At 28.0% G+C, this 144179-nt stretch overlaps 1 protein-coding gene across 1 annotated transcript; it reads right to left on the bottom strand.

Annotated features, from left to right (window-relative positions):
• Positions 1-55187: 55187 nt before the first annotated feature.
• On the bottom strand, positions 55188-128231 carry LOC145270136 (uncharacterized). The gene is made up of 2 exons (XM_080125746.1): positions 127141-128231; positions 55188-57694 (listed from the first exon to the last, which is right to left on the bottom strand). Exons 1-2 carry the CDS (start codon positions 128017-128019, stop codon positions 56810-56812), a joined length of 1764 nt encoding a protein of 587 aa, XP_079981872.1. The 5' UTR covers positions 128020-128231; the 3' UTR covers positions 55188-56809.
• Positions 128232-144179: the final 15948 nt, after the last annotated feature.

Here is a 144179-nt window from a genome sequence, read left to right as displayed (position 1 = left end):
ATGTTATACTGAATTTGATTTCATATGTTATACTGAATTTGATTTCATATATTATACTGAATTTAATTTCATATGTTATACTGAATTTGATTTCATATGTTATACTGAATTTTATTTCATATGTTATACTGAATTTGATTTCATATGTTATACTGAATTTGATTTCATATATTATACTGAATTTGATTTCATATGTTATACTGAATTTGATTTCATATGTTATACTGAATTTGATTTCATATGTTATATGGAATTTGATTTCATATGTTATACTGAATTTGATTTCATATGTTATACTGAATTTGATTTCATATGTTATATGGAATTTGATTTCATATATTATACTGAATTTGATTTCATATGTTATATGGAATTTGATTTCATATGTTATACTGAATTTGATTTCATATGTTATACTGAATTTGATTTCATATATTATACTGAATTTGATTTCATATGTTATACTGAATTTGATTTCATATGTTATATGGAATTTGATTTCATATGTTATATGGAATTTGATTTCATATGTTATATGGAATTTGATTTCATATGTTATACTGAATTTGATTTCATATGTTATATGAAATTTGATTTCATATGTTATATGGAATTTTATTTCATATGTTATATGGAATTTGATTTCATGTGTAATATGGAATTTGATTTCATATGTTATATGGAATTTGATTTCATATGTTATACTGAATTTGATTTCATATGTTATACTGAATTTGATTTCATGTGTTATATGGAATTTGATTTCATATGTTATATGGAATTTGATTTCATGTTATATGGAATTTGATTTCATATGTTATACTGAATTTTATTTCATATGTTATATGGAATTTGATTTCATATGTTATATGGAATTTTATTTCATATATTATACTGAATTTGATTTCATATGTTATATGGAATTTGATTTCATATATTATACTGAATTTGATTTCATATGTTATATGGAATTTGATTTCATATATTATACTGAATTTGATTTCATATGTTATATGGAATTTGATTTCATATATTATACTGAATTTGATTTCATATGTTATATGGAATTTGATTTCATATATTATACTGAATTTGATTTCATATGTTATATGGAATTTGATTTCATATATTATACTGAATTTGATTTCATATGTTATATGGAATTTGATTTCATATATTATATGGAATTTGATTTCATATGTTATATGGAATTTGATTTCATATATTATACTGAATTTGATTTCATATGTTATATGGAATTTGATTTCATATATTATACTGAATTTGATTTCATATGTTATATGGAATTTGATTTCATATATTATACTGAATTTGATTTCATATGTTATATGGAATTTGATTTCATATATTATACTGAATTTGATTTCATATGTTATATGGAATTTGATTTCATATGTTATATGGAATTTGATTTCATATGTTATATGGAATTTGATTTCATATATTATACTGAATTTGATTTCATATGTTATATGGAATTTGATTTCATATATTATACTGAATTTGATTTCATATGTTATACTTAATTTGATTTCATATGTTATATGGAATTTGATTTCATATGTTATATGGAATTAGATTTAATATGTTATATGGAATTTGATTTCATATGTTATACGGAATTTGATTTCATATGTTATATGGAATTTGATTTAATATGTTATATGGAATTTGATTTAATGCTAAGAATAATGCCATATATTTAACAAGAACATTCAGTTCTCAAATGTACTTGTAATAAGCATTTCTTAGTTAAAAATATCTGCATACTTTATAAGAATTACCTTTCATAAATTGTGTGTCTGAATAAAGTTGTTTCATTAAAAGAAAAGATCCGTGTGTGGTTGAATGAGTTTACAAAGTTGTGATTTCATTTAAAACAATGAACATTTCAGAAGTATCTTTTTTTTTATATTGAAAATGTTTTAAATAATACAATTCACGATAAAATGTTATTTGCGACAGATTTGGCTTTTTCTTTCACATTAGAATATATATTTTTATAGCAAATGTTTAAATCAAATAATGGTCTTTCAAATTGGAAACAGGAACATCTGTAAATATAAACAGGAATGGAATTAGTTTTACTTATTTGAATAACGAATAAGTATTTCGTGTGTTAATCATTTCCAATATTATTTGATTAAATAATATATTATATATAAAAGTAAAGCAAGAAAAATACACAAAAAATAAATTATAAATTTTATACTTAATGCTTGAACAAGTGGATGCCATAGTTTGACATGTTCAATCCTGAACTATTAGAATTTCTAACATTTATACAGTTTTTTTTAGAAATGCTAAAGATGATTAAGATAGTGTGGAGGAACGATTCAGTTATTCATTCTTTACATCTGTAAAAAAAAGGTTAAATGTTTACTGTAAGGATACTACAATAATTCCAGTTAAATTTTAATGACTTAGAAAATCTTTGATATAAAAAGAATCCAAACAAAAATTGGTGTATGAATGCTTATCAAGGACATTCATTGATATAACTTGTGTTGGCCAATAAGTTTGAACCGAAGTTTAAGTTTTGTTTTAGCAGGAAGAGGTAAAAATGACACCAAAACGACGAAAAAATAAGTAGCAAAAGTAATTTGTAACGTATTAAAATATAAATGAAACATGAGAATCAAAAAATAATAAATTCTGGGTCGCAAGGCCTAAACTAATGCAATGAACATGGCAGTGATATCATTAAAGTCTATCATGTTAGAGTATGCAGCATGATTAAAACTATAAGCAGTATAATATAATCGTTAATATTCTTAACAATAAATGACATAATTAGATGCAGTTTTAAATACTAGTAATTAGGTTCGCTGATGGCATAAGGAGAAAGACCGATGAAGTTACTTTTCCTTGGATGAATTAAATAATCTCTGCTGTAAACAAGATCAAAACAAAGGTTGGTGATGAATGTTTATGATTTATATTACTGGAGTGGCAGATGAGTTTCAACTTAGATGAACAATTTTTTCTCAAAATAAGAAATAAGGTGGATGTATAAATGTATGTATGTTTGAGAGGTTATGTAAGCCATTTAGTTTGTTCTGTATAAGAAAAAGTAAACGTCTAAATCATAGTTTAAAAATGATTTTGCGCTTTTTTTCTAATAAGATTTCGCCATTGTAAAAGTAGCGATGAGCTACAGAATATGTCCAGATCCGGTTTAATTTATCTGCAGAATTAAGAAGTGCATGTAACAACAAAATAATGACGTAATGATGAAAATTAATGTATAAAATTTGGTGGAAAAGCTTTGTGTATAGAAATTTTAAGATAGGACTATAAGTATTAATCCATAACATGATAGTATCTATAATACATGTAATCAGATATATTTTCTATAATACATATATTCATAGATATTTTTTATAATACATGTATTCATAGATATTTTTTATAATACATGTATTCGTAGATATTTTTTATAATACATGTATTCGTATATATTTTTTATAATACATGTATTCATAGATATTTTTTATAATACATGTATTCATAGATATTTTTTATAATACATATATTCATAGATATTTTTTATAATACATGTATTCGTATATATTTTTTATAATACATATATTCATAGATATTTTTTATAATACATGTATTCGTAGATATTTTTTATAATACATGTATTCATAGATATTTTTTATAATACATATATTCATAGATATTTTTTATAATACATGTATTCATAGATATTTTTTATAATACATGTATTCATAGATATTTTTTATAATACATGTATTCGTAGATATTTTTATAATACATGTATACATAGATATTTTTATAATACATGTATTCATAGATATTTTTTATAATACATATATTCATAGATATTTTTTATAATACATGTATACATAGATATTTTTTATAATACATGTATTCATAGATATTGTTTATAATACATATATTCATAGATATTTTTTATAATACATGTATTCATAGATATTTTTTATAATACATGTATTCATAGATATTTTTATAATACATGTATTCATAGATATTTTTTATAATACATGTATTCATAGATATTTTTTATAATACATGTATTCGTAGATATTTTTTATAATACATGTATTCGTAGATATTTTTTATAATACATGTATTCATAGATATTTTTTATAATACATGTATTCGTAGATATTTTTTATAATGCATGTAATCATAGATATTTTTTATAATACATGTATACATAGATATTTTTATAATACATGTATACATAGATCATTTTTATAATACATGTATTCATAGATATTTTTTATAATACATGTATTCATAGATATTTTTTATAATACATGTATTCATAGATCATTTTTATAATACATGTAATCATAGATATTTTTTATAATACATGTATTCATAGATATTTTTTATAATACATGTATTCATAGATATTTTTTATAATACATGTATTCATAGATATTTTTTATAATACATGTATTCATAGATCATTTTTATAATACATGTAATCATAGATATTTTTATAATACATGTATTCATAGATATTTTTTATAATGCATGTATTCATAGATCATTTTTATAATACATGTATACATAGATCATTTTTATAATACATGTATTCATAGATCATTTTTATAATACATGTATTCATAGATATTTTTTATAATGCATGTAATCATAGATTTTTTTTATAATACATGTATTCATAGATCATTTTTATAATACATGTAATCATAGATATTGTGGGGGCGATAGAGAGTAAATAGAAATGCCGTAGTGTGAGCTAAAGCAACCCGGAAGCACATATAGGGTAAGTTAGGATCTTCCCTGGAGATGTCCCTACCACATGGAAAGCTATCTTTAATATAGGCACATATTCCATGCCCATGGCGATCTTGGGGGTCAGATTTAGAGGTTAAGTTAGAGTATCCTTTAATTGCGAACTCTTCTAGGGAAATAGCCTGTCCAATGCCAGTTTCACTTAAAAATAAAAGGTCTGGTTTAGTCTCCTGTAATTGGTTTCAACCTCTGGAAGGTTAGAACGTAGACCCCTGATGTTGGAGAAGGAGACATGGTAGTAGGGGTCTACGTTGGAAGTTGGAGAACCGGGTTTAATCGTGTATTTTTTCTTGAAACTTGTCATGATGAAATTTTGAAATTTGTGGACTAGGTCGTCAGATTTACTTAGAGCAGGACTGAGAGGGGAAATTAAGAGAGAAAAAGAAACAAAGAATTTTTTTTTTATTTGTAGCTAATGATAAGGTAAAGCCGTAACAATTACCCACTAGTATGGCATCGAGAGGCCCCACCAGAAGCTACTGCATGGTCCAGAATCCATTCACCAAATGGCAATACAGCAGCCCCAGTACTTTGCACCTGCTGATAGGACAGCCTCCTTAGTGGTTAATCCAAGGTTCGGGTCCCTGACTATCAGGTGGATAACGTCAGCCCAGCACCCTTACTAGTGACATGGCTACAATGATAGACATAGAAACAGAAAATTTCCGCCATCTCAGCCAACTGTTCGCACAAAATACTACCAACCTAGAAAACAGCTTTTTCTTCCTCTTTGTCAGAAAAATCACTTATTAAAAAATGAGGACTGAGGGACAAATAAGAAGAAGCGAGAGTAACAGGAGCTGCCGATAACGCATCCACAATGCGTTTTCTACTCTCCATTAAAAAACAAAACCAAAAAACTATTAAGTATTATACTTAATAAAAGTCCAACAGACGTGTTTAAGGGAAAGTATGGTGATAGATTCCCCTCAAACGAACTAAAAATGAGTACAATTCGTAATCTATTTTTGCAATCAACTCGGTAGATAAATAAACATTTATGTACGAGAAAAAAAAAAGCTAGCATTTAATAAAACAGAAATACACAAATTTAAATACTGAAATAAAATGGAGTTATTAATATTTTAAATCTAAAATAAAAAGCATGATTAAAATTGAAATCACTTATCTCAACAAAAACAATTCCGTCTCCAAATTGCAAACTGTAGTGAAAGAAAAATTTTTTTTTTTTTTATTACATTTTCACCCCAAACAAGGCAAATTGCCACTTTGGTGTCGCTACACCAAAGTGGCTACTGTCAGGGGCAACAACTACTGGGGTACTATGTAGGGATTTGGGCAGCAAGGTGTCGGTTCACGTTACACTTGAACTTCTGCACGTCAGTACTGTTGGGGAAGCAGGGATCTGGAATGGAATTCCAGAGTCTAGCGGTTCTGGGGAAGAAACTATTGGAGTAAAAAGATCTTTTACATCTAGGGATCTCTACAGTGTGGGAGTGGGATTTAGCAGCCTGTCGGGTTTGTCAAGGGTGCTCACGTCGTGGGGGCACAAGTGATTGCAGTTCGTCAGAGCATTCACCACTAAAATACTTGTAGAAAAGGCAGAGGGATGCAACATTTCGTCGATGGGACGATGGGATGATGAGTTAGCAGCGTTCAAAACATTTTTTTTTAAAAATTAACCGTTAAAAGAAAGCGTGATTTTATTCTGAAACTTAAACTAGTCACGTTTTAAGAAGCTTACGATGTAAAAGAAAAGGCGGATGGGGGGGGGGTTCTTCCGAAAGTAAGTTGGTGACGTTATAAGTAATTTCAAGATAAGATGGAAGCCGGTATTGGACGAGAAAAAAAAAAGCTAGGATTTAATAAAACGGAAATACACAAATTTAAATACTGAAATAAAATGGAGTTATTAATATTTAAATCTAAAATAAAAAGCATGATTAAAATTGAAATCACTTATCTCAACAAAAACAATTCCGTCTCCAAATTGCAAACTATAGTGAAAGAAAATTTGAGTTAGAAGCGTTCAAAACATTTTTTTTTAAAATTAACCGTTAAAAGAAAGCGTGATTTTATTCTGAAACTTAAGCTAGTCACATTTTAAGAAGCTTACGATGTAAAAGAAAAGGCGTACGGGGGGGGGGGGGGGGGTTCTACCGAAAGTAAGTTGGTGATGTTATAAGTAATTTCAAGATAAGATGGAAGCTGGTATTGGACGAGAAAAAAAAAGCTAGCATTTAATAAAACAGAAATACACAAGTTTAAATACTGAAATAAAATGGAGTTATTAATATTTAAAATCTAAAATAAAAAGCATGATTAAAATTGAAATAACTTATCTCAACAAAAACAATTCCGTCTCCAAATTGCAAACTGTAGTGAAAGAAAATTTGAGTTAGCAGCGTTCAAAACAATTTTTTTTTAATAAATTTTGATATAGATATTTTTATCATACATGTAATCATAGATATTATTACAATACATGTATTAATAGATATCTTTATAATACGTGTAATCATAGATATTTTTATAATACATGTATTCATAGATATTGTTATAATACATGTAATCATAGATATTGTTATAATACATGTATTCATAGATATTTTTATAATACATGTATTCATGGATATTTTTATAATACATGTATTCATAGATATTTTTATAATACATGTATTCATAGATATTTTATAATACATGTAATCATAGATATTTTATAATACATGTAATCATAGATATTGTTATAATACATGTAATCATAGATATGTTTATAATACATGTATTCATAGATATTTTTATAATACATGTAATCATAGATATTTTATAATACATGTAATCATAGATATTTTTATAATGCATGTAATCATAGATATGTTTATAATACATGTATTCATAGATATTTTTTATAATACATGTAATCATAGATATTTTTATAATGAATGTAATCATAGATATTTTTTATAATACATGTAATCATAGATATTTTTTATAATACATGTATTCGTAGATATTTTTATAATGCATGTAATCATAGATATTTTTATAATACATGTAATCATAGATATTTTTATAATACATGTATTCATAGATATTTTTATAATACATGTAATCATAGATATTTTTATAATACATGTATTCATAGATCATTTTTATAATACACGTATTTATAGATATTTTTATAATATATGTGTTCATAGATATTTTTATAATATATGTGTTCATAGATATTTTTTATAATACATGTATACATAGATATTTTTTATAATACATGTAATCATAGATATTTTTTATAATACATGTAATCATAGATATTTTTATAATACATGTAATCATAGATATTTTTTATAATGAATGTAATCATTGATATTTTTTATATTACATGTAATCATAAATATTTTTTATAATACATGCAATAATAGATATTTTTTATAATACATGTAATCATAGATATTGTTTTATAATACATGTATTCATAGATATTTTATAATACATGTAATCATAGATATTTTATAATACATGTAATCATAGATATTTTTTTAATAATCTATTCATAGATATTTTTATAATATATCTATTCATAGACATTTTTATATTAATCTATTCATAGATATTTTTATAATAATCTATTCATAGATATTTTTATAATAATCTATTCATAGATATTTTTTATAATACATGTATTCATAGATATTTTTATAATACATGTATTCATAGATATTTTTATAATACATGTAATCATAGATATTTTATAATACATGTAATCATAGATATTTTATAATACATGTATTCATAGATATTTTTTATAATACATGTATTCATAGATATGTTTATAATACATGTAATCATAGATATTTTATAATACATGTAATCATAGATATTTTATAATACATGTATTCATAGATATTTTTATAATACATGTAATCATAGATATTTTATAATACATGTATTCATAGATATTTTATAATACATGTAATCATAAATATTTTTGTAATAATCTATTCATAGATATTTTTATATTACATGTAATCATAGATATTTTTTATATTACATGTAATCATAGATATTTTTATAATAATCTATTTATAGATATTTTTATAATACATGTAATCAGAGATATTTTTTATAATACATGTACTCATAGATATTTTTATAATACATGTATTCATAGATTTTGTTTATAATTCATGTATTTATAGATATTTTTATAATACATATAATAAAAGATATGTTTATAATAATCTATTCATAGATATTTTTATAATACATGTAATCATAGATATTTTTTATACTACAGGTAATCATAGATTCTTTTATAAAACATGTATTCATAGATATTTTTATAACAATCTATTCATAGATATAATTAAAATACATGTAATCATAGACATTTTTATAATACATGTAATTATAGATATTTTTTATAACCCATGTATTCGTATATATTTTTTATAATACATGTAATCATAGATATTTTTTACAACCCATGTATTCGTATATATATTTTTTATAATACATGTAATCATAGATATTTTTTATAACCCATGTATTCGTATATATATTTTTTATAATTCATGTGATCATGGATATTTTTTATAATACATGTAATCATAGATATTTTTTAGAATAAATGTAATCATAGATATTTTTATAATACATGTATATAAGAATAAAATGATGTGAAACAATATGCAAGAATCAAATGATGAGAAACAATATATAAGAATAAAATGATGTGAAACAATATGCAAGAATCAAATGATGTGAAACAATATGCAATAATCAAATGATGAGAAACAATATGTAAGAATCATACGATGAGAAGCAATAAGCAAGAATCAAATGATGAGAAGCAATATATTAGAATCAAATGATGAGAAACAATATGCAAGAATAAAATGATGAGAAGCAATATATAAGAATAAAATGATGTGAAACAATATGCAAGAATCAAATTATGTGGAACAATATGCAAGAATCAAATGATGAGAAACAATATATAAGAATCAAATGATGTGAAACAATATATACGAATCAAATGATGTGAAACAAAATGCAAGAATCAAATGATGTGACACAATATGATAGAATCAAATGATGTGAAACAATATGCAAGAATCAAATTATGTGAAACAATATGCAAGAATCAAATTATGTGAAACAATATGCAAGAATCAAATTATGTGAAACAATATGCAAGAATCAAATGATGAGAAGCAATATTCAAGAATCAAATGATTAGAAGCAATAAGCAAGAATCAAATGATGTGAAACAATATGCAAGAATCAAATGATGAGAAACGATATGCAAGAATCAAATGATGAGAAACAATATGCAAGAATCAAATGATGTGAAACAATATGCAAGACTAAAATGATGAGAAACAATATGCAAGAATCAAATGATGAGAAGCAATAAGTAAGAATCATATGATGTGAAAGAATATGCAAGAATCAAATGGTGAGAAACAATATATAAGAATCAAATGATGTGAAACAATATATAAGAATCAAATGGTGTGAAACAATATATAAGAATCAAATGATGTGAAACAATATGCAAGAATCAAATGGTGAGAAACAATATATAAGAATCAAATTATAAGAAACAATATGCAAGAATCAAATGATGTGAAACAATATGTAAGTATCAAATGATGAGAAGCAATATATTAGAATCAAATGATGAGAAATAATATGCAAGAATCAAATGATGAGAAACAATAAGCAAGAATCAAATGATGTGAAACAATATGCAAGACTAAAATGATGAGAAACAATATGCAAGAATCAAATGATGTGAAACAATATATAAGAATCAAATGGTGTGAATCAATATGATAGAATCAAATGATGTGAAACAATATATTAGAATCAAATGATGTGAAACAATATATAAGAATCAAATGATGTGAAACAATATATAAGAATCAAATGATGTGAAACAATATATAAGAATCAAATGATGTGAAACAATATATAAGAATCAAATGATGTGAAACAATATATAAGAATCAAATGATGTGAAACAATATAATAGAAGCAAATGATGTGAAACAATATATAAGAATCAAATGATGTGAAACAATATATAAGAATCAAATGATGAGAAACAATATATAAGAATCAAATGGTGTGAAACAATATATAAGAATCAAATGGTGAGAAACAATATATAAGAATCAAATGGTGTGAAACAATATATAAGAATCAAATGGTGTGAAACAATATGATAGAATCAAATGATGTGAAACAATATGCTAGAATCAAATTATGTGAAACAATATGCAAGAATCAAATGATGAGAAGCAAAAAGCAAGAATCAAATGATGTGAAACAATATGCAAGACTAAAATGATGAGAAACAATATGCAAGAATACAATGATGAGAAGCAATAAGCAAGAATCAAATGATGTGAAACAATATGCAAGAATCAAATGATGAGAAACAATAAGCAAGAATCAAATGATGTGAAACAATATGCAAGACTAAAATGATGAGAAACAATATGCAAGAATCAAATGATGAGAAGCAATAAGCAAGAATCAAATGATGTGAAACAATATGCAAGAATAAAATGGTGAGAAACAATATATTAGAATCAAATGATGAGAAACAATATACAAGAATCAAATGATAAGAAACAATATGCAAGAATCAAATGATGAGAAACAATATGCAAGTATCAAATGATGAGAAGCAATATATTAGAATCAAATGATGAGAAATAATATGCAAGAATCAAATGATGAGAAACAATATGCAAGAATCAAATGATGAGAAACAATATGCAAGACTTAAATGATGAGAAACAATATGGAAGAATCAAATGATGAGAAGCAATAAGCAAGAATAAAATGATGTGAAACAATATGCAAGAATCAAATGGTGAGAAACAATATATAAGAATCAAATGATGTGAAACAATATATAAGAATCAAATGGTGTGAAACAATATGATAGAATCAAATGATGTGAAACAATATGCAAGAATCAAATGATGTGAAACAATATGCAAGAATCAAATGATGAGAAACAATATGCAAGAATCAAATGATGAGAAACAATATGCAAGAATCAAATGATGAGAAACAATATGGAAGAATCAAATTATGTGAAACAATATGCAAGAATCAAATTATGTGAAACAATATGCAAGAATCAAATGATGTGAAACAATATGCAAGAAACAAATGATGAGAAACCATATGCAAGAATCAAATGATGTGAAACAATATGCAAGAATCAAATGATGAGAAACAATATATAAGAATCAAATGATGAGAAACAATATATAAGAATCAAATTATGTGAAACAATATGCAAGAATCAAATGATGAGAAACAATATGTAAGAATCAAATGATGTGAAACAATATATGAGAATCAAATGATGTGAAACAATATGCAAGAATCAAATGATGAGAAACAATATATAAGAATCAAATGATGAGAAACAATATATAAGAATCAAATGATGTTAAACAATATGCAAGAATCAAATGATGAGAAACAATATGCAAGAATCAAATGATGAGAAGCAATAAGCAAGAATCAAATGATGTGAAACAATATGCAAGAATCATATGATGTGAAACAATATGCAAGACTAAAATGATGAGAAACAATATGCAAGAATCAAATGATGAGAAGCAATAAGCAAGAATGAAATGATGTGAAACAATATGCAAGAATCAAATGATGAGAAACAATATGCAAGAATCAAATGATGTGAAACAATATGCAAGACTAAAATGATGAGAAGCAATAAGCAAGAATCAAATAGTGAGTAACAATATATAAGAATCAAATGATGTGAAACAATATATAAGAATCAAATGATGTGAAACAATATATAAGAATCAAATGGTGTGAAACAATATATAAGAATCAAATGGTGTGAAACAATATATAAGAATCAAATGGTGTGAAACAATATGATAGAATAAATGATGTGAAACAATATATAAGAATCAAATGATGTGAAACAATATATAAGAATCAAATGATGTGAAACAATATATAAGAATCAAATGATGTGAAACAATATATAAGAATCAAATGATTTGAAACAATATATAAGAATCAAATGGTGTGAAACAATATGATAGAATCAAATGATGTGAAACAATATGCAAGAATCAAATTATGTGAAACAATATGCAAGAATCAAATGATGAGAAGCAATAAGCAAGAATCAAATGATGTGAAACAATATGCAAGACTAAAATGATGAGAAACAATATGCAAGAATCAACTGATGAGAAGCAATAAGCAAGAATCAAATGATGTGAAACAATATGCAAGAATCAAATGGTGAGAAACAATATATAAGAATCAAATGATGTGAAACAATAAATAAGAATCAAATGGTGTGAAACAATATGATAGAATCAAATGATGTGAAACAATATGCAAGAATCAAATGATGTGAAACAATATGCAAGAATATGGAAGAATAAAATTATGTGAAACAATATGCAAGAATCAAATGATGAGAAACAATATGCAAGAATCAAATGATGAGAAACAATATGCAAGAATCAAATGATGAGAAACAATATGGAAGAATCAAATTATGTGAAACAATATGCAAGAATCAAATTATGTGAAACAATATGCAAGAATCAAATGATGTGAAACAATATGCAAGAAACAAATGATGAGAAACCATATGCAAGAATCAAATGATGTGAAACAATATGCAAGAATCAAATGATGAGAAACAATATATAAGAATCAAATGATGAGAAACAATATATAAGAATCAAATTATGTGAAACAATATGCAAGAATCAAATGATGAGAAACAATATGTAAGAATCAAATGATGTGAAACAATATATAAGAATCAAATGATGTGAAACAATATGCAAGAATCAAATGATGAGAAACAATATATAAGAATCAAATGATAAGAAACAATATATAAGAATCAAATGATGTTAAACAATATGCAAGAATCAAATGATGAGAAACAATATGCAAGAATAAAATGATGAGAAGCAATAAGCAAGAATGAAATGATGTGAAACAATATGCAAGAATCAAATGATGAGAAACAATATGCAAGAATCAAATGATGTGAAACAATATGCAAGACTAAAATGATGAGAAACAATAAGCAAGACTCAAATGGTGAGTAACAATATATAAGAATCAAATGATGTGAAACAATATATAAGAATCAAATGATGTGAAACAATATATAAGAATCAAATGATGTGAAACAATATATAAGAATCAAATGATGTGAAACAATATATAAGAATCAAATGATTTGAAACAATATATAAGAATCAAATGGTGTGAAACAATATGATAGAATCAAATGATGTGAAACAATATGCAAGAATAAAATTATGTGAAACAATATGCAAGAATCAAATGATGAGAAGCAATAAGCAAGAATCAAATGATGTGAAACAATATGCAAGACTAAAATGATGAGAAACAATATGCAAGAATCAAATTATGAGAAGCAATAAGCAAGAATCAAATGATGTGAAACAATATGCAAGAATCAAATGATGAGAAACAATAAGCAAGAATCAAATGATGTGAAACAATATGCAAGACTAAAATGATGAGAAACAATATGCAAGAATCAAATGATGAGAAGCAATAAGCAAGAATCAAATGATGTGAAACAATATGCAAGAATCAAATGGTGAGAAACAATATATTAGAATCAAATGATGAGAAACAATATACAAGAATCAAATGATAAGAAACAATATGCAAGAATCAAATGATGTGAAACAATATGCAAGTATCAAATGATGAGAAGCAATATATTAGAATCAAATGATGAGAAATAATATGCAAGAATCAAATGATGAGAAACAATATGCAAGAATCAAATGATGAGAAACAATATGCAAGACTTAAATGATGAGAAACAATATGGAAGAATCAAATGATGAGAAGCAATAAGCAAGAATCAAATGATGTGAAACAATATGCAAGAATCAAATGGTGAGAAACAATATATAAGAATCAAATGGTGAGAAACAATATATAAGAATCAAATGGTGTGAAACAATATGATAGAATCAAATGATGTGAAACTATATGCGAGAATATGGAAGAATCAAATTATGTGAAACAATATGACAGAATCAAATGATGAGAAACCATATGCAAGAATCAAATGATGTGAAACAATATGCAAGAATCAAATGATGAGAAACCATATGCAAGAATCAAATGATGTGAAACAATATGCTAGAATCAAATGATGAGAAACCATATGCAAGAATCAAATGATGTGAAACAATATGCAAGAATCAAATGATGAGAAACAATATATAAGAATCAAATGATGAGAAACAATATATAAGAATCAAATGATGTGAAACAATATGCAAGAATCAAATGATGAGAAACAATATGTAAGAATCAAATGATGTGAAACAATTTATAAGAATCAAATGATGTGAAACAATATGCAAGAATCAAATGATGAGAAACAATAAGAAAGAATCAAATGATGTGAAACAATATGCAAGAATCATATGATGTGAAACAATATGCAAGACTAAAATGATGAGAAACAATATGCAAGAATCAAATGATGGGAAGCAATAAGCAAGAATGAAATGATGTGAAACAATATGCAAGAATCAAATGATGAGAAACAATATGCAAGAATCAAATGATGTGACACAATATGCAAGACTAAAATGATGAGAAGCAATAAGCAAGAATCAAATGGTGAGTAACAATATATAAGAATCAAATGATGTGAAACAATATATAAGAATCAAATGATGTGAAACAATATATAAGAATCAAATGGTGTGAAACAATATATAAGAATCAAATGGTGTGAAACAATATGGAAGAATCAAATTATGTGAAACAATATATAAGAATCAAATGATGTGAAACAATATATAAGAATCAAATGATGTGAAACAATATATAAGAATCAAATGATGTGAAACAATATATAAGAATCAAATGATGTGAAACAATATATAAGAATCAAATGATGTGAAACAATATATAAGAATCAAATGATGTGAAACAATATATAAGAATCAAATGATGTGAAACAATATGGAAGAATCAAATTATGTGAAACAATATGCAAGAATCAAATTATGTGAAACAATATGCAAGAATCAAATGATGAGAAGCAATAAGCAAGAATCAAATGATGTGAAACAATATGCAAGACTAAAATGATGAGAAACAATATGCAAGAATCAAATGATGAGAAGCAATAAGCAAGAATCAAATGATGTGAAACAATATGCAAGAATCAAATGATGTGAAACAATATGCAAGACTAAAGTGATGAGAAACAATATGCAAGAATCAAATGATGTGAAACAATATGCAAGTATCAAATGATGAGAAGCAATATATTAGAATCAAATGATGAGAAATAATATGCAAGAATCAAATGATGAGAAACAATATGCAAGAATCAAATGGTGAGAAACAATATATTAGAATCAAATGATGAGAAACAATATACAAGAATCAAATGATAAGAAACAATATGCAAGAATCAAATGATGTGAAACAATATGCAAGTATCAAATGATGAGAAGCAATATGTTAGAATCAAATGATGAGAAATAATATGCAAGAATCAAATGATGAGAAACAATATGCAAGAATCAAATGATGAGAAACAATATGCAAGACTTAAATGATGAGAAACAATATGGAAGAATCAAATGATGAGAAGCAATAAGCAAGAATCAAATGATTTGAAACAATATGCAAGAATCAAATGGTGAGAAACAATATATAAGAATCAAATGATGTGAAACAATATATAAGAATCAAATTGTGTGAAACAATATGCAAGAATATGGAAGAATCAAATTATGTGAAACAATATGCAAGAATCAAATTATGTGAAACAATATGCAAGAATCAAATGATGAGAAACAATATATAAGAATAAAATGATGAGAAACAATATGCAAGAATCAAATGATGTGAAACAATATGCAAGAATCAAATGATGAGAAACAATATATAAGAATCAAATGATGAGAAACAATATATAAGAATCAAATGATGAGAAACAATATACAAGAATTAAATGATGTTAAACAATATGCAAGAATCAAATGATGAGAAACAATATGCAAGAATCAAATGATGAGAAGCAATAAGCAAGAATCAAATGATGTGAAACAATATGCAAGAATCATATGATGTGAAACAATATGCAAGACTAAAATGATGAGAAACAATATGCAAGAATCAAATGATGAGAAGCAATAAGCAAGAATGAAATGATGTGAAACAATATGCAAGAATCAAATGATGAGAAACAATATGCAAGAATCAAATTATGTGAAACAATATGCAAGACAAAAATGATGAGAAGCAATAAGCAAGAATCAAATGATTAGAAACAATATGCAAGAATCAAATTATGTGGAACAATATGCAAGAATCAAATGATGTGAAACAATATGCAAGTATCAAATGATGAGAAGCAATATTCAAGAATCAAATGATGAGAAGCAATATATAAGAATCAAATGATGTGAAACAATATGCAAGAATCAAATGGTGAGAAACAATATATAAGAATCAAATGATGAGAAACAATATACAAGAATCAAATGATGAGAAACAATATGCAAGAATCAAATGATGTGAAAAAATATGCAAGAATAAAATTATGTGAAACAATATGCAAGAATCAACTGATGTGAAACAATATATAAGAATCAAATGATGTGAAACAATATGCAAGAATCAAATGATGTGAAACAATAAGCAAGAATCAAATGATGAGAAACAATATATAAGAATCAAATGATGTGAAACAAAATGCAAGAATCAAATGATGTGAAACAATATGATAGAATCAAATGATGTGAAACAACATGCGAGAATCAAATTATGTGAAACAATTGGCAAGAAACCAATGATGTGAAACAATATGCAAGAATCAAATTATGTGAAACAATATGCAAGAATCAAATTATGTGAAACAATATGCAAGAATCAAATGATGAGAAGCAATATTCAAGAATCAAATGGTGAGAAGCAATAAGCAAGAATCCCATATTGTGAAACAATATGCAATAATCAAATGATGTGAAACAATATATAAGAATCAAATGGTGTGAAACAATATGCAAGAATATGGAAGAATCAAATTATGTGAAACAATATGCAAGAATAAAATTATGTGAAACAATATTCAAGAATCAAATGATGAGAAACCATATGCAAGAATCAAATGATGTGAAACAATATGCAAGAATCAAATGATGAGAAACAATATATAAGAATCAAATGAAGGGAAAACAATATATAAGAATGAAATGATGTGAAACAATATGCAAGAATCAAATGATGAGAAACAATATATAAGAATCAAATGATGAGAAACAATATATAAGAATAAAATGATTTGAAACAATATGCAAGAATCAAATGATGTGAAACAATATGCAAGAATCAAATGATGAGAAACAATATATAAGAATCAAATGATGAGAAACAATATACAAGAATCAAATGATGTTAAACAATACGCAAGAATCAAATGATGAGAAACAATATGCAAGAATCAAATGATGAGAAGCAATAAGCAAGAATAAAATGATGTGAAACAATATGCAAGAATCATATGATGTGAAACAATATGCAAGACTAAAATGATGAGAAGCAATAAGCAAGAATCAAATGATTAGAAACAATATGCAAGAATCAAATTATGTGGAACAATATGCAAGAATCAAATGATGTGAAACAATATGCAAGTATCAAATGATTAGAAGCAATATTCAAGAATCAAATGATGAGAAGCAATAAGCAAGAATCAAATGATGTGAAACAATATGCAAGAATCAAATGGTGAGAAACAATATATAAGAATCAAATTATGTGAAACAATATGCAAGAATCAAATTATGTGAAACAATATGCAAGAATCAAATTATGTGAAACAATATGCAAGAATCAAATTATGTGAAACAATATGCAAGAATCAAATGATGAGAAGCAATATTCAAAATCAAATGATGAGAAGCAATAAGCAAGAATCAAATGATGAGAAACAATAAGCAAGAATCAAATGATGTGAAACAATAAGCAAGAATCAAATGATGAGAAACAATATATAAGAATCAAATGATGTGAAACAATATGCAAGAATCAAATTATGTGAAACAATATGCAAGAATCAAATTATGTGAAACAATATGCAAGAATCAAATGATGAGAAACCATATATAAGAATCAAATGTTGAGAAACCATATGCAAGAATCAAATGATGAGAAACAATATATAAGAATCAAATGATGTGAAACAATATGCAAGAATCAAATGATGAGAAACCATATGCAAGAATCAAATGATGAGAAACCATATATAAGAATCAAATGATGAGAAACCATATGCAAGAATCAAATGATGAGAAACAATATATAAGAATCAAATGATGAGAAACAATATGCAAGAATCAAATGATGAGAAACAATATATAAGAATCAAATGATGTGAAACAATATGCAAGAATCAAATGATGTGAAACAATATATAAGAATAAAATGATGTGAAACAATATGCAAGAATCAAATGATGTGAAACAATATATAAGAAGCAAATGATGTGAAACAATATGCAAGAATCAAATTATGAGAAACAATATATAAGAATCAAATGATGAGAAACAATATATAAGAATAAAATTATGTGAAACAATATGCAAGAATCAAATGATGAGAAACAATATGTAAGAATCAAATGATGTGAAACAATATGCAAGAATCAAACTATGTGAAACAATATGAAAGAATCAAATGATGTGAAACAATATGAAAGAATCAAATGATGTGAAACAATATGCAAGACTAAAATGATGTGAAACAATATGCAAGAATCAAATTATGTGAAACAATATGAAAGAATCAAATGATGTGAAACAATATGCAAGAATCAAATGATGTGAAACAATATGAAAGAATCAAATGATGAGAAACAATAAGCAAGAATCAAATGATGTGAAACAATATGCAAGACTAAAATTATGAGAAACAATATGCAAGAATCAGATGATTTGAAAGAATATGCGAGAATCAAATTATGTGAAACAATATGCAAGAATCAAATGATGTGAAACAATATGCAAGAATCAAATGATGAGAAGCAATAAGCAATGATCAAATGATGTGAAACAATATGCAAGAATCAAATGATGAGAAACAATATATAAGAATCAAATGATGAGTAACAATATGCAAGAATCAAATTATGTTAAACAATATGCAAGAATCAAATTATGTGAAACAATATGCAAGAATCAAATGATGAGAAACCATATATAAGAATCAAATGATGAGAAACCATATGCAAGAATCAAATGATGAGAAACAATATATAAGAATCAAATGATGTGAAACAATATGCAAGAATCAAATGATGAGAAACCATATGCAAGAATCAAATGATGAGAAACCATATATAAGAATCAAATGATGAGAAACCATATGCAAGAATCAAATGATGAGAAACAATATATAAGAATCAAATGATGAGAAACAATATGCAAGAATCAAATGATGAGAAACAATATATAAGAATCAAATGATGTGAAACAATATGCAAGAATCAAATGATGTGAAACAATATATAAGAATAAAATGATGTGAAACAATATGCAAGAATCAAATGATGTGAAACAATATATAAGAAGCAAATGATGTGAAACAATATGCAAGAATCAAATTATGAGAAACAATATATAAGAATCAAATGATGAGAAACAATATATAAGAATAAAATTATGTGAAACAATATGCAAGAATCAAATGATGAGAAACAATATGAAAGAATCAAATGATGTGAAACAATATGAAAGAATCAAATGATGTGAAACAATATGCAAGACTAAAATGATGTGAAACAATATGCAAGAATCAAATTATGTGAAACAATATGAAAGAATAAAATGATGTGAAACAATATGCAAGAATCAAATGATGTGAAACAATATGAAAGAATCAAATGATGAGAAACAATAAGCAAGAATCAAATGATGTGAAACAATATGCAAGACTAAAATTATGAGAAACAATATGCAAGAATCAGATGATGTGAAAGAATATGCGAGAATCAAATTATGTGAAACAATATGCAAGAATCAAATGATGTGAAACAATATGCAAGAATCAAATGATGAGAAGCAATAAGCAATGATCAAATGATGTGAAACAATATGCAAGAATCAAATGATGAAGAAACAATATATAAGAATCAAATGATGAGTAACAATATACAAGAATCAAATGATGAGAAACAATATGCAAGAATCAAATGATGTGAAACAATATGCAAGTATCAAATGATGAAAAGCAATATTCAAGCATCAAATGATGAGAAGCAATAAGCAAGAATCAAATGATGTGAAACAATATGCAAGAATCAAATGATGTGAAACAATATATAAGAATCAAATGATGTGAAACAATATGCAAGAATCAAATTATGAGAAACAATATGCAAGAATCAAATGATGTGAAACAATATGCAAGAATCAAATGATGTGAAACAATATGAAAGAATCAAATGATGTGAAACAATATGCAAGAATCAAATGATGAGAAACAATATATAAGAATCAAATGATGAGAAACCATAGATAAGAATCAAATGATGAGAAACCATATATAAGAATCAAATGATGAGAAACCATATGCAAGAATCAAATGATGAGAAACAATATATAAGAATCAAATGATGTGAAACAATATGCAAGAATCAAATGATGAGAAACAAAATGCAAGAATCAAATGATGTGAAACAATATGCAAGAATCAAATTATGTGAAACAATATGCAAGAATCAAATTATGTGAAACAATATGCAAGAATCAAATTATGTGAAACAATATGCAAGAATCAAATTATGTGAAACAATATGCAAGAATCAAATGATGAGAAGCAATAAGCAAGAATCAAATGATGTGAAACAATATGCAAGAATCAAATGATGAGAAACAATATGCAAGAATCAAATGATGTTAAACAAAATGCAAGAATCAAATGATGAGAAACAATAAGCAAGAATCAAATGATGTGAAACAATATGCTAGAATCATATGATGTGAAACAATATACAAGAATCAAATGATGAGAAACAATATGCAAGAATCAAATGATGTGAAACAATATGCAAGACTAAAATGATGAGAAACAATATGCAAGAATCAAATGATGAGAAGCAATAAGCAAGAATGAAATGATGTGAAACAATATGCAAGAATCAAAGTATGAGAAACAATATACTAGAATCAAATGATGAGAAACAATATGCAAGAATCCAAATGATGAGACACAATATGCAAGAATAAATGATGAGAAACAATATATAAGAATCAAATGATGTGAAACAATATGCAAGAATCAAATTATGTGAAACAATATGCAAGAATCAAATTATGTGAAACAATATGCAAGAATCAAATGATGAGAAACCATATATAAGAATCAAATGATGAGAAACCATATGCAAGAATCAAATGATTAGAAACAATATATAAGAATCAAATGATGTGAAAGAATATGCAAGAATAAAATGATGAGAAACCATATGCAAGAATCAAATGATGAGAAACCATATATAAGAATCAAATGATGAGAAACCATATGCAAGAATCAAATGATGTGAAACAATATGCAAGAATAAAATGATGAGAAACAATATATAAGAATCAAATGATGAGAAACAATATATAAGAATAAAATGATGAGAAACAATATATAAGAATAAAATGATGTCAAACAATATGCAAGAATCAAATGATGAGAAACAATATGTAAGAATCAAATGATGTGAAACAATATATAAGAAGCAAATGATGTGAAACAATATGTAAGAAGCAAATTATGAGAAACAATATATAAGAATCAAATGATGAGAAACAATATATAAGAATAAAATTATGTGAAACAATATGCAAGAATCAAATGATGAGAAACAATATGTAAGAATCAAATGATGTGAAACAATATGCAAGAATCAAACTATGTGAAACAATATGCAAGAATCAAATGATTAGAAGCAATATGAAAGAATCAAATGATGTGAAACAATATGCAAGAATCAAATGATGAGAAACAATATATAAGAATCAAATGATGAGAAACCATAGATAAGAATCAAATGATGAGAAACCATATATAAGAATCAAATGATGAGAAACCATATGCAAGAATCAAATGATGAGAAACAATATATAAGAATCAAATGATGTGAAACAATATGCAAGAATCAAATGATGAGAAACAATATATAAGAATCAAATGATGAGAAACAATATATAAGAATCAAATGATGTGAAACAATATGCAAGAATCAAATGATGAGAAACAATATGTAAGAATCAAATGATGTGAAACAATATATAAGAATGAAATGATGTGAAACAATATGCAAGAATCAAATGATGAGAAACAATATATAAGAATCAAATGATGAGAAACAATATATAAGAATAAAATGATTTGAAACAATATGCAAGAATCAAATGATGTTAAACAATATGCAAGAATCAAATGATGAGAAACAATATGCAAGAATCAAATGATGAGAAGCAATAAGCAAGAATCAAATGATGAGAAACAATATATAAGAATCAAATGATGAGAAGCAATAAGCAAGAATGAAATGATGTGAAACAATATGCAAGAATAAAATGATGAGAAACAATATGCAAGAATCAAATTATGTGAAACAATATGCAAGACTAAAATGATGAGAAGCAATAAGCAAGAATCAAATGATTAGAAACAATATGCAAGAATCAAATGATGAGAAGCAATAGGCAAGAATCCAAATGATGTGAAACAATATGCAAGAATACAATTATGTGGAACAATATGCAAGAATCAAATGATGAGAAACAATATGCAAGAATCAAATGATGAGAAACAATATATAAGAATCAAATGATGAGAAACAATATATAAGAATAAAATGTGAAACAATATGCAAGAATCAAATGATGTGAAACAATATGCAAGTATCAAATGATGAGAAACAATATATAAGAATAAAATGATGAGAAACCATATGCAAGAATCAAATGATGAGAAATAATATGCAAGAATCAAATGATGTGAAACAATATGCAAGAATAAAATGATGAGAAGCAATAAGCAAGAATCAAATGATGTGAAACAATATGCAAGAATCAAATGATGTGAAACAATATGCAAGAATCAAATGATCAGAAACAATATATAAGAATCAAATGATGAGAAAAAATATATAAGAATAAAATGATGAGAAACAATATATAAGAATAAAATGATGTGAAACAATATGCAAGAATCAAATGATGAGAAACAATATGTAAGAATCAAATGATGTGAAACAATATATAAGAATGAAATAATGTGAAACAATATGCAAGAATCAAATGATGAGAAACAATATATAAGAATCAAATGATGAGAAACAATATATAAGAATAAAATGATTTGAAACAATATGCAAGAATCAAATGATGTGAAACAATATGCAAGAATCAAATGATGAGAAACAATATATAAGAATCAAATGATGTGAAACAATATGCAAGAATCAAATGATGTGAAACAATATGAAAGAATCAAATGATGAGAAACAATATGCAAGAATCAAATGATGAGAAACAATATATAAGAATAAAATGATGTGAAACAATATGCAAGAATCAAATGATGTGAAACTATATGCAAGAATCAAATGATGTGAAACAATATGCAAGAATCAAATGATGAGAAGCAATAAGCAAGAATCAAATGATGTGAAACAATATGCAAGAATCAAATGATGAGAAGCAATATATAAGAATAAAATGATGTGAAACAATATGCAAGAATAAAATGATGTGAAACAATATGCAAGAATAAAATGATGTGAAACAATATGCAAGAATCAAATGATGTGAAACAATATGCAAGAATCCAATGATGAGAAACAATATGCAAGAATCAAATGATGAGAAGCAATAAGCAAGAATCAAATGATGTGAAACAATATGCAAGAATCAAATTATGTGAAACAATATGCAAGAATCAAATTATGTGAAACAATATGCAAGAATCAAATTATGTGAAACAATATGCAATAATCAAATGATGAGAAACAATATATAAGAATCAATTGATGAGAAGCAATATATAAGAATCAAAACTTATATTTACAAAATTGATGATTAACCAATGAGCATAGCTCTTGGCAATTCTGATATAAAATTTTGCATCATCCGAATATTTCACCAATTAATTTCAACCTATTAAATGTTTACACATTTTAAATTTACAACAAAGTTTTAGTAATAAAGAAGATCTGAATTTATTGATCCATTTTTCTGAAAACTAAAAATCTTATTTTAATGTTGGGAAGCAACAATTTTTTTAACAAGAAATCACATTTTTATTAGTATGTTTTTTTAATTCCAACCCAATGTTTAATAATATAATAATACAAAGTGTTAACTTCAAACTTATTAGAAATTTGGTTTCACTCCATTTTATCAGAAATCATAAAAGACATTGGTTGCTTAATTATGCATATATTCTTCTTCCACGTGTTTCAGTGTATGGGTGCACTCATATGCTTTAAAATATAAAGGAATAATTCTGATGGTATATGAATAGCGTGTCTAAGAAATATAAAAGCATAATCCATATGAATATTATGAGATTTATGATATTCCATGTTATTATTATTGTTATTGTTTCACAATATTATTATTATTGTTATTGTCTCACAATATTATTAGAGTTAGGAAATTTAGACAAAAGATGAAATACAATTATTTCTTTGTGGGAGGAAGGCTCTAAAAAAGATGGTTTATTTTAAGAGAAATTGATGAAAAACATAAAAAATAATAAAAAGTTATGTTTATTTCGAGAAAAAGTTATTTTTTATTAAACATCAGTGATGAAACTTCAAAAACACTTAACTTTTTTTTATCAGGATTAGGTTTCTTTATAAAGAAAATTTAACCAAAAGGAAAAGAGACATTTGTAAAAAAATATTTGCATTGGAAAGTATTCTCATATCAGTTTATTGTAATAGACGGGACCAGAGAAAAGGCGATCAAAGGGTGTGAGTTCCTATACGTCTAACTTTTATTTTGCTGAACAAGAATATCCACATATTTTACAAGAATATGACTTTTTGCTTATTTTATTTATTAAGTTTAAGAGGTCAAGGGACTCCCTCTTAGAGTTAACATTTGAATCTGTTATGATTTAAATTTATATCCCAACGCTCTTTTAAGAATAGATGCTGTTCCCTTTATGGCTGCTATTTGTATTTCATTACAGCTTGGTCTTCCAGGGATCGCTTTCAAGTATTTCTGAAGATTCTTTTTTATTAAACCAGTTGCTCCTTTCACAACCGCTATAATATTTATTTCTTTCAGAACATTATTTTTGGTCCTGATATTTTATCTTTTCATGTTCAGCTCCATTAAGGCCAAAATCATTTGGGATTGTGACATCCATAATGAGTGCAGTTCTTTCGGACTTGTTACATATTACAATATCTGGTTTATGTATCTGCCCGCCTGTATGTCTTTGTCATAAAACACAGTCACTTTTCCATTCAATGTTATTGGTGGTGGTTTATGTTTCCAGATGTTCGTCACTCTGCCAAGTTGCATCTCTCCACAGATCTTCCAATGGAGGTATTTACATACTTTGTTATGATGGGCAGTGTCAAGGCCATCTGCCAATAAGATTGGGCATGTAGACATTTGGTGGGTTGGGTTCTCAATCGCCAAGTGGCAAAACCATCTGTGTTGCTGGTTCATCATATACCTCGGCATTATTTTCCAGTATGACACCCGCAAAGTTTTCAGCAAGCTTTGTGATTGAGGTTTGTTGGGGTAGACGTTATTAGAGTTACCTCACTATTTCTATTGTCATATCTGTTGAGCTTTTAATATACTGCCTCATGCTTACTATGGTGGCTCAGTATGCATGGTTTATTTGAGTGAGACCGAGGCCACCCTCTTTCATGACAGGTATATACCGTCCATACATTGGGTTTGGTAACTTATTTTATGTAAGGTTAGGAGTTTCCTTGTCTTTGTGTCTAGCCTATTGATATTGCATTGAGTCCAGTCACTAATACCAAACCCATATGAGATGACTTATGGCTGTTATTTTTTTTGAGGGGGAGGGGTGCTTAATTCGGATTTGAGGATCTTTTTAAGGCGTGATGTGTATTCTTGTTCCACCTTATGTCTCATTTTTTCATGCTCCACAGTTACATTTTCCTCTATACCGAGGTATTTATAAGTGGCATCCTCTCCTAGATCTTCAATAAAGCCATCATTGGACCGAATATTTTCGGATGTTGTTTTTTTTCCTTTTTTTATTGTGCATTTGGCACATTTGTCAAATCCAAACTGTGCAAATATCCTCTGTGAAAGTCTTTACAGTTTCTATCAGGGAGACAAACTGTTTTTCTGTCTCTGCATAGAGTTTGAGATCATCCATAAAAAGTAGATGATTTACTCTTTTACTTTTTTCTTTCCACCAGAGTGAATTCTCATATGTGTCATTAAACTTGATTTCTGAGAAAAAGAATGTTCACATATTTTGCAAGAATATGGTTTTTCCCCAGTGTGAGTTCTTATATGTGTCACTAAACCTGACTTCTGAGAACAAGAATATTCACATATTGGACAACAATATGGCTTTTCTCCAGTGTGAATTCTCATATGTGTCAGTAAAGTTGATTTCTCAGAACAAGAATATTCGCAAATTTTACAAGAATATGGCTTTTCCCCACTGTGTGTTCGCATGTGTGTCACTAAACTTGATTTCTGAGAAAAAGCCTTTTCACAAATTTTACAAGAATATGGTTTTTCTCCAGTGTGAGTTCGCATATGTCTCACTAAATTTGATGATTTAGAAAAGGAATATTCACATACATTACAAGAATATGGCTTTTTCCCACTGTGTGTTTGCATATGCGTCACTAAACTTGATTTATTAGAGCAAGAATAGTCACATATTTTACAAGAATATGGTTTTTCTCCAGTGTGAGTTCGCATATGATTCAATAAACTTGATTTTTGGGAAAAAGAATTTCTACATATTTTACAAGAATATGGCTTTTCTCCAGTGTGAATTCTCACATGTGTCACTAAATTTGATTTATGGGTACACGAATATCCACATATTTCACAAGAATATGGCTTTTCTCCAGTGTGGGTTCTCATATGTATAACTAGATCCGATGACTGAATACCAGAATACTCACAAACATTACAAGAATATTGTTTTTTTGCAACATGTGTTTGCATGTGGATAATTATATCTGGTTTATATGAACAAGAATATTCACATATTTCACAAGAATATGGCTTTTCGTCGCTTTCTGTCTGCATGTTTCAGTAAACTTAATTTCATAGAAATATAATAAATCTTCACAAGATTGGAATTTTATCAAGTTTCTCACTAGTGTTTGTTTCTCATATTATACTGAATTTGATTTCATATGTTATATGGAATTTGATTTCATATGTTATATGGAATTTGATTTCATATGTTATATGGAATTTGATTTCATATGTTATATGGAATTTGATTTCATATGTTATATGGAATTTGATTTCATATGTTATATGGAATTTGATTTCATATGTTATATGGAATTTGATTTCATATGTTATATGGAATTTGATTTCATATGTTATATGGAATTTGATTTCATATGTTATATGGAATTTGATTTCATATGTTATACTGAATTTTATTTCATATGTTATATGGAATTTGATTTCATATGTTATATGGAATTTGATTTCATATGTTATATGGAATTTGATTTCATATGTTATATGGAATTTGATTTCATATGTTATACTGAATTTGATTTCATATGTTATATGGAATTTGATTTCATATGTTATATGGAATTTGATTTCATATGTTATATGGAATTTTATTTCATATGTTATATGGAATTTTATTTCATATGTTATATGGAATTTGATTTCATATGTTATACTGAATTTGATTTCATATGTTATATGGAATTTGATTTCATGTGTTATACTGAATTTGATTTCATATGTTATACTGAATTTGATTTCATGTGTTATATGGAATTTGATTTCATATGTTATATGGAATTTGATTTCATATGTTATATGGAATTTGATTTCATATGTTATATGGAATTTGATTTCATATGTTATACTGAATTTGATTTCATATGTTATATGGAATTTTATTTCATAAGTTATACTGAATTTGATTTCATATGTTATATGGAATTTGATTTCATATGTTATATGGAATTTGATTTCATGTGTTATATGGAATTTGATTTCATATGTTATATGGAATTTGATTTCATATGTTATATGGAATTTGATTTCATATGTTATATGGAATTTGATTTCATATGTTATATGGAATTTGATTTCATGTGTTATATGGAATTTGATTTCATATGTTATATGGAATTTGATTTCATATGTTATATGGAATTTTATTTCATATGTTATATGGAATTTGATTTCATATGTTATATGAAATTTGATTTCATATGTTATATGGAATTTGATTTCATATGTTATACTGAATTTGATTTCATATGTTATATGGAATTTTATTTCATATGTTATACTGAATTTGATTTCATATGTTATATGGAATTTGATTTCATATGTTATATGGAATTTGATTTCATGTGTTATATGGAATTTGATTTCATATGTTATATGGAATTTGATTTCATATGTTATATGGAATTTTATTTCATATGTTATATGGAATTTGATTTCATATGTTATATGGAATTTGATTTCATATGTTATATGGAATTTGATTTCATGTGTTATATGGAATTTGATTTCATATGTTATATGGAATTTGATTTAATATGTTATATGGAATTCTATTTCATATGTTATATGGAATTTGATTTCATATGTTATATGAAATTTGATTTCATATGTTATATGGAATTTGATTTCATATGTTATACTGAATTTGATTTCATATGTTATATGGAATTTGATTTCATATGTTATATGGAATTTGATTTCATATGTTATATGGAATTTGATTTCATATGTTATATGGAATTTGATTTCATATGTTATATGGAATTTGATTTCATATGTTATATGGAATTTGATTTCATATATTATACTGAATTTGATTTCATATGTTATACGGAATTTGATTTCATATGTTATATGGAATTTGATTTTATATGTTATATGGAATTTGATTTAATGCTAAGAATAATGCCATATATTTAACAAGAACGTTCAGTTCTCAAATGTACTTGTAATAAGCATTTCTTAGTTAAAAATATCTGCATACTTTATAAGAATTACCTTTCATAAATTGTGTGTCTTAATAAAGTTGTTTCATTAAAAGAAAAGATCCGTGTGTGGTTGAATGAGTTTACAAAGTTGTGATTTCATTTAAAACAATGAACATTTCAGAAGTATCTTTTTTTTATATTGAAAATGTTTTAAATAATACAATTCACGATAAAATGTTATTTGCGACAGATTTGGCTTTTTCTTTCACATTAGAATATATATTTTTATAGCAAATGTTTAAATCAAATAATGGTCTTTCAAATTGGAAACAGGAACATCTGTAAATATAAACAGGAATGGAATTAGTTTTACTTATTTGAATAACGAATAAGTATTTCGTGTGTTAATCATTTCCAATATTATTTGATTAAATAATATATTATATATAAAAGTAAAGCAAGAAAAATACACAAAAAATAAATTATAAATTTTATACTTAATGCTTGAACAAGTGGATGCCATAGTTTGACATGTTCAATCCTGAACTATTAGAATTTCTAACATTTATACAGTTTTTTTTAGAAATGCTAAAGATGATTAAGATAGTGTGGAGGAACGATTCAGTTATTCATTCTTTACATCTGTAAAAAAAAGGTTAAATGTTTACTGTAAGGATACTACAATAATTCCAGTTAAATTTTAATGACTTAGAAAATCTTTGATACAAAAAGAATCCAAACAAAAATTGGTGTATGAATGCTTATCAAGGACATTCATTGATATAACTTGTGTTGGCCAATAAGTTTGAACCGAAGTTTAAGTTTTGTTTTAGCAGGAAGAGGTAAAAATGACACCAAAACGACGAAAAAATAAGTAGCAAAAGTAATTTGTAACGTATTAAAATATAAATGAAACATGAGAATCAAAAAATAATAAATTCTGGGTCGCAAGGCCTAAACTAATGCAATGAACATGGCAGTGATATCATTAAAGTCTATCATGTTAGAGTATGCAGCATGATTAAAACTATAAGCAGTATAATATAATCGTTAATATTCTTAACAATAAATGACATAATTAGATGCAGTTTTAAATACTAGTAATTAGGTTCGCTGATGGCATAAGGAGAAAGACCGATGAAGTTACTTTTCCTTGGATGAATTAAATAATCTCTGCTGTAAACAAGATCAAAACAAAGGTTGGTGATGAATGTTTATGATTTATATTACTGGAGTGGCAGATGAGTTTCAACTTAGATGAACAATTTTTTCTCAAAATAAGAAATAAGGTGGATGTATAAATGCATGTATGTTTGAGAGGTTATGTAAGCCATTTAGTTTGTTCTGTATAAGAAAAAGTAAACGTCTAAATCATAGTTTAAAAATGATTTTGAGCTTTTTTTCTAATAAGATTTCGCCATTGTAAAAGTAGTGATGAGCTACAGAATATGTCCAGATCCGGTTTAATTTATCTGCAGAATTAAGAAGTGCATGTAACAACAAAATAATGACGTAATGATGAAAATTAATGTATAAAATTTGGTGGAAAAGCTTTGTGTATAGAAATTTTAAGATAGGACTATAAGTATTAATCCATAACATGATAGTATCTATAATACATGTAATCAGATATATTTTCTATAATACATATATTCATAGATATTTTTTATAATACATGTATTCATAGATATTTTTTATAATACATATATTCATAGATATTTTTTATAATACATGTATTCGTAGATATTTTTATAATACATGTATTCATAGATATTTTTTATAATACATGTATTCATAGATATTTTTTATAATACATGTATTCGTAGATATTTTTTATAATACATGTAATCACAGATATTTTCTACAGGGTGTTTCAAAAGTCTTGGGAACATAAAGATTTTTAATAACTCAACAACTATTAGGAGTTAAAAAATGAAATTGGTACCGTTGGAAAGGTTAAAGTTTCAAGTTTTTTGGGGAATCTTCAAACTTGCTCAATATGAGCACCATTCGTCACACGGCAGACATCTAGTCGATAGTCCATTTCCTGCCAAACGCGTTCCAGCATCTTGACGTCAATGGTTCCCACAACTGCCGTTATTCGAGCCTTTAGTTCGTAAATATCTCTTGGAAGGGGCGGCACATAGACTTGTTGCTTGACAAAGCCCCAAAGGAAAAAGTCACACGGGGTAAGATCTGGAGACCTAGGAGGCCAGGGCATGAGAACGTCATCACCTCGCCCAGATCTCCCAATCCATCTACCAGGCAGCCTTGTGTTAAGAAACTGCCTTACTCTAAGTCTCCAGTGTGGTGGTGCCCCATCTTGTTGAAAAATGAAGTCATCAGATTCTGCTTCTTCCAACTGAGCCATTAACCAGTCTTCCATCATGTTGAGATAGGATTCACCAGTGATAGTTGCCTCTTCAAAGAAGAACGGTCCATAGACACCTTTCTTGGAAATTGCACAAAACACGTTCACTTTTGGTGAATCTCGCTCGTGCTCAAGAATTTCATGAGGATTCTCAGTACCCCATATGCCAGTGCTATGCTTGTTAACTTTGCCATTCAGATGGAAGGTCGCCTCATCGCTAAAAACAAGCCGGTCATCAAAGCCGTTATCTTCCAACTTCTCTTGCATTGCAATGCAAAAGTCACGGCGAAGTGGCTTATCAGTGTCCTTCAACTTTTGGACCAACTTGAGCTTGTAAGGTACCATTTGCAGTCGTTTCCTTAAGACACGCCAGACAGTTGCTGGAGCAAGCTGAAGTTCCCTGCTGACTCTTCTCACTGATTTACGGGGGCTCCGCTGAAAGGCTGCCCGGACTTGCTCAACTGCAGCTTCTGAAGTTGAAGGGCGACCTGTTCGCTTACTTGGGCACAAACACCCATTATTCACAAATTTAGCATGCCATCTGACAATGGGTTTCCTTTCAGGGACTTCTTTTTTAAATTTCCTGCGAAATGCACGCTGAACACATGTCCACGATTCAGTCTTTGCAAATTGGAGGACGCAAAACGCCTTGTCTTGTTTAGAGAACGCCATTACTGCACATGGAAAGATAAGACGAAAATCATTAGTATGACCAAAAACTTGATTAAGCAAGCTTTAAAATGACACCAGTTTCATTTTTCTACCTGGAATAGTTCATGAGATATACGAATTTTTAATGTTCCCAAGACTTTTGAAACACCCTGTATAATACATGTATTCATAGATATTGTTATAATACATGTATTCATAGATATAGTTATAATAGATGTAATCATAGATATTTTTATAATACATGTATTCATAGATATTTTATAATACATGTATTCATAAATATTTTTTATAACACATGTAATCATAGATATTTTTATCATACATGTAATCATAGATATTTTTATCATACATGTAATCATAGATATTTTAATAATACATGTATTAATAGATATCTTTATAATACATGTAATCATAGATATTTTTATAATACATGTATTCATAGATTTTTTTTTTTTTTACAAGAGTGTCACCACTTATCAAGGCCCAGAGGCCACTCGAGGATAAGGGTTAATAGGTATACATTAGTCATTGTGATTTTAGCATAGTAAACAGTGGGAATTTTGTAACTTGGATTACTTAGGGGGACGATTCAATTAGAACTTGTTCACATTGGACTGTTTCTTTTTTTTTTTCATAGGTATCAACTCATTATCAAGGCCAAGAGGCCACTCAAGGATAAGGGTTAAAGAGTGTACAGTATAAATTGGACAATATAATAATCATTAGTAATGAAAATTTGTTAAATTTGATAACTTATATGGAACGGCTCATTAAGAACTTATTTACGTTAGACTTGAAGACAACCATATTGTAGTCAGCCGGGAAGCAGGAAAACGGAAGACAATTCCACAGGCGTGCAGTTCTAATAAAAAAGCTTTGTTCATGGAATCTACGTTTAGGTTTAGGCAGATAAAGAGTGGGGGGAATTATTGATAGTGTTTACAGCTAGACGAGTGTTTCTTGTGAAAGTTTTGCGAGGGGGGACCATAGATTGAAGCTCAGTCGAACACTTTCCATGAAAATAACGATACATCAGAGACAAACTCGCAACATCTCTTCTGTGAGATAGAGGTTGCAAGGAAGAGAAAAGGACATCTCCTACGAGGCTACGAAGTCTATTTTGAACTCTATCAAGGCAGGACAAGTCCTTTCTAGCAGCTCCTGCCCAGATGTGGCAACAGTATTCCATCCTTGGACGTACCTGGCTCTTATATAGATAGAGAATTGCATCAGCAGTGAGATATCTACTGGATCGATAGAAAGATCCCACCATTTTTCCAGCGGCCTTGGCAACAGATTTGATGTACGTGTTCCATTTAAGATCAGGAGTAATGGTCAAGCCCAGAAGCTTGTCAAAACTTGAGGCCTCCTGAAGACGAGAGCCATTCATTTCAATTGATGCCAGATGTGGATCAGAATGTTGATGATGTAAAGAGAGAAGCTTGGTTTTAGATGCATTAAAAGTAACCAGCCACTCCTTTCCCCATTGTACTACATGCTCAAGATCAGAGGAGAGAGAATCGGAGAGAACTTGGTCGTTTACTGTCTTAGATGTGCTACCATAAATGGTAGTGTCGTCAGCATAAATGTCTACAAATGATGTAAGGATGTGATTTGGAAGATCATTAATGTAGATCAGGAAAAGAGTTGGGCCCAGGATGGACCCCTGAGGGACACCGGCATTAATACTGTGGGCTTCTGATTTTTGCCCCTCAACTACTACTCTTATGAACCTATCAGAAAGAAATGATTTAATAATTGAGAAGACATTTCCAGCTATACCATAGCTAGAGATCTTATGAAGTAAACCATCATGCCATACCCTATCAAAGGCCTTAGATATGTCAAGAGCAATTGCCCTAGAAAGGTTGCCTCCGTCGAGAGATTTGCTAATCCTATGAGATATAACTGTAAGCACATCTGCTGTAGATCTAGCAGAACGGAAACCATATTGAGTGTCACTAAGAAGGTTATTTTTGTTGAGATGGTTGATTACTTCTGTATTTAACACAGATTCCAGCAACTTACTCATGACGCACAGGAGACTTATTGGCCTGTACTGAGAGGGGGATGAGCGATCACCTGAATTCTTAAATACAGGGCATACAGATGAAATTTTCCAGGGAGATGGGAAACTATTCTCCTTAAGACAACGTTTAAATAGTTTTGTAAGTATGGGCGCTAGTTCAGGTTGAAGTTTTTGAGTACAATAATTGGAATACCGTCCGGGCCAGTTGCTTTACTGGAATCAAGGTTTTTGATTAGCTTGGCAACATCACGTACAGATATACGTATATCACATAGTGTGTTTTCAGATACAGGAGGAAATATTGGGGGTTGGCGCCCTTGATCGCAAAAGGTAGAATTAGCTGCAAAGTTCTTGACAAAGAGTTTGGCTTTGTCTGATGCTGACGAGATTACCTCAGGTCCATTGATAATAGTTGGGATGGAGCACACACTTCTGTTCAGAATTCTGTTTGCTATTTGCCAAAACTGGTGGGAACCAAGCCGCTGCTCAGCTACTTTGGACTTAACAGATTGAGCATACAACCATCTTGCGCTCTTTATTACTTTCTTACAATGGTTGCTGGCAGTCCTGAAAGCGGCTTTAGTTTCCATACATCTATTATGTTGGAAACAGTGGAAAAAGTGATTTCTGTGCGCAATGGCAGCAGCACATTCTGGAGAGAAACATGGCTGGCTGTTAGGTTTTTGCTGAAACTTTTTCGAGGGTATGAAACGATCAATACCTACAATTAACCATTCCGTCAGGTCTAATACTATAGAGGACACATCCTTTTTAAACATGGAATGCAGAGGTAGATCAGATATAAATGTACGGAAGCTATCCCAGTCAGCCTTAGTGTATCGATATACTGTACGATGGAAAGGTACGTCTGGGGACTTATTACATTTCATTTTTATCTTAATTGATACAACAGAGTGGTCGGAAGATCGAAGAGGCGACAGAACAGAAACTGAACATAGTTCAGGGCAAGTTGTGAGAAAAAGGTCTAGTAGACTTGCATACTGGCCGTCATTGTCAGGCACACGGGTGGGTTCCTGAACAATCTGAGTGAAGTCATAGGCAATGGAGAAATCATGACAGAACCTCCCCTCATCATCGGTCTTGTTTGAGTGGGTCAACCATTCCACGTTGTGAACATTGAAGTTTCCACATACGTGAATGTTAGCTGAAGGATAAGCAGATAGGACTTGGTCAATTTTCTCAGATATGCTTTTAAATATAGTAACTCCGCTGTTGTGGGGGCGATAGAGAGTAAATATAAATGCAGTAGTGTGAGCTAAAGCAACCCGGAAGCACATATAGGGTAAGTTAGGATCTTCCCTGGAGATGTCCCTACCACATGGAAAGCTATCTTTAATATAGGCACATATTCCATGCCCATGGCGATCTTGGGGGTCAGATTTAGAGGTTAAGTTAGAGTATCCTTTAATTGCGAACTCTTCTAGGGAAATAGCCTGTCCAATGCCAGTTTCACTTAAAAATAAAAGGTCTGGTTTAGTCTCCTGTAATTGGGTTTCAACCTCTGGAAGGTTAGAACGTAGACCCCTGATGTTGGAGAAGGAGACATGGTAGTAGGGGTCTACGTTGGAAGTTGGAGAACCGGGTTTAATCGTGTATTTTTTCTTGAAACTTGTCATGATGAAATTTTGAAATTTGTGGACTAGGTCGTCAGATTTACTAAGAGCAGGACTGAGAGGGGAAATTAAGAGAGAAAAAGAAACGAAGAATTTTTTTTTTATTTGTAGCTAATGATAAGGTAAAGCCGTAACAATTACCCACTAGTATGGCATCGAGAGGCCCCACCAGAAGCTACTGCATGGTCCAGAATCCATTCACCAAATGGCAATACAGCAGCCCCAGTACTTTGCACCTGCTGATAGGACAGCCTCCTTAGTGGTTAATCCAAGGTTCGGGTCCCTGACTATCAGGCGGATAACGTCAGCCCAGACAAAATGTTTACCTCCAGCACCCTTACTAGTGACATGGCTACAATGATAGACATAGAAACAGAAAATTTCCGCCATCTCAGCCAACTGTTCGCACAAAATACTGCCAACCTAGAAAACAGCTTTTTCTTCTCCCTTTGTCAGAAAAATCACTCATTTAAAAAATGAGGACTGAGGGACAAATAAGAAGAAGCGAGAGTAACAAGAGCTGCCGATAACGCATCCACAATGCGTTTTCTACTCTCCATTAAAAAAAAAAACAAAAAAAAAACTATTAAGTATTGTACTTAATAAAAGTCCAACAGACGTGTTTAAGGGAAAGTATGGTGATAGATTCCCCTCAAACGAACTAAAAATGAGTACAATTCGTAATCTATTTTTGCAATCAACTCGGTAGATAAATAAACATTTATGTACGAGAAAAAAAAAAGCTAGCATTTAATAAAACAGAAATACACAAATTTAAATACTGAAATAAAATGGAGTTATTAATATTTTAAATCTAAAATAAAAAGCATGATTAAAATTGAAATCACTTATCTCAACAAAAACAATTCCGTCTCCAAATTGCAAACTGTAGTGAAAGAAAATTTGAGTTAGCAGCGTTCAAAACAATTTTTTTTTAATAAATTTTTTATATAGATATTTTTATCATACATGTAATCATAGATATTATTACAATACATGTATTAATAGATATCTTTATACTACGTGTAATCATAGATATTTTTATAATACATGTATTCATAGATATTGTTATAATACATGTAATCATAGATATTGTTATAATACATGTATTCATAGATATTTTTATAATACATGTATTCATAGATATTTTTATAATACATGTATTCATAGATATTTTTATAATACATGTATTCATAGATATTTTATAATACATGTAATCATAGATATTTTATAATACATGTAATCATAGATATTGTTATAATACATGTAATCATAGATATGTTTATAATACATGTATTCATAGATATTTTTATAATACATGTAATCATAGATATTTTATAATACATGTAATCATAGATATTTTTATAATGCATGTAATCATAGATATGTTTATAATACATGTATTCATAGATATTTTTTATAATACATGTAATCATAGATATTTTTATAATGAATGTAATCATAGATATTTTTTATAATACATGTAATCATAGATATTTTTTATAATACATGTATTCGTAGATATTTTTATAATGCATGTAATCATAGATATTTTTATAATACATGTAATCATAGATATTTTTATAATACATGTATTCATAGATCATTTTTATAATACATGTATTCATAGATATTTTTATAATATATATGTTCATAGATATTTTTATAATATATGTGTTCATAGATATTTTTTATAATACATGTATACATAGATATTTTTTATAATACATGTAATCATATAATATATTTTATAATACATGTAATCATAGATATTTTTATAATACATGTAATCATAGATATTTTTTATAATAAATGTAATCATTGATATTTTTTATATTACATGTAATCATAAATATTTTTTATAATACATGCAATAATAGATATTTTTTATAATACATGTAATCATAGATATTTTTTATAATACATGTATTCATAGATATTTTATAATACATGTGATCATAGATATTTTTGTAATAATCTATTCATAAATATTTTTTATAATACATGTAATCATAGATATTTTTATAATACATGTAATCATAGATATTTTATAATACATGTAATCATAGATATTTTTCTAATAATCTATTCATAGATATTTTTATAATAATCTATTCATAGATATTTTTATATTAATCTATTCACAGATATTGTTTTATAATACATGTATTCATAGATATTTTTATAATACATGTATTCATAGATATTTTATAATACATGTATTCATAGATATTTTATAATACATGTAATCATACATATTTTTATAATAATCTATTCATAGATATTTTTATAATAATCTATTCACAGATATTGTTTTATAATACATGTATTCATAGATATTTTTATAATACATGTATTCATAGATATTTTTATAATACATGTAATCATAGATATTTTTATAATACATGTAATCATAGATATTTTATAATACATGTATTCATAGATATTTTATAATACATGTAATCATACATATTTTTGTAATAATCTATTCATAGATATTTTTATATTACATGTAATCATTTTTATTTTTATATTACATGTAATCATAGATATTTTTATAATAATCTGTTCATAGATATTTTTATAATACATGTAATCATAGATATTTTTTATAATACATGTAATCATAGATATTTTTATAATACATGTATTCATAGATTTTGTTTATAATTCATGTATTTATAGATATTTTTATAATACATATAATCAAAGAAATTTTTATAATAATCTATTCATAGATATTTTTATAATACATGTAATCATAGATATTTTTTATACTACAGGTAATCATAGATTCTTTTATAAAACATGTATTCATAGATATTTTTATAATAACCTATTCATAGATATAATTAAAATACATGTAATCATAGACATTTTTATAATACATGTAATTATAGATATTTTTTATAACCCATGTATTCGTATATATTTTTTATAATACATGTAATCCTAGATATTTTTTACAACCCATGTATTCGTATATATATTTTTAATAATACATGTAATCATAGATATTTTTTATAACCCATGTATTCGTATATATATTTTTTATAATTCATGTCATCATGGATATTTTTTATAATACATGTAATCATAGATATTTTTTAGAATAAATGTAATCAGAGATATTTTTATAATACATGTATATAAGAATAAAATGATGTGAAACAATATGCAAGAATCAAATGATGTGAAACAATATGCAAGAATAAAATGATGAGAAACAATATGCAAGAATCAAATGATGTGAAACAATATGCAAGAATCAAATGATGAGAAACAATATGCTAGAATAAATGATGAGAAACAATATATAAGAATAAAATGATGTGAAACAATATGCAAGAATTAAATTATGTGGAACAATATGCAAGAATCAAATGATGTGAAACAATATGCAAGTATCAAATGATGAGAAGCAATATTCAAGAATCAAATGATGAGAAGCAATAAGCAAGAATCAAATGATGTGAAACAATATGCAAGAATCAAATGATGAGAAACAATATATAAGAATCAAATGATGAGAAACAATATACAAGAATTAAATGATGAGAAACAATATGCAAGAATCAAATGATGTGAAACAATATGCAAGTATCAAATGATGAGAAGCAATATTCAAGAATCAAATGATGAGAAGCAATAAGCAAGAATCAAATGATGTGAAACAATATGCAAGAATCAAATGATGAGAAACAATATATAAGAATCAAATGATGAGAAACAATATGCAAGAATCAAATGATGAGAAACAATATGCAAGAATCAAATGATGAGAAGCAATAAGCAAGAATCAAATGATGTGAAACAATATGCAAGAATCAAATGATGTGAAACAATATGCAAGACTAAAATGATGAGAAACAATATGCAAGAATCAAATGATGAGAAGCAATATGCAAGAACTAAATGATGTGAAACAATATATAAGAATGAAATGATGTGAAACAATATATAAGAATCAAATGATGTGAAACAAAATGCAAGAATCAAATGATGTGAAACAATAGGATATAATCAAATGATGTGAAACAATATGCAAGAATCAAATTATGTGAAACAATATGCAAGAATCAAATTATGTGAAACAATATGCAAGAATCAAATTATGTGAAACAATATGCAAGAATCAAATTATGTGAAACAATATGCAAGAATCAAATTATGTGAAACAATATGCAAGAATCAAATTATGTGAAACAATATGCAAGAATCAAATTATGTGAAACAATATGCAAGAATCAAATGATGAGAAGCAATATTCAAGAATCAAATGATGAGCAGCAATAAGCAAGAATCAAATGATGTGAAACAATATGCAAGAATCAAATGATGAGAAACAATATATAAGAATCAAATGATGAGAAACAATATACAAGAATCAAATGATGAGAAACAATATGCAAGAACTAAATGATGTGAAACAATATATAAGAATGAAATGATGTGAAACAATATATAAGAATCAAATGATGTGAAACAAAATGCAAGAATCAAATGATGTGAAACAATATGATATAATCTAATGATGTGAAACAATATGCAAGAATCAAATTATGTGAAACAATATGCAAGAATCAAATTATGTGAAACAATATGCAAGAATCAAATTATGTGAAACAATATGCAAGAATCAAATTATGTGAAACAATATGCAAGAATCAAATTATGTGAAACAATATGCAAGAATCAAATTATGTGAAACAATATGCAAGAATCAAATTATGTGAAACAATATGCAAGAATCAAATGATGAGAAGCAATATTCAAGAATCAAATGATGAGCAGCAATAAGCAAGAATCAAATGATGTGAAACAATATGCAAGAATCAAATGATGAGAAACAATATATAAGAATCAAATGATGAGAAACAATATACAAGAATCAAATGATGAGAAACAATATGCAAGAATCAAATGATGTGAAACAATATGCAAGTATCAAATGATGAGAAGCAATATTCAAGAATCAAATGATGAGAAGCAATAAGCAAGAATCAAATGATGTGAAACAATATATCAGAATCAAATGATGAGAAACAATATATAAGAATCAAATGATGAGAAACAATATGCAAGAATCAAATGATGTGAAACAATATGAAAGAATCAAATGATGTGAAACAATATGCAAGAATCAAATGATGTGAAACAATATGCAAGAATCAAATGATGTGAAACAATATGAAAGAATCAAATGATGTGAAACAATATGCAAGAATCAAATGATGAGAAACAATATATAAGAATCAAATGATGAGAAACCATATGCAAGAATCCAATGATGTGAAACAATATGCAAGAATCAAATGATGTGAAACAATATGCAAGAATCAAATGATGAGAAACCATATATAAGAATCAAATGATGAGAAACCATATGCAAGAATCAAATGATGAGAAACAATATATAAGAATCAAATGATGTTAAACAATATGCAAGAATCAAATGATGAGAAACCATATGCAAGAATCAAATGATGAGACACCATATATAAGAATCAAATGATGAGAAACCATATGCAAGAATCAAATGATGAGAAACAATATATAAGAATCAAATGATGTGAAACAACATGCAAGAATAAAATGATGAGAAGCAATATATAAGAATAAGAATCAAATGATGTGAAACAATATGAAAGAATCAAATGATGTGAAACAATATGCAAGAATCAAATGATGTGAAACAATATGCAAGAATCAAATGATGTGAAACAATATGCAAGAATCAAATTATGTGAAACAATAGGCAAGAATCAAATGATGAGAAACAATATGCAAGAATCAAATGATGTGAAACAATATGCACGAATCAAATGATGAGAAGCAATAAGTAAGAATCAAATGATTAGAAGCAATATATTAGAATCAAATGATGAGAAATAATATGCAAGAATCAAATGATGAGAAGCAATAAGCAAAAATCCAAATGATGAGAAACAATATGCAAGAATAAATGATGAGAAACAATATGCAAGAATAAATGATGAGAAACAATATATAAGAATAAAATGATGTGAAACAATATGCAAGAATACAATTATGTGGAACAATATGCAAGAATCAAATGATGAGAAACAATATATAAGAATCAAATGATGAGAAACAATATATAAGAATAAAATGATGTGAAACAATATGCAAGAATCAAATGATGTGAAACAATATGCAAGAATCAAATGATGAGAAACAATATATAAGAATAAAATAATGTGAAACAATATGCAAGAATCAAATGATGTGAAACAATATGCAAGAATCAAATGATGAGAAACAATATGCAAGAATCAAATGATGAGAAACAATATGCAAGAATCAAATGATGTGAAACAATATGCAAGAATCAAATGATGTGAAACAATATGAAAGAATCAAATGTGAAACAATATGCAAGAATCAAATGATGTGAAACAATATGCAAGAATCAAATGATGAGAAACAATATGAAAGAATCAAATGTGAAACAATATGAAAGAATCAAATGATGTGAAACAATATGCAAGAATCAAATGATGTGAAACAATATGAAAGAATAAAATGATGTGAAACAATATGCAAGAATCAAATGTGAAACAATATGCAAGAATCAAATGATGTGAAACAATATGAAAGAATCAAATGATGTGAAACAATATGAAAGAATCAAATGTGAAACAATATGCAAGAATCAAATGATGAGAAACAATATGAAAGAATCAAATGATGTGAAACAATATGAAAGAATCAAATGTGAAACAATATGCAAGAATCAAATGATGTGAAACAATATGCAAGAATCAAATGATGTGAAACAATATGCAAGAATAAAATGATGTGAAACAATATGAAAGAATCAAATGATGTGAAACAATATGCAAGAATCAAATGATGTGAAACAATATGAAAGAATCAAATGATGTGAAACAATATGAAAGAATCAAATGTGAAACAATATGAAAGAATCAAATGATGTGAAACAATATGCAAGAATCAAATGATGTGAAACAATATGCAAGAATAAAATGATGTGAAACAATATGAAAGAATCAAATGATGAGAAACAATATGCAAGAATCAAATGATGTGAAACAATATGCAAGAATCAAATGATGTGAAACAATATGAAAGAATCTAATGTGAAACAATATGCAAGAATCAAATGATGTGAAACAATATGCAAGAATCAAATGATGTGAAACAATATGCAAGAATAAAATGATGTGAAACAATATGAAAGAATCTAATGTGAAACAATATGCAAGAATCAAATGATGTGAAACAATATGCAAGAATCAAATGTAAAACAATATGCAAGAATCAAATGATGTGAAACAATATGCAAGAATCAAATGATGTGAAACAATATGCAAGAATAAAATGATGTGAAACAATATGAAAGAATCAAATGATGAGAAACAATATGCAAGAATCAAATGATGTGAAACAATATGAAAGAATCTAATGTGAAACAATATGCAAGAATCAAATGATGTGAAACAATATGCAAGAATCAAATGATGTGAAACAATATGCAAGAATCAAATGATGAGAAACAATATATAAGAATCAAATGATGAGAAACCATATATAAGAATCAAATGATGAGAAACCATATATAAGAATCAAATGATGTGAAACAATATGAAAGAATCAAATGTGAAACAATATGCAAGAATCAAATGATGAGAAACAATATGAAAGAATCAAATGATGTGAAACAATATGAAAGAATCAAATGTGAAACAATATGCAAGAATCAAATGATGTGAAACAATATGCAAGAATCAAATGATGTGAAACAATATGCAAGAATAAAATGATGTGAAACAATATGAAAGAATCAAATGATGTGAAACAATATGCAAGAATCAAATGATGTGAAACAATATGAAAGAATCAAATGATGTGAAACAATATGAAAGAATCAAATGTGAAACAATATGAAAGAATCAAATGATGTGAAACAATATGCAAGAATCAAATGATGTGAAACAATATGCAAGAATAAAATGATGTGAAACAATATGAAAGAATCAAATGATGAGAAACAATATGCAAGAATCAAATGATGTGAAACAATATGCAAGAATCAAATGATGTGAAACAATATGAAAGAATCTAATGTGAAACAATATGCAAGAATCAAATGATGTGAAACAATATGCAAGAATCAAATGATGTGAAACAATATGCAAGAATAAAATGATGTGAAACAATATGAAAGAATCTAATGTGAAACAATATGCAAGAATCAAATGATGTGAAACAATATGCAAGAATCAAATGTAAAACAATATGCAAGAATCAAATGATGTGAAACAATATGCAAGAATCAAATGATGTGAAACAATATGCAAGAATAAAATGATGTGAAACAATATGAAAGAATCAAATGATGAGAAACAATATGCAAGAATCAAATGATGTGAAACAATATGAAAGAATCTAATGTGAAACAATATGCAAGAATCAAATGATGTGAAACAATATGCAAGAATCAAATGATGTGAAACAATATGCAAGAATCAAATGATGAGAAACAATATATAAGAATCAAATGATGAGAAACCATATATAAGAATCAAATGATGAGAAACCATATATAAGAATCAAATGATGTGAAACAATATGCAAGAATCAAATGATGTGAAACAATATGCAAGAATCAAATGATGTGAAACAATATGCAAGAATCAAATGATGTGAAACAATATGAAAGAATCAAATGTGAAACAATATGCAAGAATCAAATGATGTGAAACAATATGCAAGAATCAAATGATGTGAAACAATATGCAAGAATCAAATGATGAGAAACAATATGCAAGAATCAAATGATGTGAAACAATATGCAAGAATCAAATGATGTGAAACAATATGCAAGAATCAAATGATGTGAAACAATATGAAAGAATCAAATGTGAAACAATATGCAAGAATCAAATGATGTGAAACAATATGCAAGAATCAAATGATGTGAAACAATATGCAAGAATCAAATGATGAGAAACAATATATAAGAATCAAATGATGAGAAACCATATATAAGAATCAAATGATGAGAAACCATATATAAGAATCAAATGATGTGAAACAATATGCAAGAATCAAATGATGAGAAACAATATATAAGAATCAAATGATGTTAAACAATATGCAAGAATCAAATGATGAGAAACCATATGCAAGAATCAAATGATGAGACACCATATATAAGAATCAAATGATGAGAAACAATATATAAGAATAAAATGATGTGAAACAATATGAAAGAATCAAATGATGTGAAACAATATGCAAGAATCAAATGATGTGAAACAATATGAAAGAATCAAATGATGTGAAACAATATGAAAGAATCAAATGTGAAACAATATGAAAGAATCAAATGATGTGAAACAATATGAAAGAATCAAATGATGAGAAACAATATATAAGAATAAAATGATGTGAAACAATATGAAAGAATCAAATGATGAGAAACAATATGAAAGAATCAAATGTGAAACAATATGAAAGAATCAAATGATGTGAAACAATATGCAAGAATCAAATGATGAGAAACAATATATAAGAATCAAATGATGAGAAACCATATATAAGAATCAAATGATGAGAAACCATATGCAAGAATCAAATGATGAGAAACAATATATAAGAATCAAATGATGTTAAACAATATGCAAGAATCAAATGATGAGAAACCATATGCAAGAATCAAATGATGAGACACCATATATAAGAATCAAATGATGAGAAACCATATGCAAGAATCAAATGATGAGAAACAATATATAAGAATCAAATGATGTGAAACAATATGCAAGAATAAAATGATGAGAAGCAATAAGCAAGAATCAAATGATGTGAAACAATATGCAAGAATCAAATGATGTGAAACAATATGCAAGAATCAAATGATGAGAAACAATATATAAGAATCAAATGATGAGAAACAATATATAAGAATCAAATGATGAGAAACAATATATAAGAATAAAATGATGTGAAACAATATGCAAGAATCAAATGATGAGAAACAATATGTAAGAATCAAATGATGTGAAACAATATATAAGAATGAAATGATGTGAAACAATATGCAAGAATCAAATGATGAGAAACAATATATAAGAATCAAATGATGAGAAACAATATGAAAGAATCAAATGATGTGAAACAATATGCAAGAATCAAATGATGTGAAACAATATGAAAGAATCAAATGTGAAACAATATGCAAGAATCAAATGATGAGAAACAATATGCAAGAATCAAATGATGTGAAACAATATGAAAGAATCAAATGATGTGAAACAATATGCAAGAATCAAATGATGTGAAACAATATGCAAGAATCAAATGATGAGAAACAATATGAAAGAATCAAATGTGAAACAATATGCAAGAATCAAATGATGAGAAACAATATGAAAGAATCAAATGATGTGAAACAATATGCAAGAATCAAATGATGAGAAACAATATGAAAGAATCAAATGTGAAACAATATGCAAGAATCAAATGATGAGAAACAATATGAAAGAATCAAATGATGTGAAACAATATGCAAGAATCAAATGATGTGAAACAATATGAAAGAATCAAATGATGTGAAACAATATGAAAGAATCAAATGATGTGAAACAATATGAAAGAATCAAATGTGAAACAATATGCAAGAATCAAATGATGTGAAACAATATGCAAGAATCAAATGATGTGAAACAATATGCAAGAATAAAATGATGTGAAACAATATGAAAGAATCAAATGATGTGAAACAATATGCAAGAATCAAATGATGTGAAACAATATGAAAGAATCAAATGATGTGAAACAATATGAAAGAATCAAATGTGAAACAATATGAAAGAATCAAATGATGTGAAACAATATGCAAGAATCAAATGATGTGAAACAATATGCAAGAATAAAATGATGTGAAACAATATGAAAGAATCAAATGATGAGAAACAATATGCAAGAATCAAATGATGTGAAACAATATGCAAGAATCAAATGATGTGAAACAATATGAAAGAATCTAATGTGAAACAATATGCAAGAATCAAATGATGTGAAACAATATGCAAGAATCAAATGATGTGAAACAATATGCAAGAATAAAATGATGTGAAACAATATGAAAGAATCTAATGTGAAACAATATGCAAGAATCAAATGATGTGAAACAATATGCAAGAATCAAATGTGAAACAATATGCAAGAATCAAATGATGTGAAACAATATGCAAGAATCAAATGATGTGAAACAATATGCAAGAATAAAATGATGTGAAACAATATGAAAGAATCAAATGATGTGAAACAATATGCAAGAATCAAATGATGTGAAACAATATGAAAGAATCAAATGATGTGAAACAATATGAAAGAATCAAATGTGAAACAATATGAAAGAATCAAATGATGTGAAACAATATGAAAGAATCAAATGATGAGAAACAATATATAAGAATAAAATGATGTGAAACAATATGAAAGAATCAAATGATGAGAAACAATATGCAAGAATCAAATGATGTGTAACAATATGCAAGAATCAAATGATGTGAAACAATATGCAAGAATCAAATGATGTGAAACAATATGAAAGAATCAAATGTGAAACAATATGAAAGAATCAAATGTGAAACAATATGAAAGAATCAAATGTGAAACAATATGCAAGAATCAAATGATGTGAAACAATATGCAAGAATCAAATGATGTGAAACAATATGCAAGAATAAAATGATGTGAAACAATATGAAAGAATCAAATGATGTGAAACAATATGCAAGAATCAAATGATGTGAAACAATATGAAAGAATCAAATGATGTGAAACAATATGAAAGAATCAAATGTGAAACAATATGAAAGAATCAAATGATGTGAAACAATATGCAAGAATCAAATGATGTGAAACAATATGCAAGAATAAAATGATGTGAAACAATATGAAAGAATCAAATGATGAGAAACAATATGCAAGAATCAAATGATGTGAAACAATATGCAAGAATCAAATGATGTGAAACAATATGAAAGAATCTAATGTGAAACAATATGCAAGAATCAAATGATGTGAAACAATATGCAAGAATCAAATGATGTGAAACAATATGCAAGAATAAAATGATGTGAAACAATATGAAAGAATCTAATGTGAAACAATATGCAAGAATCAAATGATGTGAAACAATATGCAAGAATCAAATGTAAAACAATATGCAAGAATCAAATGATGTGAAACAATATGCAAGAATCAAATGATGTGAAACAATATGCAAGAATAAAATGATGTGAAACAATATGAAAGAATCAAATGATGAGAAACAATATGCAAGAATCAAATGATGTGAAACAATATGAAAGAATCTAATGTGAAACAATATGCAAGAATCAAATGATGTGAAACAATATGCAAGAATCAAATGATGTGAAACAATATGCAAGAATCAAATGATGAGAAACAATATATAAGAATCAAATGATGAGAAACCATATATAAGAATCAAATGATGAGAAACCATATATAAGAATCAAATGATGTGAAACAATATGCAAGAATCAAATGATGTGAAACAATATGCAAGAATCAAATGATGTGAAACAATATGCAAGAATCAAATGATGTGAAACAATATGAAAGAATCAAATGTGAAACAATATGCAAGAATCAAATGATGTGAAACAATATGCAAGAATCAAATGATGTGAAACAATATGCAAGAATCAAATGATGAGAAACAATATGCAAGAATCAAATGATGTGAAACAATATGCAAGAATCAAATGATGTGAAACAATATGCAAGAATCAAATGATGTGAAACAATATGAAAGAATCAAATGTGAAACAATATGCAAGAATCAAATGATGTGAAACAATATGCAAGAATCAAATGATGTGAAACAATATGCAAGAATCAAATGATGAGAAACAATATATAAGAATCAAATGATGAGAAACCATATATAAGAATCAAATGATGAGAAACCATATATAAGAATCAAATGATGTGAAACAATATGCAAGAATCAAATGATGAGAAACAATATATAAGAATCAAATGATGTTAAACAATATGCAAGAATCAAATGATGAGAAACCATATGCAAGAATCAAATGATGAGACACCATATATAAGAATCAAATGATGAGAAACAATATATAAGAATAAAATGATGTGAAACAATATGAAAGAATCAAATGATGTGAAACAATATGCAAGAATCAAATGATGTGAAACAATATGAAAGAATCAAATGATGTGAAACAATATGAAAGAATCAAATGTGAAACAATATGAAAGAATCAAATGATGTGAAACAATATGAAAGAATCAAATGATGTGAAACAATATGAAAGAATCAAATGATGAGAAACAATATATAAGAATAAAATGATGTGAAACAATATGAAAGAATCAAATGATGAGAAACAATATGAAAGAATCAAATGTGAAACAATATGAAAGAATCAAATGATGTGAAACAATATGCAAGAATCAAATGATGAGAAACAATATATAAGAATCAAATGATGAGAAACCATATATAAGAATCAAATGATGAGAAACCATATGCAAGAATCAAATGATGAGAAACAATATATAAGAATCAAATGATGTTAAACAATATGCAAGAATCAAATGATGAGAAACCATATGCAAGAATCAAATGATGAGACACCATATATAAGAATCAAATGATGAGAAACCATATGCAAGAATCAAATGATGAGAAACAATATATAAGAATCAAATGATGTGAAACAATATGCAAGAATCAAATGATGTGAAACAATATGCAAGAATCAAATGATGAGAAACAATATATAAGAATCAAATGATGAGAAACAATATATAAGAATCAAATGATGAGAAACAATATATAAGAATAAAATGATGTGAAACAATATGCAAGAATCAAATGATGAGAAACAATATGTAAGAATCAAATGATGTGAAACAATATATAAGAATGAAATGATGTGAAACAATATGCAAGAATCAAATGATGAGAAACAATATATAAGAATCAAATGATGAGAAACAATATGAAAGAATCAAATGATGTGAAACAATATGCAAGAATCAAATGATGTGAAACAATATGAAAGAATCAAATGTGAAACAATATGCAAGAATCAAATGATGAGAAACAATATGCAAGAATCAAATGATGTGAAACAATATGAAAGAATCAAATGATGTGAAACAATATGCAAGAATCAAATGATGTGAAACAATATGCAAGAATCAAATGATGAGAAACAATATGAAAGAATCAAATGTGAAACAATATGCAAGAATCAAATGATGAGAAACAATATGAAAGAATCAAATGATGTGAAACAATATGCAAGAATCAAATGATGAGAAACAATATGAAAGAATCAAATGTGAAACAATATGCAAGAATCAAATGATGAGAAACAATATGAAAGAATCAAATGATGTGAAACAATATGCAAGAATCAAATGATGTGAAACAATATGAAAGAATCAAATGATGTGAAACAATATGAAAGAATCAAATGATGTGAAACAATATGAAAGAATCAAATGTGAAACAATATGCAAGAATCAAATGATGTGAAACAATATGCAAGAATCAAATGATGTGAAACAATATGCAAGAATAAAATGATGTGAAACAATATGAAAGAATCAAATGATGTGAAACAATATGCAAGAATCAAATGATGTGAAACAATATGAAAGAATCAAATGATGTGAAACAATATGAAAGAATCAAATGTGAAACAATATGAAAGAATCAAATGATGTGAAACAATATGCAAGAATCAAATGATGTGAAACAATATGCAAGAATAAAATGATGTGAAACAATATGAAAGAATCAAATGATGAGAAACAATATGCAAGAATCAAATGATGTGAAACAATATGCAAGAATCAAATGATGTGAAACAATATGAAAGAATCTAATGTGAAACAATATGCAAGAATCAAATGATGTGAAACAATATGCAAGAATCAAATGATGTGAAACAATATGCAAGAATAAAATGATGTGAAACAATATGAAAGAATCTAATGTGAAACAATATGCAAGAATCAAATGATGTGAAACAATATGCAAGAATCAAATGTGAAACAATATGCAAGAATCAAATGATGTGAAACAATATGCAAGAATCAAATGATGTGAAACAATATGCAAGAATAAAATGATGTGAAACAATATGAAAGAATCAAATGATGTGAAACAATATGCAAGAATCAAATGATGTGAAACAATATGAAAGAATCAAATGATGTGAAACAATATGAAAGAATCAAATGTGAAACAATATGAAAGAATCAAATGATGTGAAACAATATGAAAGAATCAAATGATGTGAAACAATATGAAAGAATCAAATGATGAGAAACAATATATAAGAATAAAATGATGTGAAACAATATGAAAGAATCAAATGATGAGAAACAATATGCAAGAATCAAATGATGTGTAACAATATGCAAGAATCAAATGATGTGAAACAATATGCAAGAATCAAATGATGTGAAACAATATGAAAGAATCAAATGTGAAACAATATGAAAGAATCAAATGTGAAACAATATGAAAGAATCAAATGTGAAACAATATGAAAGAATCAAATGATGTGAAACAATATGCAAGAATCAAATGATGAGAAACAATATATAAGAATCAAATGATGAGAAACCATATATAAGAATCAAATGATGAGAAACCATATGCAAGAATCAAATGATGAGAAACAATATATAAGAATCAAATGATGTTAAACCATATGCAAGAATCAAATGATGAGAAACAATATATAAGAATCAAATGATGTTAAACAATATGCAAGAATCAAATGATGAGAAACCATATGCAAGAATCAAATGATGAGACACCATATATAAGAATCAAATGATGAGAAACCATATGCAAGAATCAAATGATGAGAAACAATATATAAGAATCAAATGATGTGAAACAATATGCAAGAATAAAATGATGAGAAGCAATAAGCAAGAATCAAATGATGTGAAACAATATGCAAGAATCAAATGATGTGAAACAATATGCAAGAATCAAATGATGTGAAACAATATGCAAGAATCAAATGATGAGAAACAATATATAAGAATCAAATGATGAGAAACAATATATAAGAATCAAATGATGAGAAACAATATATAAGAATAAAATGATGAGAAACAATATATAAGAATAAAATGATGTGAAACAATATGCAAGAATCAAATGATGAGAAACAATATGTAAGAATCAAATGATGTGAAACAATATATAAGAATGAAATGATGTGAAACAATATGCAAGAATCAAATGATGAGAAACAATATATAAGAATCAAATGATGAGAAACAATATATAAGAATAAAATGATGTGAAACAATATGCAAGAATCAAATGATGTCAAACAATATGCAAGAATCAAATGATGAGAAACAATATATAAGAATAAGAATCAAATGATGTGAAACAATATGAAAGCATCAAATGATGAGAAACAATATGCAAGAATCAAATGATGTGAAACAATATGCAAGAATCACATGATGAGAAACAATACATAAGAATCAAATGATGTGAAACAATATGCAAGAATCAAATGATGTGAAACAATATATAAGAATCAAATGATGTTAAACAATATGCAAGAATCAAATGATGAGAAACCATATGCAAGAATCAAATGATGAGAAACCATATGCAAGAATCAAATGATGAGACACCATATATAAGAATCAAATGATGAGAAACCATATGCAAGAATCAAATGATGAGAAACAATATATAAGAATCAAATGATGTGAAACAATATGCAAGAATCAAATGATGAGAAACAATATGTAAGAATCAAATGATGTGAAACAATATATAAGAATAAAATGATGTGAAACAATATGCAAGAATCAAATGATGAGAAACAATATGTAAGAATCAAATGATGTGAAACAATATATAAGAATAAAATGATGTGAAACAATATGCAAGAATCAAATGATGAGAAACAATATATAAGAATCAAATGATGAGAAACAATATATAAGAATAAAATGATGTGAAACAATATGCAAGAATCAAATGATGTGAAACAATATGCAAGAATCAAATGATGAGAAACAATATATAAGAATAAGAATCAAATGATGTGAAACAATATGAAAGAATCAAATGATGAGAAACAATATGCAAGAATCAAATGATGTGAAACAATATGCAAGAATCACATGATGAGAAACAATATATAAGAATCAAATGATGTGAAACAATATGCAAGAATCAAATGATGTGAAACAATATGCAAGAATCAAATGATGTGAAACAATATGCAAGAATCAAATGATGTGAAACAATATGCAAGAATCAAATGATGAGAAACAATATGCAAGAATCAAATTATGTGAAACAATATGCAAGAATCAAATGATGTGAAACAATATGCAAGAATCAAATGATGTGAAACAATATGCAAGAATCAAATGATGTGAAACAATATGCAAGAATCAAATTATGTGAAACAATAGGCAAGAATCAAATGATGAGAAACAATATGCAAGAATCAAATGATGAGAAACAATATGCAAGAATCAAATGATGAGAAACAATATGCAAGAATCAAATGATGAGAAACAATATATAAGAATCAATTGATGAGAAGCAATATATAAGAATCAAAACTTATATTTACAAAATTGATGATTAACCAATGAGCATAGCTCTTGGCAATTCTGATATAAAATTTTGCATCATCCGAATATTTCACCAATTAATTTCAACCTATTAAATGTTTACACATTTTAAATTTACAACAAAGTTTTAGTAATAAAGAAGATCTGAATTTATTGATCCATTTTTCTGAAAACTAAAAATCTTATTTTAATGTTGGGAAGCAACAATTTTTTTAACAAGAAATCACATTTTTATTAGTATGTTTTTTTAATTCCAACCCAATGTTTAATAATATAATAATACAAAGTGTTACCTTCAAACTTATTAGAAATTTGGTTTCACTCCATTTTTGATCAGTAATCATAAAAGACATTGGTTGCTTAATTATGCATATATTCTTCTTCCACGTGTTTCAGTGTATGGGTGCACTCATATGCTTTAAAATATAAAGGAATAATTCTGATGGTATATGAATAGCGTGTCTAAGAAATATAAAAGCATAATCCATATGAATATTATGAGATTTATGATATTCCATGTTATTATTATTGTTATTGTTTCACAATATTATTATTATTGTTATTGTCTCACAATATTATTAGAGTTAGGAAATTTAGACAAAAGATGAAATACAATTATTTCTTTGTGGGAGGAAGGCTCTAAAAAAGATGGTTTATTTTAAGAGAAATTGATGAAAAACATAAAAAATAATAAAAAGTTATGTTTATTTCGAGAAAAAGTTATTTTTTATTAAACATCAGTGATGAAACTTCAAAAACACTTAACTTTTTTTTATCAGGATTAGGTTTCTTTATAAAGAAAATTTAACCAAAAGGAAAAGAGACATTTGTAAAAAAATATTTGCATTGGAAAGTATTCTCATATCAGTTTATTGTAATAGACGGGACCAGAGAAAAGGCGATCAAAGGGTGTGAGTTCCTATACGTCTCACTTTTATTTTGCTGAACAAGAATATCCACATATTTTACAAGAATATGACTTTTTGCTTATTTTATTTATTAAGTTTAAGAGGTCAAGGGACTCCCTCTTGGAGTTAACATTTGAATCTGTTATGATTTAAATTTATATCCCAACGCTCTTTTAAGAATAGATGCTGTTCCCTTTATGGCTGCTATTTGTATTTCATTACAGCTTGGTCTTCCAGGGATCGCTTTCAAGTATTTCTGAAGATTCTTTTTTATTAAACCAGTTGCTCCTTTCACAACCGCTATAATATTTATTTCTTTCAGAACATTATTTTTGGTCCTGATATTTTATCTTTTCATGTTCAGCTCCATTAAGGCCAAAATCATTTGGGATTGTGACATCCATAATGAGTGCAGTTCTTTCGGGCTTGTTACATATTACAATATCTGGTTTATGTATCTGCCCGCCTGTATGTCTTTGTCATAAAACACAGTCACTTTTCCATTCAATGTTATTGGTGGTGGTTTATGTTTCCAGATGTTCGTCACTCTGCCAAGTTGCATCTCTCCACAGATCTTCCAATGGAGGTATTTACATACTTTGTTATGATGGGCAGTGTCAAGGCCATCTGCCAATAAGATTGGGCATGTAGACATTTGGTGGGTTGGGTTCTCAATCGCCAAGTGGCAAAACCATCTGTGTTGCTGGTTCATCATATACCTCGGCATTATTTTCCAGTATGACACCCGCAAAGTTTTCAGCAAGCTTTGTGATTGAGGTTTGTTGGGGTAGACGTTATTAGAGTTACCTCACTATTTCTATTGTCATATCTGTTGAGCTTTTAATATACTGCCTCATTCTTACTATGGTGGCTCAGTATGCATGGTTTATTTCAGTGAGACCGAGGCCACCCTCTTTCATGACAGGTATATACCGTCCATACATTGGGTTTGGTAACTTATTTTATGTAAGGTTAGGAGTTTCCTTGTCTTTGTGTCTAGCCTATTGATATTGCATTGAGTCCAGTCACTAATACCAAACCCATATGAGATGACTTATGGCTGTTATTTTTTTTGAGGGGGAGGGGTGCTTAATTCGGATTTGAGGATCTTTTTAAGGCGTGATGTGTATTCTTGTTCCACCTTATGTCTCATTTTTTCATGCTCCACAGTTACATTTTCCTCTATACCGAGGTATTTATAAGTGGCATCCTCTCCTAGATCTTCAATAAAGCCATCATTGGACCGAATATTTTCGGATGTTGTTTTTTTCCTTTTTTTATTGTGCATTTGGCACATTTGTCAAATCCAAACTGTGCAAATATCCTCTGTGAAAGTCTTTACAGTTTCTATCAGGGAGACAAACTGTTTTTCTGTCTCTGCATAGAGTTTGAGATCATCCATAAAAAGTAGATGATTTACTCTTTTACTTTTTTCTTTCCACCAGAGTGAATTCTCATATGTGTCATTAAACTTGATTTCTGAGAAAAAGAATGTTCACATATTTTGCAAGAATATGGTTTTTCCCCAGTGTGAGTTCTTATATGTGTCACTAAACCTGACTTCTGAGAACAAGAATATTCACATATTGGACAACAATATGGCTTTTCTCCAGTGTGAATTCTCATATGTGTCAGTAAAGTTGATTTCTCAGAACAAGAATATTCGCAAATTTTACAAGAATATGGCTTTTCCCCACTGTGTGTTCGCATGTGTGTCACTAAACTTGATTTCTGAGAAAAAGCCTTTTCACAAATTTTACAAGAATATGGTTTTTCTCCAGTGTGAGTTCGCATATGTCTCACTAAATTTGATGATTTAGAAAAGGAATATTCACATACATTACAAGAATATGGCTTTTTCCCACTGTGTGTTTGCATATGCGTCACTAAACTTGATTTATTAGAGCAAGAATAGTCACATATTTTACAAGAATATGGTTTTTCTCCAGTGTGAGTTCGCATATGATTCAATAAACTTGATTTTTGGGAAAAAGAATTTCTACATATTTTACAAGAATATGGCTTTTCTCCAGTGTGAATTCTCACATGTGTCACTAAATTTGATTTATGGGTACACGAATATCCACATATTTCACAAGAATATGGCTTTTCTCCAGTGTGGGTTCTCATATGTATAACTAGATCCGATGACTGAATACCAGAATACTCACAAACATTACAAGAATATTGTTTTTTTGCAACATGTGTTTGCATGTGGATAATTATATCTGGTTTATATGAACAAGAATATTCACATATTTCACAAGAATATGGCTTTTCGTCGCTTTCTGTCTGCATGTTTCAGTAAACTTAATTTCATAGAAATATAATAAATCTTCACAAGATTGGAATTTTATCAAGTTTCTCACTAGTGTTTGTTTCTCATATTATACTGAATTTGATTTCATATGTTATATGGAATTTGATTTCATATATATGGAATTTGATTTCATATGTTATATGGAATTTGATTTCATATGTTATATGGAATTTGATTTCATATGTTATATGGAATTTGATTTCATATGTTATATGGAATTTGATTTCATATGTTATATGGAATTTGATTTCATATGTTATACTGAATTTTATTTCATATGTTATATGGAATTTGATTTCATATGTTATATGGAATTTGATTTCATATGTTATATGGAATTTGATTTCATATGTTATACTGAATTTGATTTCATATGTTATATGGAATTTGATTTCATATGTTATATGGAATTTGATTTCATATGTTATATGGAATTTGATTTCATATGTTATATGGAATTTGATTTCATATGTTATACTGAATTTGATTTCATATGTTATATGGAATTTGATTTCATGTGTTATACTGAATTTGATTTCATATGTTATACTGAATTTGATTTCATGTGTTATATGGAATTTGATTTCATATGTTATATGGAATTTGATTTCATATGTTATATGGAATTTGATTTCATATGTTATATGGAATTTGATTTCATATGTTATATGGAATTTGATTTCATATGTTATATGGAATTTTATTTCATATGTTATATGGAATTTGATTTCATATGTTATACTGAATTTGATTTCATATGTTATATGGAATTTTATTTCATATGTTATACTGAATTTGATTTCATATGTTATATGGAATTTGATTTCATATGTTATATGGAATTTGATTTCATGTGTTATATGGAATTTGATTTCATATGTTATATGGAATTTTATTTCATATGTTATATGGAATTTTATTTCATATGTTATATGGAATTTGATTTCATATGTTATATGGAATTTGATTTCATATGTTATATGGAATTTGATTTCATATGTTATATGAAATTTGATTTCATATGTTATATGGAATTTGATTTCATATGTTATACTGAATTTGATTTCATATGTTATATGGAATTTTATTTCATATGTTATACTGAATTTGATTTCATATGTTATATGGAATTTGATTTCATATGTTATATGGAATTTGATTTCATGTGTTATATGGAATTTGATTTCATATGTTATATGGAATTTGATTTCATATGTTATATGGAATTTTATTTCATATGTTATATGGAATTTGATTTCATATGTTATATGGAATTTGATTTCATATGTTATATGGAATTTGATTTCATGTGTTATATGGAATTTGATTTCATATGTTATATGGAATTTGATTTCATATGTTATATGGAATTTTATTTCATATGTTATATGGAATTTGATTTCATATGTTATATGAAATTTGATTTCATATGTTATATGGAATTTGATTTCATATGTTATACTGAATTTGATTTCATATGTTATATGGAATTTGATTTCATATGTTATATGGAATTTGATTTCATATGTTATATGGAATTTGATTTCATATATTATACTGAAAATGATTTCATATGTTATATGGAATTTGATTTCATATGTTATATGGAATTTGATTTCATATGTTATATGGAATTTGATTTAATATGTTATATGGAATTTGATTTAATATGTTATATGGAATTTGATTTCATATGTTATACTGAATTTGATTTCATATGTTATATGGAATTTGATTTCATGTGTTATATGGAATTTGATTTCATATGTTATATGGAATTTGATTTCATATGTTATATGGAATTTGATTTCATATGTTATATGGAATTTGATTTCATATGTTATATGGAATTTGATTTCATATATTATACTGAATTTGATTTCATATGTTATACGGAATTTGATTTCATATGTTATATGGAATTTGATTTTATATGTTATATGGAATTTGATTTAATGCTAAGAATAATGCCATATATTTAACAAGAACGTTCAGTTCTCAAATGTACTTGTAATAAGCATTTCTTAGTTAAAAATATCTGCATACTTTATAAGAATTACCTTTCATAAATTGTGTGTCTTAATAAAGTTGTTTCATTAAAAGAAAAGATCCGTGTGTGGTTGAATGAGTTTACAAAGTTGTGATTTCATTTAAAACAATGAACATTTCAGAAGTATCTTTTTTTTATATTGAAAATGTTTTAAATAATACAATTCACGATAAAATGTTATTTGCGACAGATTTGGCTTTTTCTTTCACATTAGAATATATATTTTTATAGCAAATGTTTAAATCAAATAATGGTCTTTCAAATTGGAAACAGGAACATCTGTAAATATAAACAGGAATGGAATTAGTTTTACTTATTTGAATAACGAATAAGTATTTCGTGTGTTAATCATTTCCAATATTATTTGATTAAATAATATATTATATATAAAAGTAAAGCAAGAAAAATACACAAAAAATAAATTATAAATTTTATACTTAATGCTTGAACAAGTGGATGCCATAGTTTGACATGTTCAATCCTGAACTATTAGAATTTCTAACATTTATACAGTTTTTTTTAGAAATGCTAAAGATGATTAAGATAGTGTGGAGGAACGATTCAGTTATTCATTCTTTACATCTGTAAAAAAAAGGTTAAATGTTTACTGTAAGGATACTACAATAATTCCAGTTAAATTTTAATGACTTAGAAAATCTTTGATACAAAAAGAATCCAAACAAAAATTGGTGTATGAATGCTTATCAAGGACATTCATTGATATAACTTGTGTTGGCCAATAAGTTTGAACCGAAGTTTAAGTTTTGTTTTAGCAGGAAGAGGTAAAAATGACACCAAAACGACGAAAAAATAAGTAGCAAAAGTAATTTGTAACGTATTAAAATATAAATGAAACATGAGAATCAAAAAATAATAAATTCTGGGTCGCAAGGCCTAAACTAATGCAATGAACATGGCAGTGATATCATTAAAGTCTATCATGTTAGAGTATGCAGCATGATTAAAACTATAAGCAGTATAATATAATCGTTAATATTCTTAACAATAAATGACATAATTAGATGCAGTTTTAAATACTAGTAATTAGGTTCGCTGATGGCATAAGGAGAAAGACCGATGAAGTTACTTTTCCTTGGATGAATTAAATAATCTCTGCTGTAAACAAGATCAAAACAAAGGTTGGTGATGAATGTTTATGATTTATATTACTGGAGTGGCAGATGAGTTTCAACTTAGATGAACAATTTTTTCTCAAAATAAGAAATAAGGTGGATGTATAAATGTATGTATGTTTGAGAGGTTATGTAAGCCATTTAGTTTGTTCTGTATAAGAAAAAGTAAACGTCTAAATCATAGTTTAAAAATGATTTTGAGCTTTTTTTCTAATAAGATTTCGCCATTGTAAAAGTAGTGATGAGCTACAGAATATGTCCAGATCCGGTTTAATTTATCTGCAGAATTAAGAAGTGCATGTAACAACAAAATAATGACGTAATGATGAAAATTAATGTATAAAATTTGGTGGAAAAGCTTTGTGTATAGAAATTTTAAGATAGGACTATAAGTATTAATCCATAACATGATAGTATCTATAATACATGTAATCAGATATATTTTCTATAATACATATATTCATAGATATTTTTTATAATACATGTATTCATAGATATTTTTTATAATACATGTATTCGTAGATATTTTTTATAATACATGTATTCATAGATATTTTTTATAATACATATATTCATAGATACTTTTTATAATACATGTATTCGTAGATATTTTTTATAATACATGTATTCATAGATATTTTTTATAATACATGTATTCGTAGATATTTTCTATAATACATATATTCATAGATATTTTTTATAATACATGTATTCGTAGATATTTTTTATAATACATGTATTCATAGATATTTTTTATAATACATGTATTCATAGATATTTTTATAATACATGTATTCATAGATATTTTTTATAATACATGTATTCATAGATATTTTTTATAATACATGTATTCATAGATATTTTTTATAATACATGTATTCGTAGATATTTTTTATAATACATGTATTCGTAGATATTTTTTATAATACATGTATTCATAGATATTTTTTATAATACATGTATTCATAGATATTTTTTATAATACATGTATTCATAGATATTTTTTATAATACATGTATTCGTAGATATTTTTTATAATACATGTAATCACAGATATTTTCTACAGGGTGTTTCAAAAGTCTTGGGAACATAAAGATTTTTAATAACTCAACAACTATTAGGAGTTAAAAAATGAAATTGGTACCGTTGGAAAGGTTAAAGTTTCAAGTTTTTTGGGGAATCTTCAAACTTGCTCAATATGAGCACCATTCGTCACACGGCGGACATCTAGTCGATAGTCCATTTCCTGCCAAACACGTTCCAGCATCTTGACGTCAATGGTTCCCACAACTGCCGTTATTCGAGCCTTTAGTTCGTAAATATCTCTTGGAAGGGGCGGCACATAGACTTGTTGCTTGACAAAGCCCCAAAGGAAAAAGTCACACGGGGTAAGATCTGGAGACCTAGGAGGCCAGGGCATGAGAACGTCATCACCTCGCCCAGATCTCCCAATCCATCTACCAGGCAGCCTTGTGTTAAGAAACTGCCTTACTCTAAGTCTCCAGTGTGGTGGTGCCCCATCTTGTTGAAAAATGAAGTCATCAGATTCTGCTTCTTCCAACTGAGCCATTAACCAGTCTTCCATCATGTTGAGATAGGATTCACCAGTGATAGTTGCCTCTTCAAAGAAGAACGGTCCATAGACACCTTTCTTGGAAATTGCACAAAACACGTTCACTTTTGGTGAATCTCGCTCGTGCTCAAGAATTTCATGAGGATTCTCAGTACCCCATATGCCAGTGCTATGCTTGTTAACTTTGCCATTCAGATGGAAGGTCGCCTCATCGCTAAAAACAAGCCGGTCATCAAAGCCGTTATCTTCCAACTTCTCTTGCATTGCAATGCAAAAGTCACGGCGAAGTGGCTTATCAGTGTCCTTCAACTTTTGGACCAACTTGAGCTTGTAAGGTACCATTTGCAGTCGTTTCCTTAAGACACGCCAGACAGTTGCTGGAGCAAGCTGAAGTTCCCTGCTGACTCTTCTCACTGATTTACGGGGGCTCCGCTGAAAGGCTGCCCGGACTTGCTCAACTGCAGCTTCTGAAGTTGAAGGGCGACCTGTTCGCTTACTTGGGCACAAACACCCATCTTTCACAAATTTAGCATGCCATCTGACAATGGGTTTCCTTTCAGGGACTTCTTTTTTAAATTTCCTGCGAAATGCACGCTGAACACATGTCCACGATTCAGTCTTTGCAAATTGGAGGACGCAAAACGCCTTGTCTTGTTTAGAGAACGCCATTACTGCACATGGAAAGATAAGACGAAAATCATTAGTATGACCAAAAACTTGATTAAGCAAGCTTTAAAATGACACCAGTTTCATTTTTCTACCTGGAATAGTTCATGAGATATACGAATTTTTAATGTTCCCAAGACTTTTGAAACACCCTGTATAATACATGTATTCATAGATATTGTTATAATACATGTATTCATAGATATAGTTATAATAGATGTAATCATAGATATTTTTATAATACATGTATTCATAGATATTTTATAATACATGTATTCATAAATATTTTTTATAACACATGTAATCATAGATATTTTTATCATACATGTAATCATCGATATTTTTATCATACATGTAATCATAGATATTTTAATAATACATGTATTAATAGATATCTTTATAATACATGTAATCATAGATATTTTTATAATACATGTATTCATAGATTTTTTTTTTTTTTTACAAGGGTGTCACCACTTATCAAGGCCCAGAGGCCACTCGAGGATAAGGGTTAATAGGTATACATTAGTCATTGTGATTTTAGCATAGTAAACAGTGGGAATTTTGTAACTTGGATTACTTAGGGGGACGATTCAATTAGAACTTGTTCACATTGGACTGTTTCTTTTTTTTTTTTTCATAGGTATCAACTCATTATCAAGGCCAAGAGGCCACTCAAGGATAAGGGTTAAAGAGTGTACAGTATAAATTGGACAATATAATAATCATTAGTAATGAAAATTTGTTAAATTTGATAACTTATATGGAACGGCTCATCAAGAACTTATTTACGTTAGACTTGAAGACAACCATATTGTAGTCAGCCGGGAAGCAGGAAAACGGAAGACAATTCCACAGGCGTGCAGTTCTAATAAAAAAGCTTTGTTCATGGAATCTACGTTTAGGTTTAGGCAGATAAAGAGTGGGGGGAATTATTGATAGTGTTTACAGCTAGACGAGTGTTTCTTGTGAAAGTTTTGCGAGGGGAGACCATAGATTGAAGCTCAGTCGAACACTTTCCATGAAAATAACGATACATCAGAGACAAACTCGCAACATCTCTTCTGTGAGATAGAGGTTGCAAGGAAGAGAAAAGGACATCTCCTACGAGGCTACGAAGTCTATTTTGAACTCTATCAAGGCAGGACAAGTCCTTTCTAGCAGCTCCTGCCCAGATGTGGCAACAGTATTCCATCCTTGGACGTACCTGGCTCTTATATAGATAGAGAATTGCATCAGCAGTGAGATATCTACTGGATCGATAGAAAGATCCCACCATTTTTCCAGCGGCCTTGGCAACAGATTTGATGTACGTGTTCCATTTAAGATCAGGAGTAATGGTCAAGCCCAGAAGCTTGTCAAAACTTGAGGCCTCCTGAAGACGAGAGCCATTCATTTCAATTGATGCCAGATGTGGATCAGAATGTTGATGATGTAAAGAGAGAAGCTTGGTTTTAGATGCATTAAAAGTAACCAGCCACTCCTTTCCCCATTGTACTACATGCTCAAGATCAGAGGAGAGAGAATCGGAGAGAACTTGGTCGTTTACTGTCTTAGATGTGCTACCATAAATGGTAGTGTCGTCAGCATAAATGTCTACAAATGATGTAAGGATGTGATTTGGAAGATCATTAATGTAGATCAGGAAAAGAGTTGGGCCCAGGATGGACCCCTGAGGGACACCGGCATTAATACTGTGGGCTTCTGATTTTTGCCCCTCAACTACTACTCTTATGAACCTATCAGAAAGAAATGATTTAATAATTGAGAAGACATTTCCAGCTATACCATAGCTAGAGATCTTATGAAGTAAACCATCATGCCATACCCTATCAAAGGCCTTAGATATGTCAAGAGCAATTGCCCTAGAAAGGTTGCCTCCGTCGAGAGATTTGCTAATCCTATGAGATATAACTGTAAGCACATCTGCTGTAGATCTAGCAGAACGGAAACCATATTGAGTGTCACTAAGAAGGTTATTTTTGTTGAGATGGTTGATTACTTCTGTATTTAACACAGATTCCAGCAACTTACTCATGACGCACAGGAGACTTATTGGCCTGTACTGAGAGGGGGATGAGCGATCACCTGAATTCTTAAATACAGGGCATACAGATGAAATTTTCCAGGGAGATGGGAAACTATTCTCCTTAAGACAACGTTTAAATAGTTTTGTAAGTATGGGCGCTAGTTCAGGTTGAAGTTTTTGAGTACAATAATTGGAATACCGTCCGGGCCAGTTGCTTTACTGGAATCAAGGTTTTTGATTAGCTTGGCAACATCACGTACAGATATACGTATATCACATAGTGTGTTTTCAGATACAGGAGGAAATATTGGGGGTTGGCGCCCTTGATCGCAAAAGGTAGAATTAGCTGCAAAGTTCTTGACAAAGAGTTTGGCTTTGTCTGATGCTGACGAGATTACCTCAGGTCCATTGATAATAGTTGGGATGGAGCACACACTTCTGTTCAGAATTCTGTTTGCTATTTGCCAAAACTGGTGGGAACCAAGCCGCTGCTCAGCTACTTTGGACTTAACAGATTGAGCATACAACCATCTTGCGCTCTTTATTACTTTCTTACAATGGTTGCTGGCAGTCCTGAAAGCGGCTTTAGTTTCCATACATCTATTATGTTGGAAACAGTGGAAAAAGTGATTTCTGTGCGCAATGGCAGCAGCACATTCTGGAGAGAAACATGGCTGGCTGTTAGGTTTTTGCTGAAACTTTTTCGAGGGTATGAAACGATCAATACCTACAATTAACCATTCCGTCAGGTCTAATACTATAGAGGACACATCCTTTTTAAACATGGAATGCAGAGGTAGATCAGATATAAATGTACGGAAGCTATCCCAGTCAGCCTTAGTGTATCGATATACTGTACGATGGAAAGGTACGTCTGGGGACTTATTACATTTCATTTTTATCTTAATTGATACAACAGAGTGGTCGGAAGATCGAAGAGGCGACAGAACAGAAACTGAACATAGTTCAGGGCAAGTTGTGAGAAAAAGGTCTAGTAGACTTACATACTGGCCGTCATTGTCAGGCACACGGGTGGGTTCCTGAACAATCTGAGTGAGGTCATAGGCAATGGAGAAATCATGACAGAACCTCCCCTCATCATCGGTCTTGTTTGAGTGGGTCAACCATTCCACGTTGTGAACATTGAAGTTTCCACATACGTGAATGTTAGCTGAAGGATAAGCAGATAGGACTTGGTCAATTTTCTCAGATATGCTTTTAAATATAGTAACTCCGCTGTTGTGGGGGCGATAGAGAGTAAATATAAATGCAGTAGTGTGAGCTAAAGCAACCCGGAAGCACATATAGGGTAAGTTAGGATCTTCCCTGGAGATGTCCCTACCACATGGAAAGCTATCTTTAATATAGGCACATATTCCATGCCCATGGCGATCTTGGGGGTCAGATTTAGAGGTTAAGTTAGAGTATCCTTTAATTGCGAACTCTTCTAGGGAAATAGCCTGTCCAATGCCAGTTTCACTTAAAAATAAAAGGTCTGGTTTAGTCTCCTGTAATTGGGTTTCAACCTCTGGAAGGTTAGAACGTAGACCCCTGATGTTGGAGAAGGAGACATGGTAGTAGGGGTCTACGTTGGAAGTTGGAGAACCGGGTTTAATCGTGTATTTTTTCTTGAAACTTGTCAGGATGAAATTTTGAAATTTGTGGACTAGGTCGTCAGATTTACTAAGAGCAGGACTGAGAGGGGAAATTAAGAGAGAAAAAGAAACGAAGAATTTTTTTTTTATTTGTAGCTAATGATAAGGTAAAGCCGTAACAATTACCCACTAGTATGGCATCGAGAGGCCCCACCAGAAGCTACTGCATGGTCCAGAATCCATTCACCAAATGGCAATACAGCAGCCCCAGTACTTTGCACCTGCTGATAGGACAGCCTCCTTAGTGGTTAATCCAAGGTTCGGGTCCCTGACTATCAGGCGGATAACGTCAGCCCAGACAAAATGTTTACCTCCAGCACCCTTACTAGTGACATGGCTACAATGATAGACATAGAAACAGAAAATTTCCGCCATCTCAGCCAACTGTTCGCACAAAATACTGCCAACCTAGAAAACAGCTTTTTCTTCTCCCTTTGTCAGAAAAATCACTCATTTAAAAAATGAGGACTGAGGGACAAATAAGAAGAAGCGAGAGTAACAAGAGCTGCCGATAACGCATCCACAATGCGTTTTCTACTCTCCATTAAAAAAAAAAAAAAAAAAAAAACTATTAAGTATTGTACTTAATAAAAGTCCAACAGACGTGTTTAAGGGAAAGTATGGTGATAGATTCCCCTCAAACGAACTAAAAATGAGTACAATTCGTACTCTATTTTTGCAATCAACTCGGTACATAAATAAACATTTATGTACGAGAAAAAAAAAAGCTAGCATTTAATAAAACAGAAATACACAAATTTAAATACTGAAATAAAATGGAGTTATTAATATTTTAAATCTAAAATAAAAAGCATGATTAAAATTGAAATCACTTATCTCAACAAAAACAATTCCGTCTCCAAATTGCAAACTGTAGTGAAAGAAAATTTGAGTTAGCAGCGTTCAAAACAATTTTTTTTAATAAATTTTTTATATAGATATTTTTATCATACATGTAATCATAGATATTATTACAATACATGTATTAATAGATATCTTTATACTACGTGTAATCATAGATATTTTTATAATACATGTATTCATAGATATTGTTATAATACATGTAATCATAGATATTGTTATAATACATGTATTCATAGATATTTTTATAATACATGTATTCATAGATATTTTTATAATACATGTATTCATAGATATTTTTATAATACATGTATTCATAGATATTTTATAATACATGTAATCATAGATATTTTATAATACATGTAATCATAGATATTGTTATAATACATGTCATCATAGATATTGTTATAATACATGTAATCATAGATATGTTTATAATACATGTATTCATAGATATGTTTATAATACATGTATTCATAGATATTTTTATAATACATGTAATCATAGATATTTTTATAATGCATGTAATCATAGATATGTTGATAATACATGTATTCATAGATATTTTTTGTAATACATGTAATCATAGATATTTTTATAATGAATGTAATCATAGATATTTTTTATAATACATGTAATCATAGATATTTTTTATAATACATGTATTCGTAGATATTTTTATAATGCATGTAATCATAGATATTTTTATAATACATGTAATCATAGATATTTTTATAATACATGTATTCATAGATATTTTTATAATATATGTGTTCATAGATATTTTTATAATATATGTGTTCATAGATATTTTTTATAATACATGTATACATAGATATTTTTTATAATACATGTAATCATATATATATTTTATAATACATGTAATCATAGATATTTTTATAATACATGTATTCATAGATATTTTTATAATACATGTATTCATAGATATTTTTATAATACATGTAATCATAGATATTTTTATAATACATGTATTCATAGATCATTTTTATAATACATGTATTCATAGATATTTTTATAATATATGTGTTCATAGATATTTTTATAATATATGTGTTCATAGATATTTTTTATAATACATGTATACATAGATATTTTTTATAATACATGTAATCATATATATATTTTATAATACATGTAATCATAGATATTTTTATAATACATGTAATCATAGATATTTTTTATAATAAATGTAATCATTGATATTTTTTATATTACATGTAATCATAAATATTTTTTATAATACATGCAATAATAGATATTTTTTATAATACATGTAATCATAGATATTTTTTATAATACATGTATTCATAGATATTTTATAATACATGTGATCATAGATATTTTTGTAATAATCTATTCATAAATATTTTTTATAATACATGTAATCATAGATATTTTATAATACATGTAATCATAGATATTTTTTTAATAATCTATTCATAGATATTTTTATAATATATCTATTCATAGACATTTTTATATTAATCTATTCATAGATATTTTTATAATAATCTATTCATAGATATTTTTATAATAATCTATTCATAGATATTTTTTATAATACATGTATTCATAGATATTTTTATAATACATGTATTCATAGATATTTTATAATACATGTATTCACAGATATTTTTTATAATACATGTATTCATAGATATTTTTTATAATACATGTATTCATAGATATTTTTATAATACATGTATTCATAGATATTTTTATAATACATGTAATCATAGATATTTTATAATACATGTAATCATAGATATTTTATAATACATGTATTCATAGATATTTTTATAATACATGTAGTCATAGATATTTTATAATACATGTATTCATAGATATTTTATAATACATGTAATCATACATATTTTTGTAATAATCTATTCATAGATATTTTTATATTACATGTAATCATAGATATTTTTATATTACATGTAATCATAGATATTTTTATAATAATCTATTCATAGATATTTTTATAATACATGTAATCATAGATATTTTTTATAATACATGTAATCATAGATATTTTTATAATACATGTATTCATAGATTTTGTTTATAATTCATGTATTTATAGATATTTTTATAATACATATAATCAAAGAAATTTTTATAATAATCTATTCATAGATATTTTTATAATACATGTAATCATAGATATTTTTTATACTACAGGTAATCATAGATTCTTTTATAAAACATGTATTCATAGATATTTTTATAATAACCTATTCATAGATATAATTAAAATACATGTAATCATAGACATTTTTATAATACATGTAATTATAGATATTTTTTATAACCCATGTATTCGTATATATTTTTTATAATACATGTAATCCTAGATATTTTTTACAACCCATGTATTCGTATATATATTTTTTATAATACATGTAATCATAGATATTTTTTATAACCCATGTATTCGTATATATATTTTTTTATAATTCATGTCATCATGGATATTTTTTATAATACATGTAATCATAGATATTTTTTAGAATAAATGTAATCAGAGATATTTTTATAATACATGTATATAAGAATAAAATGATGTGAAACAATATGCAAGAATCAAATGATGTGAAACAATATGCAAGAATAAAATGATGAGAAGCAATAGGCAAGAATCAAATGATGTTAAACAATATGCAAGAATCAAATGATGAGAAACAATATGCTAGAATAAATGATGAGAAACAATATATAAGAATAAAATGATGTGAAACAATATGCAAGAATCAAATTATGTGGAACAATATGCAAGAATCAAATGATGTGAAACAATATGCAAGTATCAAATGATGAGAAGCAATATTCAAGAATCAAATGATGAGAAGCAATAAGCAAGAATCAAATGATGTGAAACAATATGCAAGAATCAAATGATGAGAAACAATATGCAAGAATAAAATGATGAGAAACAATATGCAAGAATCAAATGATGTGAAACAATATGCAAGACTAAAATGATGAGAAATAATATGCAAGAATCAAATGATGAGAAGCAATATGCAAGAATCAAATGATGTGAAACAATATGCAAGAATAAAATTTATTTATGCAACTAAATGATGTGAAACAATATATAAGAATCAAATGATGAGAAAAAATATGCAAGAATAAAATGATGAGAAGCAATAAGTAAGAATCAAATGATTAGAAGCAATATATTAGAATCAAATGATGAGAAACAATATATAAGAATAAAATGATGTGAAACAATATGCAAGAATACAATTATGTGGAACAATATGCAAGAATCAAATGATGAGAAACAATATGCAAGAATCAAATGATGAGAAACAATATATAAGAATCAAATGATGTGAAACAATATGCAAGAATCAAATGATGTGAAACAATATGCAAGAATCAAATGATGTGAAACAATATGCAAGAATCAAATGATGTGAAACAATATGCAAGAATCAAATGATGTGAAACAATATGCAAGAATCAAATGATGAGAAACAATATATAAGAATAAAATGATGTGAAACAATATGCAAGAATCAAATTATGTGGAACAATATGCAAGAATCAAATGATGTGAAACAATATGCAACTATCAAATGATGAGAAGCAATATTCAAGAATCAAATGATGAGAAGCAATAAGCAAGAATCAAATGATGTGAAACAATATGCAAGAATCAAATGATGAGAAACAATATGCAAGAATCAAATGATGAGAAACAATATGCAAGAATCAAATGATGTGAAACAATATGCAAGAATCAAATGATGTGAAACAATATGCAAGTATCAAATGATGAGAAACAATATGCAAGAATCAAATGATGAGAAACAATATGCAAGAATAAAATGATGAGAAACAATATGCAAGAATCAAATGATGAGAAACAATATGCAAGAATAAAATGATGAGAAACAATATGCAAGAATCAAATGATGAGAAACAATATGCAAGAATAAAATGATGAGAAACAATATGCAAGAATAAAATGATGAGAAACAATAAGCAAGAATCAAATGATGTGAAACAATATGCAAGAATCAAATGATGTGAAACAATATGCAAGAATAAAATGATGAGAAACAATATGCAAGAATCAAATGATGAGAAACAATATGCAAGAATCAAATGATGTGAAACAATATGCAAGAATCAAATGATGAGAAACAATATGCAAGAATCAAATGATGAGAAACAATATGCAAGAATCAAATGATGAGAAACAATATGCAAGAATCAAATGATGTGAAACAATATGCAAGTATCAAATGATGAGAAACAATATGCAAGAATCAAATGATGAGAAACAATATGCAAGAATAAAATGATGAGAAACAATATGCAAGAATCAAATGATGAGAAACAATATGCAAGAATCAAATGATGAGAAACAATATACAAGAATCAAATGATGTGAAACAATATGCAAGTATCAAATGATGAGAAACAATATGCAAGAATAAAATGATGTGAAACAATATGCAAGAATAAAATGATGTGAAACAATATGCAAGTATCAAATGATGAGAAACAATATGCAAGAATCAAATGATGAGAAACAATATGCAAGAATAAAATGATGAGAAACAATATGCAAGAATCAAATGATGAGAAACAATATGCAAGAATAAAATGATGAGAAACAATATGCAAGAATCAAATGATGAGAAACAATATGCAAGAATAAAATGATGAGAAACAATATGCAAGAATAAAATGATGAGAAACAATAAGCAAGAATCAAATGATGTGAAACAATATGCAAGAATCAAATGATGTGAAACAATATGCAAGAATAAAATGATGAGAAACAATATGCAAGAATCAAATGATGAGAAACAATATGCAAGAATCAAATGATGTGAAACAATATGCAAGAATCAAATGATGAGAAACAATATGCAAGAATCAAATGATGAGAAACAATATGCAAGAATCAAATGATGAGAAACAATATGCAAGAATCAAATGATGTGAAACAATATGCAAGTATCAAATGATGAGAAACAATATGCAAGAATCAAATGATGAGAAACAATATGCAAGAATAAAATGATGAGAAACAATATGCAAGAATCAAATGATGAGAAACAATATGCAAGAATCAAATGATGAGAAACAATATACAAGAATCAAATGATGTGAAACAATATGCAAGTATCAAATGATGAGAAACAATATGCAAGAATAAAATGATGTGAAACAATATGCAAGAATAAAATGATGTGAAACAATATGCAAGAATCAAATGATGAGAAACAATATGCAAGAATCAAATGATGAGAAACAATATGCAAGAATAAAATGATGTGAAACAATATGCAAGAATAAAATGATGTGAAACAATATGCAAGAATCAAATGATGAGAAACAATATGCAAGAATAAAATGATGAGAAACAATATGCAAGAATAAAATGATAAGAAACAATATGCAAGAATAAAATGATGAGAAACAATATGCAAGAATCAAATGATGTGAAACAATATGCAAGAATCAAATGATGTGAAACAATATGCAAGAATCAAATGATGTGAAACAATATGCAAGAACTAAATGATGTGAAACAATATATAAGAATGAAATGATGTGAAACAATATATAAGAATCAAATGATGAGAAGCAATATTCAAGAATCAAATGATGAGAAGCAATAAGCAAGAATCAAATGATGTGAAACAATATGCAAGAATCAAATGATGAGAAACAATATGCAAGAATCAAATGATGAGAAACAATATGCAAGAATCAAATGATGTGAAACAATATGCAAGAATCAAATGATGTGAAACAATATGCAAGTATCAAATGATGAGAAACAATATGCAAGAATCAAATGATGAGAAACAATATGCAAGAATAAAATGATGAGAAACAATATGCAAGAATCAAATGATGAGAAACAATATGCAAGAATAAAATGATGAGAAACAATATGCAAGAATCAAATGATGAGAAACAATATGCAAGAATAAAATGATGAGAAACAATATGCAAGAATAAAATGATGAGAAACAATAAGCAAGAATCAAATGATGTGAAACAATATGCAAGAATCAAATGATGTGAAACAATATGCAAGAATAAAATGATGAGAAACAATATGCAAGAATCAAATGATGTGAAACAATATGCAAGAATCAAATGATGTGAAACAATATGCAAGAATCAAATGATGAGAAACAATATGCAAGAATAAAATGATGAGAAACAATATGCAAGAATCAAATGATGAGAAACAATATGCAAGAATCAAATGATGTGAAACAATATGCAAGTATCAAATGATGAGAAACAATATGCAAGAATCAAATGATGAGAAACAATATGCAAGAATAAAATGATGAGAAACAATATGCAAGAATCAAATGATGAGAAACAATATGCAAGAATCAAATGATGAGAAACAATATACAAGAATCAAATGATGTGAAACAATATGCAAGTATCAAATGATGAGAAACAATATGCAAGAATAAAATGATGTGAAACAATATGCAAGAATAAAATGATGTGAAACAATATGCAAGAATCAAATGATGAGAAACAATATGCAAGAATCAAATGATGAGAAACAATATGCAAGAATAAAATGATGTGAAACAATATGCAAGAATAAAATGATGTGAAACAATATGCAAGAATCAAATGATGAGAAACAATATGCAAGAATAAAATGATGAGAAACAATATGCAAGAATAAAATGATAAGAAACAATATGCAAGAATAAAATGATGAGAAACAATATGCAAGAATCAAATGATGTGAAACAATATGCAAGAATCAAATGATGTGAAACAATATGCAAGAATCAAATGATGAGAAGCAATATGCAAGAATCAAATGATGTGAAACAATATGCAAGAACTAAATGATGTGAAACAATATATAAGAATGAAATGATGTGAAACAATATATAAGAATCAAATGATGTGAAACAATATATAAGAATCAAATGATGTGAAACAATATGCAAGAATCAAATGATGTGAAACAATATGCAAGAATCAAATGATGTGAAACAATATATAAGAATGAAATGATGAGAAACAATATGCAAGAATCAAATGATGTGAAACAATATGCAAGAATCAAATGATGAGAAACAATATTCAAGAATCAAATCATGTGAAACAATATGCAAGAATAAAATAAGAAACAATATGCAAGAATCAAATGATGAGAAACAATATGCAAGAATCAAATGATGAGAAACAATATATAAGAATAAAATGATGAGAAACCATATATAAGAATCAAATGATGTGAAACAATATGCAAGAATCAAATGATGTGAAACAATATATAAGAATAAAATGATGAGAAACCACATATAAGAATCAAATGATGTGAAACAATATGCAAGAATCAAATGATGTGAAATAATATGCAAGAATCAAATGATGTGAAACAATATGCAAGAATAAAATGATGAGAAACAATATGCAAGAATCAAATGATGTGAAACAATATGCAAGAATCAAATGATGTGAAACAATATGCAAGAATCAAATGATGAGAAACAATATTCAAGAATCAAATCATGTGAAACAATATGCAAGAATAAAATGATAAGAAACAATATGCAAGAATCAAATAATGAGAAACAATATGCAAGAATCAAATGATAAGAAACAATATATAAGAATCAAATGATGAGAAACAATATGCAAGCATCAAATGATGAGAAACAATATACAAGAATCAAATGATGTGAAACAATATGCAAGAATAAAATGATGTGAAACAATATGCAAGAATAAAATGATGTGAAACAATATGCAAGAATAAAATGATGAGAAGCAATATGCAAGAATCAAATGATGTGAAACAATAAGCAAGAATCAAATGATGTGAAACAATATGCAAGAATCAAATGATGAGAAACAATATATAAGAATAAAATGATGAGAAACCATATATAAGAATCAAATGATGAGAAACAATATGCAAGAATCAAATGATGTGAAACAATATGCAAGAATCAAATGATGAGAAACAATATATAAGAATAAAATGATGAGAAACCATATATAAGAATCAAATGATGTGAAACAATATGCAAGAATCAAATGATGAGAAACAATATGCAAGAATAAAATGATGTGAAACAATATGCAAGAATCAAATGATGTGAAACAATATGCAAGAATCAAATGATGTGAAACAATATGCAAGAATCAAATGATGTGAAACAATATGCAAGAATCAAATGATGTGAAACAATATGCAAGAATAAAATGATGAGAAGCAATATGCAAGAATCAAATGATGTGAAACAATAAGCAAGAATCAAATGATGTGAAACAATATGCAAGAATCAAATGATGAGAAACAATATATAAGAATAAAATGATGAGAAACAATATATAAGAATAAAATGATGAGAAACAATATATAAGAATAAAATGATGTGAAACAATATGCAAGAATCAAATGATGAGACACCATATATAAGAATCAAATGATGAGAAACCATATGCAAGAATCAAATGATGAGAAACAATATATAAGAATCAAATGATGTGAAACAATATGCAAGAATCAAATGATGTGAAACAATATGCAAGAATCAAATGATGAGAAACAATATATAAGAATCAAATGATGAGAAACAATATATAAGAATAAAATGATGAGAAACAATATATAAGAATCAAATGATGTGAAACAATATGCAAGAATCAAATGATGAGAAACAATACGTAAGTATCAAATGATGTGAAACAATATATAAGAATGAAATGATGTGAAACAATATGCAAGAATCAAATGATGAGAAACAATATATAAGAATCAAATGATGAGAAACAATATATAAGAATAAAATGATGTGAAACAATATGCAAGAATCAAATGATGTGAAACAATATGCAAGAATCAAATGATGAGAAACAATATATAAGAATAAGAATCAAATGATGTGAAACAATATGAAAGAATCAAATGATGAGAAACAATATGCAAGAATCAAATGATGTGAAACAATATGCAAGAATCACATGATGAGAAACAATATGCAAGAATCAAATGATGTGAAACAATATGCAAGAATCAAATGATGTGAAACAATATGCAAGAATCAAATGATGTGAAACAATATGCAAGAATCAAATGATGTGAAACAATATGCAAGAATCAAATGATGAGAAACAATATGCAAGAATCAAATTATGTGAAACAATATGCAAGAATCAAATGATGTGAAACAATATGCAAGAATCAAATGATGTGAAACAATATGCAAGAATCAAATTATGTGAAACAATATGCAAGAATCAAATTATGTGAAACAATAGGCAAGAATCAAATGATGAGAAACAATATGCAAGAATCAAATGATGAGAAACAATATGCAAGAATCAAATGATGAGAAACAATATATAAGAATCAATTGATGAGAAGCAATATATAAGAATCAAAACTTATATTTACAAAATTGATGATTAACCAATGAGCATAGCTCTTGGCAATTCTGATATAAAATTTTGCATCATCCGAATATTTCACCAATTAATTTCAACCTATTAAATGTTTACACATTTTAAATTTACAACAAAGTTTTAGTAATAAAGAAGATCTGAATTTAATGATCCATTTTTCTGAAAACTAAAAATCTTATTTTAATGTTGGGAAGCAACAATTTTTTTAACAAGAAATCACATTTTTATTAGTATGTTTTTTTAATTCCAACCCAATGTTTAATAATATAATAATACAAAGTGTTACCTTCAAACTTATTAGAAATTTGGTTTCACTCCATTTTATCAGAAATCATAAAAGACATTGGTTGCTTAATTATGCATATATTCTTCTTCCACGTGTTTCAGTGTATGGGTGCACTCATATGCTTTAAAATATAAAGGAATAATTCTGATGGTATATGAATAGCGTGTCTAAGAAATATAAAAGCATAATCCATATGAATATTATGAGATTTATGATATTCCATGTTATTATTATTGTTATTGTTTCACAATATTATTATTATTGTTATTGTTTCACAATATTATTATTATTGTTATTGTCTCACAATATTATTAGAGTTAGGAAATTTAGACAAAAGATGAAATACAATTATTTCTTTGTGGGAGGAAGGCTCTAAAAAAGATGGTTTATTTTAAGAGAAATTGATGAAAAACATAAAAAATAATAAAAAGTTATGTTTATTTCGAGAAAAAGTTATTTTTTATTAAACATCAGTGATGAAATTTCAAAAACACTTAACTTTTTTTATCAGGATTAGGTTTCTTTATAAAGAAAATTTAACCAAAAGGAAAAGAGACATTTGTAAAAAAATATTTGCATTGGAAAGTATTCTCATATCAGTTTATTGTAATAGACGGGACCAGAGAAAAGGCGATCAAAGGGTGTGAGTTCCTATACGTCTCACTTTTATTTTGCTGAACAAGAATATCCACATATTTTACAAGAATATGACTTTTTGCTTATTTTATTTATTAAGTTTAAGAGGTCAAGGGACTCCCTCTTGGAGTTAACATTTGAATCTGTTATGATTTAAATTTATATCCCAACGCTCTTTTAAGAATAGATGCTGATCCCTTTATGGCTGCTATTTGTATTTCATTACAGCTTGGTCTTCCAGGGATCGCTTTCAAGTATTTCTGAAGATTCTTTTTTATTAAACCAGTTGCTCCTTTCACAACCGCTATAATATTTATTTCTTTCAGAACATTATTTTTGGTCCTGATATTTTATCTTTTCATGTTCAGCTCCATTAAGGCCAAAATCATTTGGGATTGTGACATCCATAATGAGTGCAGTTCTTTCGGGCTTGTTACATATTACAATATCTGGTTTATGTATCTGCCCGCCTGTATGTCTTTGTCATAAAACACAGTCACTTTTCCATTCAATGTTATTGGTGGTGGTTTATGTTTCCAGATGTTCGTCACTCTGCCAAGTTGCATCTCTCCACAGATCTTCCAATGGAGGTATTTACATACTTTGTTATGATGGGCAGTGTCAAGGCCATCTGCCAATAAGATTGGCCATGTAGACATTTGGTGGGTTGGGTTCTCAATCGCCAAGTGGCAAAACCATCTGTGTTGCTGGTTCATCATATACCTCGGCATTATTTTCCAGTATGACACCCGCAAAGTTTTCAGCAAGCTTTGTGATTGAGGTTTGTTGGGGTAGACGTTATTAGAGTTACCTCACTATTTCTATTGTCATATCTGTTGAGCTTTTAATATACTGCCTCATGCTTACTATGGTGGCTCAGTATGCATGGTTTATTTCAGTGAGACCGAGGCCACCCTCTTTCATGACAGGTATATACCGTCCATACATTGGGTTTGGTAACTTATTTTATGTAAGGTTAGGAGTTTCCTTGTCTTTGTGTCTAGCCTATTGATATTGCATTGAGTCCAGTCACTAATACCAAACCCATATGAGATGACTTATGGCTGTTATTTTTTTTGAGGGGGAGGGGTGCTTAATTCGGATTTGAGGATCTTTTTAAGGCGTGATGTGTATTCTTGTTCCACCTTATGTCTCATTTTTTCATGCTCCACAGTTACATTTTCCTCTATACCGAGGTATTTATAAGTGGCATCCTCTCCTAGATCTTCAATAAAGCCATCATTGGACCGAATATTTTCGGATGTTGTTTTTTTCCTTTTTTTATTGTGCATTTGGCACATTTGTCAAATCCAAACTGTGCAAATATCCTCTGTGAAAGTCTTTACAGTTTCTATCAGGGAGACAAACTGTTTTTCTGTCTCTGCATAGAGTTTGAGATCATCCATAAAAAGTAGATGATTTACTCTTTTACTTTTTTCTTTCCACCAGAGTGAATTCTCATATGTGTCATTAAACTTGATTTCTGAGAAAAAGAATGTTCACATATTTTGCAAGAATATGGTTTTTCCCCAGTGTGAGTTCTTATATGTGTCACTAAACCTGACTTCTGAGAACAAGAATATTCACATATTGGACAACAATATGGCTTTTCTCCAGTGTGAATTCTCATATGTGTCAGTAAAGTTGATTTCTCAGAACAAGAATATTCGCAAATTTTACAAGAATATGGCTTTTCCCCACTGTGTGTTCGCATGTGTGTCACTAAACTTGATTTCTGAGAAAAAGCCTTTTCACAAATTTTACAAGAATATGGTTTTTCTCCAGTGTGAGTTCGCATATGTCTCACTAAATTTGATGATTTAGAAAAGGAATATTCACATACATTACAAGAATATGGCTTTTTCCCACTGTGTGTTTGCATATGCGTCACTAAACTTGATTTATTAGAGCAAGAATAGTCACATATTTTACAAGAATATGGTTTTTCTCCAGTGTGAGTTCGCATATGATTCAATAAACTTGATTTTTGGGAAAAAGAATTTCTACATATTTTACAAGAATATGGCTTTTCTCCAGTGTGAATTCTCACATGTGTCACTAAATTTAATTTATGGGTACACGAATATCCAAATATTTCACAAGAATATGGCTTTTCTCCAGTGTGGGTTCTCATATGTATAACTAGATCCGATGACTGAATACCAGAATACTCACAAACATTACAAGAATATTGTTTTTTTGCAACATGTGTTTGCATGTGGATAATTATATCTGGTTTATATGAACAAGAATATTCACATATTTCACAAGAATATGGCTTTTCGTCGCTTTCTGTCTGCATGTTTCAGTAAACTTAATTTCATAGAAATATAATAAATCTTCACAAGATTGGAATTTTATCAAGTTTCTCACTAGTGTTTGTTTCTCATATTATACTGAATTTGATTTCATACGTTATATGGAATTTGATTTCATATGTTATATGGAATTTGATTTCATATGTTATATGGAATTTGATTTCATATGTTATATGGAATTTGATTTCATATGTTATATGGAATTTGATTTCATATGTTATATGGAATTTGATTTCATATGTTATACTGAATTTTATTTCATATGTTATATGGAATTTGATTTCATATGTTATATGGAATTTGATTTCATATGTTATATGGAATTTGATTTCATATGTTATACTGAATTTGATTTCATATGTTATATGGAATTTGATTTCATATGTTATATGGAATTTGATTTCATATGTTATATGGAATTTGATTTCATATGTTATATGGAATTTGATTTCATATGTTATACTGAATTTGATTTCATATGTTATATGGAATTTGATTTCATGTGTTATACTGAATTTGATTTCATATGTTATACTGAATTTGATTTCATGTGTTATATGGAATTTGATTTCATATGTTATATGGAATTTGATTTCATATGTTATATGGAATTTGATTTCATATGTTATATGGAATTTGATTTCATATGTTATATGGAATTTTATTTCATATGTTATATGGAATTTGATTTCATATGTTATACTGAATTTGATTTCATATGTTATATGGAATTTTATTTCATATGTTATACTGAATTTGATTTCATATGTTATATGGAATTTGATTTCATATGTTATATGGAATTTGATTTCATGTGTTATATGGAATTTGATTTCATATGTTATATGGAATTTGATTTCATATGTTATATGGAATTTGATTTCATATGTTATATGGAATTTGATTTCATATGTTATATGGAATTTGATTTCATATGTTATATGGAATTTGATTTCATATGTTATATGAAATTTGATTTCATATGTTATATGGAATTTGATTTCATATGTTATACTGAATTTGATTTCATATGTTATATGGAATTTTATTTCATATGTTATACTGAATTTGATTTCATATGTTATATGGAATTTGATTTCATATGTTATATGGAATTTGATTTCATGTGTTATATGGAATTTGATTTCATATGTTATATGGAATTTGATTTCATATGTTATATGGAATTTTATTTCATATGTTATATGGAATTTGATTTCATATGTTATATGGAATTTGATTTCATATGTTATATGGAATTTGATTTCATGTGTTATATGGAATTTGATTTCATATGTTATATGGAATTTGATTTCATATGTTATATGGAATTTTATTTCATATGTTATATGGAATTTGATTTCATATGTTATATGAAATTTGATTTCATATGTTATATGGAATTTTATTTCATATGTTATACTGAATTTGATTTCATATGTTATATGGAATTTGATTTCATATGTTATATGGAATTTGATTTCATATGTTATATGGAATTTGATTTCATATATTATACTGAAAATGATTTCATATGTTATATGGAATTTGATTTCATATGTTATATGGAATTTGATTTCATATGTTATATGGAATTTGATTTAATATGTTATATGGAATTTGATTTAATATGTTATATGGAATTTGATTTCATATGTTATACTGAATTTGATTTCATATGTTATATGGAATTTGATTTCATGTGTTATATGGAATTTGATTTCATATGTTATATGGAATTTGATTTCATATGTTATATGGAATTTGATTTCATATGTTATATGGAATTTGATTTCATATGTTATATGGAATTTGATTTCATATATTATACTGAATTTGATTTCATATGTTATACGGAATTTGATTTCATATGTTATATGGAATTTGATTTTATATGTTATATGGAATTTGATTTAATGCTAAGAATAATGCCATATATTTAACAAGAACGTTCAGTTCTCAAATGTACTTGTAATAAGCATTTCTTAGTTAAAAATATCTGCATACTTTATAAGAATTACCTTTCATAAATTGTGTGTCTTAATAAAGTTGTTTCATTAAAAGAAAAGATCCGTGTGTGGTTGAATGAGTTTACAAAGTTGTGATTTCATTTAAAACAATGAACATTTCAGAAGTATCTTTTTTTTATATTGAAAATGTTTTAAATAATACAATTCACGATAAAATGTTATTTGCGACAGATTTGGCTTTTTCTTTCACATTAGAATATATATTTTTATAGCAAATGTTTAAATCAAATAATGGTCTTTCAAATTGGAAACAGGAACATCTGTAAATATAAACAGGAATGGAATTAGTTTTACTTATTTGAATAACGAATAAGTATTTCGTGTGTTAATCATTTCCAATATTATTTGATTAAATAATATATTATATATAAAAGTAAAGCAAGAAAAATACACAAAAAATAAATTATAAATTTTATACTTAATGCTTGAACAAGTGGATGCCATAGTTTGACATGTTCAATCCTGAACTATTAGAATTTCTAACATTTATACAGTTTTTTTTAGAAATGCTAAAGATGATTAAGATAGTGTGGAGGAACGATTCAGTTATTCATTCTTTACATCTGTAAAAAAAAGGTTAAATGTTTACTGTAAGGATACTACAATAATTCCAGTTAAATTTTAATGACTTAGAAAATCTTTGATACAAAAAGAATCCAAACAAAAATTGGTGTATGAATGCTTATCAAGGACATTCATTGATATAACTTGTGTTGGCCAATAAGTTTGAACCGAAGTTTAAGTTTTGTTTTAGCAGGAAGAGGTAAAAATGACACCAAAACGACGAAAAAATAAGTAGCAAAAGTAATTTGTAACGTATTAAAATATAAATGAAACATGAGAATCAAAAAATAATAAATTCTGGGTCGCAAGGCCTAAACTAATGCAATGAACATGGCAGTGATATCATTAAAGTCTATCATGTTAGAGTATGCAGCATGATTAAAACTATAAGCAGTATAATATAATCGTTAATATTCTTAACAATAAATGACATAATTAGATGCAGTTTTAAATACTAGTAATTAGGTTCGCTGATGGCATAAGGAGAAAGACCGATGAAGTTACTTTTCCTTGGATGAATTAAATAATCTCTGCTGTAAACAAGATCAAAACAAAGGTTGGTGATGAATGTTTATGATTTATATTACTGGAGTGGCAGATGAGTTTCAACTTAGATGAACAATTTTTTCTCAAAATAAGAAATAAGGTGGATGTATAAATGTATGTATGTTTGAGAGGTTATGTAAGCCATTTAGTTTGTTCTGTATAAGAAAAAGTAAACGTCTAAATCATAGTTTAAAAATGATTTTGAGCTTTTTTTCTAATAAGATTTCGCCATTGTAAAAGTAGTGATGAGCTACAGAATATGTCCAGATCCGGTTTAATTTATCTGCAGAATTAAGAAGTGCATGTAACAACAAAATAATGACGTAATGATGAAAATTAATGTATAAAATTTGGTGGAAAAGCTTTGTGTATAGAAATTTTAAGATAGGACTATAAGTATTAATCCATAACATGATAGTATCTATAATACATGTAATCAGATATATTTTCTATAATACATATATTCATAGATATTTTTTATAATACATGTATTCATAGATATTTTTTATAATACATGTATTCGTAGATATTTTTTATAATACATGTATTCATAGATATTTTTTATAATACATATATTCATAGATACTTTTTATAATACATGTATTCGTAGATATTTTTTATAATACATGTATTCATAGATATTTTTTATAATACATGTATTCGTAGATATTTTCTATAATACATATATTCATAGATATTTTTTATAATACATGTATTCGTAGATATTTTTTATAATACATGTATTCATAGATATTTTTTATAATACATGTATTCATAGATATTTTTATAATACATGTATTCATAGATATTTTTTATAATACATGTATTCATAGATATTTTTTATAATACATGTATTCATAGATATTTTTTATAATACATGTATTCGTAGATATTTTTTATAATACATGTATTCGTAGATATTTTTTATAATACATGTATTCATAGATATTTTTTATAATACATGTATTCATAGATATTTTTTATAATACATGTATTCATAGATATTTTTTATAATACATGTATTCGTAGATATTTTTTATAATACATGTAATCACAGATATTTTCTACAGGGTGTTTCAAAAGTCTTGGGAACATAAAGATTTTTAATAACTCAACAACTATTAGGAGTTAAAAAATGAAATTGGTACCGTTGGAAAGGTTAAAGTTTCAAGTTTTTTGGGGAATCTTCAAACTTGCTCAATATGAGCACCATTCGTCACACGGCGGACATCTAGTCGATAGTCCATTTCCTGCCAAACACGTTCCAGCATCTTGACGTCAATGGTTCCCACAACTGCCGTTATTCGAGCCTTTAGTTCGTAAATATCTCTTGGAAGGGGCGGCACATAGACTTGTTGCTTGACAAAGCCCCAAAGGAAAAAGTCACACGGGGTAAGATCTGGAGACCTAGGAGGCCAGGGCATGAGAACGTCATCACCTCGCCCAGATCTCCCAATCCATCTACCAGGCAGCCTTGTGTTAAGAAACTGCCTTACTCTAAGTCTCCAGTGTGGTGGTGCCCCATCTTGTTGAAAAATGAAGTCATCAGATTCTGCTTCTTCCAACTGAGCCATTAACCAGTCTTCCATCATGTTGAGATAGGATTCACCAGTGATAGTTGCCTCTTCAAAGAAGAACGGTCCATAGACACCTTTCTTGGAAATTGCACAAAACACGTTCACTTTTGGTGAATCTCGCTCGTGCTCAAGAATTTCATGAGGATTCTCAGTACCCCATATGCCAGTGCTATGCTTGTTAACTTTGCCATTCAGATGGAAGGTCGCCTCATCGCTAAAAACAAGCCGGTCATCAAAGCCGTTATCTTCCAACTTCTCTTGCATTGCAATGCAAAAGTCACGGCGAAGTGGCTTATCAGTGTCCTTCAACTTTTGGACCAACTTGAGCTTGTAAGGTACCATTTGCAGTCGTTTCCTTAAGACACGCCAGACAGTTGCTGGAGCAAGCTGAAGTTCCCTGCTGACTCTTCTCACTGATTTACGGGGGCTCCGCTGAAAGGCTGCCCGGACTTGCTCAACTGCAGCTTCTGAAGTTGAAGGGCGACCTGTTCGCTTACTTGGGCACAAACACCCATCTTTCACAAATTTAGCATGCCATCTGACAATGGGTTTCCTTTCAGGGACTTCTTTTTTAAATTTCCTGCGAAATGCACGCTGAACACATGTCCACGATTCAGTCTTTGCAAATTGGAGGACGCAAAACGCCTTGTCTTGTTTAGAGAACGCCATTACTGCACATGGAAAGATAAGACGAAAATCATTAGTATGACCAAAAACTTGATTAAGCAAGCTTTAAAATGACACCAGTTTCATTTTTCTACCTGGAATAGTTCATGAGATATACGAATTTTTAATGTTCCCAAGACTTTTGAAACACCCTGTATAATACATGTATTCATAGATATTGTTATAATACATGTATTCATAGATATAGTTATAATAGATGTAATCATAGATATTTTTATAATACATGTATTCATAGATATTTTATAATACATGTATTCATAAATATTTTTTATAACACATGTAATCATAGATATTTTTATCATACATGTAATCATCGATATTTTTATCATACATGTAATCATAGATATTTTAATAATACATGTATTAATAGATATCTTTATAATACATGTAATCATAGATATTTTTATAATACATGTATTCATAGATTTTTTTTTTTTTACAAGGGTGTCACCACTTATCAAGGCCCAGAGGCCACTCGAGGATAAGGGTTAATAGGTATACATTAGTCATTGTGATTTTAGCATAGTAAACAGTGGGAATTTTGTAACTTGGATTACTTAGGGGGACGATTCAATTAGAACTTGTTCACATTGGACTGTTTCTTTTTTTTTTTTCATAGGTATCAACTCATTATCAAGGCCAAGAGGCCACTCAAGGATAAGGGTTAAAGAGTGTACAGTATAAATTGGACAATATAATAATCATTAGTAATGAAAATTTGTTAAATTTGATAACTTATATGGAACGGCTCATCAAGAACTTATTTACGTTAGACTTGAAGACAACCATATTGTAGTCAGCCGGGAAGCAGGAAAACGGAAGACAATTCCACAGGCGTGCAGTTCTAATAAAAAAGCTTTGTTCATGGAATCTACGTTTAGGTTTAGGCAGATAAAGAGTGGGGGGAATTATTGATAGTGTTTACAGCTAGACGAGTGTTTCTTGTGAAAGTTTTGCGAGGGGAGACCATAGATTGAAGCTCAGTCGAACACTTTCCATGAAAATAACGATACATCAGAGACAAACTCGCAACATCTCTTCTGTGAGATAGAGGTTGCAAGGAAGAGAAAAGGACATCTCCTACGAGGCTACGAAGTCTATTTTGAACTCTATCAAGGCAGGACAAGTCCTTTCTAGCAGCTCCTGCCCAGATGTGGCAACAGTATTCCATCCTTGGACGTACCTGGCTCTTATATAGATAGAGAATTGCATCAGCAGTGAGATATCTACTGGATCGATAGAAAGATCCCACCATTTTTCCAGCGGCCTTGGCAACAGATTTGATGTACGTGTTCCATTTAAGATCAGGAGTAATGGTCAAGCCCAGAAGCTTGTCAAAACTTGAGGCCTCCTGAAGACGAGAGCCATTCATTTCAATTGATGCCAGATGTGGATCAGAATGTTGATGATGTAAAGAGAGAAGCTTGGTTTTAGATGCATTAAAAGTAACCAGCCACTCCTTTCCCCATTGTACTACATGCTCAAGATCAGAGGAGAGAGAATCGGAGAGAACTTGGTCGTTTACTGTCTTAGATGTGCTACCATAAATGGTAGTGTCGTCAGCATAAATGTCTACAAATGATGTAAGGATGTGATTTGGAAGATCATTAATGTAGATCAGGAAAAGAGTTGGGCCCAGGATGGACCCCTGAGGGACACCGGCATTAATACTGTGGGCTTCTGATTTTTGCCCCTCAACTACTACTCTTATGAACCTATCAGAAAGAAATGATTTAATAATTGAGAAGACATTTCCAGCTATACCATAGCTAGAGATCTTATGAAGTAAACCATCATGCCATACCCTATCAAAGGCCTTAGATATGTCAAGAGCAATTGCCCTAGAAAGGTTGCCTCCGTCGAGAGATTTGCTAATCCTATGAGATATAACTGTAAGCACATCTGCTGTAGATCTAGCAGAACGGAAACCATATTGAGTGTCACTAAGAAGGTTATTTTTGTTGAGATGGTTGATTACTTCTGTATTTAACACAGATTCCAGCAACTTACTCATGACGCACAGGAGACTTATTGGCCTGTACTGAGAGGGGGATGAGCGATCACCTGAATTCTTAAATACAGGGCATACAGATGAAATTTTCCAGGGAGATGGGAAACTATTCTCCTTAAGACAACGTTTAAATAGTTTTGTAAGTATGGGCGCTAGTTCAGGTTGAAGTTTTTGAGTACAATAATTGGAATACCGTCCGGGCCAGTTGCTTTACTGGAATCAAGGTTTTTGATTAGCTTGGCAACATCACGTACAGATATACGTATATCACATAGTGTGTTTTCAGATACAGGAGGAAATATTGGGGGTTGGCGCCCTTGATCGCAAAAGGTAGAATTAGCTGCAAAGTTCTTGACAAAGAGTTTGGCTTTGTCTGATGCTGACGAGATTACCTCAGGTCCATTGATAATAGTTGGGATGGAGCACACACTTCTGTTCAGAATTCTGTTTGCTATTTGCCAAAACTGGTGGGAACCAAGCCGCTGCTCAGCTACTTTGGACTTAACAGATTGAGCATACAACCATCTTGCGCTCTTTATTACTTTCTTACAATGGTTGCTGGCAGTCCTGAAAGCGGCTTTAGTTTCCATACATCTATTATGTTGGAAACAGTGGAAAAAGTGATTTCTGTGCGCAATGGCAGCAGCACATTCTGGAGAGAAACATGGCTGGCTGTTAGGTTTTTGCTGAAACTTTTTCGAGGGTATGAAACGATCAATACCTACAATTAACCATTCCGTCAGGTCTAATACTATAGAGGACACATCCTTTTTAAACATGGAATGCAGAGGTAGATCAGATATAAATGTACGGAAGCTATCCCAGTCAGCCTTAGTGTATCGATATACTGTACGATGGAAAGGTACGTCTGGGGACTTATTACATTTCATTTTTATCTTAATTGATACAACAGAGTGGTCGGAAGATCGAAGAGGCGACAGAACAGAAACTGAACATAGTTCAGGGCAAGTTGTGAGAAAAAGGTCTAGTAGACTTACATACTGGCCGTCATTGTCAGGCACACGGGTGGGTTCCTGAACAATCTGAGTGAGGTCATAGGCAATGGAGAAATCATGACAGAACCTCCCCTCATCATCGGTCTTGTTTGAGTGGGTCAACCATTCCACGTTGTGAACATTGAAGTTTCCACATACGTGAATGTTAGCTGAAGGATAAGCAGATAGGACTTGGTCAATTTTCTCAGATATGCTTTTAAATATAGTAACTCCGCTGTTGTGGGGGCGATAGAGAGTAAATATAAATGCAGTAGTGTGAGCTAAAGCAACCCGGAAGCACATATAGGGTAAGTTAGGATCTTCCCTGGAGATGTCCCTACCACATGGAAAGCTATCTTTAATATAGGCACATATTCCATGCCCATGGCGATCTTGGGGGTCAGATTTAGAGGTTAAGTTAGAGTATCCTTTAATTGCGAACTCTTCTAGGGAAATAGCCTGTCCAATGCCAGTTTCACTTAAAAATAAAAGGTCTGGTTTAGTCTCCTGTAATTGGGTTTCAACCTCTGGAAGGTTAGAACGTAGACCCCTGATGTTGGAGAAGGAGACATGGTAGTAGGGGTCTACGTTGGAAGTTGGAGAACCGGGTTTAATCGTGTATTTTTTCTTGAAACTTGTCAGGATGAAATTTTGAAATTTGTGGACTAGGTCGTCAGATTTACTAAGAGCAGGACTGAGAGGGGAAATTAAGAGAGAAAAAGAAACGAAGAATTTTTTTTTTATTTGTAGCTAATGATAAGGTAAAGCCGTAACAATTACCCACTAGTATGGCATCGAGAGGCCCCACCAGAAGCTACTGCATGGTCCAGAATCCATTCACCAAATGGCAATACAGCAGCCCCAGTACTTTGCACCTGCTGATAGGACAGCCTCCTTAGTGGTTAATCCAAGGTTCGGGTCCCTGACTATCAGGCGGATAACGTCAGCCCAGACAAAATGTTTACCTCCAGCACCCTTACTAGTGACATGGCTACAATGATAGACATAGAAACAGAAAATTTCCGCCATCTCAGCCAACTGTTCGCACAAAATACTGCCAACCTAGAAAACAGCTTTTTCTTCTCCCTTTGTCAGAAAAATCACTCATTTAAAAAATGAGGACTGAGGGACAAATAAGAAGAAGCGAGAGTAACAAGAGCTGCCGATAACGCATCCACAATGCGTTTTCTACTCTCCATTAAAAAAAAACAAAAAAAAAAACTATTAAGTATTGTACTTAATAAAAGTCCAACAGACGTGTTTAAGGGAAAGTATGGTGATAGATTCCCCTCAAACGAACTAAAAATGAGTACAATTCGTACTCTATTTTTGCAATCAACTCGGTACATAAATAAACATTTATGTACGAGAAAAAAAAAAGCTAGCATTTAATAAAACAGAAATACACAAATTTAAATACTGAAATAAAATGGAGTTATTAATATTTTAAATCTAAAATAAAAAGCATGATTAAAATTGAAATCACTTATCTCAACAAAAACAATTCCGTCTCCAAATTGCAAACTGTAGTGAAAGAAAATTTGAGTTAGCAGCGTTCAAAACAATTTTTTTTAATAAATTTTTTATATAGATATTTTTATCATACATGTAATCATAGATATTATTACAATACATGTATTAATAGATATCTTTATACTACGTGTAATCATAGATATTTTTATAATACATGTATTCATAGATATTGTTATAATACATGTAATCATAGATATTGTTATAATACATGTATTCATAGATATTTTTATAATACATGTATTCATAGATATTTTTATAATACATGTATTCATAGATATTTTTATAATACATGTATTCATAGATATTTTATAATACATGTAATCATAGATATTTTATAATACATGTAATCATAGATATTGTTATAATACATGTCATCATAGATATTGTTATAATACATGTAATCATAGATATGTTTATAATACATGTATTCATAGAAATGTTTATAATACATGTATTCATAGATATTTTTATAATACATGTAATCATAGATATTTTTATAATGCATGTAATCATAGATATGTTGATAATACATGTATTCATAGATATTTTTTGTAATACATGTAATCATAGATATTTTTATAATGAATGTAATCATAGATATTTTTTATAATACATGTAATCATAGATATTTTTTATAATACATGTATTCGTAGATATTTTTATAATGCATGTAATCATAGATATTTTTATAATACATGTAATCATAGATATTTTTATAATACATGTATTCATAGATATTTTTATAATATATGTGTTCATAGATATTTTTATAATATATGTGTTCATAGATATTTTTTATAATACATGTATACATAGATATTTTTTATAATACATGTAATCATATATATATTTTATAATACATGTAATCATAGATATTTTTATAATACATGTATTCATAGATATTTTTATAATACATGTATTCATAGATATTTTTATAATACATGTAATCATAGATATTTTTATAATACATGTATTCATAGATCATTTTTATAATACATGTATTCATAGATATTTTTATAATATATGTGTTCATAGATATTTTTATAATATATGTGTTCATAGATATTTTTTATAATACATGTATACATAGATATTTTTTATAATACATGTAATCATATATATATTTTATAATACATGTAATCATAGATATTTTTATAATACATGTAATCATAGATATTTTTTTATAATAAATGTAATCATTGATATTTTTTATATTACATGTAATCATAAATATTTTTTATAATACATGCAATAATAGATATTTTTTATAATACATGTAATCATAGATATTTTTTATAATACATGTATTCATAGATATTTTATAATACATGTGATCATAGATATTTTTGTAATAATCTATTCATAAATATTTTTTATAATACATGTAATCATAGATATTATATAATACATGTAATCATAGATATTTTTTTAATAATCTATTCATAGATATTTTTATAATATATCTATTCATAGACATTTTTATATTAATCTATTCATAGATATTTTTATAATAATCTATTCATAGATATTTTTATAATAATCTATTCATAGATATTTTTTATAATACATGTATTCATAGATATTTTTATAATACATGTATTCATAGATATTTTATAATACATGTATTCACAGATATTTTTTATAATACATGTATTCATAGATATTTTTTATAATACATGTATTCATAGATATTTTTATAATACATGTATTCATAGATATTTTTATAATACATGTAATCATAGATATTTTATAATACATGTAATCATAGATATTTTATAATACATGTATTCATAGATATTTTTATAATACATGTAGTCATAGATATTTTATAATACATGTATTCATAGATATTTTATAATACATGTAATCATACATATTTTTGTAATAATCTATTCATAGATAATTTTATATTACATGTAATCATAGATATTTTTATATTACATGTAATCATAGATATTTTTATAATAATCTATTCATAGATATTTTTATAATACATGTAATCATAGATATTTTTTATAATACATGTAATCATAGATATTTTTATAATACATGTATTCATAGATTTTGTTTATAATTCATGTATTTATAGATATTTTTATAATACATATAATCAAAGAAATTTTTATAATAATCTATTCATAGATATTTTTATAATACATGTAATCATAGATATTTTTTATACTACAGGTAATCATAGATTCTTTTATAAAACATGTATTCATAGATATTTTTATAATAACCTATTCATAGATATAATTAAAATACATGTAATCATAGACATTTTTATAATACATGTAATTATAGATATTTTTTATAACCCATGTATTCGTATATATTTTTTATAATACATGTAATCCTAGATATTTTTTACAACCCATGTATTCGTATATATATTTTTTATAATACATGTAATCATAGATATTTTTTATAACCCATGTATTCGTATATATATTTTTTTATAATTCATGTCATCATGGATATTTTTTATAATACATGTAATCATAGATATTTTTTAGAATAAATGTAATCAGAGATATTTTTATAATACATGTATATAAGAATAAAATGATGTGAAACAATATGCAAGAATCAAATGATGTGAAACAATATGCAAGAATAAAATGATGAGTAGCAATAGGCAAGAATCAAATGATGTTAAACAATATGCAAGAATCAAATGATGAGAAACAATATGCTAGAATAAATGATGAGAAACAATATATAAGAATAAAATGATGTGAAACAATATGCAAGAATCAAATTATGTGGAACAATATGCAAGAATCAAATGATGTGAAACAATATGCAAGTATCAAATGATGAGAAGCAATATTCAAGAATCAAATGATGAGAAGCAATAAGCAAGAATCAAATGATGTGAAACAATATGCAAGAATCAAATGATGAGAAACAATATGCAAGAATAAAATGATGAGAAACAATATGCAAGAATCAAATGATGTGAAACAATATGCAAGACTAAAATGATGAGAAATAATATGCAAGAATCAAATGATGAGAAGCAATATGCAAGAATCAAATGATGTGAAACAATATGCAAGAATAAAATTTATTTATGCAACTAAATGATGTGAAACAATATATAAGAATCAAATGATGAGAAAAAATATGCAAGAATAAAATGATGAGAAGCAATAAGTAAGAATCAAATGATTAGAAGCAATATATTAGAATCAAATGATGAGAAACAATATATAAGAATAAAATGATGTGAAACAATATGCAAGAATACAATTATGTGGAACAATATGCAAGAATCAAATGATGAGAAACAATATGCAAGAATCAAATGATGAGAAACAATATATAAGAATCAAATGATGTAAAACAATATGCAAGAATCAAATGATGTGAAACAATATGCAAGAATCAAATGATGTGAAACAATATGCAAGAATCAAATGATGTGAAACAATATGCAAGAATCAAATGATGTGAAACAATATGCAAGAATCAAATGATGAGAAACAATATATAAGAATAAAATGATGTGAAACAATATGCAAGAATCAAATTATGTGGAACAATATGCAAGAATCAAATGATGTGAAACAATATGCAAGTATCAAATGATGAGAAGCAATATTCAAGAATCAAATGATGAGAAGCAATAAGCAAGAATCAAATGATGTGAAACAATATGCAAGAATCAAATGATGAGAAACAATATGCAAGAATCAAATGATGAGAAACAATATGCAAGAATCAAATGATGTGAAACAATATGCAAGAATCAAATGATGTGAAACAATATGCAAGTATCAAATGATGAGAAACAATATGCAAGAATCAAATGATGAGAAACAATATGCAAGAATAAAATGATGAGAAACAATATGCAAGAATCAAATGATGAGAAACAATATGCAAGAATAAAATGATGAGAAACAATATGCAAGAATCAAATGATGAGAAACAATATGCAAGAATAAAATGATGAGAAACAATATGCAAGAATAAAATGATGAGAAACAATAAGCAAGAATCAAATGATGTGAAACAATATGCAAGAATCAAATGATGAGAAACAATATGCAAGAATCAAATGATGAGAAACAATATGCAAGAATCAAATGAGAAACAATATGCAAGAATCAAATGATGTGAAACAATATGCAAGTATCAAATGATGAGAAAAAATATGCAAGAATCAAATGATGAGAAACAATATGCAAGAATAAAATGATGAGAAACAATATGCAAGAATCAAATGATGAGAAACAATATGCAAGAATCAAATGATGAGAAACAATATACAAGAATCAAATGATGTGAAACAATATGCAAGTATCAAATGATGAGAAACAATATGCAAGAATAAAATGATGTGAAACAATATGCAAGAATAAAATGATGTGAAACAATATGCAAGAATCAAATGATGAGAAACAATATGCAAGAATCAAATGATGAGAAACAATATGCAAGAATAAAATGATGTGAAACAATATGCAAGAATAAAATGATGTGAAACAATATGCAAGAATCAAATGATGAGAAACAATATGCAAGAATAAAATGATGAGAAACAATATGCAAGAATAAAATGATAAGAAACAATATGCAAGAATAAAATGATGAGAAACAATATGCAAGAATCAAATGATGTGAAACAATATGCAAGAATCAAATGATGTGAAACAATATGCAAGAATCAAATGATGAGAAGCAATATGCAAGAATCAAATGATGTGAAACAATATGCAAGAACTAAATGATGTGAAACAATATATAAGAATGAAATGATGTGAAACAATATATAAGAATCAAATGATGAGAAGCAATATTCAAGAATCAAATGATGAGAAACAATATATAAGAATCAAATGATGAGAAGCAATATGCAAGAATCAAATGATGAGAAACAATATGCAAGAATCAAATGATGAGAAACAATATGCAAGAATCAAATGATGTGAAACAATATGCAAGAATCAAATGATGTGAAACAATATGCAAGTATCAAATGATGAGAAACAATATGCAAGAATCAAATGATGAGAAACAATATGCAAGAATAAAATGATGAGAAACAATATGCAAGAATCAAATGATGAGAAACAATATGCAAGAATAAAATGATGAGAAACAATATGCAAGAATAAAATGATGAGAAACAATATGCAAGAATAAAATGATGAGAAACAATATGCAAGAATAAAATGATGAGAAACAATAAGCAAGAATCAAATGATGTGAAACAATATGCAAGAATCAAATGATGTGAAACAATATGCAAGAATAAAATGATGAGAAACAATATGCAAGAATCAAATGATGAGAAACAATATGCAAGAATCAAATGATGTGAAACAATATGCAAGAATCAAATGATGAGAAACAATATGCAAGAATAAAATGATGAGAAACAATATGCAAGAATCAAATGATGTGAAACAATATGCAAGTATCAAATGATGAGAAACAATATGCAAGAATCAAATGATGAGAAACAATATGCAAGAATAAAATGATGAGAAACAATATGCAAGAATCAAATGATGAGAAACAATATGCAATAATCAAATGATGAGAAACAATATACAAGAATCAAATGATGTGAAACAATATGCAAGTATCAAATGATGAGAAACAATATGCAAGAATAAAATGATGTGAAACAATATGCAAGAATAAAATGATGTGAAACAATATGCAAGAATCAAATGATGAGAAACAATATGCAAGAATCAAATGATGAGAAACAATATGCAAGAATAAAATGATGTGAAACAATATGCAAGAATAAAATGATGTGAAACAATATGCAAGAATCAAATGATGAGAAACAATATGCAAGAATAAAATGATGAGAAGCAATATGCAAGAATCAAATGATGTGAAACAATAAGCAAGAATCAAATGATGTGAAACAATATGCAAGAATCAAATGATGAGAAACAATATATAAGAATAAAATGATGAGAAACAATATATAAGAATAAAATGATGAGAAACAATATATAAGAATAAAATGATGTGAAACAATATGCAAGAATCAAATGATGAGACACCATATATAAGAATCAAATGATGAGAAACCATATGCAAGAATCAAATGATGAGAAACAATATATAAGAATCAAATGATGTGAAACAATATGCAAGAATCAAATGATGTGAAACAATATGCAAGAATCAAATGATGAGAAACAATATATAAGAATCAAATGATGAGAAACAATATATAAGAATAAAATGATGAGAAACAATATATAAGAATCAAATGATGTGAAACAATATGCAAGAATCAAATGATGAGAAACAATACGTAAGTATCAAATGATGTGAAACAATATATAAGAATGAAATGATGTGAAACAATATGCAAGAATCAAATGATGAGAAACAATATATAAGAATCAAATGATGAGAAACAATATATAAGAATAAAATGATGTGAAACAATATGCAAGAATCAAATGATGTGAAACAATATGCAAGAATCAAATGATGAGAAACAATATATAAGAATAAGAATCAAATGATGTGAAACAATATGAAAGAATCAAATGATGAGAAACAATATGCAAGAATCAAATGATGTGAAACAATATGCAAGAATCACATGATGAGAAACAATATGCAAGAATCAAATGATGTGAAACAATATGCAAGAATCAAATGATGTGAAACAATATGCAAGAATCAAATGATGTGAAACAATATGCAAGAATCAAATGATGTGAAACAATATGCAAGAATCAAATGATGAGAAACAATATGCAAGAATCAAATTATGTGAAACAATATGCAAGAATCAAATGATGTGAAACAATATGCAAGAATCAAATGATGTGAAACAATATGCAAGAATCAAATTATGTGAAACAATATGCAAGAATCAAATTATGTGAAACAATAGGCAAGAATCAAATGATGAGAAACAATATGCAAGAATCAAATGATGAGAAACAATATGCAAGAATCAAATGATGAGAAACAATATATAAGAATCAATTGATGAGAAGCAATATATAAGAATCAAAACTTATATTTACAAAATTGATGATTAACCAATGAGCATAGCTCTTGGCAATTCTGATATAAAATTTTGCATCATCCGAATATTTCACCAATTAATTTCAACCTATTAAATGTTTACACATTTTAAATTTACAACAAAGTTTTAGTAATAAAGAAGATCTGAATTTAATGATCCATTTTTCTGAAAACTAAAAATCTTATTTTAATGTTGGGAAGCAACAATTTTTTTAACAAGAAATCACATTTTTATTAGTATGTTTTTTTAATTCCAACCCAATGTTTAATAATATAATAATACAAAGTGTTACCTTCAAACTTATTAGAAATTTGGTTTCACTCCATTTTATCAGAAATCATAAAAGACATTGGTTGCTTAATTATGCATATATTCTTCTTCCACGTGTTTCAGTGTATGGGTGCACTCATATGCTTTAAAATATAAAGGAATAATTCTGATGGTATATGAATAGCGTGTCTAAGAAATATAAAAGCATAATCCATATGAATATTATGAGATTTATGATATTCCATGTTATTATTATTGTTATTGTTTCACAATATTATTATTATTGTTATTGTTTCACAATATTATTATTATTGTTATTGTCTCACAATATTATTAGAGTTAGGAAATTTAGACAAAAGATGAAATACAATTATTTCTTTGTGGGAGGAAGGCTCTAAAAAAGATGGTTTATTTTAAGAGAAATTGATGAAAAACATAAAAAATAATAAAAAGTTATGTTTATTTCGAGAAAAAGTTATTTTTTATTAAACATCAGTGATGAAATTTCAAAAACACTTAACTTTTTTTATCAGGATTAGGTTTCTTTATAAAGAAAATTTAACCAAAAGGAAAAGAGACATTTGTAAAAAAATATTTGCATTGGAAAGTATTCTCATATCAGTTTATTGTAATAGACGGGACCAGAGAAAAGGCGATCAAAGGGTGTGAGTTCCTATACGTCTCACTTTTATTTTGCTGAACAAGAATATCCACATATTTTACAAGAATATGACTTTTTGCTTATTTTATTTATTAAGTTTAAGAGGTCAAGGGACTCCCTCTTGGAGTTAACATTTGAATCTGTTATGATTTAAATTTATATCCCAACGCTCTTTTAAGAATAGATGCTGATCCCTTTATGGCTGCTATTTGTATTTCATTACAGCTTGGTCTTCCAGGGATCGCTTTCAAGTATTTCTGAAGATTCTTTTTTATTAAACCAGTTGCTCCTTTCACAACCGCTATAATATTTATTTCTTTCAGAACATTATTTTTGGTCCTGATATTTTATCTTTTCATGTTCAGCTCCATTAAGGCCAAAATCATTTGGGATTGTGACATCCATAATGAGTGCAGTTCTTTCGGGCTTGTTACATATTACAATATCTGGTTTATGTATCTGCCCGCCTGTATGTCTTTGTCATAAAACACAGTCACTTTTCCATTCAATGTTATTGGTGGTGGTTTATGTTTCCAGATGTTCGTCACTCTGCCAAGTTGCATCTCTCCACAGATCTTCCAATGGAGGTATTTACATACTTTGTTATGATGGGCAGTGTCAAGGCCATCTGCCAATAAGATTGGGCATGTAGACATTTGGTGGGTTGGGTTCTCAATCGCCAAGTGGCAAAACCATCTGTGTTGCTGGTTCATCATATACCTCGGCATTATTTTCCAGTATGACACCCGCAAAGTTTTCAGCAAGCTTTGTGATTGAGGTTTGTTGGGGTAGACGTTATTAGAGTTACCTCACTATTTCTATTGTCATATCTGTTGAGCTTTTAATATACTGCCTCATGCTTACTATGGTGGCTCAGTATGCATGGTTTATTTCAGTGAGACCGAGGCCACCCTCTTTCATGACAGGTATATACCGTCCATACATTGGGTTTGGTAACTTATTTTATGTAAGGTTAGGAGTTTCCTTGTCTTTGTGTCTAGCCTATTGATATTGCATTGAGTCCAGTCACTAATACCAAACCCATATGAGATGACTTATGGCTGTTATTTTTTTTGAGGGGGAGGGGTGCTTAATTCGGATTTGAGGATCTTTTTAAGGCGTGATGTGTATTCTTGTTCCACCTTATGTCTCATTTTTTCATGCTCCACAGTTACATTTTCCTCTATACCGAGGTATTTATAAGTGGCATCCTCTCCTAGATCTTCAATAAAGCCATCATTGGACCGAATATTTTCGGATGTTGTTTTTTTTCCTTTTTTTATTGTGCATTTGGCACATTTGTCAAATCCAAACTGTGCAAATATCCTCTGTGAAAGTCTTTACAGTTTCTATCAGGGAGACAAACTGTTTTTCTGTCTCTGCATAGAGTTTGAGATCATCCATAAAAAGTAGATGATTTACTCTTTTACTTTTTTCTTTCCACCAGAGTGAATTCTCATATGTGTCATTAAACTTGATTTCTGAGAAAAAGAATGTTCACATATTTTGCAAGAATATGGTTTTTCCCCAGTGTGAGTTCTTATATGTGTCACTAAACCTGACTTCTGAGAACAAGAATATTCACATATTGGACAACAATATGGCTTTTCTCCAGTGTGAATTCTCATATGTGTCAGTAAAGTTGATTTCTCAGAACAAGAATATTCGCAAATTTTACAAGAATATGGCTTTTCCCCACTGTGTGTTCGCATGTGTGTCACTAAACTTGATTTCTGAGAAAAAGCCTTTTCACAAATTTTACAAGAATATGGTTTTTCTCCAGTGTGAGTTCGCATATGTCTCACTAAATTTGATGATTTAGAAAAGGAATATTCACATACATTACAAGAATATGGCTTTTTCCCACTGTGTGTTTGCATATGCGTGACTAAACTTTATTTATTAGAGCAAGAATAGTCACATATTTTACAAGAATATGGTTTTTCTCCAGTGTGAGTTCGCATATGATTCAATAAACTTGATTTTTGGGAAAAAGAATTTCTACATATTTTACAAGAATATGGCTTTTCTCCAGTGTGAATTCTCACATGTGTCACTAAATTTAATTTATGGGTACACGAATATCCAAATATTTCACAAGAATATGGCTTTTCTCCAGTGTGGGTTCTCATATGTATAACTAGATCCGATGACTGAATACCAGAATACTCACAAACATTACAAGAATATTGTTTTTTTGCAACATGTGTTTGCATGTGGATAATTATATCTGGTTTATATGAACAAGAATATTCACATATTTCACAAGAATATGGCTTTTCGTCGCTTTCTGTCTGCATGTTTCAGTAAACTTAATTTCATAGAAATATAATAAATCTTCACAAGATTGGAATTTTATCAAGTTTCTCACTAGTGTTTGTTTCTCATATTATACTGAATTTGATTTCATATGTTATATGGAATTTGATTTCATATGTTATATGGAATTTGATTTCATATGTTATATGGAATTTGATTTCATATGTTATATGGAATTTGATTTCATATGTTATATGGAATTTGATTTCATATGTTATATGGAATTTGATTTCATATGTTATACTGAATTTTATTTCATATGTTATATGGAATTTGATTTCATATGTTATATGGAATTTGATTTCATATGTTATATGGAATTTGATTTCATATGTTATACTGAATTTGATTTCATATGTTATATGGAATTTGATTTCATATGTTATATGGAATTTGATTTCATATGTTATATGGAATTTGATTTCATATGTTATATGGAATTTGATTTCATATGTTATACTGAATTTGATTTCATATGTTATATGGAATTTGATTTCATGTGTTATACTGAATTTGATTTCATATGTTATACTGAATTTGATTTCATGTGTTATATGGAATTTGATTTCATATGTTATATGGAATTTGATTTCATATGTTATATGGAATTTGATTTCATATGTTATATGGAATTTGATTTCATATGTTATATGGAATTTGATTTCATATGTTATATGGAATTTGATTTCATATGTTATATGGAATTTGATTTCATATGTTATATGGAATTTGATTTCATGTGTTATATGGAATTTGATTTCATATGTTATATGGAATTTGATTTCATATGTTATATGGAATTTGATTTCATATGTTATATGGAATTTGATTTCATATGTTATATGAAATTTGATTTCATATGTTATATGGAATTTGATTTCATATGTTATACTGAATTTGATTTCATATGTTATATGGAATTTGATTTCATATGTTATACTGAATTTGATTTCATATGTTATATGGAATTTGATTTCATATGTTATATGGAATTTGATTTCATGTGTTATATGGAATTTGATTTCATATGTTATATGGAATTTGATTTCATATGTTATATGGAATTTTATTTCATATGTTATATGGAATTTGATTTCATATGTTATATGGAATTTGATTTCATATGTTATATGGAATTTGATTTCATGTGTTATATGGAATTTGATTTCATATGTTATATGGAATTTGATTTCATATGTTATATGGAATTTTATTTCATATGTTATATGGAATTTGATTTCATATGTTATATGAAATTTGATTTCATATGTTATATGGAATTTGATTTCATATGTTATACTGAATTTGATTTCATATGTTATATGGAATTTGATTTCATATGTTATATGGAATTTAATTTCATATGTTATATGGAATTTGATTTCATATATTATACTGAATTTGATTTCATATGTTATATGGAATTTGATTTCATATGTTATATGGAATTTGATTTCATATGTTATATGGAATTTGATTTAATATGTTATATGGAATTTGATTTAATATGTTTTACGGAATTTGATTTCATATGTTATATGGAATTTGATTTTATATGTTATATGGAATTTGATTTAATGCTAAGAATAATGCCATATATTTAACAAGAACGTTCAGTTCTCAAATGTACTTGTAATAAGCATTTCTTAGTTAAAAATATCTGCATACTTTATAAGAATTACCTTTCATAAATTGTGTGTCTGAATAAAGTTGTTTCATTAAAAGAAAAGATCCGTGTGTGGTTGAATGAGTTTACAAAGTTGTGATTTCATTTAAAACAATGAACATTTCAGAAGTATCTTTTTTTTTTATATTGAAAATGTTTTAAATAATACAATTCACGATAAAATGTTATTTGCGACAGATTTGGCTTTTTCTTTCACATTAGAATATATATTTTTATAGCAAATGTTTAAATCAAATAATGGTCTTTCAAATTGGAAACAGGAACATCTGTAAATATAAACAGGAATGGAATTAGTTTTACTTATTTGAATAACGAATAAGTATTTCGTGTGTTAATCATTTCCAATATTATTTGATTAAATAATATATTATATATAAAAGTAAAGCAAGAAAAATACACAAAAAATAAATTATAAATTTTATACTTAATGCTTGAACAAGTGGATGCCATAGTTTGACATGTTCAATCCTGAACTATTAGAATTTCTAACATTTATACAGTTTTTTTTAGAAATGCTAAAGATGATTAAGATAGTGTGGAGGAACGATTCAGTTATTCATTCTTTACATCTGTAAAAAAAAGGTTAAATGTTTACTGTAAGGATACTACAATAATTCCAGTTAAATTTTAATGACTTAGAAAATCTTTGATACAAAAAGAATCCAAACAAAAATTGGTGTATGAATGCTTATCAAGGACATTCATTGATATAACTTGTGTTGGCCAATAAGTTTGAACCGAAGTTTAAGTTTTGTTTTAGCAGGAAGAGGTAAAAATGACACCAAAACGACGAAAAAATAAGTAGCAAAAGTAATTTGTAACGTATTAAAATATAAATGAAACATGAGAATCAAAAAATAATAAATTCTGGGTCGCAAGGCCTAAACTAATGCAATGAACATGGCAGTGATATCATTAAAGTCTATCATGTTAGAGTATGCAGCATGATTAAAACTATAAGCAGTATAATATAATCGTTAATATTCTTAACAATAAATGACATAATTAGATGCAGTTTTAAATACTAGTAATTAGGTTCGCTGATGGCATAAGGAGAAAGACCGATGAAGTTACTTTTCCTTGGATGAATTAAATAATCTCTGCTGTAAACAAGATCAAAACAAAGGTTGGTGATGAATGTTTATGATTTATATTACTGGAGTGGCAGATGAGTTTCAACTTAGATGAACAATTTTTTCTCAAAATAAGAAATAAGGTGGATGTATAAATGTATGTATGTTTGAGAGGTTATGTAAGCCATTTAGTTTGTTCTGTATAAGAAAAAGTAAACGTCTAAATCATAGTTTAAAAATGATTTTGAGCTTTTTTTCTAATAAGATTTCGCCATTGTAAAAGTAGTGATGAGCTACAGAATATGTCCAGATCCGGTTTAATTTATCTGCAGAATTAAGAAGTGCATGTAACAACAAAATAATGACGTAATGATGAAAATTAATGTATAAAATTTGGTGGAAAAGCTTTGTGTATAGAAATTTTAAGATAGGACTATAAGTATTAATCCATAACATGATAGTATCTATAATACATGTAATCAGATATATTTTCTATAATACATATATTCATAGATATTTTTTATAATACATGTATTCATAGATATTTTTTATAATACATGTATTCGTAGATATTTTTTATAATACATGTATTCATAGATATTTTTTATAATACATATATTCATAGATACTTTTTATAATACATGTATTCGTAGATATTTTTTATAATACATGTATTCATAGATATTTTTTATAATACATGTATTCGTAGATATTTTCTATAATACATATATTCATAGATATTTTTTATAATACATGTATTCGTAGATATTTTTTATAATACATGTATTCATAGATATTTTTTATAATACATGTATTCATAGATATTTTTATAATACATGTATTCATAGATATTTTTTATAATACATGTATTCATAGATATTTTTTATAATACATGTATTCGTAGATATTTTTTATAATACATGTATTCGTAGATATTTTTTATAATACATGTATTCATAGATATTTTTTATAATACATGTATTCATAGATATTTTTTATAATACATGTATTCATAAATATTTTTTATAATACATGTATTCATAGATATTTTTTATAATACATGTATTCGTAGATATTTTTTATAATACATGTAATCACAGATATTTTCTACAGGGTGTTTCAAAAGTCTTGGGAACATAAAGATTTTTAATAACTCAACAACTATTAGGAGTTAAAAAATGAAATTGGTACCGTTGGAAAGGTTAAAGTTTCAAGTTTTTTGGGGAATCTTCAAACTTGCTCAATATGAGCACCATTCGTCACACGGCAGACATCTAGTCGATAGTCCATTTCCTGCCAAACACGTTCCAGCATCTTGACGTCAATGGTTCCCACAACTGCCGTTATTCGAGCCTTTAGTTCGTAAATATCTCTTGGAAGGGGCGGCACATAGACTTGTTGCTTGACAAAGCCCCAAAGGAAAAAGTCACACGGGGTAAGATCTGGAGACCTAGGAGGCCAGGGCATGAGAACGTCATCACCTCGCCCAGATCTCCCAATCCATCTACCAGGCAGCCTTGTGTTAAGAAACTGCCTTACTCTAAGTCTCCAGTGTGGTGGTGCCCCATCTTGTTGAAAAATGAAGTCATCAGATTCTGCTTCTTCCAACTGAGCCATTAACCAGTCTTCCATCATGTTGAGATAGGATTCACCAGTGATAGTTGCCTCTTCAAAGAAGAACGGTCCATAGACACCTTTCTTGGAAATTGCACAAAACACGTTCACTTTTGGTGAATCTCGCTCGTGCTCAAGAATTTCATGAGGATTCTCAGTACCCCATATGCCAGTGCTATGCTTGTTAACTTTGCCATTCAGATGGAAGGTCGCCTCATCGCTAAAAACAAGCCGGTCATCAAAGCCGTTATCTTCCAACTTCTCTTGCATTGCAATGCAAAAGTCACGGCGAAGTGGCTTATCAGTGTCCTTCAACTTTTGGACCAACTTGAGCTTGTAAGGTACCATTTGCAGTCGTTTCCTTAAGACACGCCAGACAGTTGCTGGAGCAAGCTGAAGTTCCCTGCTGACTCTTCTCACTGATTTACGGGGGCTCCCGGCTCCGCTGAAAGGCTGCCCGGACTTGCTCAACTGCAGCTTCTGAAGTTGAAGGGCGACCTGTTCGCTTACTTGGGCACAAACACCCATCTTTCACAAATTTAGCATGCCATCTGACAATGGGTTTCCTTTCAGGGACTTCTTTTTTAAATTTCCTGCGAAATGCACGCTGAACACATGTCCACGATTCAGTCTTTGCAAATTGGAGGACGCAAAACGCCTTGTCTTGTTTAGAGAACGCCATTACTGCACATGGAAAGATAAGACGAAAATCATTAGTATGACCAAAAACTTGATTAAGCAAGCTTTAAAATGACACCAGTTTCATTTTTCTACCTGGAATAGTTCATGAGATATACGAATTTTTAATGTTCCCAAGACTTTTGAAACACCCTGTATAATACATGTATTCATAGATATTGTTATAATACATGTATTCATAGATATAGTTATAATAGATGTAATCATAGATATTTTTATAATACATGTATTCATAGATATTTTATAATACATGTATTCATAAATATTTTTTATAACACATGTAATCATAGATATTTTTATCATACATGTAATCATAGATATTTTTATCATACATGTAATCATAGATATTTTAATAATACATGTATTAATAGATATCTTTATAATACATGTAATCATAGATATTTTTATAATACATGTATTCATAGATTTTTTTTTTTTTACAAGGGTGTCACCACTTATCAAGGCCCAGAGGCCACTCGAGGATAAGGGTTAATAGGTATACATTAGTCATTGTGATTTTAGCATAGTAAACAGTGGGAATTTTGTAACTTGGATTACTTAGGGGGACGATTCAATTAGAACTTGTTCACATTGGACTGTTTCTTTTTTTTTTTTTCATAGGTATCAACTCATTATCAAGGCCAAGAGGCCACTCAAGGATAAGGGTTAAAGAGTGTACAGTATAAATTGGACAATATAATAATCATTAGTAATGAAAATTTGTTAAATTTGATAACTTATATGGAACGGCTCATCAAGAACTTATTTACGTTAGACTTGAAGACAACCATATTGTAGTCAGCCGGGAAGCAGGAAAACGGAAGACAATTCCACAGGCGTGCAGTTCTAATAAAAAAGCTTTGTTCATGGAATCTACGTTTAGGTTTAGGCAGATAAAGAGTGGGGGGAATTATTGATAGTGTTTACAGCTAGACGAGTGTTTCTTGTGAAAGTTTTGCGAGGGGGGACCATAGATTGAAGCTCAGTCGAACACTTTCCATGAAAATAACGATACATCAGAGACAAACTCGCAACATCTCTTCTGTGAGATAGAGGTTGCAAGGAAGAGAAAAGGACATCTCCTACGAGGCTACGAAGTCTATTTTGAACTCTATCAAGGCAGGACAAGTCCTTTCTAGCAGCTCCTGCCCAGATGTGGCAACAGTATTCCATCCTTGGACGTACCTGGCTCTTATATAGATAGAGAATTGCATCAGCAGTGAGATATCTACTGGATCGATAGAAAGATCCCACCATTTTTCCAGCGGCCTTGGCAACAGATTTGATGTACGTGTTCCATTTAAGATCAGGAGTAATGGTCAAGCCCAGAAGCTTGTCAAAACTTGAGGCCTCCTGAAGACGAGAGCCATTCATTTCAATTGATGCCAGATGTGGATCAGAATGTTGATGATGTAAAGAGAGAAGCTTGGTTTTAGATGCATTAAAAGTAACCAGCCACTCCTTTCCCCATTGTACTACATGCTCAAGATCAGAGGAGAGAGAATCGGAGAGAACTTGGTCGTTTACTGTCTTAGATGTGCTACCATAAATGGTAGTGTCGTCAGCATAAATGTCTACAAATGATGTAAGAATGTGATTTGGAAGATCATTAATGTAGATCAGGAAAAGAGTTGGGCCCAGGATGGACCCCTGAGGGACACCGGCATTAATACTGTGGGCTTCTGATTTTTGCCCCTCAACTACTACTCTTATGAACCTATCAGAAAGAAATGATTTAATAATTGAGAAGACATTTCCAGCTATACCATAGCTAGAGATCTTATGAAGTAAACCATCATGCCATACCCTATCAAAGGCCTTAGATATGTCAAGAGCAATTGCCCTAGAAAGGTTGCCTCCGTCGAGAGATTTGCTAATCCTATGAGATATAACTGTAAGCACATCTGCTGTAGATCTAGCAGAACGGAAACCATATTGAGTGTCACTAAGAAGGTTATTTTTGTTGAGATGGTTGATTACTTCTGTATTTAACACAGATTCCAGCAACTTACTCATGACGCACAGGAGACTTATTGGCCTGTACTGAGAGGGGGATGAGCGATCACCTGAATTCTTAAATACAGGGCATACAGATGAAATTTTCCAGGGAGATGGGAAACTATTCTCCTTAAGACAACGTTTAAATAGTTTTGTAAGTATGGGCGCTAGTTCAGGTTGAAGTTTTTGAGTACAATAATTGGAATACCGTCCGGGCCAGTTGCTTTACTGGAATCAAGGTTTTTGATTAGCTTGGCAACATCACGTACAGATATACGTATATCACATAGTGTGTTTTCAGATACAGGAGGAAATATTGGGGGTTGGCGCCCTTGATCGCAAAAGGTAGAATTAGCTGCAAAGTTCTTGACAAAGAGTTTGGCTTTGTCTGATGCTGACGAGATTACCTCAGGTCCATTGATAATAGTTGGGATGGAGCACACACTTCTGTTCAGAATTCTGTTTGCTATTTGCCAAAACTGGTGGGAACCAAGCCGCTGCTCAGCTACTTTGGACTTAACAGATTGAGCATACAACCATCTTGCGCTCTTTATTACTTTCTTACAATGGTTGCTGGCAGTCCTGAAAGCGGCTTTAGTTTCCATACATCTATTATGTTGGAAACAGTGGAAAAAGTGATTTCTGTGCGCAATGGCAGCAGCACATTCTGGAGAGAAACATGGCTGGCTGTTAGGTTTTTGCTGAAACTTTTTCGAGGGTATGAAACGATCAATACCTACAATTAACCATTCCGTCAGGTCTAATACTATAGAGGACACATCCTTTTTAAACATGGAATGCAGAGGTAGATCAGATATAAATGTACGGAAGCTATCCCAGTCAGCCTTAGTGTATCGATATACTGTACGATGGAAAGGTACGTCTGGGGACTTATTACATTTCATTTTTATCTTAATTGATACAACAGAGTGGTCGGAAGATCGAAGAGGCGACAGAACAGAAACTGAACATAGTTCAGGGCAAGTTGTGAGAAAAAGGTCTAGTAGACTTGCATACTGGCCGTCATTGTCAGGCACACGGGTGGGTTCCTGAACAATCTGAGTGAGGTCATAGGCAATGGAGAAATCATGACAGAACCTCCCCTCATCATCGGTCTTGTTTGAGTGGGTCAACCATTCCACGTTGTGAACATTGAAGTTTCCACATACGTGAATGTTAGCTGAAGGATAAGCAGATAGGACTTGGTCAATTTTCTCAGATATGCTTTTAAATATAGTAACTCCGCTGTTGTGGGGGCGATAGAGAGTAAATATAAATGCAGTAGTGTGAGCTAAAGCAACCCGGAAGCACATATAGGGTAAGTTAGGATCTTCCCTGGAGATGTCCCTACCACATGGAAAGCTATCTTTAATATAGGCACATATTCCATGCCCATGGCGATCTTGGGGGTCAGATTTAGAGGTTAAGTTAGAGTATCCTTTAATTGCGAACTCTTCTAGGGAAATAGCCTGTCCAATGCCAGTTTCACTTAAAAATAAAAGGTCTGGTTTAGTCTCCTGTAATTGGGTTTCAACCTCTGGAAGGTTAGAACGTAGACCCCTGATGTTGGAGAAGGAGACATGGTAGTAGGGGTCTACGTTGGAAGTTGGAGAACCGGGTTTAATCGTGTATTTTTTCTTGAAACTTGTCATGATGAAATTTTGAAATTTGTGGACTAGGTCGTCAGATTTACTAAGAGCAGGACTGAGAGGGGAAATTAAGAGAGAAAAAGAAACGAAGAATTTTTTTTTTATTTGTAGCTAACGATAAGGTAAAGCCGTAACAATTACCCACTAGTATGGCATCGAGAGGCCCCACCAGAAGCTACTGCATGGTCCAGAATCCATTCACCAAATGGCAATACAGCAGCCCCAGTACTTTGCACCTGCTGATAGGACAGCCTCCTTAGTGGTTAATCCAAGGTTCGGGTCCCTGACTATCAGGCGGATAACGTCAGCCCAGACAAAATGTTTACCTCCAGCACCCTTACTAGTGACATGGCTACAATGATAGACATAGAAACAGAAAATTTCCGCCATCTCAGCCAACTGTTCGCACAAAATACTGCCAACCTAGAAAACAGCTTTTTCTTCTCCCTTTGTCAGAAAAATCACTCATTTAAAAAATGAGGACTGAGGGACAAATAAGAAGAAGCGAGAGTAACAAGAGCTGCCGATAACGCATCCACAATGCGTTTTCTACTCTCCATTAAAAAAAAACAAAAAAAAAACTATTAAGTATTGTACTTAATAAAAGTCCAACAGACGTGTTTAAGGGAAAGTATGGTGATAGATTCCCCTCAAACGAACTAAAAATGAGTACAATTCGTACTCTATTTTTGCAATCAACTCGGTACATAAATAAACATTTATGTACGAGAAAAAAAAAAGCTAGCATTTAATAAAACAGAAATACACAAATTTAAATACTGAAATAAAATGGAGTTATTAATATTTCAAATCTAAAATAAAAAGCATGATTAAAATTGAAATCACTTATCTCAACAAAAACAATTCCGTCTCCAAATTGCAAACTGTAGTGAAAGAAAATTTGAGTTAGCAGCGTTCAAAACAATTTTTTTTTAATAATTTTTTTATATAGATATTTTTATCATACATGTAATCATAGATATTATTACAATACATGTATTAATAGATATCTTTATACTACGTGTAATCATAGATATTTTTATAATACATGTATTCATAGATATTGTTATAATACATGTAATCATAGATATTGTTATAATACATGTAATCATAGATATGTTTATAATACATGTATTCATAGATATTTTTATAATACATGTAATCATAGATATTTTATAATACATGTAATCATAGATATTTTTATAATGCATGTAATCATAGATATGTTTATAATACATGTATTCATAGATATTTTTTATAATACATGTAATCATAGATATTTTTATAATGAATGTAATCATAGATATTTTTTATAATACATGTAATCATAGATATTTTTTATAATACATGTATTCGTAGATATTTTTATAATGCATGTAATCATAGATATTTTTATAATACATGTAATCATAGATATTTTTATAATACATGTATTCATAGATATTTTTATAATACATGTAATCATAGATATTTTTATAATACATGTATTCATAGATCATTTTTATAATACATGTATTCATAGATATTTTTATAATATATGTGTTCATAGATATTTTTATAATATATGTGTTCATAGATATTTTTTATAATACATGTATACATAGATATTTTTTATAATACATGTAATCATATATATATTTTATAATACATGTAATCATAGATATTTTTATAATACATGTAATCATAGATATTTTTTTATAATAAATGTAATCATTGATATTTTTTATATTACATGTAATCATGAATATTTTTTATAATACATGCAATAATAGATATTTTTTATAATACATGTAATCATAGATATTTTTTATAATACATGTATTCATAGATATTTTATAATACATGTGATCATAGATATTTTTGTAATAATCTATTCATAAATATTTTTTATAATACATGTACTCATAGATATTTTTATAATACATGTAATCATAGATATTTTATAATACATGTAATCATAGATATTTTTGTAATAATCTATTCATAAATATTTTTTATAATACATGTAATCATTGATATTTTTTATATTACATGTAATCATGAATATTTTTTATAATACATGCAATAATAGATATTTTTTATAATACATGTACTCATAGATATTTTTATAATACATGTAATCATAGATATTTTATAATACATGTAATCATAGATATTTTATAATACATGTAATCATAGATATTTTTTTAATAATCTATTCATAGATATTTTTATAATATATCTATTCATAGACATTTTTATATTAATCTATTCATATATATTTTTATAATAATCTATTCATAGATATTTTTATAATAATCTATTCATAGATATTTTTTATAATACATGTATTCATAGATATTTTTATAATACATGTATTCATAGATATTTTTATAATACATGTAATCATAGATATTTTATAATACATGTAATCATAGATATTTTATAATACATGTATTCATAGATATTTTTATAATACATGTAGTCATAGATATTTTATAATACATGTATTCATAGATATTTTATAATACATGTAATCATACATATTTTTGTAATAATCTATTCATAGATATTTTTATATTACATGTAATCATAGATATTTTTATATTACATGTAATCATAGATATTTTTATAATAATCTATTCATAGATATTTTTATAATACATGTAATCATAGATATTTTTTATAATACATGTAATCATAGATATTTTTATAATACATGTATTCATAGATTTTGTTTATAATTCATGTATTTATAGATATTTTTATAATACATATAATCAAAGAAATTTTTATAATAATCTATTCATAGATATTTTTATAATACATGTAATCATAGATATTTTTTATACTACAGGTAATCATAGATTCTTTTATAAAACATGTATTCATAGATATTTTTATAATAACCTATTCATAGATATAATTAAAATACATGTAATCATAGACATTTTTATAATACATGTAATTATAGATATTTTTTATAACCCATGTATTCGTATATATTTTTTATAATACATGTAATCCTAGATATTTTTTACAACCCATGTATTCGTATATATATTTTTTATAATACATGTAATCATAGATATTTTTTATAACCCATGTATTCGTATATATATTTTTTTATAATTCATGTCATCATGGATATTTTTTATAATACATGTAATCATAGATATTTTTTAGAATAAATGTAATCAGAGATATTTTTATAATACATGTATATAAGAATAAAATGATGTGAAACAATATGCAAGAATCAAATGATGTGAAACAATATGCAAGAATAAAATGATGAGAAGCAATAGGCAAGAATCAAATGATGTTAAACAATATGCAAGAATCAAATGATGAGAAACAATATGCTAGAATAAATGATGAGAAACAATATATAAGAATAAAATGATGTGAAACAATATGCAAGAATCAAATTATGTGGAACAATATTCAAGAATCAAATGATGTGAAACAATATGCAAGTATCAAATGATGAGAAGCAATATTCAAGAATCAAATGATGAGAAGCAATAAGCAAGAATCAAATGATGTGAAACAATATGCAAGAATCAAATGATGAGAAACAATATGCAAGAATAAAATGATGAGAAACAATATGCAAGAATCAAATGATGTGAAACAATATGCAAGACTAAAATGATGAGAAATAATATGCAAGAATCAAATGATGAGAAGCAATATGCAAGAATCAAATGATGTGAAACAATATGCAAGAACTAAATGATGTGAAACAATATATAAGAATGAAATGATGTGAAACAATATATAAGAATCAAATGATGAGAAACAATATATAAGAATCAAATGATGAGAAACAATATACAAGAATCAAATGATGAGAAACAATATGCAAGAATCAAATGATGAGAAACCATATGCAAGAATCAAATGATGAGAAACAATATTCAAGAATCAAATGATGAGAAGCAATAAGCAAGAATCAAATGATGAGAAACCATATATAAGAATCAAATGATGAGAAACAATATATAAGAATCAAATGATGAGAAACAATATACAAGAATCAAATGATGTGAAACAATATGAAAGAATCAAATGATGTGAAACAATATGCAAGAATCAAATGATGAGAAGCAATATGAAAGAATCAAATGATGTGAAACAATATGCAAGAATCAAATGATGTGAAACAATATGCAAGAATCAAATGATGAGAAACAATATATAAGAATCAAATAATGAGAAACCATATATAAGAATCAAATGATGAGAAACCATATATAAGAATCAAATGATGAGAAACCATATGCAAGAACCAAATGATGAGAAACAATATATAAGAATCAAATGATGAAAAACCATATATAAGAATCAAATGATGAGAAACCATATATAAGAATCAAATAATGTGAAACAATATGCAAGAATCAAATGATGTGAAACAATATGCAAGAATCAAATGATGTGAAACAATATGAAAGCATCAAATGATGTGAAACAATATGCAAGAATCAAATGATGAGAAACAATATATAAGAATCAAATGATGAGAAACCATATATAAGAATCAAATGATGAGAAACCATATATAAGAATCAAATGATGAGAAACCATATGCAAGAATCAAATGATGAGAAACAATATATAAGAATCAAATGATGAAAAACCATATATAAGAATCAAATGATGAGAAACCATATATAAGAATCAAATGATGAGAAACCATATATAAGAATCAAATGATGAGACACCATATATAAGAATCAAATGATGAGAAACCATATGCAAGAATCAAATGATGAGAAACAATATATAAGAATAAAATGATGTGAAACAATATGCAAGAATCAAATGATGAGAAGCAATAAGCAAGAATCAAATGATGTGAAACAATATGCAAGACTAAAATGATGAGAAACAATATGCAAGAATCAAATTATGAGAAACCATATGCAAGAATCAAATGATGAGAAACAATATTCAAGAATCAAATGATGAGAAGCAATAAGCAAGAATCAAATGATGAGAAACCATATATAAGAATCAAATGATGAGAAACAATATATAAGAATCAAATGATGAGAAACAATATACAAGAATCAAATGATGTGAAACAATATGAAAGAATCAAATGATGTGAAACAATATGCAAGAATCAAATGATGAGAAGCAATATGAAAGAATCAAATGATGTGAAACAATATGCAAGAATCAAATGATGTGAAACAATATGCAAGAATCAAATGATGAGAAACAATATATAAGAATCAAATAATGAGAAACCATATATAAGAATCAAATGATGAGAAACCATATATAAGAATCAAATGATGAGAAACCATATGCAAGAATCAAATGATGAGAAACAATATATAAGAATCAAATGATGAAAAACCATATATAAGAATCAAATGATGAGAAACCATATATAAGAATCAAATGATGTGAAACAATATGCAAGAATCAAATGATGTGAAACAATATGCGAGAATCAAATGATGTGAAACAATATGAAAGCATCAAATGATGTGAAACAATATGCAAGAATCAAATGATGAGAAACAATATATAAGAATCAAATGATGAGAAACCATATATAAGAATCAAATGATGAGAAACCATATATAAGAATCAAATGATGAGAAACCATATGCAAGAATCAAATGATGAGAAACAATATATAAGAATCAAATGATGAAAAACCATATATAAGAATCAAATGATGAGAAACCATATATAAGAATCAAATGATGAGAAACCATATATAAGAATCAAATGATGAGACACCATATATAAGAATCAAATGATGAGAAACCATATGCAAGAATCAAATGATGAGAAACAATATATAAGAATAAAATGATGTGAAACAATATGCAAGAATCAAATGATGTGAAACAATATGCAAGAATCAAATGATGAGAAACAATATGCAAGAATCAAATGATGTGAAACAATATGCAAGAATCAAATGATGTGAAACAATATGAAAGAATCAAATGATGTGAAACAATATGCAAGAATCAAATGATGTGAAACAATATGAAAGAATCAAATGATGTGAAACAATATGCAAGAATCAAATGATGTGAAACAATATGAAAGCATCAAATGATGTGAAACAATATGCAAGAATCAAATGATGAGAAACCATATATAAGAATCAAATGATGAGAAACCATATATAAGAATCAAATGATGAGAAACCATATGCAAGAATCAAATGATGAGAAACAATATATAAGAATCAAATGATGAGAAACCATATATAAGAATCAAATGATGAGAAACAATATATAAGAATCAAATGATGTGAAACAATATGCAAGAATACAATTATGTGGAACAATATGCAAGAATCAAATGATGAGAAACAATATGCAAGAATCAAATGATGAGAAACAATATATAAGAATCAAATGATGTGAAACAATATGCAAGAATCAAATGATGTGAAACAATATGCAAGATTCAAATGATGTGAAACAATATTCAAGAATCAAATGATGAGAAACAATATGCAAGAATCAAATGATGTGAAACAATATGCAAGAATAAAATTATGTGAAACAATATTCAAGAATCAAATGATGAGAAGCAATAAGCAAGAATCAAATGATGTGAAACAATATGCAAGAATCAAATGATGTGAAACAATATGCAAGAATCAAATGATGTGAAACAATATGCAAGAATAAAATTATGTGAAACAATATTCAAGAATCAAATGATGAGAAACAATATGCAAGAATCAAATGATGTGAAACAACATGCAAGAATCAAATGATGAGAAACAATATGCAAGAATCAAATGATGTGAAACAATATGCAAGAATCAAATGATGTGAAACAATATGCAAGAATCAAATGATGTGAAACAATATGCAAGAATCAAATGATGAGAAACAATATGCTAGAATAAATGATGAGAAACAATATATAAGAATAAAATGATGTGAAACAATATGCAAGAATCAAATTATGTGGAACAATATGCAAGAATCAAATGATGTGAAACAATATGCAAGAATAAAATGATGAGAAGCAATATTCAAGAATCCAATTATGAGAAGCAATAAGCAAGAATCAAATGATGTGAAACAATATGCAAGAATCAAATGATGAGAAACAATATGCAAGAATAAAATGATGAGAAACAATATGCAAGAATAAAATGATGAGAAACAATATGCAAGAATAAAATGATGAGAAACAATATGCAAGTATCAAATGATGAGAAACAATATGCAAGAATCAAATGATGAGAAACAATATGCAAGAATAAAATGATGAGAAACAATATGCAAGAATCAAATGATGAGAAACAATATGCAAGAATAAAATGATGAGAAACAATATGCAAGAATAAAATGATGAGAAACAATAAGCAAGAATCAAATGATGAGAAACAATATGCAAGTATCAAATGATGAGAAACAATATGCAAGAATCAAATGATGAGAAACAATATGCAAGAATAAAATGATGAGAAACAATATGCAAGAATCAAATGATGAGAAACAATAAGCAAGAATCAAATGATGAGAAACAATATGCAAGAATCAAATGATGAGAAACAATATGCAAGAATAAAATGATGAGAAACAATAAGCAAGAATCAAATGATGTGAAACAATAAGCAAGAATCAAATGATGAGAAACAATATGCCAGAATAAAATGATGAGAAACAATAAGCAAGAATCAAATGATGAGAAACAATATGCAAGAATCAAATGATGTGAAACAAAATGCAAGAATAAAATGATGAGAAACAATATGCAAGAATCAAATGATGAGAAACAATAAGCAAGAATCAAATGATGAGAAACAATATGCAAGAATAAAATGATGAGAAACAATATGCAAGAATCAAATGATGAGAAACAATATATAAGAATCAAATGATGTGAAACAATAAGCAAGAATCAAATGATGAGAAACAATATGCAAGAATCAAATGATGAGAAACAATATGCAAGAATCAAATGATGAGAAACAATATGCAAGAATCAAATGATGAGAAACAATATGCAAGAATAAAATGATGAGAAACAATAAGCAAGAATCAAATGATGAGAAACAATATGCAAGAATAAAATGATGAGAAACAATAAGCAAGAATCAAATGATGAGAAACAATATGCAAGAATCAAATGATGTGAAACAAAATGCAAGAATCAAATGATGTGAAACAATATGCAAGAATCAAATGATGAGAAACAATATGCAAGAATCAAATGATGTGAAACAATATGCAAGAATCAAATGATGAGAAACAATATGCAAGAATCAAATGATGAGAAACAATATGCAAGAATCAAATGATGAGAAACAATATGCAAGAATAAAATGATGAGAAACAATAAGCAAGAATCAAATGATGTGAAACAATAAGCAAGAATCAAATGATGAGAAACAATATGCAAGAATAAAATTATGAGAAACAATATGCAAGAATCAAATGATGTGAAACAATAAGCAAGAATCAAATGATGAGAAACAATATGCAAGAATAAAATGATGAGAAACAATAAGCAAGAATCAAATGATGAGAAACAATATGCAAGAATCAAATGATGTGAAACAAAATGCAAGAATAAAATGATGAGAAACAATATGCAAGAATCAAATGATGAGAAACAATAAGCAAGAATCAAATGATGAGAAACAATATGCAAGAATAAAATGATGAGAAACAATATGCAAGAATCAAATGATGAGAAACAATATATAAGAATCAAATGATGTGAAACAATAAGCAAGAATCAAATGATGAGAAACAATATGCAAGAATCAAATGATGAGAAACAATATGCAAGAATCAAATGATGAGAAACAATATGCAAGAATAAAATGATGAGAAACAATAAGCAAGAATCAAATGATGTGAAACAATAAGCAAGAATCAAATGATGAGAAACAATATGCAAGAATAAAATGATGAGAAACAATAAGCAAGAATCAAATGATGAGAAACAAAATGCAAGAATCAAATGATGTGAAACAATATGCAAGAATCAAATGATGAGAAACAATATGCAAGAATCAAATGATGTGAAACAATATGCAAGAATCAAATGATGAGAAACAATATGCAAGAATCAAATGATGAGAAACAATATGCAAATATCAAATGATGAGAAACAATATGCAAGAATCAAATGATGTGAAACAATATGCAAGAATCAAATGATGAGAAACAATATGCAAGAATAAAATGATGAGAAACAATATGCAAGAATAAAATGATGAGAAACAATAAGCAAGAATCAAATGATGAGAAACAATATGCAAGTATCAAATGATGAGAAACAATATGCAAGAATCAAATGATGTGAAACAATATGCAAGAATCAAATGATGAGAAACAATATGCAAGAATCAAATGGTGGGAAACAATATGCAAGAATAAAATGATGAGAAACAATATGCAAGAATAAAATGATGAGAAACAATAAGCAAGAATTAAATGATGTGAAACAATAAGCAAGAATCAAATGATGAGAAACAATATGCAAGAATCAAATGATGAGAAACAATATGCAAGAATAAAATGATGAGAAACAATATGCAAGAATAAAATGATGAGAAACAATATGCAAGAATCAAATGATGAGAAACAATATGCAAGAATCAAATGATGAGAAACAATATGCAAGAATAAAATGATGAGAAACAATATGCAAGAATAAAATGATGAGAAACAATATGCAAGAATAAAATGATGAGAAACAATATGCAAGAATCAAATGATGTGAAACAATATGCAAGAATAAAATGATGTGAAACAATATGCAAGAATAAAATGATGAGAAACAATATGCAAGAATAAAATGATGAGAAACAATATGCAAGAATCAAATGATGTGAAACAATATGCAAGAATAAAATGATGAGAAACAATATGCAAGAATAAAATGATGAGAAACAATATGCAAGAATAAAATGATGAGAAACAATATGCAAGAATAAAATGATGAGAAACAATATGCAAGAATCAAATGATGAGAAACAATATGCAAGAATCAAATGATGAGAAACAATATGCAAGAATAAAATGATGAGAAACAATATGCAAGAATAAAATGATGAGAAACAATATGCAATAATAAAATCATGAGAAACAATATGCAAGAATCAAATGATGAGAAACAATATGCAAGAATAAAATCATGAGAAACAATATGCAATAATAAAATGATGAGAAACAATATGCAAGAATCAAATTATGTGAAACAATATGCAATAATAAAATCATGAGAAACAATATGCAATAATAAAATGATGAGAAACAATATGCAAGAATCAAATTATGTGAAACAATATGCAATAATAAAATCATGAGAAACAATATGCAATAATAAAATGATGTGAAACAATATGCAAGAATCAAATGATGAGAAACAATATGCAATAATAAAATGATGAGAAACAATATGCAAGAATCAAATGATGTGAAACAATATGCAAGAATAAAATGATGAGAAACAATATGCAATAATAAAATGATGAGAAACAATATGCAAGAATAAAATGATGAGAAACAATATGCAAGAATAAAATGATGAGAAACAATATGCAAGAATCAAATGATGTGAAACAATATGCAAGAATAAAATCATGAGAAACAATATGCAAGAATAAAATGATGAGAAACAATATGCAAGAATAAAATGATGAGAAACAATATGCAAGAATAAAATGATGAGAAACAATATGCAAGAATCAAATGATGAGAAACAATATGCAAGAATCAAATGATGAGAAACAATATGCAAGAATAAAATGATGAGAAACAATATGCAAGAATAAAATGATGAGAAACAATATGCAATAATAAAATCATGAGAAACAATATGCAAGAATCAAATGATGAGAAACAATATGCAAGAATAAAATCATGAGAAACAATATGCAATAATAAAATGATGAGAAACAATATGCAAGAATCAAATTATGTGAAACAATATGCAATAATAAAATCATGAGAAACAATATGCAATAATAAAATGATGAGAAACAATATGAAAGAATCAAATGATGAGAAACAATATGCAAGAATAAAATGATGAGAAACAATATGCAAGAATAAAATGATGAGAAACAATATGCAAGAATAAAATGATGAGAAACAATATGCAAGAATCAAATGATGTGAAACAATATGCAAGAATAAAATGATGAGAAACAATATGCAATAATAAAATGATGAGAAACAATATGCAAGAATAAAATGATGAGAAACAATATGCAAGAATAAAATGATGAGAAACAATATGCAAGAATCAAATGATGTGAAACAATATGCAAGAATAAAATCATGAGAAACAATATGCAAAGAATAAAATGATGAGAAACAATATGCAAGAATCAAATGATGAGAAACAATATGCAAGAATAAAATGATGAGAAACAATATGCAATAATAAAATGATGAGAAACAATATGCAAGAATAAAATGATGAGAAACAATATGCAAGAATAAAATCATGAGAAACAATATGCAAGAATAAAATGATGAGAAACAATATGCAAGAATAAAATGATGAGAAACAATATGCAAGAATAAAATGATGAGAAACAATATGCAATAATAAAATCATGAGAAACAATATGCAAGAATAAAATGATGAGAAACAATATGCAAGAATAAAATGATGAGAAACAATATGCAAGAATCAAATGATGAGAAACAATATGCAATAATAAAATGATGAGAAACAATATGCAAGAATAAAATGATGAGAAACAATATGCAATAATAAAATGATGTGAAACAATATGCAAGAATCAAATGATGTGAAACAATATGCAATAATAAAATGATGAGAAACAATATGCAAGAATCAAATGATGAGAAACAATATGCAAGAATAAAATGATGTGAAACAATATGCAAGAATCAAATGATGAGAAACAATATGCAATAATAAAATGATGAGAAACAATATGCAAGAATAAAATGATGAGAAACAATATGCAAGAATCAAATGATGTGAAACAATATGCAAGAATCAAATGATGTGAAACAATATGCAAGAATCAAATGATGAGAAACAATATGCAAGAATCAAATGATGAGAAACAATATGCAAGAATAAAATCATGAGAAACAATATGCAAGAATCAAATTATGTGAAACAATATGCAATAATAAAATGATGAGAAACAATATGCAAGAATCAAATGATGAGAAACAATATGCAAGAATAAAATGATGAGAAACAATATGCAAGAATCAAATGATGAGAAACAATATGCAAGAATAAAATGATGAGAAACAATATGCAATAATAAAATGATGAGAAACAATATGCAAGAATAAAATGATGAGAAACAATATGCAAGAATAAAATCATGAGAAACAATATGCAAGAATAAAATGATGAGAAACAATATGCAAGAATAAAATGATGAGAAACAATATGCAAGAATAAAATGATGAGAAACAATATGCAATAATAAAATCATGAGAAACAATATGCAAGAATAAAATGATGAGAAACAATATGCAAGAATAAAATGATGAGAAACAATATGCAAGAATCAAATGATGAGAAACAATATGCAATAATAAAATGATGAGTAACAATATGCAAGAATAAAATGATGAGAAACAATATGCAATAATAAAATGATGTGAAACAATATGCAAGAATCAAATGATGAGAAACAATATGCAATAATAAAATGATGAGAAACAATATGCAAGAATAAAATGATGAGAAACAATATGCAAGAATCAAATGATGTGAAACAATATGCAAGAATCAAATGATGTGAAACAATATGCAATAATAAAATGATGAGAAACAATATGCAAGAATAAAATGATGAGAAACAATATGCAATAATAAAATGATGAGAAACAATATGCAAGAATAAAATGATGAGAAACAATATGCAATAATAAAATCATGAGAAACAATATGCAAGAATAAAATGATGAGAAACAATATGCAAGAAAAAAATGATGTGAAACAATATGCAAGAATCAAATGATGTGAAACAATATGCAAGAATCAAATGATGTGAAACAATATGCAAGAATCAAATGATGAGAAACAATATTCAAGAATCAAATGATGAGAAACAATATGCAATAATAAAATCATGAGAAACAATATGCAAGAATCAAATGATGAGAAACAATATGCAAGAATCAAATGATGAGAAACAATATGCAAGAATAAAATGATGAGAAACAATATGCAAGAATAAAATGATGAGAAACAATATGCAAGAATAAAATGATGAGAAACAATATGCAAGAATCAAATGATGTGAAACAATATGCAAGACTAAATGATGTGAAACAATATGCAAGAATAAAATGATGAGAAGCAATAAGCAAGAATAAAATGATGTGAAACAATATGCAAGAATCAAATGATGTGAAACAATATGCAAGAATCAAATGATGAGAAACAATATGCAAGAATAAAATGATGAGAAACAATATGCAAGAATCAAATGATGTTAAACAATATGCAAGAATCAAATGATGTGAAACAATATGCAAGAATAAAATGATGTGAAACAATATGCAAGAATCAAATGATGAGAAGCAATATGCAAGAATCAAATGATGTGAAACAATATGCAAGAACTAAATGATGTGAAACAATATATAAGAATGAAATGATGTGAAACAATATATAAGAATCAAATGATGTGAAACAATATATAAGAATGAAATGATGAGAAACAATATGCAAGAATCAAATGATGAGAAACAATATGCAAGAATAAAATGATGAGAAACAATATGCAAGAATAAAATGATGTGAAACAATATGCAAGAATAAAATGATGTGAAACAATATGCAAGAATAAAATGATGAGAAGCAATATGCAAGAATCAAATGATGAGAAACAATATGCAAGAATCAAATTATGAGAAACAATATGCAAGAATAAAATGATGAGAAGCAATATGCAAGAATCAAATGATGTGAAACAATATGCAAGAATCAAATGATGAGAAACAATATGCAAGAATCAAATGATGAGAAACAATATATAAGAATAAAATGATGAGAAACAATATGCAAGAATCAAATGATGAGAAACAATATGTAAGAATCAAATGATGTGAAACAATATATAAGAATGAAATGATGTGAAACAATATGCAAGAATCAAATGATGAGAAACAATATATAAGAATCAAATGATGAGAAACAATATATAAGAATAAAATGATGTGAAACAATATGCAAGAATCAAATGATGTCAAACAATATGCAAGAATCAAATGATGAGAAACAATATATAAGAATAAGAATCAAATGATGTGAAACAATATGAAAGAATCAAATGATGAGAAACAATATGCAAGAATCAAATGATGTGAAACAATATGAAAGAATCACATGATGAGAAACAATATATAAGAATCAAATGATGTGAAACAATATGCAAGAATCAAATGATGTGAAACAATATATAAGAATCAAATGATGTTAAACAATATGCAAGAATCAAATGATGAGAAACCATATGCAAGAATCAAATGATGAGACACCATATATAAGAATCAAATGATGAGAAACCATATGCAAGAATCAAATGATGAGAAACAATATATAAGAATCAAATGATGTGAAACAATATGCAAGAATAAAATGATGAGAAGCAATAAGCAAGAATCAAATGATGTGAAACAATATGCAAGAATCAAATGATGTGAAACAATATGCAAGAATCATATGATGAGAAACAATATATAAGAATCAAATGATGAGAAACAATATATAAGAATAAAATGATGAGAAACAATATATAAGAATAAAATGATGTGAAACAATATGCAAGAATCAAATGATGAGAAACAATACGTAAGTATCAAATGATGTGAAACAATATATAAGAATGAAATGATGTGAAACAATATGCAAGAATCAAATGATGAGAAACAATATATAAGAATCAAATGATGAGAAACAATATATAAGAATAAAATGATGTGAAACAATATGCAAGAATCAAATGATGTGAAACAATATGCAAGAATCAAATGATGAGAAACAATATATAAGAATAAGAATCAAATGATGTGAAACAATATGAAAGAATCAAATGATGAGAAACAATATGCAAGAATCAAATGATGTGAAACAATATGCAAGAATCACATGATGAGAAACAATATATAAGAATCAAATGATGTGAAACAATATGCAAGAATCAAATGATGTGAAACAATATGCAAGAATCAAATGATGTGAAACAATATGCAAGAATCAAATGATGTGAAACAATATGCAAGAATCAAATGATGAGAAACAATATGCAAGAATCAAATTATGTGAAACAATATGCAAGAATCAAATGATGTGAAACAATATGCAAGAATCAAATGATGTGAAACAATATGCAAGAATCAAATTATGTGAAACAATATGCAAGAATCAAATTATGTGAAACAATAGGCAAGAATCAAATGATGAGAAACAATATGCAAGAATCAAATGATGAGAAACAATATATAAGAATCAATTGATGAGAAGCAATATATAAGAATCAAAACTTATATTTACAAAATTGATGATTAACCAATGAGCATAGCTCTTGGCAATTCTGATATAAAATTTTGCATCATCCGAATATTTCACCAATTAATTTCAACCTATTAAATGTTTACACATTTTAAATTTACAACAAAGTTTTAGTAATAAAGAAGATCTGAATTTATTGATCCATTTTTCTGAAAACTAAAAATCTTATTTTAATGTTGGGAAGCAACAATTTTTTTAACAAGAAATCACATTTTTATTAGTATGTTTTTTTAATTCCAACCCAATGTTTAATAATATAATAATACAAAGTGTTACCTTCAAACTTATTAGAAATTTGGTTTCACTCCATTTTATCAGAAATCATAAAAGACATTGGTTGCTTAATTATGCATATATTCTTCTTCCACGTGTTTCAGTATATGGGTGCACTCATATGCTTTAAAATATAAAGGAATAATTCTGATGGTATATGAATAGCGTGTCTAAGAAATATAAAAGCATAATCCATATGAATATTATGAGATTTATGATATTCCATGTTATTATTATTGTTATTGTTTCACAATATTATTATTATTGTTATTGTCTCACAATATTATTAGAGTTAGGAAATTTAGACAAAAGATGAAATACAATTATTTCTTTGTGGGAGGAAGGCTCTAAAAAAGATGGTTTATTTTAAGAGAAATTGATGAAAAACATAAAAAATAATAAAAAGTTATGTTTATTTCGAGAAAAAGTTATTTTTTATTAAACATCAGTGATGAAATTTCAAAAACACTTAACTTTTTTTTATCAGGATTAGGTTTCTTTATAAAGAAAATTTAACCAAAAGGAAAAGAGACATTTGTAAAAAAATAGTTGCATTGGAAAGTATTCTCATATCAGTTTATTGTAATAGACGGGACCAGAGAAAAGGCGATCAAAGGGTGTGAGTTCCTATACGTCTCACTTTTATTTTGCTGAACAAGAATATCCACATATTTTACAAGAATATGACTTTTTGCTTATTTTATTTATTAAGTTTAAGAGGTCAAGGGACTCCCTCTTGGAGTTAACATTTGAATCTGTTATGATTTAAATTTATATCCCAACGCTCTTTTAAGAATAGATGCTGTTCCCTTTATGGCTGCTATTTGTATTTCATTACAGCTTGGTCTTCCAGGGATCGCTTTCAAGTATTTCTGAAGATTCTTTTTTATTAAACCAGTTGCTCCTTTCACAACCGCTATAATATTTATTTCTTTCAGAACATTATTTTTGGTCCTGATATTTTATCTTTTCATGTTCAGCTCCATTAAGGCCAAAATCATTTGGGATTGTGACATCCATAATGAGTGCAGTTCTTTCGGGCTTGTTACATATTACAATATCTGGTTTATGTATCTGCCCGCCTGTATGTCTTTGTCATAAAACACAGTCACTTTTCCATTCAATGTTATTGGTGGTGGTTTATGTTTCCAGATGTTCGTCACTCTGCCAAGTTGCATCTCTCCACAGATCTTCCAATGGAGGTATTTACATACTTTGTTATGATGGGCAGTGTCAAGGCCATCTGCCAATAAGATTGGCCATGTAGACATTTGGTGGGTTGGGTTCTCAATCGCCAAGTGGCAAAACCATCTGTGTTGCTGGTTCATCATATACCTCGGCATTATTTTCCAGTATGACACCCGCAAAGTTTTCAGCAAGCTTTGTGATTGAGGTTTGTTGGGGTAGACGTTATTAGAGTTACCTCACTATTTCTATTGTCATATCTGTTGAGCTTTTAATATACTGCCTCATGCTTACTATGGTGGCTCAGTATGCATGGTTTATTTCAGTGAGACCGAGGCCACCCTCTTTCATGACAGGTATATACCGTCCATACATTGGGTTTGGTAACTTATTTTATGTAAGGTTAGGAGTTTCCTTGTCTTTGTGTCTAGCCTATTGATATTGCATTGAGTCCAGTCACTAATACCAAACCCATATGAGATGACTTATGGCTGTTATTTTTTTTGAGGGGGAGGGGTGCTTAATTCGGATTTGAGGATCTTTTTAAGGCGTGATGTGTATTCTTGTTCCACCTTATGTCTCATTTTTTCATGCTCCACAGTTACATTTTCCTCTATACCGAGGTATTTATAAGTGGCATCCTCTCCTAGATCTTCAATAAAGCCATCATTGGACCGAATATTTTCGGATGTTGTTTTTTTCCTTTTTTTATTGTGCATTTGGCACATTTGTCAAATCCAAACTGTGCAAATATCCTCTGTGAAAGTCTTTACAGTTTCTATCAGGGAGACAAACTGTTTTTCTGTCTCTGCATAGAGTTTGAGATCATCCATAAAAAGTAGATGATTTACTCTTTTACTTTTTTCTTTCCACCAGAGTGAATTCTCATATGTGTCATTAAACTTGATTTCTGAGAAAAAGAATGTTCACATATTTTGCAAGAATATGGTTTTTCCCCAGTGTGAGTTCTTATATGTGTCACTAAACCTGACTTCTGAGAACAAGAATATTCACATATTGGACAACAATATGGCTTTTCTCCAGTGTGAATTCTCATATGTGTCAGTAAAGTTGATTTCTCAGAACAAGAATATTCGCAAATTTTACAAGAATATGGCTTTTCCCCACTGTGTGTTCGCATGTGTGTCACTAAACTTGATTTCTGAGAAAAAGCCTTTTCACAAATTTTACAAGAATATGGTTTTTCTCCAGTGTGAGTTCGCATATGTCTCACTAAATTTGATGATTTAGAAAAGGAATATTCACATACATTACAAGAATATGGCTTTTTCCCACTGTGTGTTTGCATATGCGTCACTAAACTTGATTTATTAGAGCAAGAATAGTCACATATTTTACAAGAATATGGTTTTTCTCCAGTGTGAGTTCGCATATGATTCAATAAACTTGATTTTTGGGAAAAAGAATTTCTACATATTTTACAAGAATATGGCTTTTCTCCAGTGTGAATTCTCACATGTGTCACTAAATTTGATTTATGGGTACACGAATATCCACATATTTCACAAGAATATGGCTTTTCTCCAGTGTGGGTTCTCATATGTATAACTAGATCCGATGACTGAATACCAGAATACTCACAAACATTACAAGAATATTGTTTTTTTGCAACATGTGTTTGCATGTGGATAATTATATCTGGTTTATATGAACAAGAATATTCACATATTTCACAAGAATATGGCTTTTCGTCGCTTTCTGTCTGCATGTTTCAGTAAACTTAATTTCATAGAAATATAATAAATCTTCACAAGATTGGAATTTTATCAAGTTTCTCACTAGTGTTTGTTTCTCATATTATACTGAATTTGATTTCATATGTTATATGGAATTTGATTTCATATGTTATATGGAATTTGATTTCATATGTTATATGGAATTTGATTTCATATGTTATATGGAATTTGATTTCATATGTTATATGGAATTTGATTTCATATGTTATATGGAATTTGATTTCATATGTTATATGGAATTTGATTTCATATGTTATATGGAATTTGATTTCATATGTTATACTGAATTTGATTTCATATGTTATATGGAATTTGATTTCATATGTTATATGGAATTTGATTTCATATGTTATATGGAATTTGATTTCATATGTTATATGGAATTTGATTTCATATGTTATATGGAATTTGATTTCATATGTTATACTGAATTTGATTTCATATGTTATATGGAATTTGATTTCATATGTTATACTGAATTTGATTTCATATGTTATATGGAATTTGATTTCATATGTTATATGGAATTTGATTTCATATGTTATATGGAATTTGATTTCATATGTTATATGGAATTTGATTTCATATGTTATATGGAATTTGATTTCATATGTTATATGGAATTTGATTTCATATGTTATATGGAATTTGATTTCATATGTTATATGGAATTTGATTTCATATGTTATATGGAATTTGATTTCATATGTTATATGGAATTTGATTTCATATGTTATATGGAATTTGATTTCATATGTTATACTGAATTTGATTTCATATGTTATATGGAATTTGATTTCATATGTTATATGGAATTTGATTTCATATGTTATATGGAATTTGATTTCATATGTTATATGGAATTTGATTTCATATGTTATACTGAATTTGATTTCATATGTTATATGGAATTTGATTTCATATGCTATATGGAATTTGATTTCATATGTTATATGGAATTTGATTTCATATGTTATACTGAATTTGATTTCATATGTTATATGGAATTTGATTTCATATGTTATACTGAATTTGATTTCATATGTTATATGGAATTTGATTTCATATGTTATATGGAATTTGATTTCATATGTTATATGGAATTTGATTTCATATGTTATATGGAATTTGATTTCATATGTTATATGGAATTTGATTTCATATGTTATATGGAATTTGATTTCATATGTTATATGGAATTTGATTTCATATGTTATATGGAATTTGATTTCATATATTATACTGAATTTGATTTCATATGTTATATGGAATTTGATTTCATATATTATACTGAATTTGATTTCATATGTTATATGGAATTTGATTTCATATGTTATACTGAATTTGATTTCATATGTTATATGGAATTTGATTTCATATGTTATATGGAATTTGATTTCATATGTTATATGGAATTTGATTTCATATGTTATATGGAATTTGATTTCATATGTTATATGGAATTTGATTTCATATGTTATATGGAATTTGATTTCATATGTTATATGGAATTTGATTTCATATGTTATATGGAATTTGATTTCATATGTTATATGGAATTTGATTTCATATGTTATACTGAATTTGATTTCATATGTTATATGGAATTTGATTTCATATGTTATATGGAATTTGATTTCATATATTATATGGAATTTGATTTCATATGTTATACTGGATTTGATTTCATATGTTATATGGAATTTGATTTCATATGTTATACTGAATTTGATTTCATATGTTATATGGAATTTGATTTCATATGTTATATGGAATTTGATTTCATATGTTATATGGAATTTGATTTCATATGTTATATGGAATTTGATTTCATATGTTATATGGAATTTGATTTCATATGTTATATGGAATTTGATTTCATATATTATACTGAATTTGATTTCATATGTTATATGGAATTTGATTTCATATGTTATACTGAATTTGATTTCATATTTTATATGGAATTTGATTTCATATGTTATATGGAATTTGATTTCATATGTTATATGGAATTTGATTTCATATGTTATATGGAATTTGATTTCATATGTTATATGGAATTTGATTTCATATGTTATATGGAATTTGATTTCATATGTTATATGGAATTTGATTTCATATGTTATATGGAATTTGATTTCATATGTTATACTGGATTTGATTTCATATGTTATATGGAATTTGATTTCATATGTTATACTGAATTTGATTTCATATGTTATATGGAATTTGATTTCATATGTTATATGGAATTTGATTTCATATGTTATATGGAATTTGATTTCATATGTTATATGGAATTTGATTTCATATGTTATATGGAATTTGATTTCATATGTAATACTGGATTTGATTTCATATGTTATATGGAATTTGATTTCATATGTTATATTGAATTTGATTTCATATGTTATATGGAATTTGATTTCATATGTTATATGGAATTTGATTTCATATGTTATATGGAATTTGATTTCATATGTTATATGGAATTTGATTTCATATGTTATATGGAATTTGATTTCATATGTTATACTGGATTTGATTTCATATGTTATATGGAATTTGATTTCATATGTTATACTGAATTTGATTTCATATGTTATATGGAATTTGATTTCATATGTTATATGGAATTTGATTTCATATGTTTTATGGAATTTGATTTCATATGTTATATGGAATTTGATTTCATATATTATACTGAATTTGATTTCATATGTTATATGGAATTTGATTTCATATGTTATACTGAATTTGATTTCATGTTATATGGAATTTGATTTCATATGTTATATGGAATTTGATTTCATATGTTATATGGAATTTGATTTCATATGTTATATGGAATTTGATTTCATATGTTATATGGAATTTGATTTCATATGTTATATGGAATTTGATTTCATATGTTATATGGAATTTGATTTCATATGTTACATGGAATTTGAATTCATATGTTATATGGAATTTGATTTCATATGTTATATGGAATTTGATTTCATATGTTATATGGAATTTGATTTCATATATTATACTGAATTTGATTTCATATTTTATATGGAATTTGATTTCATATGTTATATGGAATTTGATTTCATATGTTATATGGAATTTGATTTCATATATTATACTGAATTTGATTTCATATGTTATATGGAATTTGATTTCATATGTTATACTGAATTTGATTTCATATGTTATATGGAATTTGATTTCATATGTTATATGGAATTTGATTTCATATGTTATATGGAATTTGATTTCATATGTTATATGGAATTTGATTTCATATATTATACTGAATTTGATTTCATATGTTATATGGAATTTGATTTCATATGTTATACTGAATTTGATTTCATATGTTATATGGAATTTGATTTCATATGTTATATGGAATTTGATTTCATATGTTATATGGAATTTGATTTCATATGTTATATGGAATTTGATTTCATATGTTATATGGAATTTGATTTCATATGTTATATGGAATTTGATTTCATATGTTATATGGAATTTGATTTCATATGTTATATGGAATTTGATTTCATATGTTATATGGAATTTGATTTCATATATTATACTGAATTTGATTTCATATGTTATATGGAATTTGATTTCATATGTTATACTGAATTTGATTTCATATGTTATATGGAATTTGATTTCATATGTTATATGGAATTTGATTTCATATGTTATATGGAATTTGATTTCATATGTTATATGGAATTTGATTTCATATGTTATATGGAATTTGATTTCATATGTTATATGGAATTTGATTTCATATGTTATATGGAATTTGATTTCATATGTTATATGGAATTTGATTTCATATGTTATATGGAATTTGATTTCATATGTTATATGGAATTTGATTTCATATGTTATATGGAATTTGATTTCATATGTTATACTGAATTTGATTTCATATGTTATATGGAATTTGATTTCATATGTTATATGGAATTTGATTTCATATGTTATATGGAATTTGATTTCATATGTTATATGGAATTTGATTTCATATGTTATATGGAATTTGATTTCATATGTTATATGGAATTTGATTTCATATGTTATATGGAATTTGATTTCATATGTTATATGGAATTTGATTTCATATGTTATATGGAATTTTATTTCATATGTTATATGGAATTTGATTTCATATATTATACTGAATTTGATTTCATATGTTATATGGAATTTGATTTCATATGTTATACTGAATTTGATTTCATATGTTATATGGAATTTGATTTCATATGTTATATGGAATTTGATTTCATATGTTATATGGAATTTGATTTCATATGTTATATGGAATTTGATTTCATATGTTATATGGAATTTGATTTCATATGTTATATGGAATTTGATTTCATATGTTATATGGAATTTGATTTCATATGTTATATGGAATTTGATTTCATATGTTATATGGAATTTGATTTCATATGTTATATGGAATTTGATTTCATATATTATACTGAATTTGATTTCATATGTTATATGGAATTTGATTTCATATGTTATACTGAATTTGATTTCATATGTTATATGGAATTTGATTTCATATGTTATATGGAATTTGATTTCATATGTTATATGGAATTTGATTTCATATGTTATATGGAATTTGATTTCATATATTATACTGAATTTGATTTCATATGTTATATGGAATTTGATTTCATATGTTATACTGAATTTGATTTCATATGTTATATGGAATTTGATTTCATATGTTATATGGAATTTGATTTCATATGTTATATGGAATTTGATTTCATATGTTATATGGAATTTGATTTCATATGTTATATGGAATTTGATTTCATATGTTATATGGAATTTGATTTCATATGTTATATGGAATTTGATTTCATATGTTATATGGAATTTGATTTCATATATTATATGGAATTTGATTTCATATGTTATATGGAATTTGATTTCATATGTTATACTGAATTTATTTCATATGTTATATGGAATTTGATTTCATATGTTATATGGAATTTGATTTCATATATTATACTGAATTTGATTTCATATGTTATATGGAATTTGATTTCATATATTATACTGAATTTGATTCCATATGTTATATGGAATTTGATTTCATATGTTATATGGAATTTGATTTCATATGTTATATGGAATTTGATTTCATATATTATACTGAATTTGATTTCATATGTTATATGAAATTTGATTTCATATGTTATACTGAATTTGATTTCATATGTTATATGGAATTTGATTTCATATGTTATATGGAATTTGATTTCATATATTATACTGAATTTGATTTCATATGTTATATGGAATTTGATTTCATATATTATACTGAATTTGATTTCATATGTTATATGGAATTTGATTTCATATGTTATATGGAATTTGATTTCATATGTTATATGGAATTTGATTTCATAGGTTATATGGAATTTGATTTCATAGGTTATATGGAATTTGATTTAATATGTTATATGGAATTTGATTTAATATGTTATATGGAATTTGATTTAATATGTTATACGGAATTTGATTTCATATGTTATATGGAATTTGATTTTATATGTTATATGGAATTTGATTTAATGCTAAGAATAATGCCATATATTTAACAAGAACGTTCAGTTCTCAAATGTACTTGTAATAAGCATTTCTTAGTTAAAAATATCTGCATACTTTATAAGAATTACCTTTCATAAATTGTGTGTCTTAATAAAGTTGTTTCATTAAAAGAAAAGATCCGTGTGTGGTTGAATGAGTTTACAAAGTTGTGATTTCATTTAAAACAATGAACATTTCAGAAGTATCTTTTTTTTATATTGAAAATGTTTTAAATAATACAATTCACGATAAAATGTTATTTGCGACAGATTTGGCTTTTTCTTTCACATTAGAATATATATTTTTATAGCAAATGTTTAAATCAAATAATGGTCTTTCAAATTGGAAACAGGAACATCTGTAAATATAAACAGGAATGGAATTAGTTTTACTTATTTGAATAACGAATAAGTATTTCGTGTGTTAATCATTTCCAATATTATTTGATTAAATAATATATTATATATAAAAGTAAAGCAAGAAAAATACACAAAAAATAAATTATAAATTTTATACTTAATGCTTGAACAAGTGGATGCCATAGTTTGACATGTTCAATCCTGAACTATTAGAATTTCTAACATTTATACAGTTTTTTTTAGAAATGCTAAAGATGATTAAGATAGTGTGGAGGAACGATTCAGTTATTCATTCTTTACATCTGTAAAAAAAGGGTTAAATGTTTACTGTAAGGATACTACAATAATTCCAGTTAAATTTTAATGACTTAGAAAATCTTTGATACAAAAAGAATCCAAACAAAAATTGGTGTATGAATGTTGAATGCTTATCAAGGACATTCATTGATATAACTTGTGTTGGCCAATAAGTTTGAACCGAAGTTTAAGTTTTGTTTTAGCAGGAAGAGGTAAAAATGACACCAAAACGACGAAAAAATAAGTAGCAAAAGTAATTTGTAACGTATTAAAATATAAATGAAACATGAGAATCAAAAAATAATAAATTCTGGGTCGCAAGGCCTAAACTAATGCAATGAACATGGCAGTGATATAATTAAAGTCTATCATGTTAGAGTATGCAGCATGATTAAAACTATAAGCAGTATAATATAATCGTTAATATTCTTAACAATAAAAGACATAATTAGATGCAGTTTTAAATACTAGTAATTAGGTTCGCTGATGGCATAAGGAGAAAGACCGATGAAGTTACTTTTCCTTGGATGAATTAAATAATCTCTGCTGTAAACAAGATCAAAACAAAGGTTGGTGATGAATGTTTATGATTTATATTACTGGAGTGGCAGATGAGTTTCAACTTAGATGAACAATTTTTTCTCAAAATAAGAAATAAGGTGGATGTATAAATGTATGTATGTTTGAGAGGTTATGTAAGCCATTTAGTTTGTTCTGTATAAGAAAAAGTAAACGTCTAAATCATAGTTTAAAAATGATTTTGAGCTTTTTTTCTAATAAGATTTCGCCATTGTAAAAGTAGTGATGAGCTACAGAATATGTCCAGATCAGAATTAAGAAGTGCATGTAACAACAAAATAATGACGTAATGATGAAAATTAATGTATAAAATTTGCTGGAAAAGCTTTGTGTATAGAAATTTTAAGATAGGACTATAAGTATTAATCCATAACATGATAGTATCTATAATACATGTAATCAGATATATTTTCTATAATACATATATTCATAGATATTTTTTATAATACATGTATTCGTAGATATTTTTTATAATACATGTATTCATAGATATTTTTTATAATACATGTATTCATAGATATTTTTATAATACATGTATTCATAGATATTTTTTATAATACATGTATTCATAGATATTTTTTATAATACATGTATTCGTAGATATTTTTTATAATACATGTAATCACAGATATTTTCTACAGGGTGTTTCAAAAGTCTTGGGAACATAAAGATTTTTAATAACTCAAAAACTATTAGGAGTTAAAAAATGAAATTGGTACCGTTGGAAAGGTTAAAGTTTCAAGTTTTGTGGGGAATCTTCAAACTTGCTCAATATGAGCACCATTCGTCACACGGCAGACATCTAGTCGATAGTCCATTTCCTGCCAAACGCGTTCCAGCATCTTGACGTCAATGGTTCCCACAACTGCCGTTATTCGAGCCTTTAGTTCGTAAATATCTCTTGGAAGGGGCGGCACATAGACTTGTTGCTTGACAAAGCCCCAAAGGAAAAAGTCACACGGGGTAAGATCTGGAGACCTAGGAGGCCAGGGCATGAGAACGTCATCACCTCGCCCAGATCTCCCAATCCATCTACCAGGCAGCCTTGTGTTAAGAAACTGCCTTACTCTAAGTCTCCAGTGTGGTGGTGCCCCATCTTGTTGAAAAATGAAGTCATCAGATTCTGCTTCTTCCAACTGAGCCATTAACCAGTCTTCCATCATGTTGAGATAGGATTCACCAGTGATAGTTGCCTCTTCAAAGAAGAACGGTCCATAGACACCTTTCTTGGAAATTGCACAAAACACGTTCACTTTTGGTGAATCTCGCTCGTGCTCAAGAATTTCATGAGGATTCTCAGTACCCCATATGCCAGTGCTATGCTTGTTAACTTTGCCATTCAGATGGAAGGTCGCCTCATCGCTAAAAACAAGCCGGTCATCAAAGCCGTTATCTTCCAACTTCTCTTGCATTGCAATGCAAAAGTCACGGCGAAGTGGCTTATCAGTGTCCTTCAACTTTTGGACCAACTTGAGCTTGTAAGGTACCATTTGCAGTCGTTTCCTTAAGACACGCCAGACAGTTGCTGGAGCAAGCTGAAGTTCCCTGCTGGCTCTTCTCACTGATTTACGGGGGCTCCGCTGAAAGGCTGCCCCGAATTGCTCAACTGCAGCTTCTGAAGTTGAAGGGCGACCTGTTCGCTTACTTGGGCACAAACACCCATCTTTCACAAATTTAGCATGCCATCTGACAATGGGTTTCCTTTCAGGGACTTCTTTTTTAAATTTCCTGCGAAATGCACGCTGAACACATGTCCACGATTCAGTCTTTGCAAATTGGAGGACGCAAAACGCCTTGCCTTGTTTAGAGAACGCCATTACTGCACATGGAAAGATAAGACGAAAATCATTAGTATGACCAAAAACTTGATTAAGCAAGCTTTAAAATGACACCAGTTTCATTTTTCTACCTGGAATAGTTCATGAGATATACGCATTTGTAATGTTCCCAAGACTTTTGAAACACCCTGTATAATACATGTATTCATAGATATTGTTATAATACATGTATTCATAGATATAGTTATAATAGATGTAATCATAGATATTTTTATAATACATGTATTCATAGATATTTTATAATACATGTATTCATAAATATTTTTTATAACACATGTAATCATAGATATTTTTATCATACATGTAATCATAGATATTTTTATCATACATGTAATCATAGATATTTTAATAATACATGTATTAATAGATATCTTTATAATACATGTAATCATAGATATTTTTATAATACATGTATTCATAGATTTTTTTTTTTTTTACAAGGGTGTCACCACTTATCAAGGCCCAGAGGCCACTCGAGGATAAGGGTTAATAGGTATACATTAGTCATTGTGATTTTAGCATAGTAAACAGTGGGAATTTTGTAACTTGGATTACTTAGGGGGACGATTCAATTAGAACTTGTTCACATTGGACTGTTTCTTTTTTTTTTTTCATAGGTATCAACTCATTATCAAGGCCAAAAGGCCACTCAAGGATAAGGGTTAAAGAGTGTACAGTATAAATTGGACAATATAATAATCATTAGTAATGAAAATTTGTTAAATTTGATAACTTATATGGAACGGCTCATCAAGAACTTATTTACGTTAGACTTGAAGACAACCATATTGTAGTCAGCCGGGAAGCAGGAAAACGGAAGACAATTCCACAGGCGTGCAGTTCTAATAAAAAAGCTTTGTTCATGGAATCTACGTTTAGGTTTAGGCAGATAAAGAGTGGGGGGAATTATTGATAGTGTTTACAGCTAGACGAGTGTTTCTTGTGAAAGTTTTGCGAGGGGGGACCATAGATTGAAGCTCAGTCGAACACTTTCCATGAAAATAACGATACATCAGAGACAAACTCGCAACATCTCTTCTGTGAGATAGAGGTTGCAAGGAAGAGAAAAGGACATCTCCTACGAGACTACGAAGTCTATTTTGAACTCTATCAAGGCAGGACAAGTCCTTTCTAGCAGCTCCTGCCCAGATGTGGCAACAGTATTCCATCCTTGGACGTACCTGGCTCTTATATAGATAGAGAATTGCATCAGCAGTGAGATATCTACTGGATCGATAGAAAGATCCCACCATTTTTCCAGCGGCCTTGGCAACAGATTTGATGTACCTGTTCCATTTAAGATCAGGAGTAATGGTCAAGCCCAGAAGCTTGTCAAAACTTGGGGCCTCCTCAAGACGAGAGCCATTCATTTCAATTGATGCCAGATGTGGATCAGAATGTTGATGATGTAAAGAGAGAAGCTTGGTTTTAGATGCATTAAAAGTAACCAGCCACTCCTTTCCCCATTGTACCACATGCTCAAGATCAGAGGAGAGAGAATCAGAGAGAACTTGGTCGTTTACTGTCTTAGATGTGCTACCATAAATGGTAGTGTCGTCAGCATAAATGTCTACAAATGATGTAAGGATGTGATTTGGAAGATCATTAATGTAGGAAAAGAGTTGGGCCCAGGATGGACCCCTGAGGGACACCGGCATTAATACTGTGAGCTTCTGATTTTTGCCCCTCAACTACTACTCTTATGAACCTATCAGAAAGAAATGATTTAATAATTGAGAAGACATTTCCAGCTATACCATAGCTAGAGATCTTATGAAGTAAACCATCATGCCATACCCTATCAAAGGCCTTAGATATGTCAAGAGCAATTGCCCTAGAAAGGTTGCCTCCGTCGAGAGATTTGCTAATCCTATGAGATATAACTGTAAGCACATCTGCTGTAGATCTAGCAGAACGGAAACCATATTGAGTGTCACTAAGAAGGTTATTTTTGTTGAGATGGTTGATTACTTCTGTATTTAACACAGATTCCAGCAACTTACTCATGACGCACAGGAGACTTATTGGCCTGTACTGAGAGGGGGATGAGCGATCACCTGAATTCTTAAATACAGGGCATACAGATGAAATTTTCCAGGGAGATGGGAAACTATTCTCCTTAAGACAACGTTTAAATAGTTTTGTAAGTATGGGTGCTAGTTCAGGTTGAAGTTTTTTGAGTACAATAATTGGAATACCGTCCGGGCCAGTTGCTTTACTGGAATCAAGGTTTTTGATTAGCTTGGCAACATCACGTACAGATATACGTATATCACATAGTGTGTTTTCAGATACAGGAGGAAATATTGGGGGTTGGCGCCCTTGATCGCAAAAGGTAGAATTAGCTGCAAAGTTCTTGACAAAGAGTTTGGCTTTGTCTGATGCTGACGAGATTACCTCAGGTCCATTGATAATAGTTGGGATGGAGCACACACTTCTGTTCAGAATTCTGTTTGCTATTTGCCAAAACTGGTGGGAACCAAGCCGCTGCTCAGCTACTTTGGACTTAACAGATTGAGCATACAACCATCTTGCGCTCTTTATTACTTTCTTACAATGGTTGCTGGCAGTCCTGAAAGCGGCTTTAGTTTCCATACATCTATTATGTTGGAAACAGTGGAAAAAGTGATTTCTGTGCGCAATGGCAGCAGCACATTCTGGAGAGAAACATGGCTGGCTGTTAGGTTTTTGCTGAAACTTTTTCGAGGGTATGAAACGATCAATACCTACAATTAACCATTCCGTCAGGTCTAATACTATAGAGGACACATCCTTTTTAAACATGGAATGCAGAGGTAGATCAGATATAAATGTACGGAAGCTATCCCAGTCAGCCTTAGTGTATCGATATACTGTACGATGGAAAGGTACGTCTGGGGACTTATTACATTTCATTTTTATCTTAATTGATACAACAGAGTGGTCGGAAGATCCAAGAGGCGACAGAACAGAAACTGAACATAGTTCAGGGCAAGTTGTGAGAAAAAGGTCTAGTAGACTTGCATACTGGCCGTCATTGTCAGGCACACGGGTGGGTTCCTGAACAATCTGAGTGAGGTCATAGGCAATGGAGAAATCATGACAGAACCTCCCCTCATCATCGGTCTTGTTTGAGTGGGTCAACCATTCGACGTTGTGAACATTGAAGTTTCCACATACGTGAATGTTAGCTGAAGGATAAGCAGATAGGACTTGGTCAATTTTCTCAGATATGCTTTTAAATATAGTAACTCCGCTGTTGTGGGGGCGATAGAGAGTAAATATAAATGCAGTAGTGTGAGCTAAAGCAACCCGGAAGCACATATAGGGTAAGTTAGGATCTTCCCTGGAGATGTCCCTACCACATGGAAAGCTATCTTTAATATAGGCACATATTCCATGCCCATGGCGATCTTGGGGGTCAGATTTAGAGGTTAAGTTAGAGTATCCTTTAATTGCGAACTCTTCTAGGGAAATAGCCTGTCCAATGCCAGTTTCACTTAAAAATAAAAGGTCTGGTTTAGTCTCCTGTAATTGGGTTTCAACCTCTGGAAGGTTAGAACGTAGACCCCTGATGTTGGAGAAGGAGACATGGTAGTAGAGGTCTACGTTGGAAGTTGGAGAACCGGGTTTAATCGTGTATTTTTTCTTGAAACTTGTCATGATGAAATTTTGAAATTTGTGGACTAGGTCGTCAGATTTACTTAGAGCAGGACTGAGAGGGGAAATTAAGAGAGAAAAAGAAACAAAGAATTTTTTTTTTTATTTGTAGCTAATGATAAGGTAAAGCCGTAACAATTACCCACTAGTATGGCATCGAGAGGCCCCACCAGAAGCTACTGCATGGTCCAGAATCCATTCACCAAATGGCAATACAGCAGCCCCAGTACTTTGCACCTGCTGATAGGACAGCCTCCTTAGTGGTTAATCCAAGGTTCGGGTCCCTGACTATCAGGCGGATAACGTCAGCCCAGACAAAATGTTTACCTCCAGCACCCTTACTAGTGACATGGCTACAATGATAGACATAGAAACAGAAAATTTCCGCCATCTCAGCCAACTGTTCGCACAAAATACTGCCAACCTAGAAAACAGCTTTTTCTTCTCCCTTTGTCAGAAAAATCACTCATTTAAAAAATGAGGACTGAGGGACAAATAAGAAGAAGCGAGAGTAACAAGAGCTGCCGATAACGCATCCACAATGCGTTTTCTACTCTCCATTAAAAAAAAAACAAAAAAAAAAACTATTAAGTATTGTACTTAATAAAAGTCCAACAGACGTGTTTAAGGGAAAGTATGGTGATAGATTCCCCTCAAACGAACTAAAAATGAGTACAATTCGTAATCTATTTTTGCAATCAACTCGGTAGATAAATAAACATTTATGTACGAGAAAAAAAAAAGCTAGCATTTAATAAAACAGAAATACACAAATTTAAATACTGAAATAAAATGGAGTTATTAATATTTTAAATCTAAAATAAAAAGCATGATTAAAATTGAAATCACTTATCTCAACAAAAACAATTCCGTCTCCAAATTGCAAACTGTAGTGAAAGAAAAAAATTTTTTTTTTTTAATTACATTTTCACCCCAAACAAGGCAAATTGCCACTTTGGTGTCCCTACACCAAAGTGGCTACTGTCAGGGGCAACAACTACTGGGGTACTATGTAGGGATTTGGGCAGCAAGGTGTCGGTTCACGTTACACTTGAACTTCTGCACGTCAGTACTGTTGGGGAAGCAGGGACCTGGAATGGAATTCCAGAGTCTAGCGGTTCTGGGGAAGAAACTATTGGAGTAAAAAGATCTTTTACATCTAGGGATCTCTACAGTGTGGGAGTGAGATTTAGAAGCCTGTCGGGTTTGTCGAGGGTGCTCACGTCGTGGGGGCACAAGTGATTGCAGTTCGTCAGAGCATTCACCACTAAAATACTTGTAGAAAAGGCAGAGGGATGCAACATTTCGTCGATGGGACGATGGGATGATGAGTTAGCAGCGTTCAAAACATTTTTTTTTTTAAATTAACCGTTAAAAGAAAGCGTGATTTTATTCTGAAACTTAAGCTAGTCACGTTTTAAGAAGCTTACGATGTAAAAGAAAAGGCGAATGGGGGGGGGTTCTTCCGAAAGTAAGTTGGTGACGTTATAAGTAATTTCAAGATAAGATGGAAGCCGGTATTGGACGAGAAAAAAAAAAGCTAGGATTTAATAATACAGAAATACACAAATTTAAATACTGAAATAAAATGGAGTTATTAATATTTTAAATCAAAAATAAAAAGCATGATTAAAATTGAAATCACTTATCTCAACAAAAACAATTCCGTCTCCAAATTGCAAACTGTAGTGAAAGAAAATTTGAGTTAGCAGCGTTCAAAACATTTTTTTTTTTAATAAATTTTTTATATAGATATCTTTATCATACATGTAATTATAGATATTATTACAATACATGTAATCATAGATATTTTCTATAATACATGTAATCATAGATATTGTTATAATACATGTATTCATAGATATTTTTATAATAATCTATTCATAGATATTTTTATAATAATCTATTCATAGATATTTTTATAATAATCTATTCATAGATATTTTTTATAATACTTGTATTCATAGATATTTTTATAATACATGTAATCATAGATATTTTATAATACATGTATTCATAGATACTTTATAATACATGTAATCATAGATATTTTTATAATAATCTATTCATAGATATTTTTATAATAATCTATTCATAGATATTTTTATAATAATCTATTCATAGATATTTTTTATAATACTTGTATTCATAGATATTTTTATAATACATGTAATCATAGATATTTTATAATACATGTAATCATAGATATTTTATAATACATGTAATCATAGATATTTTTATAATAATCTATTCATAGATATTTTTATAATAATCTATTCATAGATATTTTTATAATAATCTATTCATAGATATTTTTTATAATACTTGTATTCATAGATATTTTTATAATACATGTAATCATAGATATTTTATAATACGTGTAATCATAGATATTTTTATAATAATCTATTCATAGATATTTTTATAATAATCTATTCATAGATATTTTATAATACATGTAATCATACATATTTTTGTAATAATCTATTCATAAATATTTTTATAATACATGTAATCATAGATATTTTTTATAATACATGTATTCATAGATATTTTTTATAATAGATGTAATCATAGATATTTTTTATAATACATGTATATATCGATAGTTTTTATAATACATGTATTCATAGATATTTTTATAATATTATATTCATACATATTTTTATAATACATGTATTCATAGATATTTTTTATAATACATGTATTCATAGATTTAGTTTATAATTCATGTATTTATAGATATTTTTTATAATACATATAATCAAAGATATGTTTTTAATAATCTATTCATAGATATTTTTATAATACATGTAATCATAGATATTTTTTATACTACAGGTAATTATAGATTCTTTTATAAAAAATGTATTCATAGATATTTTTATAATAATCTATTCATAGATATTATTAAAATACATGTAATCATAGAGATTTTTATAATACATGTAATCATAGATATTTTTTATACTACAGGTAATTATAGATTCTTTTATAAAAAATGTATTCATAGATATTTTTATAATAATCTATTCATAGATATTATTAAAATACATGTAATCATAGAGATTTTTATAATACATGTAATCATGGATATTTTTTATAACCCATGTATTCGTATATATTTTTCATATTACATGTAATCATAGATATTTTTTATAACCCATGTATTCGTATATATATTTTTTATAATACATGTAATCATGGATATTTTTTATAACCCATGTATTCGTATATATTTTTCATATTACATGTAATCATAGATATTTTTTATAACCCATGTATTCGTATATATATTTTTTATAATACATGTAATCATAGATATTTTTTATAACCCATGTATTCGTATATATATTTTTTATAATACATGTAATCATGGATATTTTTTATAACCCATGTATTCGTATATATTTTTCATATTACATGTAATCATAGATATTTTTTATAACCCATGTATTCGTATATATATTTTTTATAATACATGTAATCATGGATATTTTTTATAACCCATGTATTCGTATATATTTTTCATATTACATGTAATCATAGATATTTTTTATAACCCATGTATTCGTATATATATTTTTTATAATACATGTAATCATAGATATTTTTTATAACCCATGTATTCGTATATATATTTTTTATAATACATGTAATCATAGATATTTTTATAATATATGTAATCATGGATATTTTTTATAATACATGTAATCATAAATATGTTTTAGAATAAATGTAATCGTAGATATTTTTATAATACATGTATTCATAGATATTTTT

The sequence above is a fragment of the Euprymna scolopes genome, chromosome 46 (assembly GCF_053919585.1).
Source record: "Euprymna scolopes isolate OS-2025 chromosome 46, ASM5391958v1, whole genome shotgun sequence".
NCBI classification, from domain to species: Eukaryota; Metazoa; Mollusca; class Cephalopoda; order Sepiida; family Sepiolidae; genus Euprymna; species Euprymna scolopes.
Note: the sequence above shows the minus strand (reverse complement) of the source record. Positions and strands in the feature narration are given on the sequence as shown.

Bases quoted from the DNA above. Each gene is read 5' to 3' on its own strand.
- LOC145270136 (XM_080125746.1), bottom strand. From the start codon at position 128,019: ATGCAGACAGAAAGCGACGAAAAGCCATATTCTTGTGAAATATGTGAA. The intron at 57,695-127,140 runs TAAATCATCTAC...TAAGTTTACTGA, and splicing joins GAAAGAAAAAAGTAAAAGAG to AACATGCAGACAGAAAGCGA.